This window comes from Phacochoerus africanus, chromosome 14, assembly GCF_016906955.1.
Source record: "Phacochoerus africanus isolate WHEZ1 chromosome 14, ROS_Pafr_v1, whole genome shotgun sequence".
Taxonomy (NCBI): Eukaryota; Metazoa; Chordata; class Mammalia; order Artiodactyla; family Suidae; genus Phacochoerus; species Phacochoerus africanus.
In genome coordinates, this window is record NC_062557.1 from 22,432,936 (window position 1) to 22,569,882 (window position 136,947).

The window sequence follows — 136,947 nt, forward strand, 5'->3', positions numbered from 1 at the left end:
CATGGTGTTATGGAGTTCCTGTCGTGGCTCAATGGTTAACGAATCCAGCTAGGAACCATGAGGTTTCGGGTTCGATCCCTGGTTTCGCTCAGTGGGTTAAGGATCCAGCGTTGCCTTAAGCGTGGTGTAGGTCGCAGATGTGGCTTGGATCCTGCTTTGCTGTGGCTCTGGCGTAGACCAGCGGCTACAGCTCCGATTGGACCCCTAGCCTGGGAATCTCCATATGCCAAGGGTGCGGCCCTAGAAAAGGCAAAAAGCCCCCCCCCCAAAAAAAAGGATATGGTGTTGTCACTGTTGTGGTTTGGGTCACTGCTGTGATACAGGTTCGATCCCTGGCCTGGGAACTTCTGAACACCACATGCAGCCAAGAAAAAAAAAAAAAGTTTTAGTTCAGCGGGTTAAGAACCTGACTAGTGTTCACAAGGATGCAGGTTCAATCTTGCTCAAAGGGTTAAGGATCCAGCATTGCCGTGAGCTTCAGTGTAGGCCAAAGGCACAGCTGGGATCTGGCGTTGATGTGACTGTGGCATAGGCTGGCAGCTGCAGCTCGGATTCAATCTCTAGCCCAGGAACTTCCATATGCTGCAGGTGTGGTCCTAAAAAGAAAAGAAAAAAAGAAAAAAAAAAAGGAATGTTTCCTCTTCTAACAACTTTCAGATAAACAATACAGTATTATTAACTATAGTCATTATGCTCTTGACTTATTTATAACATCCCATGACTTATTTTATAACTGGAAATTGGTACCTTTTAACCACCTTCACTCATTTTGCCCAACTCCCATTCCCTGCCTCTGGCAATTGGTGGTGGTAGTTTTTTAATGTCCTTACTTGGCAAAATAAAGAACTGGCAATCCTATATCAGTCCCTCACAGTTTTTTTTTTTTTCCTGAAAACTTTACAGCTCTGAAAACTCAAACTCTAGGATTTCACTGCTCCAGACGAAGTAAACATGCTCTTCTTCCCCAAAGCCAACAGGCTGGAATTTTGGACTCAAGGTCTGATCTTCTTGAGCTCAATTCACAGGATGAGGTGGATAAGCCACCTGGAAACTGAAACCTGGAAGGAGAAACTCTCTAAAAAGGGAGAAGAATTTTTGCTTCTAAATCATTAGGTTTTAAACTGTGATACTTCCTGAACTAGGACATATAAGGACATGAGATGTCAAAGAGGAAAGGCCAAGAGAGAGAAAGTGGACCTACTAGGTCCTAAGAGGGAGCCTCAGGAAAACTGTTGGACCCATAAATCAAGTCCCTGAACAACTCTCTTCATAACTCATCCCTAATGAGATAATGACTGCTCCCTCTGGCTAAAGTGTACCGATAGAGTTAAAGCCAACACTTTCACCATTCCTCTAAGACTTTTGGGTTTTGTTTGTTTTTTTGCTTTTTAGGGCCACACCTGTGGCACATGGAGGTTCCCAGGCTAGGGGGTCCAATTGGAGCTACAGCTGCCAGCCTACAGGAGAGCCACAGCAAGGCCAGGTCCTAGCTGCGTCTGTGACCTACAACGCAGCTCACTGCAATGCTGGATCCTTAACCCACTGAGGGAGGCCAGGGATCAAACCCTCAACCTCATGGTTCCTAGTCGGATTCATTATCGCTGCGCCACACTGGAAACTCCCCCCTCCAAGACATTTGGAACAACAGAGTTCCATTTCTACGACCTCTATTCTTTGAAGGGAACGTCTATAGCGTGGAGAGAGCATGTAGCAAGCCCTCTTACCAGTCTAGGTCTTGGTTTCCCCAACAAAAAGGAAAATTGAATTAGAGCATCTTTAAGACCGTATGAAGCTGTATTTTTCTGCAAATAGTGGAGTAGACCTAGGTACTAAAGAGAGACCTGTTGGCTTCTTCCCCGAGAGAGAGGATTCATCTGGGCGGCTTCCTGAGGCTCTTGGAAAGGTAAATAAGATTGAGGTTGCGTGGCTGGCATCAGCCCAGCTCTACACGACACCGAAAAGAGACCAGTGGTGGAGAGGCTACCTTTCCCTTCTTCGGGAGGTTGGGGGATGGGAAACCAGCGCGGAGCCACAGAGGTTTCTGGCTCTGAAGCCCGGCCCCAGCTCAGTGCTCTTTCTGGCACAAACTCTTCTCTGCGTTCCCAGGCCTCCGCGAGCCAGATGCTCATGTGCAGCTCCCCTTCTCCCTTCAGCGGGGGCCTCTCCGAGGGCAAGACACACCCTCTCTGCTGCCTTTTTTTTTTTTTTCCTTTTTAACAAAATCACAGCTCAAATTGGTTTTTTTTCTCTTTTTGCCAACCCCGCCAAAACTTTCAGCGAGTTCCGCCCACTCCACGTGGACCTCCCTTCCCCATCCCAGCAACCTCTGCGAGGACCCCACCTCCAACACGTGACCAATTGTTATGTTTCCTTCCTGGGGCTCCTTTTTCGCTGGCACCAACTAACAACTGAACAAAAGTGCCCCCTTCAGGATAAATGTGGAGCAGCAGCTTGGGGAGGAGAGGAAAGTTGATCAAGGGCTCGATTACAGTAGGGGAACGAGGCTGCCTCTGCTTAAAAAGATTTCAGACCCACATAACTCCCCGTTTAATAATTATAAGAATCATGCAACAGGAAGATAAAGCAAATTCAAGAGGAGGGATGGAAGTTCCTTTGTGGTGCAAGTTAAGGATCTCTTTTGCTGCAACTGCGGAGTTGCTGCAACTGCAGGAGCCCAGTTAGATCCCTGACGGAGGAACTTCCACGTGCGGTGCGTGCAGCCAAAAAAGAAAAGAAAAAGAAGGAGGGGAGTTCCCGTCGTGGCGCGGTGGTTAACGAATCCGACTAGGAACCATGAGGTTGCGGGTTCGGTCCCTGCCCTTGCTGAGTGGGTTAATGATCCGGCGTTGCCGTGAGCTGTGGTGTAGGTTGCAGATGCGGCTCGGATCCCGCGTTGCTGTGGCTCTGGCGTAGGCCGGTGGCTACAGCTCCGATTCGACCCCTAGCCTGGGAACCTCCATATGCCGCGCGAGCGGCCCAAGAAATAGCAGCAACAACAACAAGACAAAAAAAAAGAAAAAAAAAGAAAAAGAAGGAGTAGGGATATCGCTGAAGAAAACTGGTTTGGAGGTGGAGTTGAGTAGGGTTTTAATCCTTAACTGCAAAGCTGGTCACCTCTACTCCAATTCCATTTCCCCAGAGGTTTTTCTTTTTCTTTCCTTTCTTAATTTCTTTCTTTCTTTAAATAGCTGTGCACGTGGCGGATGGAAGTTCCCCCGGCCAGGGATCGAAGTGGAGTAGCCGACGCCCGCGAGGCCAGATCCCTTAACCCACTGCATGGTGCAGGGGGTCCAACCCGAACGTCTGCAGCACATGGAATTGCTACAGTTCGATTCCCAACCCATTGTGCCACAAGGGGAACTCCCCCTAGAGTTCTTCATGCTGTTGGCAGACCTCTCTGAGATCCCCGATACCAGTTCTTTAAATGTGGCCTGGATAAGGGAGCGTGACCTCTCTCCTACAGTGAGTGTTCCGCTTCTTGCCGCTTCCATCACCTCTCCTTCCCCAGTGATGCTGGTTCTTCCTCTATGGGCTCAAATTCCTCATGCTGGGAGATATTTCCAAAATGGAGAATCCTCCTCTCTCAGAATTAAGAACTTTTGTCCTGGATGGGAAGAGCCTCTCAGAAATCATGTTGGGGGAAGGTGGAGAGGGCAGGACACCAAAAATTAGTCCAGTGAAAAGGCTTGATGCACAGAGCTGGGCTAAAAAGCTAGAAAATAGGTCAAGTGAAGCTAAACAGAGGAAACCATTTCCTTGGGAAAAATTCTGACCTAGGCTTTGTCTATTTTCCTCTCCACTTCTTTTCCTCACATGAGATGTGAGGTTCAGAGATTGGGTAGGGAATTGGGCTGATGGAAGGTATGTGGTTGGAGGCAGACCAGGAGTTGTAAGTGGGGCGGTGCTCAGAGGAGGAAGAGTGGCGAAGGGTAAATTTAAGATCAGAGTATTGGGAGGCGGGTTCCCCTTGTGGCGCATCAGAAACAAATCATGGACTAGTATCCATGAGGATGTGGGTTTGATCCCTGGTCTCGATAAGTGGGTCGGGGATCCCGTGAGCTGTGAGCTGTGGTGTAGGTCGCAAGCGTGGCTTGGATCCCACATTGCTGTGGTTGTGGCGTAGGCCTGCAGCTGCAGCTCCAGTTGGACCCCTAGCCTGGGAACTTCCATAAGCCTGGGTGCCGCCCTAAAAAGTAAGAAAATAATTATAATAAATAAAAAATCAAATCAAATCAGAGTATTCAGGGGCCATTTCTCCCTCCAAAGTCATAGGGGGTTGTGAATAGTAGATAACCCCCGAGCTGCAAGTCTTGGGGCACAGGAAGGGGACGTCATTCTAGCCAAGAAGCACACTACCCAGGGGCATGTTGAAGAGCCCTGTGTGGAAGGGAATGGGAGGAGTCCTGGGGCACCTAGTTTCAGGAGAAACAGCTCCAAAGTCCTCAAGCTAGAACGTTAAGGGCCAGGGACACTTGCTCCCCTATAACTCAGCATCTGTCAGCGCTCCCATTACCAGGTGCTATTTCCAGAGTCCTGGGCCTAGTGGGGAAAAGGGCGGGGCGCTGGGGGAGAGACCGAGGCGGAGCCGAAGGGCTCCGCCCCCAGCCCAGCCGCAGTTCCAGATTTTCGCCACGCGGGGGCTCCCGAGCTCAACAGCAGCCCCAGGGTTCGGGAGGGGGAGACAGACTCTCCCGAGGACAGTTTAGGATGTCAGTTGTGACCCTGAGCAGAGAGGTGACCTAAGGGTCATTGGCTCCGAAGCTGCAGCCCCTTCGCATGGCCGTTGGAAAGACGTCCAGCCTCAGCCCTTCTCTCTGAAAGGGGCTCGTGGGACTGGGAACTAGGTCCCCGCCTCTTACCCTCACCCTCTTCTCCGTGGTCATTTCCTCCCCTGCGCGCTTCCTCCCCCTCCCCCATCCTCGTGGTCGGAACACCGCCACCCTCCCCCACAGCCCGTCAGAGTCCTGAGGAATGCTCTCACCCTGGCGACGTGCCAAGCTCTGGACTTCCTGGGCTTTGGGGTGGGGCTTGGCCAAGGGGAAGCCCTCTGGACAGGAGAGCCACCCAATCCTGCAGAGCCTGCCCGCGCTCTCCCTCTCTTTCTCTCCCTCTCTGCTAAGCAAAAGGCTCATCTATCATTCTCTGTCACCACCACCTAATTCCACCCCCCCCACCCCCACCCCCCCCCCGCAAGACGATTTCCTTGCCAGGGCAAAACATCCACAATCTGGAGGCGGTGGGCATCCTAAACACTGGTTTATGGTGGGAAAAGGGGAAAAAACCCTATTTCTGAACCTGCCTTCCCTGTCCCAGAAGGCCTAGAGCTGGAAGGAGAGGTTCAGCTATCAGGGTCCTGAGGTGAGGATTTCGTAAATGGTCGTTCAGCCTTGGGGCTCCTTCTGGATCCTTCCCAGAGTCCTTGGGTCTAAGGAAGTAGTCTCTATATAGTAAAGCTTGGGACTGAATTTTTGCATATCTGACTGCCTCTACTCAGCTTCCATGTTCCTGAAATAAATCAGCTGAAATTTGAACTCACTGGTCTACATCAAGGCCAAGGAAATCTTTCCAGCCAGCTGTAGCCGACTGGGGTGGGTTCAGTGAGAATGGGGAGCAGGCAGAAACCACTCCCAAATCTAATGAATAGAGACCAGGCCTGTCAGAGACCTCTGGCTCCTTTCTGGGGGGTGGGGGGTGGGGTCACTGCTCAGAAATGCTTTTGCACTTGGGGGCTGAAAGTCTTATATTGTCCACAAATGACAAAGTGAGAACTCAGTCCTGTGGCGCCCCCTGCCTTGAGGTCCCTCTGTGCTGCTTTTGCAGTCTGTCATCCCTAACCTGTGCCAGATTCCCAAGTTCCTATCTTGAAACCTCAGCCCCCACACCCAGGGCCTAGGGGAGAGCCAATGTAGGTCACTGCAGCTGGGCCTGCAGGGCTGTCTGCTCCTTGAGCTCAGAGCCTTTCAGGCACAGAGAGGAAACCGTGCAGAGAAGTGAGAGAAAAAGGCTCTATGAGAATCAGAGGAAAGCACATTACTCAAAAAATGAAGCATGGAGAGGCCAGGAGTCAACGGTCACATTTAAGACAGTAATGGGGGCTCTGGTCCCCAGAGAGGCTGCATGTGATGGAGGAGGGAAGGGAGAGCAGAGGGGCTGAGCCTGGGCCCATCCCTGACTTTGGCTCTCATGCCCCACCCTGGCTCTGGCTGCCTATAGAAGGAAACCTTTCTGATCTGATGTCCATCCCCCATTCTCCAGGCGCTTTGCATTCAAGGCTCAGATTTCATTCTCAGGAGCCTTTGTGATTTGCTTTAGAGACCCTCTGCTTCCTCTGGTCACAGTTTCTGGGTCTCAGGAAGCTAGAATAGGCCAGGGGTGTCCCCACCCTCCCCCATTGAAAGGCTCTTCCTGCTGGTTTTCTGTTAAACTCATTTTGCCCCTGGGGGTCCTTCCAACCCTCTGGGACCTCCTTTCTTTTCTTGGCTCTCCCTCCTCTCCCCGCTCTGGGATCCCAAGGAGTATGTGTGTGTGTGTGTGGTGCTCATGGTTTGGGTTTTTGTTTTTTTGTTCTGGTGCTCATAGTTTTGCATGGGGAGTCAAGGGCCATGGCTGTAACTGGCCTGGGGTCTCCATGGCCAGCAAAAATAAACAAGGGACCAATTTCTACCTTCAGACTCAAAACAAAATTAAGCCATAATCACTGGTTTTATAGGAGTCTCAGGACATGAAGAAAAGGAGGTAAGATGGAGAAAGGAGAAATAATCACAGTCTTAGCTTTCTCTTTCCCTCATTCTTCCCCCAAAACCTTACCTCCCCGCTTCAGGTCTCTACTATTTATCCTTTCATATCCTTTCACTACTCATTTGCTCTAATTTTCAGAATCCTTTCACACAGTAGGCATTCAATAAGTGCTTTTTACTCAAACACAAACTGAATCCAATCCAGTTATGCTGTCTAGCTAAATGCTGAGATGAAGAAGCCCAAAGGGGGAAGGCAGACCTTCTCTAGATCCTGGGCTAGATTCTCCTACAGGACTGATTGCTACGGAACAGAGACTCAGAGCAATGCTTCTCCCAGCTCAGCATATATCAAAATCACCTGCAGGACTGGTTGAAACTCAGATTGCTCTGCTCTACCTCCAGTTTCTGATTCAACAGGCCTGGGACGGGGCCTGGGATTTGCATTTCTTTCTTTCTTTTTTATTTTTAGTTGAGATTTTTTGTGGGTTTTTTTGTGGGGTTTTTTGGTTTGTTTTGCTTTTTAGGGCCGCCCCTGTGGCATATGTAAATCCCCAGGCTAGGGGTTGAAACTGAGATGTAGCTGCCGGCCTATACCACGTCCACAGCAACACGGGATCTAAGCCGCATCTGGGAAGTACACCACAGCTCACAGCAACACCAGATCCTTAACCCACTGAGCGAGGCCAGGGGTTGAACCTGCATCCTCATGGATCTTAGGATCATTAACCACTTGAGCCATGAAGGGAACTCCTGCTTGTTTGTTTTTATGGCTACACCCAAGGGCACGTATAAGTTCCCGGGCGCAAGCGCAAATCCATGCCACAGCTGCTGCAGTGACAACATTAGGTCCTTAACCTGCTGGGCCACAAGGGAACTCCCAAGAATTTGCATTTCTAACAGGTGCCCAGGTAATGGTGACCCTTCCACGAATCCTGGGACCACCAGTGGATCCTGAGAACTACTGTCCTAGGGCACCACAGCCCCTCACCCCAGTGCTCACCATGGGGACCTGGTTGGTTCCAATTTCATACAGTTTAGGAGAAACAGGTGAGAAGAGGGAACACGTGACTCCTGCTCAGCCCTCCACCCCTATGTGTACAGGGATCCCCGAAAGACGGGGCAAGGGCCGGTAAGCAGAAGTCAGTCTCCGGCTGATTATCCCTCCTATCTCTTTTGAAATGGTCTAAAGACTCCATCCTTATTGAGAGTCACTTCCCAAAAACATGTTTTGCAGCAGCGGCGGAGCACTCGGAATTTCCTGTGGCGAGGCTGCGCCAGCGTGGGGAGGGGACAGGCCGCGCTGAGCGAGCGCCTTCCCTTGGCTGGGGCCGGGCCACGTGCCCCACCCCCTCGCTTGCACATGTCTCTGCCGCCACCGCCGCAGCAGCGGCTGTTTATGAGCGAGTTGTTGTGGTAGAAATGGAGCAGGCTGCACATGCCCGGGCCATGTGACCCCAGCAGCCCGCGTGAGCCTCGAGCCGGCACAGACACACTGGCCCTGTCCTCCCCCGGCCCGAGAAATGAGAGGAAAGACGGGGAAGGAGTGGAAGGGCATTGGGCTCCCTTCCCCCGTCTCCAGGCTCGTCTCCTTCTGTCTCTCCCGAGTCATCGGGAGAGCCAACACCCAGGAAAGAAACACGGTTTCCCCAGGCATATTCTCCTCCCAGGCAGCCCCCGGGACATGTACACAACCCGGGGCCCCGATGAACAAAGGTCTTCCCCAAGCCAAGAGCGAAGAACGCCGCCCCAGCCCTCCAGCCCTCCAGTTGATGTACTAGTGGCAGCCCAGAGCCGAGACTTGGTTTCCCTGCAGGCTGGGCTCCCCACATCCAGCTGCCTGGTCCCTTCTTTCTAGGAAGGAGGATGCCGCACAGAGATACAGCAAGTGCCCATTCCAGGATCAGAACTAGGAGAGGTCGGGGATTTGTGGAGTCAGGGACAGGAAGCAAGGATTCTTCCTTCTGCAGCAGTGGTCTCTGGGGGTTAGTGGACCGGAAGGGGAAAAATCCCGCTGCCAGCTGGGGACGGGGAGGAGCTGAGGGGTGGGGTGGGGGTGGGGAGTGAGATCTGGAAGAACTTCCCACTAACCCCGTCCAGCTGGAGAACAAAGTCTTCCGTGCGAGAGACAAGCTCGGCCTCCATCCCTCTCCCTGGTGGAAGTGTCCCTTCCCATCCGCCTGGCTCTTTCCGCCCCACAAAGTCCTCTTTCAGCACTCTAACCCCAGACCCCGGCTTCCAGCCCTCTGCTCCGGGCCCCCCACCCCCACCCCGCCCGTGACCCTGTTTCTGAGCAGCAGCGCCTCTTGCTGGGATGTGAGACTGTGCTGGAGTCAGGCGGACAGTAGGTTAGCAGGAACAAGCAAGTGAAACGAGCACGACCCACATTTCCTCACCGCACCAAAACTTCGCAGATCCTGCATTGCAGAGCTAGCGCTTTTTTTTTTTTTTTTTTTTAAATTCTCGGCTGGGCCCCTACACACGTCTGCATTTTTGCAACGAGCACAGATTTTTTTTTTCAGGGTGCAAACTGCGCATTCTAATGAGCCAGAGCTCCTTCCTGCGGCATTGAAAATCTCTGGCAAATTGCTTGTCCCCACCCCCATCCTCAATTTAGAAAAAGGGGAGGGATCCCAAATTTGTGAAGTCGCATCCTCTCTCTCTCTCTCTCTCTCTCTCTCTCTCTCTCTCTCTCTCTCTCTCTCGCCTTCCCTTCCCCCCTCCCCCAAGATACTGCAGTCTTTCCAGCCCAACTAACAGCTGCAGACCAGGAGAGCGGGAAGGGAGGAGGCAAAGTCAGCCTCGTTCCTTCTTTCCACTCAGACTGAGCTGGCCGGGCAGGGTCCGCTTTTTTTCCTGGGCAGCCCATTGCATCCCTTTTCCCCTCTGCATCCCAGCCAGTGTTTATGTAAGCCTCCCAGAAGCTACAAAGGAACCTCAATGCCTGCCCAGGCTGCAGTTCCTCCAAGGTCCATACTTCTCACGAGGACTGTCATGAGCCTCCAGCCTCCCCAGGCAGCTGCCTGGAGATCTGCAGAGGCCCAAGGGATGAGGAGATGCTGGACCAGAGGGTTTGAGATAGAGTTTGGGGTAAGGGATGGAGGAGGAGGCAGGCAGGCACCCTTCCGCCCCCACTCCCCATACACATTCTTCTGCATCTCAGTCCTGGGGAGGCTCAAAGACAGCTAACAGGCAGAGACCTGGAAGGTAACACCACCTGCGGGCTCCAGCAGCAGCATAGCAAAGTGGACAGGATGGCCTTAGCATAGCATGTGCTGAGTGCCACCATCCCCCAACCCAGGAGGAGGAACCCCAGGCCAGAAAGAGGGCATTCTGGGACTTAGTCTTCCACTGCCAAGGGCAGTCCATGCCACCTAACTGATACTGTGATTCCGGTGGGATCCCGGCTCAGAAAGTGGAACTCTCCTTTGGGTTCCCCAAAGCATCTGTTGAAGAAGTATTGACCCGTGGAGTTCCCTTGGTGGCACAGTGGTTAATGAATCCGACTAGGAACCATGAGGTTGCATGTTCGATCTCTGGCCTTGCTCAGTGGGCTAAGGATCTGGCGTTGCCGTGAGCTGTGGTCTAGTTCGCAGACGTGGCTCGGATCCCGTGTTGCTGTGGCTCTGGTGTAGGCCGGTGGCTACAGCTCCGATTCAACTCCTAGCCTGGGAACCTCCACATGCCACGGGTGCATCCCTAGAAAAGGCAAAAAGACAAAAAAAAAAAAAACTATTGACCCAGGAAAGTGGGTGGCTCTCCAAGGGCTTGTTTTAGAAGTACACATTTCTCAAGGAGATAAATGGGGAAGTGGGATGTTTCCTTTCTTTCTTTCTTTCTTTCTTTGTCCTTTGTTGTTGTTATTGTTGTGGTGGTGTTGCTATTTCTTGGGCCGCTCCCGCGGCATATAGAGGTTCCCAGGCTAGGGGTTGAATCGGAGCCGTAGCCACCGGCCTACACCACAGCCACACAGCAACGCAGGATCCGAGCCGCGTCTGCAACCTACACCACAGCTCACGGCAACGCCGGATTGTTAACCCACTGAGCAAGGGCAGGGACCAAACCCGCAACCTCATGGTTCCTAGTCGGATTTGTTAACCACTGCGCCACGACGGGAACTCCTCTTTCTTTCTTTATTTCATCTTTTTAGGGCAGCATATGGAGGTTCCCAGGGTAGGGGTTGAGTTGGAGCTATAGCTGCTGGCCTATGCCACAACCACAGCAATGCCAGATCGCAGTTGCGTCTACGACTTATACCACAGCTCATGGCAATGCCGGATCCTTTATCCCACGAGCGAGGCCAGGGATTGAACATGCATTCTTGTGGATACTAGTCAGATTCGTTTCCGCAGAGCCACAGTGGGAACTCGGGGATGTTGTTTAGTTATGGCTTTTTATACAACTTCTGTCTGTCCTTGGTGGCCTTCCACACTCTCATTTAACCAATCCATTCTTTTTACTTTTGGCCAAGCCCACGGTAAGCTGAAGTTCCTGAGTGAGGGATCCAACCCATGCCACAGCAGCAACCTGAGCCACAACAGTAACAACCCCAGATCCTTAAGTAGCTGAGCCACCAGGGAACTCCATTCTTTTTTTTTTTTTTTTTGGGCCACCCTGTGGCACATGGAGTTCCCGGGCCAGGGATCCTATGAGAGCCTTGGTTATAACCTACACTGGAGCTGCGGCAACTCCGGAAACTCAACCCACTGTACCGCCAACTGGTCCAGATCCTGTGTCCTAGCGTGTAGGCAATCCACTTGTGCCACAGCAGAAATTTTTTTTTTTTTGCTTTTAGGTCTGCACCCGAGGCATATGGAAGTTCCCAGGCTAGGGGTCCAATCGGAGCTGTAGCCACCAGCCTACACCAGAGCTACGTGGGATCTGGGCCTCTTCTGTGACCTACCCCACAGCTCACCGCAACACCAGATCCTTAACCCACTGAATGAGGCTGGGGATCGAACCCTCATCCTCATGGATGCTAGTAGGATTTGTTAACCGCTGAGCCACGTTGGGAATTACCTTTTTTTTTTTTTTTTTAGTTGAAACTTGTATTTGAAATGTTAGCAAAGAAAGAGAACTTTGGTCTTATACGGCACAGCGGGTTAAGTATCCAGCATTGCCACAGCTGTGGTGTAGCTCGCAACTGCAACACGGATTTGATCCCTGGCCTGGGAATTTCCACATGCTGTGGATGCAGCAAAAAAGAAAGAACGAACTTTGGTTCACTGGCAAAATCGATCAACTAAATTAATTATAAAGTTAACCATGCATGCAACAGGTCATTACTGGCAATGAACCTATATTGACTGGTTCCTACCAAGGGGTCCATGTAGATACTGTTCTCACCATAGGCTCTGCACGCACACAGCCCCCATGGGAGAGGGGGTGTCCACACAGCCCATATCCATGCGGCCCTGAGGACCCCCTTGCCATTCAACCAATTTATTTATTTATTTATTTTAATTTTATGGCCGTACCTGGGCCGTATGGAAATTTCTGGGCTAGGGATTGAACTTGAACTCCTGAAGTGGCCTGAGCTGTTGCAGTCGATCGAATTCTTTCTCTTGCTCTCTCTCTCTTTATTTTTTTTTTCCACTTTTTTAGGGCCAAACCCACGGCATATGGAAGTTCCCATGTTAGGGGTTGAACTAGAGCTACAGCTGCCGATCACAGACACAGCAATGTGGGATCTGAGCCACCTCTGTGATCTACACCACAGCTCATGGCAACACAGGATCCCTGACCCACTGAGTGAGGCCCGGGATTGAACCTGCATCCTCACGGATACTACTTGGATTCATTTCCACTGGTCCATAACAGGAACTCCCTGCAGTCGGGTTCTTAACCCACTGAGCCACGGTGGGAACTCCCAATCCATCCATTCTTTTTTTTTTTTTTTGTCTTTTTGCCATTTCTCAGGCCGCTCCTGCGGCACATGGAGGTTCCCAGGCTAGGGGTCTAATGGGAGCAGGAGCCGCCAGCCTTCCCACAGCCACAGCAATGCGGTATCTGAGCCACGTCTTCGACCTACACCACAGCTCACGGCAATGCCCAGAAACTTAACCCACTGAGCAAGGGCAGGGATCGAACTCGAAACCTCATGGTTCCTAGTCGGATTCGTTAACCACTGCGCCACGACGGGAACTCCCCCAATCCATCCATTCTTGATACATCCCCTGGAAGGAAGCACCATGGCCCTTAAAGGGGCTCAAACCCACATGTCCCTCTCCTCTCATCACCAGCTACAGATCCCAAAGTGAGGGAATCAAGGAAGAGCGTTCAGATGCAGCCTATGTGGGAGTTTGGTTTTGGTGTTTGTTTGTTGCACCCTATTCTGGCCTCCTTCTATGTAACCAGAAGAGGGGCAGGTGGCAGGGAGTTTAAGGGAAGAGGAAACAGAGTTGGAGTTAGAGGCTCTGGGAAGCCAAGGTACTTGTGGGGGCAGGAGCAAGGGGTGCTTCAGGCTTCCCTTTCTGGGGACACATCCCATTTCCAGCACCATCATTGCTTAGGGAACACCAAGATGAGTTTACAGCTCAGACATTCCACCTGGAGTAATTATTCTCTCCAGGAAGGGCAGTTTTGTTAGTGGAAAGAGTTTCATCCACAGGCCTGGTGTTGAATTCCCAACATGGCCATTGATAGCGGTAGTTCAAGAGGTAGTAGGGGGAGCTTTAGTGCCGCCAATAATCTTCATTACGTCCATCTCTCTCTCTCTCTCTCTTTTTTTTTTTTTTTGTCTTTTTAGGGCCCCACCTCTGGCATATGGAAGTTCCCAGGCTAGGGGTCAAATTGGAGCTGCAGCTGCCGGTCTATACCACAGCCACAGTAACACCAGATCTGAGCCACATCTGCGGCCTACGCCACAGCTCACAGCAACGCCAGATCCTTAACCCTCTGAGCAAGGCCAGGGAGCGAGCCTGCGTCCTCATGGATCCGAGTCAGGTTCCTTAACCACTGAGTCACGACGGGAACTCCCAAGTCCATCATTCTTTAATGTGACGTCTTCTCAATCTTAAGCGCCTCACCTTAAATGCAGCTTCAGGAGAGTTTCCTTCGTGGCTTAGTGATTAACGTACCCAACTCGGATCCATGAGGTGTTGCCATGAACTGTGGTGTAGGTCTCAGATGCAGCTCGGATCCCTCGTTGCTGTGGCTATGGTGTAGGCCAGTGGCTGCATCTCTGAATTGACCCCTAGTCTGGGAAACTTCATATGCCATAGATGCGGCCCTGAAAAGCAAATAAATAAATAAATAAACACAGCTTCAAGACAAATTGCCTGGTCTCTGGAGCATCCTGGGCAAGTTAATAAATGTCTCTAAGGAGTTCCCTGATGGCGTAGCAGTTAAAGGTTCTGGCAATGTCACTGCTATGGTGTGGGTTCACTCTCTGGCCAGAGAACTTCTGCATGCCTAGGGTGTGGCCAATAACGAAATAAATAGGAGTTCCCACTGTGGCTCAGTGGTAAAGACCCTAACAGGTATTCTCGAGGATGCAAGTTCAATGCCTGGCCCTGCTCAGCGGGTTAAGGGTCTGGCATTGCAGTGAGTCACAGACACAGCTCAGATCCAGTGTTGCTGTGGCTGTGGCACAGGCTAGCAGCTGCAGTCAATTGGACCCCTAGCCTGGGAACTTCAATATGTTGTAGGTGTGGCCCTAAAATAAATAAATGTCTCTATGTCTCAGATTCCCTACCTCTAAAATAAGAACGAGACTACAGCATAGAATTGTTGTGGATAGTCAATGAAATAATGTATGTAATACACTTAGCCCTGTGCCTGGCATACAGTTGGTACTTAATGTATATTTATTATTTCCCTTCCTTGGAAAAAGGAGCAGGGAGGTAAAGACAAAATCTGAGGCAAAACGCATCATGGAACCAGCCCTCGATCATGCCTCCCCCTGTGTTTTTCCATCTCCCCCAAAGAACAAATTAAGCCAGACTTTGACCCTCCTGCTTCATCATCTTGAAATTCTCCCCAAGCCATCGGAGCATTAGGTGGGTTAGGGAAAGCTGGCTGGCCTTCTAGAGAACAGGAAAAGTATCTGGGAGGGCAGGGAACGAGTCTCTCCAGGCCTCGGGCTGGTTCCCGAGTCTGGGGCATTCCCAGGTGTTCCGTCCCGGGTTTGCATCATCTGGGCAGACAGATTATTTCACGGGGACAATGGTTCGATCGGTGAGAAAGAAGGTGGGGAGGAAGGTGCCGACTGAAGCCTGACCTGGTTTCCAGTAAAGGACCCACCCTAGCCAGTCAGTCAGTCAGTCAGTCAAGCAGTTGGCCCAAGATTTTAGGCCACGCAGGATTTGCACAGGGTGTTGCCCTGTTACCCAGAACCACCTACAGACAAGGAGAATAGATCCAGACACATACGTGCACACACATTCACGCCAATCACACACACTCACACATGCTCTCTTTCACTCACAACCATATGAACACACACATTCTCTGCCTAGAGCTCAGAGCTCTCCCTCTCTTCCCTTCCTCTGCTCGACCTCTGCTGTCCCCCGCTCCCCGGGCCAAAGAGATCAGAGAGAATTTAAGACATAGTTGGAAACATATACACCCACTTGGATCCCACCCTGCCCCTAAAGGGTGAGGTCGCTCCCCAGAATCCCAGTCTCCGAGGAATCTGAGTACCAGTGCAGGCAACATGGAGCCAGAAGTGCTTCGCTGTGTCAGGTCCTAGAAGATGCATCTGTCCCCTGCGGTTCTATCTGAGCACTGTTTATTTTTATTTTGCTTTTTAGGGCCACACCCGAGGCACATGGAGGTTCCCAGGCTAGGGTCCAGTCAGAGCTACAGCTCTTGGCCTATGCCACAGCCATAGCAACACCAGATCCGAGCCTTGTCTGTGACCTACACCACAGCTCATGGCAACGCTGAGCAACGCCAGGGATTGAACCTGCATCCTCATGGTTCCTAGTTGGATTCGTTTCCACTGAGCCATGACAGGAACTCCTGAGCACTGTTTATTAAAGGTCCAATTCCTTCTTGGGCTGTATTTGGCTAAGGGAGACATGGGGTGGGGTGTGTGTGTGTGTGTGTGTGTGTGTGTGTGTGTGTAGAAGTTAATTGGAATGTCCAGCTGGCAGGAGAGGTGGGAGGCTGTGTTGAGACACACCTGTTGTCTTGAGGTCAAGGTCGAGGTCAAAAAGAGGCCAAAGCTAGATTCTATTCCAGGTCCCCAAAGGCCAGACAACCCAGACTTTTCTCCCTTCCTTTGGTGGCTCTGAGTCCTGTAGTCTCTGACCTTCTCCCAGTGGCTGTTAACAGAGAGAGGAGCAGGGTAGATAAATAGAAGCTTCTGGGGCAAGGGAGAGTCCTGCCTCTTCATTATTCTGTATCCACTCCAGTGGTAGAAGGAAGATCCCACCAAAAAAAAAAAAAAAAAAAAGAAAAGGAAAAAAAAAAAAAGAGTTCCCGCCATGACGCAGCGGAAACGAATCCAACTAGGAACCATGAGGTTGTGGGTTCCATCCCTGGCCTTGATCAGTGAGTTAAGGATCTGGCATTGCTGTGAGCTGTGGTGTAAGTCGCAGGTGAGGCTCAGATTCTGCTTTGCTGTGGCTCTGGTGTAGACTGGCAGCTGTAGCTCCAATTAGATCCTCTAGCCTGGGAACTTCCATATGCCCTGGGTGCGGCCCTAAAAAAAAAGATCCCAAAGTTTCTTCTTTGTCAGGAAGAAAAAAAGGAGAGGCCCTCTCTGAAATGCAGAGGAAGGAGGGAGAAGAAGTTAACTCCCCTCTTTTGCCTCCTCCCTCCCGGCCTCCGCCTTCATACCTCACACAGACTGCAAAACAACCCAGCTTCTTGCCAAGAGTTAGGCTGACTGCATTTCAGCTGCCTCTGCTTCCTCCTCCCTCTCACTGGCTGTAAACTCCGGGAGGCAGTCTTGACCCTTGGCCCTCCCCGCATAGGGATAAACACCAGCAAGCAGGACCAGGGGTGGGCAGGGGCATGGCAACAGCAAACAGAGCTGTAGGTGCCAACCAGGGCAAGCAAAGGGAGTGTGCCAAGGAGGGTGCCGGGCCGGTGGGGAGCTAGAGGTCATGCCAAGGTCCCTGACTTTGAGTCCAGCCCTGGCAGTCCTGTCCCTGGCCCTGATGGCGCTTCAGGAAGGGCACAGAGAGTGTGCAGGGCTGGATATGGCAGCTCACCTCCCCATCTTTCCCCACAGAGCCCAGCGGGAGGAGGGAGAGGAAGAGGCCGAGTTGAGAAGCAAGTTTTCCTGAAAAGCCTCTTTCCTGGTTTGTCCTGGCCCCTCCCAGGTCCTCCCATGCTCTGCTTGCTGTAGCTTCCCAGCTCTGGGCCAAGGGGCCGGGACAGGCCAAGGAAGAGCCCACTGCCATCTCTCTCCCTCACTTTCCTTGGGGGCAGGGGAACAAAGGGAAAGCCCAGGCCTTTCCAGGGAGCCCGTCTGTCTTCCCCTGGGAGTCAGAGGGTCAGTGAGTGGTCAGGCCAGCTGCCCAGCTGCCTCCCTTCAGTCCTCTCTCGGCTTCCTCACCACCCAGCTCACTCCTTCCTTGGTGTCTGCACTCCTCCCTTTTCTCTGCCTCTTTGGTGGCTGTTGTCTTTCCAGGCATCTATCCATGCTGTCGCAGGAGCTCCCTGTGTGCAAGTGGAGAAGGGCTTCCAGTGTGAAAAAGAAAAAAGAAAAAACAAACTCTCCTTAGAAGGCAGTGGGACTGGGAGGGATTAGCAGGAAGCAGCAGGTGGCCCAGGTTCATTCTTCACTCGCCTGCTGCAAGAGGCTCCCAGGAGTTCTTGTGGCTCAGCAGTAATGAACCCGAATAGTGACTAGTATCCATGAGGACTCAGGTTTCATCCCTGAGCCTAAAGATCGGGCGTTGCCATGAGCTATGGTGTAGGTCCTGGACATGGCTTGTATCCCATGTGGCTGTGGCTGTGGCATAGGCTGGCAGCTGCAGCTCCAATTCGACCCCTAGCCCGGGACCTTCCATGTGCTGTGGGTGCGGCCCTAAAAAGCCAAAAAAAAAAAAAAAAAAGAGGCTCCCAGCTCTCTACGTAGCCCAAACCTCAAACAGAATAGACCTCTCTCTACTTTACTTGAGACCAGGACAGGTTTGCACCAATGGGGCAGTTGCTTCTCTGAAGAGAGATGCTGGCTGTTTCTAACCCCTGTTCAGTGTTTCACTTTCACAGCCACCCACCTCCCTAATGGTGGGCAAATGAAACTAGCAAGGGATGTCTGACCTTGGGCCAATCACTCCTTCTAAGCCTCATTCTCCTGTCAGCAAAGGAGGGAGGGTAAGGCGGTCTTTGTGTGCCCTTCTGTGGAATCCACGCTACCCTGAAGCACTGGGGGTGGAGGTGTCACTCTGCTCCCAGGCTCTTGCCTCACCTCTGGCTCCTTTACTTTAGGACGGAAAAGCACTTTCACCACAGTTCCCCTTCCTTGTCTTTTTTATTTCCCAGACAAAAGGAAATGACTCACCCCAAAGTCAACTTGAGTGGGTGGGGTGGTGTCATACAAGCAAACAGGGAGTCCCCAAGGACATCCTCACCCCCACGGCAACTCTTTTCCCTACAAGGAGTCACGTTTCCTTTCCATCTCAGGACTTGGTCCTGAGCAGCAGAAGTTCAGCTTAAGTTCCTGACTTTGGGGGTGTCACCCTCCCCTACTTGGCATCTCTCTCCTGTCACCAGTAACCTCAAAGGCTAGGTCAGTCCTGCAATCACGTGAAGCCCTCACGTTTGCAAGGTCTGCAGAAAGGAGCTGTTAGCTTTGATCTCCCAGGGAGCAGCCAAGCTTGCCAGTCCCTCCTTAGGAATTCACATGCCTCTGCCATACAGGCTTTCCAAACGAGCCACCCTGAGCCTTCAGCGCACCCCACCCCACGCGGCTCTCAGCTCCTCCCCGGTCCCAGCAAGAGCTTTTGCAGGCAGAAGTGGGGAAATAACGCAGCCCGCCCACTTTGCCAGCGGACTACATATCCCGACAGCCTCGGGTTTACGCAGGCGCACGGAGCTCAACGTGCCTGCTGCTGGAAAAGTGTGTCACTAGGGCACGAGGCGCTCCCTGGGATCACATGGTACCTGCTCCAGTGCCGCGTGCGGCCCGGGAACCCTGGGTTGCTGGCGCCTGCGCAGAGCCCTCTGTCCCAGGGAAAAAGGCTGGGGCAAAAGGCGGCTGAGATTGGCAGAGTGAAATATTGCTGCTGAGGGAACGTAGCAGGGCACACGTCTCGCTTCTTCGCGCCTGGGTGCCCCCTTTCTCCCCATCACCTACTTACTTCCTGACTGCAACCTCTCTCCCTCTGGGACTTTTGCACCGGGAGCTCCAGATTCGCTACCCTGCAGCGCTGCGGAGCCGTCAGGCAGTGGCATCCCGTGCACTGCAGAGACCCTTCTTGCTACCTTCTGGCCAGAACTACCGCAGGCTGATTCCCCCCGCCCCTTCCCCCACACTCTCTCTGCTCTTCCCATGCAAAGCAGATCTCCGTTGCTTCAGCGTCCTACCCTTCTGCAGGACTGCAGTCCGGCCAACCCAAGACCTTGCTGCAGGGTGCCTCAGATCCTGATCGCGAACCGGGTCCACTCTTGGCCCTCAGCCAGTGCCCAGGGGGCGACAGTGGCAATTCTAACCTCCAGTTTGTGTCAAGGTCCAGTTTGAATGACCGCTGTCAGCCGGTGAAGACATGACGACCCTGGACTCCAACAACAACACAGGTACTAAGATTTCTTTGCTACCATCATTCTTTCTCTATTGCTGTCTCCTCTCCTCCATCTACGCCTTACGCCTTAGAACAAGAGGAACTTTATAAGGGACTGGGGACTTCCTCCGCCTAGGGATTTGCTAGTGTGATGGGGGCCACGCTAGGATTTGCTAGGCTGGGATTTCCAGAACAGGTTCTTCGGCCTGGGAATGCCCTCGGAGGCGCCCAACCATCACCCCCTCAGAGTCCCAAAGCTCCCTTTAGCCTGAAGCACTCGTATCGCGAGGAAGGAGGAAATGGAGAGCGGGTACGTGTGCTGAGATGAACAGTTTAGAGGAACTGGGAGCTCTGGAGCAGTGCCCCGAAACGCCCCCGTCTGTCCACCCCCTGCAGCTATGGCATGCCTGGACTTCTCAGGAGGACCCCCCCCCCCCGCCCCTCCTCTCTTTCTCTTCCTTAGCTCCTGCAGGCTTGAAAGAACTTAAGAAGCATTGGGGCGATCTGGGTTCCAGGCAGGAGGGGCTGGGGAAATGTGTACGATCTCACTGGGGGATCCTCCGTGACAGTAGGGAGCGGCACTTGAGGAGCCCCAAGAGTGGTGCTCTGCCCCAGGGAGGACACCCAGAGCGCCCAAGCGCCCTGAGCGCTCACATGGCTGCGGAGCCGGGCCCACGTGCTGAGTTTGTTTTCATTCAGCTGAAGCCGTGGCCGCCACCCCATTGGTGGTTGCCTCCCGGCCCCGTTACATAATGAGCTCCGCCTCCCAGGTTGCCCAGGCAACGCGTGTTCCCTTCTCTCCTCCCCTCGGTAATCCCCGCCCAGCTGGCGTTCGGAGCCCAGCCCAAGATTCGGACCCCGGACGCTGAGGAGGGGCGGGGCGAGGGCGGGACTGCTGCCTCTGATTGACAGGAAGAGGAGAGGGCGGGGCCTAGGGTTCTGGGGTTCCTCGTTGGGGAGCCACGTGCAAGAGGCACACGTGGAGCTGGGACGTGAGGCCGGCTGAGGGCTTGGCTCCCGCCCCGCCCCGCTGAGATCTGGGTGAAGCTGGGCTGACTCACCGCCCCCGCCTGCCTCCTTTTCCTGTCCTCCTGGCCGGCGGGGGCGGGGGGGGGGGGGGCCCTTCCCTATAACCGATGAAGCGTATGATGGAGCCATCCCTGACCTCTCGTGCCCTCATGTTTACACCCTCAAAGGAACCATATCTAGCTACCTTTCTCCTCACTCCTTTCCCCTTTATTCTCTCTGCACCTACCTCACTGTACTACCTTTAGACCCACCTTCTCCACCTTACAAATTCTTTCTGCTCCCCAAGCATCTCCTTTCTTAGTCTTGCAAATACTGCTTTACCCCTACTGGCACCGAATGAGATGCGGTTTGCCCCCTAAGGACTTCCCCCAAACAACTACATTCCAGAAGCATAGCTGAAAGGATATTGTCTCTTTCATTTTTTCACCTTTTTTCTTTTTTTTTTTCCCCAGAAAGGAAAACTGGGACCCAGAGAGGGGAGTTGATTTCCTGTAGGTCACAGGTCAAGTTGGTGGTGATAGATCCAGATCTAAAGTGAAACTCTTGCATGTGCCCCCGACTCCCAGGTTGGAGTCTCTTTGGATGAAAGTCTTACACCCTTTTTGGAGATGGCTGAACTAGGTCAGGTTCATTTACCACCAAATAAGTATCCCATCCCCCCACCTCAACCCTGAAACTGTAGGAGCTGACAGGTTGTGCAACTATTTTACAGGGAACTGGGTTCACCCTGACCAACCTTGAGCTATTTTAAGGTTGCCCTGCCCAGCTTAGTGTGTGTCAGTGGGTGAGCAAGACATGTGCCTCCATGGTGGCATGGCCTGTGTCACCTCACACGTGTCCTGGGATCCTCCACCCAACTCATGGCAGGTGGAGCTAGGTGCTTGTCGAAGGTGTGGCAGGCAGCTCACCTTTTCTCCCCCTGCCAGTGCAGTGGGAACACGGCCACCTGGTCGGCAGTCTAACTAGAGGGCCAAAGTCCCTGAGTGGCCAGAGAGCCAAGGTCGTTGTCACCAGGCTGAGAGATCTGGAAGGGGGAATTCCAAAGCCTTGGGCTGAACAGTTTGTCCTTCATTCCGCCTCTGGCGACTCACTGTTCCGCCCTTCCTGGGTTCAGAGAGAGTGTTCACTCTGATTCTTGACCTTGCAGCCCAGGGGAACAGGTTCACTACCTTCAGTACCTTCAGAGAAGATGTCTTCCGGTTTTCAGGGAATGTGACTTACTCTTGTAGGACCTCCACCCTCCTCTCCTTGCTGTTGACTAGCTGCCTCTCCATGGGTCTCATCCCTGGAATGGTCTCGGTATTTTTTTTTTTTTTTAATTTTATTGAAGTAGAGTTGACTCACAATGTTGTATTAGGTTCAGGTATACAGTGAAGTGAATCTGTCATACATATAAATACGTCCATTCTTTTTTCCCGTAGAGATTATTACAGACTGTTGAGTAGGTTTTCCTGTGCTATACCGTAGCTTCTTGTTAATCATTTATTTTTATGCAGTAGTATGTATATGTTATTCCACCCTCCCAATTCCTCCCTCCCCCTAATAGTGTCTGGTCTTGGTATTAAAATTAAAATCGGCAGCTGGGTTTTTGTTGTTGTCGTTTGGGGGTTTTTGTTTGCTGGTTTTTGAAGCCCGGGTATTCTGAATGTTTTTCAGCTGCTCATCCCATCCCCAGGTTGGCTGCTGACGATTAAGTCATTAGCTGCAGTTGATATTCTCTCTATATATATGCTTTTTTTCCTTTTTTTTTTTGCAGCTGATATTCTAAAGGCAGGTGTCTTTGAAGGGGGGAGGGTACATGTGTGAGATACAGAGCATCACAGAGGTCATGCCTCTGGGGAGGTATCTCGCACCCGAGGCAGAAGCCAAATGTACCTGCTGAGCGTTGTGGGGGTTGGTTGGCCAGGTCTGATATATGTCGGGGAGTGGCTTACTGTGGCTCTTCTGGGGGTGTCAGGATTAGGGGCTCCACATGGTTAACTCCTGAGTGTCCAAGAGTGTTTTGGAGAGGCAGGCTGGGAGTGAGCAGAGTGGTGCCCTGGGATCAAAGATCTATGGTGGTTGACGTCCCCTTCCCTTGTGTTCTCCTGCCAGGTGGCGTCATCACCTACATTGGCTCCAGCGGCTCCTCCCCGAGCCGCACCAGCCCCGAGTCCCTCTACAGTGACAGCTCGAATGGCAGCTTCCAGTCCCTGACTCCAGGCTGCCCCACCTACTTCCCACCATCACCCACTGGCTCCCTCACCCAGGACCCAGCTCGCTCCTTTGGGAGCATTCCACCCAGCCTGGGTGACGATGGTTCCCCTTCCTCCTCTTCCTCTTCCTCATCGTCCTCCTCCTCCTCCTCCTCCTTCTATAATGGGAGCCCCCCTGGCGGGCTACAAGTGGCCCTGGAAGACAGCAACCGCGTGTCCCCCAGCAAGAGCACCAGCAACATCACCAGTGAGTCCATTTCCAGCTGATCTGATCTGGGGGAAAGGAAGGTGTCCAGGCCTAGGCTGGGGGTTGATGTTGATGAGACCGTCGTTCCCAGGGCTTACTCTGGCCTCAGGGGTGCCTCCTAGAGTTGCACCAGCCTCTGTCAGCCCAGTCTAGTCATTTGAGTGTCCCCTAGATACCGAAGCTCCTTCTCAGCTTCCCCATCCCAGTCACCAGCCCAGAAAGCCTCCCCGCCTCCCTGGCCACTCAGAAACCCCACCAGTTCACCCGCTGCCCCTGTCTTCCCACAGAGCTGAATGGCATGGTGCTGCTCTGTAAAGTGTGTGGGGACGTGGCCTCGGGTTTCCACTATGGCGTGCATGCCTGTGAGGGCTGCAAGGTGAGGCAGGGAGGGGGTAAGGGCAGGGGCAGGTGACCTTGTCCCCCAGGACACACAGGCCTGGCCGCGTCGGAGATGCTCACTGGCTGCCCCTGTCCGACAGGGCTTTTTCCGTCGAAGCATCCAGCAGAACATCCAGTACAAAAGGTGTCTGAAAAACGAGAACTGCTCCATCGTCCGCATCAATCGTAACCGCTGCCAGCAGTGTCGCTTCAAGAAGTGTCTCTCCGTGGGCATGTCTCGAGATGGTGAGGCAGCACTGTTGCTCCACGAGCATCCCCACGCCCTCCGCCTCTTGTCCCCTCGAAGTTTCTGAATTAATCCCTCCCTTAAAAAGTCCCACCACGGTGCATCTTGTTTGTATGGGGGGGGGGAGACCCAAAGCTCACCCTTTTGGGTAGACACACTCTTTTTTCCCTTTTGTCTCTCTGGTCACCTCCAACCACAACCCCTATTTAGGAACCCCCCTCGATGGGTGTGGCCTTGCGGGGAACCCCAAGCCCTCAGGGTCTTGCCCTTTGAGGAGGAAGGAAGAGAAGCATGTGAGTGCGTATGAGAACTTCCTGACACTGCTCTCATCCTGTCACAGCTGTGCGTTTTGGGCGCATCCCCAAACGAGAGAAGCAGCGGATGCTGGCTGAGATGCAGAGTGCCATGAACCTGGCCAACAACCAGCTGAGCAGCCAGTGCCCGCTGGAGACCCCACCCACCCAGCACCCCACCCCAGGCCCCCTGGGCCCCTCACCGCCCCCAGCCCCGGCCCCCTCACCCCTGGTGGGCTTCTCCCAGTTCCCACAACAGCTGACGCCTCCCCGATCCCCAAGTCCCGAGCCCACAGTGGAGGATGTGATATCGCAGGTCGCCCGGGCCCACCGAGAGATCTTCACTTACGCCCATGACAAGCTGGGCACCTCACCTGGTAACTTCAATGCCAACCATGCCTCAGGCAGCCCCCTGGCCACCACCCCACATCGCTGGGAAAGTCAGGGCTGCCCACCCGCCCCCAATGACAACAACATCATGGCTGCCCAGCGTCACAATGAGGCCCTGAACGGTTTACGCCAGGCTCCTTCCGCCTACCCTCCCGCCTGGCACCCTGGCCCTTCCCACCACAGCTGCCACCAGCCCAACAGCAATGGGCACCGTCTATGCCCCACCCACGTGTACCCAGCCCCAGAAGGCGAAGCACCCGCCAACAGTCTGCGGCAGGGCAACTCCAAGAACGTTCTGCTGGTGAGGGCACGGCGGGGGTGAGGCGGGCAGGGGGCCTGGATACTGGATTTAGCACAGGGCCGCGGGTGTGCCTGGAGGCCGAGTACAGGCAAGGGCTCTGCCCAGGAATCCCTGATCTCCACCTGGCACCTGATTGCTACTTTACCTGAAAGACCCACCCTCCGGGGCCACAACTCTAACCCCAGCAGAATCTGGGGCCCAGCCCTGCTAGGGGAGCCCGTCTGAGCCAGCCTGGCTGATACTCCCTTCCCCAAATTCTTTCCTCCTCCAGGCATGTCCCATGAACATGTACCCGCACGGGCGCAGTGGGCGAACCGTGCAAGAGATCTGGGAGGATTTCTCCATGAGCTTCACACCCGCCGTGCGGGAGGTGGTGGAGTTTGCCAAGCACATCCCCGGCTTCCGTGATCTTTCTCAGCACGACCAGGTCACCTTGCTCAAGGCTGGCACCTTTGAGGTGAGTGAGCCTTTGTGCTCCCTGCACTTGACCTCGGGAAGGATCCAGCAGAGGCTCTGAAACCTCAGGGTCTTTGACCTTAACTCTTGACCGATGAAGGAGGGGGCAGAATCCTTCCCAGTCCTGCCAGTGGATGGCTGGGACTTCTGTCGTCTCAGCTGGGGTCTCATCACATCCTGTTACCTCAAAGTGACATTTAAGGGTACGGCGCTGCTGCCCCCCCCCCCCCCCCCCCCCGTTCCAGGCCTGAGCAAATTAACTTCGATGACGAGGTACCTTGCCCAAGGTCACAGGGAGTGAGTGACAAGGCAGAGACTCAGATTCAGGCCTGCTGGATTCCAAAACCAGGGCCATGTTCCCCATCCTTCTTCTGGGGTGCCCCCCCCCATGCTTACTCAGAAACGAGCCCCAGTCTCCACTGAGAAATGTCAGGCAGCACCAGGAACCCCCCTGGGGGAAAACTTCCGGGGCGATGTGGCCGGTGGCCCTCCCGCCCGACCCGGCTTGACTGTCCCGCCTCAGGTGCTGATGGTGCGCTTTGCGTCGCTGTTCAACGTGAAGGACCAGACGGTGATGTTCCTGAGCCGCACCACCTACAGCCTGCAGGAGCTCGGCGCCATGGGCATGGGCGACCTGCTCAATGCCATGTTCGACTTCAGCGAGAAGCTCAACTCCCTGGCGCTTACCGAGGAGGAGCTGGGCCTCTTCACCGCGGTGGTGCTCGTCTCGGCAGGTAGGTCAGGCTCTCACCTGAGCCTGACCCCGGGGGGGAGGAGGCGGACGCAGTTGGATTCAACACACCTTTTATGGAGTACCTACTCTATGCCAGGCCCCGCACCGGGCGCTGGGGATACAGACATGATTCAGACACAGTCTAGCTTGGGAGACAGACTCATGCCCAACTAATTATAAAACAGTGAGATAAGTGTCACAGTAGAAGCATGAACCAAGGGCTCTGGAAGCACACACACAACTATTTCTGCCTGGGGAGCTGGGGAAGGAGGTGACACTTGAGTGGGGCCTCACAGGACACGGAAAGATACTGCCAGGCAGAGAGAGGGGGAAGGGCATCCCAGGTGGAGGGACCGACAGAGCGAAAAGCAAGGGAGCCGGGGCGTGTTTGGCCAGGTTGGGGGGCGGGGAGGAGAGTGGCCTGGAGGTTGGGAGGGGACCAGCCCTGCTGAGCCTGTGCTCCCACTCCCAGCAGCTGGCGGGGGCGCCTCCCGCTCTGGGGTCAGAGGCCCCGGGGTGGGGGGGTGGGGGCGGGCGGGGGGAGAGGGAGTCACGACCCCCCTCCTCCTCCTTCCCCATCGGCCCTCGGAGGGGCTTCGGGGAGAGGCTGCGTCGCCTGCGCCGCGTCCTCGCAGACCTCGGGGTCCTCGTCAGAGGAGGTCAGGGAGCCTGCCTCACTGCTGTCGTCTTCCCCACAGACCGCTCGGGCATGGAGAATTCCGCTTCGGTGGAGCAGCTCCAGGAGACGCTGCTGCGGGCTCTTCGGGCTCTGGTGCTGAAGAACCGGCCCTCGGAGACTTCCCGCTTCACCAAGCTGCTGCTCAAGCTGCCGGACCTGCGGACCCTGAACAACATGCATTCCGAGAAGCTGCTGTCCTTCCGGGTGGACGCCCAGTGACCCGCCCGGCCGGCCTTCTGCCGCTGCCCCCTTGTACAGAATCGAACTCTGCACTTCTCTCTCCTTTACGAGACGAAAAGGAAAAGCAAACCAGAATCTTATTTATATTGTTATAAAATATTCCAAGATGAGCCTCTGGCCCCCCCGAGCCTTCTTGTAAATACCTGCCTCCCTCCCCCATCAGTGAACCTCCCCGGGCCTCCCCTATTTAAACCACTCCCCCCCCCCTTATTCTCTAGCGCCCCCCCCCTCCCCCCGACTTGTTCTCTTCCTGTCTCAAATCCAATAGTTCACAGCTGAGCTGGCTTCTGTGGTGTGTGCTCGTTTTGGGGGTGGGATGGGGTGGAAATATGGCCAAGGCTGGGGGCACACCTCTCCATCTGGTCAGTTTGTGGGGTGGGTACTCTGCCAGCAGATGGGAGGATTCTGGGAAACAGCACGCAAGTCTAAGGGGGGGTGCCCAAGGGGATTATTTTCATCATATATTTATTACATAAATATATAGTAAAATAGACGAGCAACAATTACCATAAAAATATCTTTCTTTAAAATCCTGACCCAAAACACAACGGGGTGAAAAATCGCACATAACAGACATACTGATTGTCAACGTGGGGCAGGAGTAGGAGCCCCCCGCAAGTCACCCCCACTGGCCCCACCCCTCCCTGGGGAAGGGCCCTACCTCCTTCCCTGTTTCTGGCCACAACCCCTCTCCCCCCCGCCCCAGCACCAGCTTCTCATACATTCAGTAGCGCCTCCAGGGAAGTGTCCCCCTCCTCCCGCCCAGGAGTTCCCAAGGCAGGAATTACTGTCCCCCTTATGGACGGTGTCTATGTCACACGCCCTGCCCTCTCCCAGCCCTGTAGACCCGCCACCAGGGGAAGGGGTAGGGGCTCCTCCACCCCCACCCTCCCCAAGTCTGAGCAGGGAGGAGGCTGGATGAGGTATGTGTGTTATGAGTGATGGGAGGGGGAATACTGAGATGGAGAGGCGGGTGGTGGGGGCGGGGTAGTGGTCATGGCTCTGGCACCCCTTTGTCCTGGCCTGGCCCCCCTTCTCCTAGTCCCGGCAGCCCCTCCCCCCGCCAATACTGCACCCGCTGCCCCACTCTGCCTGCCCTAGTGCCCCGGGCCAATACTGGGGAGGCATGCTAAGCACCCACGTCAAGGCCATCCCCCTCATTAGCACCAATGGCCCCCAGGAGAGGGCCCTGTCCCCCACTTCCAAAGCAGGGACTGGGACGGCTGCCTCTCTAGAGCAGGTGCGTGACGCTCCTGAGTACCCCCCCCCGGCTCCACCCCCACCACGTGTACTTGCTCACACATTCACGCAGAGAAACACACACACACACACACACACACACACACACACACACACACATCCCCCACATCACCGAGGTGTGGGGGGGGAAGGGGTCGGGTTCTGGGGCGGAGTAGGGGAATCACAGCTCATATGACTGGGGAGGGGGGGGGTGGATTCCCAAGCGCTTGTTAAGAGGCCAAGACTCTTCTGGGCCTTTTCTCCACCATGTGCATGGCTGAGACTGGGAAGGGAGAGGCGGAGGTGGGGATGCAGGGATGGGGGAAGACAGCAGACAGGTCAGGAATTCCACTGGGCCCCCAAGGGGTGGAAGGAGGGTACAGGAGGGCTTATCTGGGACTAGAGTAATACAGGAATCAGTACCCCAGGAGAGAGAGAGAGAGAGAGAGAGAGAGAGAGAGGATAGAGACAGACAAAGACAGCACGGGCAGCCCTCGAGCCCAAGGAGGGGCGGGGCAGGCACATGCACAGGTGATAGCGGGTGCTCTTCCAGGCCCTCCACCTCTGTCGCAACACCTGAACAGTGGGGGAAGAACACACCCTGATGGGCAGCATAGCATTGCCTTCCCGTGTGTGTGTGTGTGTGTGTGTGTGTGTGTGTGTTTGTGTGTATGCACACACATGTGCACGTGTATGCATGTGTGGAGGGGGCTGTGGCAGGCTGAGGGTCAAGGTGGGGTGGCAGGTTCCCCACTACTTAAGACATTTTTGCCCCAATAGTGCAAAGCGCAGGAAGCCCTGGCACCCCTCCCCCCGCCCCCTGCCCCATTCCCCATGGCTTCCGGGGGCATCTATGTCCACCCATCCATCCCTGCCGACGTGCAGCCCTGAGCCCAGGGCCCTCTGGTCTGCTCTGTCCCTTCCCTCCCTCCCTCCCCCCCCACCTACAGAGGGCTACCTCCTCCCTCCCTCTCTCCCCTGCGGAGCGGGGGCGACAGCCAAAGGGAGGAGGAGGAGGAGGGCAGCTCACCCAAGTGCAGACCAACAGAGCACTCCTCACCAGGAGGGTGGGAGGTGGCTCAAGCCAAAGTCCCTGAATTAGAGAAGAGAGGAGGGGAGAGGGGTCCCAGGGGCACAGGGGCGGCTGGCCTAAAGAGCTTCAAAGGAAAAAAGGAGGAGCACCAACCGCCCCCTCCCCTGGGGCTTCGACTAAGTGCCATTTATCTGAGCACCCCATTCCGGTGCCTGCCCGCCCAGAGTCTGGGTTAGTGCATGGAGTGGGCGCGGGAGAAGAGGAGGGCAGGGGTTAGAGAGAGCCCGGCAGACAGATGGAAACAGGGGCCTAAGGGGGTGGAGGCTCTGGGAGAAGCTCGCGCACACCCTCCCTGGCCCCCCAGTGCAGCAGCATCTGGATTGTAGCTAATACTGCAGGATGTGAGGAGGGCGGGAGCCTGAGCCACACTTTTTCCTGTGTGGGTGCCAAGGTGCGGAAAGGGGTTGGGGGGGGGCACAGGGAGAGGCCCCTGGGGCTGGGCACTTGAAAGGGGAGCTGTGCGGGCAGCAGGGCAGGCTGGTGAGGGGCCAGCTGGCATCCAGCGTGAGAGGTAGATGGAACTCAGCGGGCACGAGTGGCAGAGAGCAGAGGGAGTACTGGGGTGGGGGGGGTGCCAAAGGGGCACAGAGGGAGGGGCAAGGCAGGGGGGTGGGGGTGGCCAGGACCCTGTTGGAGTAACTCACAGCTCTGATCGGCAGCCCTGCCCTTGGGGACCTGGTGTTGGAGCGGGGGCAGTTCTCTCTGATTTGGGGGGAGGAGGGGCAGTTCTCAAAGTGCTTGGGGTGGGAGGGGGGGTCGTCCCCTCTGGCCAGCCTCAGTTAATAACTTAATATCATCTCTCTCTCTATCAGTCGCTTGCTCTCTCTTTTTTCTCTGTCTAGTATTTCTTCATTTATCTTCTCCCCTTGCCTGGTTTCCAAAGTGCAGTTAGAATGACTGTAATTTTTAACCTCCAGGGGAGGAGCCAAGCCAAGCCCTTCCTTGCACCCAGGCATCTAGGGAAGCCGAGAGGCCCTTAGCCTGGAGGGGAACCTCGGCCAAGAAACTGGGCGGGGGGCTCTCTCTCGTGTGTGTGTATGTGTGTGTGTGTAGGGGGTGCGTTGAGGGCATCTCCCCCGCCACGGTCCTCCATCCCCTACGGTCAAGATGGCTCGTCCCCTCTGAGCTCTCCCTCCCTTCTCCTACCTTCTTAGAGGACGGGGGTCCCGGGCACTGCAGGACACGGTCCCCCCGCCTCCCACACTGTCCTTGTCATAGCAAGTTCATTGGTTTGCCCTGTCCCAGGGCTGGAGGGTCTGAGGAGGGACGGGGCAGTGCGGGGGTGTGTGTGGGAGCGGAATCTATTCGAGGACCAGAGGAAGGAGAGAAGAGGGGTGGGGGTCTCCCTCAGCCCCCGGCTCCGCCCCTTCTCTCCAGGCTCCTCCCCACCAGCTCCGCACACCCTCTGGCCGCCTGAGGCTTTAGACTTCCTGATCCTCAAAGACCTCGAGGAAGAGTGGGGGGAAGAGTTCGGTGGGGCACTCGACTTTCATGTGGAGGAAGCGGCTGGCGTGGCAGGCCCCGATCATGCGGAGGTCAGTCACCTTCATCAGCAGCTTGGGCCAGAAGTGCGGAATGTTGTGTTTGCGGTGGTTGACGTAGTGCTCGAACGCCAGCAGGTACGCCTCCTGACTCTTCTCGATCTTGTCCACGCACAGCAGGCCCGAGCGGTCTGCGGGGAAGGAGGGGCACGCGGGTGAGTGGGCGCCAAGGGAGGCAGGGGCGGAGAGGCTGGGGGGACGGGAGAGACTCGAGGTCTGGGGCAAGTGTAGGGGTGCTGGGGGGTGGAGGGAACTGGGAGGTGGGGGGGGACTGGGGGTGGAGGGCGCTGGGGGGGTGAAGGGGACTGGGAGGCAGGGGGGACTGGGGGATGGAAGGGTGCTGGGAGGTGGGGGGGACTGGGGGTGGGGGGTGCTGGGGGGAGGAGGGAACTCGGAGGTGGAGGGGGGGCTGGGGGGGTGGAGGGGACCGGGGGGTGGGGGGGTCAGGTAGCGAGGACAGAGGGATGGGAGGTGGGCCTGGGAAGAGAGGGGACTTGGAGACAGGGCAGGACTAGGGCGCAGAGAACTGGGGTGGGAGAAGGAGTACAGAGGGGGTCAGGGGCAAGGAGGGGGCACAGAGGGCAGAGGTCAGGAACAGAGGAGTGATGGGGGATAGAAGGAGAATGGGAAGAGAGTGGGGGCTAGGGAACAAAGGGGACTGTGGGAGACAGTAGAATGGCAGAGAGAGAAAAAAATGGAGTGAAGCCAGGATAGTAGCAGAGGAGGGATGGGGAGGCAAGAGATGGGCCTAGACATCAGAACGGAGGGGGGATGGGTGACAGAACAGGGGGCAGGGCTCAGTGATGGAGATGTTACCTAGGTGACAGAGGTAAGCCTGGGGGAGGAAGAGGTGGGCTTTCCGAGCAGAGAAGCCAATGAGCAGAGAGACTGGGGTTAAGGACAGTGACAGGCCCAGGGCCCAGCCAAGCTCTGGGCCCCTGGAAGCTTCTGAGCCCTCCCAGCCAAGCCATGGGTACCTGTTGACATTAGCAGCACAGCCTGCAGCAGAGCCACTTCCGTGTCATCCAGGTTAAAGGCAGAGAGTGACTTGCCCAGTTCAAAGATGGCGTCGGAGACGACGCCCAGGCCGCCATTCTTGAGCTGCTCCCGCTTGACGGCCATCTCCCCGCTCAGCGTCAGTGTGTCGCTCTCGGGGTCATAGCGGACAGCCGCCCGCAGGGACATGATCTCCATGCAGCACCCCTTCAGGAGGATGATCTGGTCTTCGCAAGGCAGCTGCAGAGTCACAGGGACACTCAGCACATCCCTCCCCATCGGCGTCCCCTGCGGGAGCCCGCCCCGCCTCCCGGGGAGCTGCAGGGCCTCTACCAGTCGTTCATACGTCCTCGGAACTGCTACCCTTGTGCTGGGCTGTGGACCTGCCCTGATTCATTAAGCCTCATAACTATGCTTTTTTTTTTTTTTTTCCTCTTTGCTTTTTAGGGCCACCCCTGAGGCGTATGGAAGTTCCCAGGCTAGGGGTCAAATCAGAGCTGCAGCTGCCAGCCTACACCACAGCCACAGCAAAGTGGGATCTGATCCATGTCTGTGACTTATACCACAGCTCATGGCAATGCCGGATCCCCAACCTGCTGAGCGAGACCGGGGATTGAACCCACAACATCATGGATACCAGTCGGGTTCGTTACCGCTGAGCCATGATGGAGCTCTGAGTTACTGTTCTTTAAAACGAGGAGCACTTGGAGTTCCCATTGTGGCACAGCAGCAACGAATCCAACTAGTATCCATGAAGACATGGGTTCGATCCCTGGTTTTGCTCAGTGGGTTAAGGATCCAGTGGGTTAAGGATCCAGAGCTGCGGCGTAGGCTGGCAGGTACAGTTCTGATTCAATCCCTAGCCTGGGAACCTCCATATGCCACGGGTGAGGCCCTAAAAAGACCAAAAAAAAAAAAAAAGAGAGAGAGAGAACTTTCAGATTGCCTACAGTCAGGCTGGCCATGCAGACATGGAGGCAGATGGGCAGGGAGGGCTGGGGAGGCTGGGCCCAGGGAGCTTGGTGGTTCTTCAGGGATCAGCCCACCCCGTGTGTGTGTGTGTGTTGGGTGTGTTGACCTACAGGAATTCCTCATATGAGCACGAGCTGGGACTGAGTGACCTGGGGAGCAGCCCGAGGTGTCCCTCCAGCGTGGTGCCATGTCTCCTCTCCCATCGGCCACTCACCTCGGAGAACATGGGCAGTTTTTTGGCAAAGTCCACCACGCGGGTGATGGCCGGGGTGATGATCTTGGTAAACTCACTGAAGGCCTCTAGGTCCACCTTGTCTCCGTCCGGCATGGAGACGATGGGTGACTGGCCAATGTCATCCGGCTGGAGGGAGAGATGGCGGGGGGCGGTCAGCTGGGGCGGCAGACCCCTTTCAACCTCTCACTGAGGTTCCCTGCCCACCAGGGGGAGCTCCAAGGCAGCTTGGGGAAGAGGGGGCCACCAGCACCTGGGGCCTCCTGCGCCCCAGGCCTCGGGAGGTCTCGGGGCAGAGAAGAGACCAGCACCAGAGCTCCAAGTTGGCTCATAATAACACGGATCACGACAGCAGGAGAGGTCACGTCATCGTAATAGACGCTATCCTGATTGAAGACTGACTCTGTAGCCAGGCATTAGGCCATGTGTTTTACACACATTATCTCATTTAATCCTCAACCACAACTTAGCACCATTGGCTGGATGATGTCGTACTTATCACCATTTCACAGATGAGGAAACTGAGACAGAGTGTGGCTAAGTAAGAAGCCCAAGGTCTCCTGACCGGTAAGTGGTGGACCCAGGATTTGAACCCGGGCAGCCTGATGCTCAACAGTTACACACACGCGTGCTTGGTATTGGGGCCCTGCTCCTAAGAGCGCACTATTCCACCTGCCAAGATGCTCTAGCAGGTCTTCTGCCTTCCTCTATCATACACAACCCAATGTCCATTTCCTCCCAAGCCGACCATTCACTTGGTGCTCAGTTTTGTCAGAGCCTAAAACAATGCCTGCTACCCAGCAGGTGTCCCCAAACACTGTCACGTGACTGTGTCCCCACCCCACCCCCCTTCTCAGTTACGGGGACAGGAAGAAGAGGAGGGATCACCCCCACTCATTGGAAATTCCACGAGGGTGGCAAGGCCCTGCCTGCGTGGAGCTCCCAAGCAGAGGGACTAGGCAGGACTCCGATGGCAGTGACACACACACAGGTGCACGAATCAGAAGTGCCAGGTCATGGAGACTCTCATCTCCCGGAGCCCCCTCTCTCCTTACCAGGAATTTCCTCCTCTGCTTCCAGTGGCTGCCCTGGGCGTTTGTGCTGCGATGGGCCTCCGTGGCAACGTGGATCAGGTCCCACTCTTCCGGAGTGGGCTCCGGTCGCTGCTGCAGTGATCGGATCATCTCCTCCTTCCTGCGCCGCTCCCGGTTCTGCTCAATCAGCTTGCGCTTGGCCACCCGCTTCGAATCATCTAGAACCACTGTCAACAACAGACAGACGCGATGCCCTTCGCACGGCACTCTCCGTCACCCGCTCAGACACTATGCTTCCCGGGTGCACAGGCTGGAGAAACGCAGGGGCCAAGAGAGGTTAGGTGGCCACCCAGATCACCTAGCAGTCGGGTGGGGCCACCTGGGTCACGACAATCACTGGGACCACATGCACTTCACCTTGGGCTGATCCAGGGGAGTATCACATTCTGGTCTAAAGGGTATATAGTTGCAGGAGTTCCCTGTCGTGGCTCAGGAGAAGCGAATCTGACTAGCATCCGTGAGGATGCAGGTTCGATCCCTGGCCTTGCTCAATGGGTTAAGGATCTGGCATTGCCAGGAGCTGAGGTGTAGGTCGCAGATGAGGCTCGGATTCCGAGCTGCTGTGGCTGTGGGGTAGGCCAGCAACTACAGCTCTGATTCGACCCCTAGCCTGGGAACCTCCCTATGCTGTGGGCGTGGCCCTAAAAAGACAAACCCACACACACACACAAAAGGGTTCTAAGGATATCGTTACTAGAAGACTCTGCCATCTGACCCCTAGCCAATGAAAGATGCCCTCTCTCACCTGGAAGTGGGGTGCTTTCTCTCATAGTCAGAGGCACGGTGCTAGGGTATGGTACGCAGGCCTTGTTTCTAGCTAAAGCTCTCTAAAGCCCTGGGATGGCGCAAGGCAGGTAGGCACAGGGGTCTGTGCACAGGGCTCAGAGAGGAATCCTGCTTCCTTTTCTTTGGGGTCAAGGACAGCAGGCACCAAGATTCTGAGCTTTCATTCTACCATCAGCCTGACCTGGATCGTCACTCTGCCCTGTGGGGACCCTGGAAAGGGAGCTGCTGTATCTGAACGCACCCCCACCCGCAGCCACCTAGCCCGGTTCCCCCCCCCACCAGTCCCCTTACAGTCCATGGCCATGCCCACAGCGATGCACTTCTTGAAGCGGCACAGCTGGCACTGATTGCGGGTGATCTTGTCAATGACACAGCAGCTGTCATACTTGCATGAGTAGGTGGGATGGAGATTCTTCTGGATTGTGCGGCGAAAGAAGCCCTGGGGTGGGGGGAGAAGGAGCATGCTGTAATCACGATCCCCTCTTCCTCAATGAACCATGCAGTTCTCTGGGGGTGGGGGGGGGTGTTGGGGGATTAGTGGGGGTACCTGGCAGCCTCTTGATGCGGCAACGCCCAGGATCGCTGGGCTCTGCCAGGACTTAGAAATACACCCTCAGCACCCCCAGCCGCTGAGGGGGAGGAGTGCATGGGTCGTGGTGGTGGCAGAGGTATGGATGGTGACCACAATGAGGAGATTTGACCCTGGGATGGTGGCAGGTGCTACGAGGCCTGAAGGAAGAGCAGCTGTGGATGTCCACTTAATACCTGATTTTGCGTCTTGCTAAACGACTCTAAAAACAACGCTGGTCCCCAAAACATTCTCACACGTGCTGCCTGTTGCCCAGGCAGGCTGAATTCATGAAAAGTGTGTGTGTGTGTGTGGGGGGGGTGTTAAAAAGTCAGGAAAAGACATGGGGTGTGAACTCTACCAGCATTCAAAACATTTTCAATTTTACACATAGGGTTTAGTCTTTGCTTTAAAGGAAAAACCTCAAGAATCAAGACGGCTGACATCTGCTGAATACTTACTACAGGCCAGGTACCTACAAGCCTTTTCTTGCAGGTATCATATGTAATGCTCAGCTCCATGAGGGAGGAGCTGTTATTATCACCATTTTCCAACTAAGAAACTGAAGCTTAGAGAGATTAAGCAATTTGCCCAAAGTCATATGGCTAAATGGGCAGCAGAGCCAGAATGGGACCAGAATGAGCCAGCATGAGACATGAGGTCTGGGCTCTTGGGGTTGGGGTGCAATGAAAATCACCAAGGGTACCCACCAAAAATACAGATCCCTGGGCCTCACTCTAGACCTAGAACATCTAAGAGGGAGGCCCAGGCAATTGAGGGGGAGGCTCCTTGTTCTATGTGACACAGTCGGCACTGCTTCCAGGAACACTGCTAAAGGATGCTATGCCCCTGGTGGGCTTGCTTTGACTGACACCTGGAAAGAAAGGAACCTGAAGCCTTAACATAGTCTGAATTTTTTTTTTTTTGTCTGTCTTTTTCTAGGGCTGCACCCGTGGCATATGGAGGTTCCCCAGCTAGGGGTCTAATCAGAACTGTAGCCACCGGCCTTCGCCAGAGCCACAGCAACACGGGATCCGAGCCGCATGTACAGCCTACACCACAGCTCAAGGCAACGCCAGATCCCCAACCCACTGAGCGAGGCCAGGGATCGAACCCGCAGCCTCATGGTTCCTAGTCAGATTCGTTAGCCACTGAGCCACGACAGGAACTCCATAGTCTGAAATCTTTTTGCTTCTTGAAAGGCCTCACATTTTCAGGAGGTAAGGCTCCTAGAAAAATCACGCGGGTTGAAATGTCCAAAGAGAGCTCCATAGTCTGTGACCTTGTCCACCCAAGGTCTATGCCCTTGACCTCTCTGCCCAGGGAGACTCTGCCATCCTCTCTTCTGGGCTCCATCACGCCCCCCACCCCCCAGCCTCAGCACTGGTTTTCACCCTTTCAGGATCAGCAGAAGCAACTGGGAGCCTGTTCCAAGGCAGATTCCTGGGCTCCACCACAAAAGGTTCTGACTGAATGGGGCTGGCATGAGGCCTGGGGATCTACAACGAACAGGTGCCGCAGGTGGTCCAGGAACTACATTTTGTAAAACACTGATGTGGCTTTCAACGGATGTCCGTCTCTCTCTGGCAGGCTGTGAGCAGTCTGAGGGCAGGGCATACATGACTCTTCTCACACTCACACATGGGGTGGGTGAATGAAAGCTGACATTGATTGAGTGCTTCCTATGTGCTTGGCACTGTTTTAAATACTCTACGTGCGCGATCTCATTTAATTCTCCCAACAGCTCTGTGAGGTAGGTAGTATGATGAACCCCATTTCACAGATGCAGAAACTGAGGCGCAAAGAGATTAGGCATCTTACCCATGAGTAACAGAGCAGGGATGGTCAATGGATGAATGAAGGAATGAATGAATGAATAAGAGAAGAGGAATGATGCTCTAACAGGTAGGCTTTAGGTTACATGTTTATAGAGCTGTCTCTGGTGCCAGGTGCTGAGGGACTGAAAGGGAACGAGATGGGGGGGGGGGGGCTCAGGTGGTGGGGGAGGGGCAGGAGCTGGCTGGTCCATACCTTGCAGCCCTCACAAGTGATGCAGCGGTAGTGATAACCGGTTGCCTTGTCCCCACACACGACACACTGCTCGTCTTTGTCCAGGTAACTAGGGATATACCCTGGGAGGGAGGAAGGGAGGCAGGCAGGCAGGCATGGCTTGGGCCCCAGCAAAGAGGCTCCTACGCTTTCTCCATCCCCCAGCTTTTCCTTCCTGGCCCATCCCCTGGCCCAGCTTCCCTGATGGGTTCTTGGCCTCCAGGTAGAATCCTGGAGACACACGAGAGGTCATCTCGTCCATCCCCTTCCCTAAAGATAACCAGAATCCCAGTTCTTCCGACTGCCCAGTTAGGGCTTTTCTCTTGCTGCATCCAAGGGGCAGGGGATATGGGAGAAGGAGCAGCCCCCGCCAGCAGCGGCTGGCCTCAGGGACCTCAGGCAAGGGGGTTACGTGAGAAGGGAAGAGGTCCTTCCTGACCAAACCCATCCTCAGAGGGCGAGGCGCGCCTCGCATCACCCCTCTCATCCCAGACACATCCTTCCCAAGCTCTCTCAGAGGCTCTTCCCACGGGACACAGGAACTGCGGGTGCACGCCCAGGCCCCGGAAGAGCCCTGGCCTGGTTTGCTGGGGTTCAGGGTAGGGAGGAAGAGCACACGCAGCCAGGCTCACCTGACATGCTGGTTTTCAGGGAACATTGGCCGTTCTTTCTTTTTCGCTTTCCATCTGGTGACCTGGCACTGGATGGGGGCAAAGTGGGCAGAATCAGAGAGCAGTCCTTGGGCAGCCCCCTTCTCATTCAACAGGCTGAGGTCTTCCCCCAGGCCCGACTCCCTCCAGCTCGGGTCCTCGTTCTACCTCCCACCCCCAGGTCAGCTGACAAAACTGGAAAAGGTCTGGCTATCTAGAAGCTTTGGGTGAGAGATAAGGGGCTCGGCTGGGGCACAAGCATGATCTAGGGCCCCCACCTATATACACACATGAGCACACGCTACAGGACCTTCGGCGCCCATCGTCTCTAAGATAGCCACCTACTTAAGCTTTCAGTACATGACACACAAGCAGAAAGAATCTTCAGGACGGGCTTAAAGCGATGCAAGCTTTCGAATACACATGTACATCTGCAACGTAAGACTAGCGCATACGAAGAGCTACGCCGCCTGCCGTTTAAACCCAAGCACAGTTAAATAAGCAGCAGGCTCTACCATCTCTATCTATGCGACTTTCAGGGCTTTCTCAAATGTGTTATATGACCTCTAGGGTATGCCCACGTGTTACACAACCCTCCGGACAGGCACCTAATAATACCATGCCCCTCCCCCCGCCAGTGAACATGTCGCTTGATTTTCAGGTCACAGCCACAGTGGCCCACTAGAACCTAAACCAAGTATAATATGGGAAAAGGAGGGGACTTCCACGGCCACTCTGTCCACGGCCTCCATTTAACAGAGCAGTAAACCCAGGCCCCACTGTGCGCTAGAGTCAGAGCGGCGACAAGGACCCCAAGCCTCGCCAAATAAGGAGTTAGCAACCCCCCAGCCCCTGCACACATATGTCGCCAGCCTCCCCACATACGTGTTACATAACCTTGGCACACACAGGTTACATAAGCCTTCTACATGCACACACGGATTGTATAACCTCCCGCCCCCACCCTGTGTGTGGCATGTTGCAGGGCCCTACCCCCGACTCCCCAGCCTGATGCAGCTCCCAGCACACTGACACAGTGACCTTGGCCAGGGTCACAGTCACAGAGAGCTCTGTGCTCTACATCCCCTGGGGATTACCCTGTCTGGTTTCTACACCGGTTGGAGAATCACATCTCCCCCTCCTGCCTCCGGAGGGGGGTGGGTGTAGGGGACCTCCCCCAGCCCAGTTGAGCTGCGGGTCTTTAGCAATTAGCTAGACGCAAAGCCTCTGGGTGCAGTCCCAGAGACAGCCACAAGGTGGCGCGGGGACATGGGGGAGGGGAGGCTGACGGGGAGGGGCTGCAGTCCTGGGGGACAGGAACTAAGCATTCCCGCCTTTCTCTGAATTAGGAGCCGACCCTCCCAGACCCATGGAAGTGTGGGCGGGAAGGAACAGGGGCTGCAAGTGACAGCTTCACGATGACAGGCCAAATCTTTTTTCAGAGCCCCCCTGGGGTGAGGCTTGGGGAGGGGGGATACCCCCATTGCCCTACCCAACTGCCAGCCCCATCCACTTCCTCCACCCCTCCAGGGACCCAATCTTGGGCCCCAGGGCTTTGCCTGGCCAGGCCTCCGGCCTCCTGGCTCAGGATCTGGTCTCCTAGGCAACGGCCACACTGCTCCCCAGAGCACCCCTCCCCCACCCTCTCCCTGGCCATAGGCACAGGCTGTACCCAGCTCCCAAGGCACCACGCCAACTGAGACCGAGCTCTGTGCCACTTGGAACCGATGGGAGAGGCAGAGACCCTCTGGACGCCCGAAGCGCAATGCGGATCATAGGGAACCCATCCCCAGCTGTGTGTGCAGGGCTGATGCTTCCTCCACGTGGGAGCAAATCTTCAGAGCTGGCATTCACTTCCACTTCCTGGGAGGAGCCCCATGGCATTGCCCGCCCTTGCCCATGAACAAGGAAGAGCTTGTGAGGCTCCCAATATGTTCCAAATATAAGCGTGAGTTGTGATCAACAGTTACTGGTGCATGGTGCCCTGAAATGCCATGTCACACGCACCATGGCTTCTGGACCTCACACTAGTGGTCAGACGTGAAGAGGCTGGGAGGGAGAGGAGGAAAATGGCCAGGCTGTTTGGATTCCACATGCTCAGGTGAGGGTGGCCGAGGGGACGCTGGGGGGCATTGGAGACTCCGAGCACTGACAAGGGAGGGGCCGCATGCCTGCTGCCTGTAATTACTCTGTGCTGCACGCCCTCCCCCTTTCAAAACGGGCATCTCTCCCTCCAGGTGCCTAATTCCCAGCCACATGGGAACATGACCTCATCTCCTGGGCAAAGGTAGGCAGCAGGCTTGCCGGCCTCAGGCCCATCCCCCCAGGGGTGCTAAAAGGCCCAAGCTCAGCGCTCTCTGGCCCAGCCCAGCGACTGCTGCACGACACCTAGTTGCCGGACCCATTACCTGTTCTCCTCTGGGTCTGACCCACACTCCACCTTGCTTGGCTTCTGTTCCATTCACTTCAATTCCATCCAGGATGCCCTCCAGCACGCCAAGAGACTGGGGTGGGCACACTGGCCCCCCCGGCACACCCACAGGCCACCCACCCCCCGCCACCCAGGCCCTAGGGCACAGCACCCATGGTGCCCGCCTCAGCACTTGGCCTTTCACACCATGCCCTGCACCCCAAGGGGGGGGGGCGGGCGGTGAGAAGGGGGCCAGGGAGTGGCAGGTGGTAGGGCTGGGGGGCAAGCTGAGTCTGTGGGGGGGGTCCTGGGCTGGGGGAGTAGCTTCGGAATCTTGTGCTGTCCGGAGGTCCCTGCAGAGAGAGGAGAGAGGCAGGGATAAGGCGGCGCCGTGGTGGGGGGGGGAGGTGAATAGGATTCCTTCGGCGCCAACATTTTGGGCTCTTGGGGCTTATCACGAGATGGTGGTAGGCATGGAGGGAGGGCAGGCATCGGGAGAGGACCAGGGAGCCCTTCGGCTCGACAGACAGCAGGCAAGGCTGGAGATCCACATCCTGATCCCCAGACATGGAAAGGGATGGAGGGAAAGAATGAGGTAATCCACGTACCACGTCTCAAGCCTCCTAGTCAAGCAAGGGCCTGGCCCCTTCGTACGCGTCTATTACACATCACCCCTTGTTACCACCGCTCAGCCAAGGTGTCATTAGTATCACAGGGAAAGAAGTGACCAGAGATGGAGTTCCCTCCGTGGCTCAGCAGTTAACGATCCCGGCTGGGATCCATGAGGAGGCGGGTTCGATCCCTGGCCTCACTCAGTGGGTTAAGGACCCGGTGTTGCCGTGAGCTGTGGTGCAGGTCGCAGACGCGGCTCAGATCCCGTGTTGCTGTGGCTCTGGTGGAGGCCGGCAGCTGGAGCTCCGATTGGACCCCTCGCCTGGGAACCTCCATGTGCTGAGACTGTGGCCCTTAAAAAAAAAGAAGAAGAAGAAGAAGTGACCAGAGATGAGCAGCTTTCATTCAGCCCAGGCATGGGGGGGTCCTGGTGAAGGACGTGTGAGCGCCCACCTGAGGGCCTCAATGGAGAGGGATGCTGAAAAGAGGAGCCAGCCGACCTCCCCTGCTGCTGGCCGACTTAGGCCTCTCCAACCCCGGCCCCCCAAGGAGCTTCCCATACAAGGTCCCAAGTCACACTTCTCAGTCTGAGGACCAGACTTCCCAGTTGGTTTAGCTGAGCTGCCACCCACCGGGATGGGCAGGGAGGGCGAGAGGAAACCAACAGGCATTAAGGGAATAGAGAGTATGTGCCCACCCAGGTGGGCATCAGAACTTCGCAGGTGAGAAAAAGAAGCCTCGGAAAGCTTGCCCGTTCACTCAAGTTCACACAGCTTGCAAGCAGCCTGCCGCCAATGCTAGCTTTGTCCTGCCAGCTGGGGTCCAGGGCACCGCCCACCTGGGCCAACCATTCCCTCCAGGCTTGCACCTCTGACCCTAGGCTACACACCTGAGGCTCGGTGACTGCCCACCCAGGCAGGTGTGGGCACGTGAGAGGGGCCAAGAGGCACAGCTCCCTACACACAACCTCCCTCCTGTGGCTGCTTCCCCAGAGACCTTGCCCCGGGGGGGCCCCCCAGGCCCCACCCCCAGGAACTGATAAGGAGCCAGGATGGGAGGGGAAAGGAGAGATAAGCCAGGCCATTGGGCAGGGCCGGCGGGAACGGGAGCGGGACAGGGCCTCTGCGCTCAGGCCAGCCCCCCGCCTGGGGAGCCCGGCAAGAGTGCAGAAGCGAGGTCCATTCTGCCTTTGATCCTCGCACCGACCAGGACCAGGCACTGGGGGCCGGACAGGAGACACTGGTGGTGGTGGTGGGGGGGGGTGTGCGAGCGGGGAGCCTAAGCCCAGGGAGCCGTCAAGAAAGTAGGTCAAGTTTTTCTTGGCTTGTGGAGAAATTCCTGTTATAAATTTATAATGGCGTAGCCAGCCCTGAGGGGTGGAGGTGGGGGAGACAGAATGGGTGGGGATGCCCAGGGCCTGGGCACCGGGGCCGGGCCGGGCTGCTCTCGGCCAGAGCAGTGAGGGGTAGGGGGGCCCTGGGGCCGTCACGGGGGTGGGGCTGGACAAGAGAAGACTATTTTCTGTCGCCTCTGTTTCCCCTTCGCTCTTCGTTGCCCCGGGAGGCTGCCTTTGGTCAGGTCCTTCTGCATCTGAATGTCTCTCTCTCTCCCCACCTCAGGTCTGGGTGTCTCCCCCCAGCCCCAAGGCTGTGCCTCAGTGCTTAGCACACCCTGGCTGCGGTGCTGCCCCCGCCTGTCTCCTGCCCACCTGGCATGCTGCCACCACTTGTTTACAGAAGCTGGAAAAATCCACTCGCCAGCCTGAGGCCCCAGCGCCCCCGGGGAGGGGAGGAGGCAGGCACAGGAGTGGGCATGCTGAGAGGGGCAGCCCTGCGGAGCGGGCCCTGGGGGCAGGCGAAGTGGGCCAGGCTGTGGGGAATGGGTGTCAGCAGTGGCTGGCGGGCCTGGGCCAGGCAGGGAACACCAGCGGCCCCCCGCAGGGCCCGGGCAGCTCCTGCTCCAGGCCAGAGCTCTGGAGGACCCCCCTCCCCCCTCCCTCCTGCCACTGCCAGTTGCTACAGGGCACACCTGGGGCAGTGCCAACCTAAGCTACCATGTTTATTTTCCCTTCCCCCTCCCCGGCCCAGCCTTAACTCCAAATGTGTCTGGGCGCTGCCAGGGGCTTGCACGTGCCTGCTGGGGGTGGGGATGGGGGGCAGCTCCCACTCTGCCCCACCTCTGTGCTGGGCTGAAAGGTGCCTGATGTCTCTCAGTGCCACCCAGGCTCCGATGAGCCCCTGGTAGTGGGTAGTGGGCAGAAGGGCAAGGTGCTGCCCTCGCCACTTAAGGCATCCACGCCTGGCACCGACCAAGAGGCTGGAACCCTTGGGGACTCCTGGCCGTCTCTCTGGGGACATACCTGGGCCTCTGAGGCGACAGAGCGAGCAGAGGACCCAGTACATGGGGAGGCACACAGCCCGGAGCCGGAGCCGGGGTTAGCTGTGGGCAGAAGGTTAGCAGCAAAAGGGGGCGGGGCAGGGATACCCATCCCGAAGGGCCGGTGGCCTCTTTCCCCTCCTCCTGGAGTCTTATTCAAGTCCCCAAGCTCCCGCCTGGCACATCTCCCTGCCGAGGAAGAGGCGCAGCCCCCAAGGAGGCAGAGGGGGTGGAGCTCTGGGGTTCGAAGCCTGGGCTGGACAGCCGCACGGCAAGACCCACCTGTCGGCTGGCCTGGCCACCCACTCCTTCTTTGTCAGATAAGAGCTGCCGGGTGGCAGTGTGGGCAAGGTGCCCACGGAGGGGGAAGCATTTCATTAAGCTTAAGTGCTTCTGCCACGGGGGGACAAAAACAAGAGGCCACTGCGGCATCCACGGGCCCTGTGCCAGGTTCCCTGCTGCTGGACTGGCCCACTCCGCAGTCCTGCCGACCCCAGGGACGCCCCCAGAGGGGACTCTCTGCCCCTGATCCCCCCCCCCGCCCGGAATCTAGCCCCCAATTCTCCACACACCACTCTCCTGAGTGACAGCGCCCGGCTCCAGCCCCACCTCTCCGGGGGCCCCTGAACTTTGTCCTTAAGGCTCTAAGGAAAGCCCACCCCTCCTCCTTGCCAACCAAGGAGGGGAAAGACACACACATAAGGGGGGGGCTGAGAAAAGGGGAGAAAGAGGAGGAGGAGAGGAGTGAAAGGGATGATGGGGGAAGAAGGAAGGAAAGATGTGGAGGGGCAAGAACAAAGAGATGGGCGGGGGGATGGGGGGAGAGCCACGGACGACAATGGCGTGGAGGGAGAGGAAGAGAGGCGGCAGGGGGATGGGGTAGGGAGAGAAGGGTGAGGGAGAGAGGAGGACAGGGAAGGGGAGGAGGGACAAAGAGAGAAAGGTAACAAAGAAAGATGGGTGGGGGTTGCTTCATGCCCCGCCTAAATCCCACCTCGTGGAGGCTGGGGGGGAGGGGAGAGCAGAAATGGTTTCCACGGTGACAGCTGGTTCTTGGTGGCCTGGCATGTGGGCTATTAATAGTGCTGTGGGGAGGTTCACACCTCCCTCTCCCCTTCCCCTTGGCCTGCTGCTGGGGTAGGGGAAGATATGTCGCCCCTGCTCCCCATTATCTGGCACCGATGCCCGATGCCCTGAGTGCACACCACGGGGGCCAAGAAGGGTGACGTGAAGGGGCCCAGGTGGCCCCTGTAGCCCAAACACACGTGCACGGGCATGCACAGGCAAACACAGGCATCTGTGTGCAGACGCAGCCGCCTGTGCCAACGTGGGCTCCCATGGGCAGCCACAAGCACCCACAGCCCCTGAGAGTCTGGCGAGGGTAGAGGCTGCAGCAGCAGCAACGCAGGCCCCCACACGGAGGGGCTGAGGTCTGCCAGTGCCGGGGCCTCTTTCTCCTCTCCCAGATCCCCCGTTGTTCTACTCTCAGGTATGGGCTGAGCAGGGACTGCCCCACCCAACTTGCTGTTATCCTGGTGCCAGGAGAGCGTGGAGGAGTGAAGAAGGGAAGGAAGGTTCTACTTGGCAGGTGTGAGATGGCAGAGGAGTACCCAGACGCAGGCACCAGCTTGGCAGGCGGGAGGGAGCGTAGGGGTGGGAAGCAGCACTCTTCGGTGGGCTCTCGCTGGGCCCCCAGGAGATGGGATTCTGGAGCTTAAGGGCAGTGACCCTGAAGTCTGATCTCCTGGCCATTGTGGGGTCTTGGAGGCTAGAGAATGGGAGATGGGGGTGGAGGACAGAATATAAGGGGAAAGACTGGTTACTTAAACAAAAGGATCCTCTCCCCCCAAAAGAATATAACAGGAAACTCACCCCTGCAGGTCAGAAGCAGAAAGACATAAACAGCAGCCTTGACTTGGGCCAGATGCCCAGTATGAACATCAAAGATTGTGCTTCCCAGCAGCGCCCCCCCGCCACCGCCACCTCACCCACCTGCTGCTCTCCTGTCCCTCTTCCCACCCCAGGCCAGCTCCAGTCAGGCGTCAAGGTGGGTGCCCAAGCCTAGGGCTCACCTCCATGCCCCATGCCTAGTGACCATGGCTGTGTCCCCATCCATGCTCAAGAGCTCAACCCCTTCCCTGCCAACCCGCAGAACTTCGTGTCCCCGGCCCCAGTTCCCCTCGGGAATGAGGAGGGGGGTCCAAATAGCCAAGGAGGCAGAGCTTGGAGCACCCCCCCACCCGCTGGACATGGCACAGGCTCCCCCCCTTCCCCCCCCAGCAGCCAGCGGGTAATCGGAGCTGGGAGCTGGGGCAGCTGAAGGCTGGAGGCATGAATGTCACGGGGCCAAGGCTCTCGCTGCAGATGGCATCGTGGGCACAGGGCTCGGGGTCCTCCCGTCCCCACTCCCCTCTTCCAAGGAAGAAGCTGCAGAGACAAGTTGTCTGCCAGCCCTGGGGAGCACCGCCCCAAAGGGAAGGGAATGGTGGAGGGGAAGAGCAAAGCAGAGATGTTCTCCCAGGCACCCAGAGAGGCGGGAGATAGCCCCCACCCAGGCAGAACCGGCAGAGACGGGGAGGGGGGAGCCGGAGCGGGTGATAGAGAAGCGGGGAGAGAAGAGCCGGGAAAGGGAGGGAGGGAATGGGGAGAGAGGGAGGAGGAGGGGGGAGAGAGAGAGTGAAAATTGCGTGTGTGTGTGTCTGTGTGTGTGTGTGAGAGAGAGAGAGAGAGAGGGAGGGAGGGAGGGAAGGGGGGAGAGGGAGAGAGAGCGTGTGAGCGAGCAAGTAAATGCAGCTCAGTCTCCCGCACACACACGGACACGTGCAGACACACACACTCACCCCGCATGCGCAGAGCCGCGGGCTCCGGGTACCCCATTCCAGCAGATATTCAGAGCCTTCCCCAGCCCACACATGCACAAAACACGCACACATGGATGCGCACACAACACACCCACTCACTGATGTGTACAAAAAACGCCAATAGCCACCAAAGCCTCAGTCCCCGTTCCCCTTCCCTCGCCCACACGCCTGGATAAAAGAGAAAATGAAACAGGCAGCTGAGGCTCTGGGAGCCAGGAGCTCATCTCTTCCTTACGAGAGGAAGAGAGGACGAAGAGGGCTGGGGGCTGGGTCCAATCAGGCAGCTCTTTGCCACTGCTGGGGGTGTGGCTGTGCCTTTGGCCCGAACCTTTAACCCCAGTCCCTGGTGCCCAGATTGCGTGCCCACTTCCAAAGGAGAGGAGCAAGGGTAGCATTTTCTTTGCTTTCTTTCTCCTTTTCTTTTCTTTTCTTTTTTTTTTTTTTGGCTACACCCTCGACATGTGGAAGTTCCTAGGCCAAGGATCAGACCTGGTGCTACAGCAGCGACCGGAGCTGCTGCAGTGACAACAGCAGATCCTTAACCTGCTGAACCACCAGGGAACTCCAAGGATAGCATTTTCTGAGTGCCAATACGTTCCATCTTGCTACCCTTTACCCAGAGAAGGTCTTCTTTTTTCTGTCTTTTTAGGGTCACATCCACGTCATATGGAGGGTCCCAGGCTAGGGGTCAAATCAGAGCTGTAGCTGCTGGCCTACGCCACAGCCAATGTGGGATCCGAGCAGCATCTGCAACCTATACCACAGCTCACAGCGATGGCGGATCCTTAACCCACTGAGCGAGGCCAGGGATCGAACCCGCAATCTCATGGTTCCTAGTCAGATTCGTTTCCGCTGAGCCACAGGGGGAACTCCTAGCCAGAGAACTTCTGACCCCTCTCTTGGTGCCCCAGGGAGGAGGCCAAGCAACACCATAGGCCTGAAAACCACATGCTCCCCAGCACACGCCAGCCCCAGATGTCTCTGTGAAAGACTGAAAATGGTCTCTGGTTCCAAGGGGCATGTGTATCCCCACCCCGGACTGTTCCAGGCCCTGGGAAGAAAGGGGCATCCATGGGCATTGCTCACTGTGCCAAGATGCAACACAGAGTGACCACAGGCGTCCTCCCAATTATGTTATCAACGCTCACTCTGCCTGTGGGCACCAACCTCTCCAGATTATAAAAACCCAGGCCCAAAGTCAGCAACCAGAGAAGGGCCAAAACCCACCCTCCCACCTCCCAGCCAGTGCTCTTTCCACCATGGTCGAGCTTGCCTCCCTTCCCAAGAGGCACAAAAGCCCCCCAGGCACCTCTGCAGCCATGAAAACTAGTTGAGATTAGACTCCCCTCTCCAGAGGCTCCCCAGTGACCCACCCAGCGACCCATCAGAGGCATGCCCTCATTGTTCTGGGGTAGGGAGCTGTATATAAAGGGATTTGGGGTGGGGGTGGAGAGGAGTCTTAACACCAGGCTCATGAAGGGAAAGAAGCAACCCAGGCCAGACCCTGGATCTCGGGTGCCACACCCAACACTGTCTTAATTCAGCACCACCACCTCCACACTAATGCCTCCTGTGTGAGGAGAGGTGGGTTTTCGTTGAGGGATCAGTGGTAGGTAGCTGAGATGCTGGGTCCCCAGGAGAGAGGAAGGAGCCACACTCTACACATAAGAAGGGAGAGGGGTCGTGGAGAGGAGCCCACTTTCCCCGACTCCCAGTGCTCAGACTTGTCCCAACAGAGATGCTGTGATGCCCAAACATTCATGCCTTTGCCCCTCACTAGGGAGGTGTGTCCCAGGCTGAGATGCCAAGGGCTCCTTTTGAGAAGTAGCAAAAACGGGGCGGGTCAGAGGAGGGCGAGGCAGAGGGGCTCCAGGCTGCAAAACCCATGGGGGAGAGAGAGGTGACTTCGAGGGTGGCGAGGCTAGAGATCAGGAATGATACCTGCTACCCACCCCTCAGCCCATCCCACGCCTGCGATGTCTCGGCGATCTAATTCTTCACCAAGCTTCTCCCAGACATCCGGGAGGCCCCAGACCCACAGACTTCCTCATGGCGACAGCTAACACATACAATGCTTGGTATGCACCGGGCACTTCTGAAAGCATGTGACGTGCTCTGACTCCTTGTATCCTCCAAAAGCTGAATGAGGTAGGCATTTCCATCTTCAGTTCAGAGGTAAGGCAAGGGAGAGGTTAAATCACTTGCCCAGGATTGTACAGCTGCAAGGGGCAGAGCTGGGATTCAAACCTAGGCAGTCTAGCTCAAAAAAAAAAAAAAAAATCCCTGCTTTTAACCATTACGGCAACATCGCCTGCTAAAGGAACAATAAATACCTTGTTCTTTCATCCAGCTCTGTGTGCCCTGTGACCTGGCCTCAGTTTCCCTTTCTGTAGCAGCCGTGGATTTTCTGTGGCAGAATCCCTGCCAGTGCCGCCACCTCATTCATCACTGAGGCCACAGTGAGAGGGCTGCATGGCCAGAAACGGTCGGCGTCCCCTACTTGAATCCCCTCCCTGGAAGAGCCACCCCTTCTGCCACTCCAGCCTGGAGTCAGCACTCATGGGAGAGGCCCTCGCTCAGCCCCACATAAAGTCTGGGCAGCTGTACCCTCAGAACCAGGCTCTGAGGCTGGGCAAAGCGGACACAGCTGTTGGGCATCTCTGAGGTGGGTCTCAGCTGCCAGGGGTGTGGAGAAAGGCCATTGTGAGTCCTGCCACTGACTGGCTCAGCCGGGTCCTGCCAACTCCCGCCACTGCCGAAGGGGGCCATTCTTTTCCAGCGGGTCACACTATAGCGGGAGCCTCCTCGCTGGGCCTGTCGGGGAGCTAGCTAACTCAGCCTGCACACCCAGGCCTTCCAGCCAGCTGGGGTCCCCTGGCTGAGCCTGCCCGCCTGAGAGGTCAGCATGGGCAGGGGCTGACCCCCTTCCCTCCCCCCCATTCCCGCCCGCCCCCCCCCAAACTTGCTGGCCACTGCAGCTGTGGCTGCAGCACTGAGGAAGCGCAGGATGTCCTGAGCAGCCAGCCGAGGCCCCCCCCCCCTCCGGCCCCCCACCCCAACCTCTCGCTGACCCCAGAGGCAGGACAGGCGGCGGCCGAGGGGGCGGGGCCTGAGTATTAACAACTGGAGAAGAATGAAGAACATCACTGCCAGTTCCCAGCTCGGAGAGAGGAGGCTGGGGCAGAAACGGAGACCAGAAAGGGGCTCCTTTGCGGCGGCGGGGGTAGGGACCCGGGTGAGAGTTTCTGACTGAAACAAGGAGAGGGAGAAGAGATACGGTGCGACAGGGCCACAGAGAGTCGGCGTTGGAGAGAAATTCCAGGTCAAAAATACACATCAGTCACCCAGACACTCACCAGCATACAGCCTCCTAAGGGAGGCTTCCAAGTTTAGACAGGAGGGCAGCGGTGGGAAAGGGGGCCAGACTCAACGGTGAGAGGCGGGAACTCAGCTAGAGGCAAGTGAGCATCCCCAGGGAGGGCTCAGACAATGACAGGTGGCTGCTAGGTGCCCTCTGTGCTCCTGGGGTGGGGACAGGGACTGCTTCCCCGGAGTCAGGTCTCCCCAAGACCCCCCTCCCCTCGGCAGTCAGGATCATCCCAGCTGCCAAGTCGCCGGACACTGCTGCAGGCCCAGGACTCGGCCCTCTAGAACCCCCCTACCCCCTACACTCTCTGCTCAAATTTCTCAGTCCCTCACAAGAAAAAAGAGCCTTGGAAAAAAAAAAGAAGACAGGAGGAAGCTTGAGGGGAAAAGTCTACGCCTATGCATGCATCCAGGGGTGTGCCTGACTGCACAGTTGCAGTGGGTGCATCCGGGGCTGCAGATCTGGAATCCTGCTGCACCTGAGTCCTTGGGACTGTGCGCAAATGAATGCACCTGTGTCTGCAGTTCCCACAGTCAATCAATTAACAAGTGTTTACAGAGCACTTCCTGTGCTCGGCTCTGGGTGGGTTCCAGAGCTCTTCCAGAGCTTCTCCCAGGTCTCAAGGAGCTCATCATCGCATGGAGTGGGATGACAAATGAGAGACAGGGAGAACGTTATCGTGAACGCATGCCTTACACCATTATGGAAGAGTCTTTTCACCCAGGCAAATTTAATTTTCCTGGGAGCAGGGGTTCTGCTGTATACAGAACCTCAGAGATTCCCCAGGAAGAGTCCAGGCAAAGACTTGTTGCTGAGTTGTGTGTACGTGTGTTGATGTGTAACTGCGTTTGCGTTTGACTGAGTGACAGCGACTGTCACGGCAAGGCGATGATGCCTGTGTGACTGGGCTCATGCGAGCACGTGTGTGCCTGTGAGTGACAGGGTCTTTTGTAATGTGAGGCTGTGTGCAATTGCTCTGTGTTCATGCATGCGTGCAATAGTGACTTTTTCTGTGTGGGTGACAACGACAATGCCTCCTTGCCCCCTTGCGTGACAGCATCTCCGTGTGACCCCGTGCGTGGGTATGTGCATGGGTCGGTCTCCCTGCTCTCGGTCTCCTGTGGGTGTGTCCCACCCCTCGGAGCTCCCCTGTGCAGCGGCAACCTGCCTCTTGCCTTGTCCCCATGTGGGTGTGTCCAGCAGCTCCTGTCCTTGAGTCTGCCTAGGTGTCCCTGGGTGTACATGTGGCGGTCCCGTGTGAACATATCTCTGTGGCTGCATGCCACATGTGCTTCCCCCCTCATCTTGGACAACAGCCCCCTTCATCCCTTCCCCCTCCTGGGGCCAGAGCCAGCACTGAGGGGTGGGCTGCCATCCCACTGGCTTTCCTTCTGCAACCTCCTGGAAACATGTGGCCCTCTCCATTGCCCTAATAATCCCCCACTCTTCCCAGGCTCTTCTTTCACACCCGGACAAGCCAGCGCCCCAGGCAGAGAAGGGGCACCAGAGACACGTTGCAAGGGGAGGGAAACAAGGGGTGGCACACACAACACAGGTCCACTGCTCCCACTCTTCCCCAACCACCCTAGCTTGTAACTCTCCTAATCGTCGAGGGACCCTCAGATACAGCGCCCCCCAACACACCCCCCCGCTACACCCACACCCACCCCCAGCCGCGTTTTTGCAATTAGGAGTGTTGCAACCAGAGAGCCATATTCAATAGGGGAGGCGGGTGAAGTGGGGGGGGGACTTCCTTCTCCCGGGGCCCCTGCAAGCCCACCCCCCCCTCCACGGCACTCCCACCGCCCTCCGCAGCTGGAGGCAGCTTTGCAAAGGCCACTCGGCCTCGGCCTGGGAGGCTAGGGGTGGGAGCTGGGGGGGCAGGCCTCCGGCGCACCGTAAACAAACCGCGGCGCGGCGCGGCGGGCGGGGGAGCTCCGGCGGCCGGCAGCGGGGCCCGGCCCGGGAATGCGCAGCGGACGGGCGGGACAGAGGCCGGGCGGGCCCTCGAGGGGGAGGCCCGGACGCCATCTCCGCCGGCGTACCCCAGGGCCCACCGACCTCCCAGCAACACCTCCCTTCCCCAGGGCGTAAGTTGCAAGCTCCCGGCCGGTGACAGGGTCACAGGGGCGCCCGGGAAGGCTGAGGCTGGCGGCCGGTACCCCCTGGGCGCCCCCGGCCCGCCTGGGAGCTGGCCAGAGAGCCCCGCGGCTTTGCATAATCAATCGCGAGGCATTTGCATATTAATGCCCCCTCGCTCCCTCCCCCTTACCTCGGCGTGGCGCGCTGGACCGGGCTGGGCAGCGACGCGGGGGTCTCAGCGCCCCGTGCCGGGGGCGTCCATGGGGGGCCGGTGGGGCCCGGGCCGCCCGCCTCCTGCGCCCGGGTGTGAGTGCGAGTGAGCGCGGGGGGGGCGGGGGGCGAGTGTGGCGGCCCCGCGGCTCCTCCGGCAGAGGCGGCGGCCGCTCTTGGCTCCTCCCTCCCCCGCCCCGCTCTGGCTGGGGCTCGAGCTCGGCGCGCCCGGCCAGCTCGCGGCTGCTCCCTGCAGGCCGCCTCGCCGCCGCCGGCCACCGCCCCCCGCCCCCCGCCGCGCCCCGGGACCCGGGCCAGCCGCCCGGCCACCCCTCGGCTGCCTCTGCCCCCGCCCCGCCTGCAACTCGCCCGCCCCACTCCAGGCGACTCCGGCAGGAGTGGCGCTTGGTGACATATTTTGGAAGAGATGTCATTTAAAAAATAGCCTTTGCTTGCTGGAAGAACTGGAGGTTTGGGGTGGGGGGGGGGTTGCACCACGGGGATGGAGAAGGGGGTATCCTCGAGCCGCCTGCACCTTAGAAGGCGAGGAGACAGTCTGAATACCAAACCCCAGGAGGTTTAGAGTTAGTTTCTGAGTCTGGGTCCCTTGTCTGCCAGTAACTCACTGTGTGACCTTGAACAAATCACCACCTCTCTGAGGTGGCAAAGCTTCCTCAACCTGAAAGTTTGAGGACGGTGCAACCTTAAACCTTAAGGTCCTTTTAACGTGCATCATCCTATTTTTTTTAAATCCTTTTGGAGGTTTGCTTCTCCGCTACCCCCCCTTGCGCTCTCATTTCTAACATCATTACCTGATCCGCTGCCTTCTCTTTCAAAAATGTCACCCCAATATAGGCTTTTTCTATTCACTGACACTAGTCATTTCCTCAACAATCTGGTCCTCTTGCTGAGCTGGGGACGGGGCAAGGCTTGCCCTGCCCCCTCAACTCTCAGCTTCACATTTTCCTCCCACATTTGCCCCACCCACATCCAAATATCCAGGGCCCATTTAAAGAGGAGGGTGGGCTGCATAAAAACGAATCCCCTGGAGTTCCCCTGATGGCTCAGCGGAAACGAATCTATCATCCATGAGGATGCAAGTTCCATCCCTGGCCTCGCTCAGTGGGTGAAGGATCCAGCCTTTCCGTGAGCTGTGGTGTAGGTCGCAGACGCAGCTCTGATCTCAGGTTGTTGCGGCTGTGGTGTAGGCCAGAGGCTACAGTGCCGGTTCAATCCTTAGCCTCCATATGCCATGGGTGCGGCCCTAAAAAGACGACAACAACAACAACAACAACAAAAAGGATCCCCTTCCCCAAAGGAGAGGTCTCCTTCCTGTTAGCCCCACTGCTCATGCACACACGCGCACACACACACCTGCATTCATGGACATAAAACCAACCCAGTGACGCCAGAGCCCCTTTCATCTCAGGATCTCCCAGCGCCAGGCAGAGCTCTAATTACCCCAGCACCCACCCTGGCCCCGCCGGTTCCCCCGCTGTCATTAGCCCAGTTTTACCAGCGGGGGCCACAGCCTTCCCACGGCTCCCAAGGCCAGGGCGGGGCCCTGTCTTCACAGCCTGCTCTTGGAGAGGTGTGTGTGTGTGTGTGTGTGTGTGTGTGTGTGTGTGTGTGAAAAGGACCTGCTTCCAGTTCGTACTGGGCAGAATCACCTGCCAAGTGTGGGGTTCTGAACAACAGCCTAGCAGCATATAGATTTGGGCTGCCCTCACTTACCTTAGTCTCAGCCACCTGCATCTGCAGCCTTGTCGGAACCACTTCTTTTACAGGGGTATTGGGGTTTGCAGTGCATGGAGGGGAGGGTGCCTCTCTTGGGAGCCCCTGGAATCACTGGGATGAGAAGGGTAGTTGGGATGAAACCCATGGGATGCAGAGTGGAGTGTGGTGGTGAGGGGTTTGCACTGGGGGGCGGATACTTGCAGTGTGGAATTGGGGCTGCAGCATGCAGAGTCAGCGTGCAGTAAGTGAACCTGCGGGTTCCGCCTGGGCTCACGGTGGACATGCAACAGCTGCAATGTGGGACAGGAGGCTGATGGCGCAGGGTCAGGGCAGAGTGCAGTGGGAGCTGCACTGAGGGTGGCTGTTTGCCAGTCGATGCCCCCTCCTCAGTGATCTGGTCTGGCTGAAACCCGGGGGTGTGGAGTGCTCAGGGTACATGCCATATGGTGTCTGGAAATAGTCTCTTGGGATTGAGCTGCCCAAAGAATTGGGAGAGACTCTCAGTGCATGAGATATATTTCTGAGACGAGCTACATGTATCCTCTGCAATGGTCAGCCCAGCAAGAACCAGGAGGCAGGGGAAGGGTCTGGCCATAATCTGGATTAAGGCGGGGAGATGGAGTCTGGGGGAGAAGGTGAAAGTGCTAGGGTTTTTTTCTCTCCTCCACTCTGGCTTTCCCACCACATCTCCTTGATGAAAGGCCCTAAAGTTTTATTGAGTGAGGGACATTTTTTTGAAATTCTAGACCCAGAGCCCCAGAAAATGAGGTGCTTCATGATCCCCCTTTTCTCCCATGGCCAGAGTGTGCACCTTAAACTCAGAGATCAAATCTCACCATTTCTTTTCTTTTCTTTTCTTTTTTTTGTCTTTTTCTAGGGCCATACCCACGGCAGATGGAGGTTCCCAGGCTAGGGGTCTAATTGGAGCTGTAGCCACCAGCCTACATCACAGCCCCAGCAACGCCAGATCCAAGCCTCGTCTGTGACCTACACAACAGCTCATAGCAACACCGGATCCCTAACCTACTGAGCAAGGCCAGGGATCAAACCGGCAACCTCACGGTTTCTAGTCGGATGCGTTAACCACTGAGCCACGATGGGAACTCCCAAATTTCACCATTTCTATCTTCTCCTTATCTCTCTCCCTTTCCTCGTCTTGTTTTTGTTTTATTTCACTTTTTAGGGCCGCACCTGAGGCGTATTCCCAGGCCAGGGGTCAAATCAGAGCTACAGCTACTGGCCTACACCACAGCCACAGCAATGTGGGATCCGAGCTGCATCTGCGATCTACACCACATTTCATAGCAACACCAGATCCTTAACCCACTGAGCAAGGCCAGGGATCGAACCCACATCCTCACGGGTTCTAGTTAGATTTGTTTCCGCTGTGCCACCTCCCTTCCCTCAGCTCTTAATGTGGGCTGTAACAGACCTGGGCAAGGGCAAAGTGAAGGGCGCACGGCCTCCAAAGCAGGCAACTTGCCAGATGCCAAGATGCAGCCCAGGTCTGGGCTTACAGCCCCTGGCTCTGGGTTGCGTCACTCCCGTTCCCACCCCACTCGCCCTGTCTATGCCTGTTTCTGGAAGCTTCTAGCTCAGCTCAGAGTCATTTTGTCCCCAGCTCCTGGCCCCTCTTTGCCATGAAACCCTTCCCGGGGCCGCTCCTCCCATCCCCCTCACCTCTGCTTCAGGGCTGAGTCCAAGGGGAGAGCAGGAGGGTGGGGCGTGAGTGCGATGGGTAGAGACCCTGCAAGGGGATTTGTCTGACGGCCCCCTCCCTCCTAGACTTTGGTTGCCAAGGAGGCAGCAGGAACAGCCTGTTCTCTGGGCTCCCATCGGAGCAGCTATGCCCAGGCCCCTCCCTCTCTTCCTTCTTCCTTCCCTCCCTCCCAGACTGTTGCTAGGAAGCACCCCAAGATTTCTCAAGGGTCCAGAAACCAGGGGATCCAGATAGCTTTCTGAAGAGCTTTCCCCAAAGCCTGGAAGCCAAGACCCCCCGCAGGGTTCTCCCCCCACCATCCCCTGCTCAGAATCCCCGAGCAGTTTGGGGGAACAGGGGACAAGGGCTCTGCCCCAGCCAGCCCTGAACCTAGCTCAGGGGCCTGGGCCTCAGGAATTCTCCTGCCCATCTCCTTTTGACCTTTTGGGCTCTGGGTGATGTCAGCAAGTGACACCCTTTGACTCTGCAGACACAGCCCCACTTATTGGGGAGTCCTGGAAGATTCTAGAAAGCAGACGAAACTGAGGTATCACTAAGAGAACCTAAAACCCAGGTATTTCTCCTTCTTATGAATTTTTTAAGCAAGAAAATGTGGTGGTGGTGGGAGTTCCTCTTGTGGCTCTGGAGGTTAAGAATAGGAGTTCCCGCTGTGGCTCAGTGGTAAACAAACCCGACTAGCATCTGTGAGGACAAGGGTTCAATCCCTGGCTTCAATCAATGGGTTAAGGATCTGGCATTGCCATGAGCTGTGGTGTAGGTCACAGACACAGCCTGGATCTGGCGTTGCTGTGGCTGTGGTATAGGCCAGCGGCTACAGCTCTGATTCGACCCCTAGCCTGGGAACTTCCATATGCTACACACACACACACAAAAAGAACCCAACGTAGTGTCCACGAGGATGCTGGTTCAATCCCTGGCCTCGCTCAGTGGTTTTAAAATCTGGCATTGCAGCAAGCTGCTTGCGGTGTAGGTTGCAGATGGGGTATTGCCATAGCTATGGTGTCTCAGCCTAGCCTGCTGGTAAAAAAAAGAAAGAAAGAAAGAAAGAAAGCTGGAGGAGTTCCCTAGTGGTACATTGGGTTAAGGACCCAACATTGTCACTGCTGTGGCTCGAGTTCATTCATGGCCCTTCTGCATGTCATGTCGGGGGTATAGCAAAAAAAGAAATAAAAAAGATAGTGGAAGTGGAGAAAAGAAAAGGGAGTCAGTTCACAGGAGTTGGGGATCAAGTGGCTAGCAGAGCTGAGAGACTGGGCAATTAGCAAATGATTGTCCTGCTAAGAGTAAAGTGGCTACTTATTGCCCTCCATCAATCACTTTTGTCCCATTAGGTGCCCTGGTTATGGGTCACAAAAAAGAGAGCCTGGGAAGTGTCTTGGGCCTGGCTGGGTTTTGCTTTTTTTTTTTTTTTTTTCATTTTATGGCTGTGCCTGTGACATAGGGAAGTACCCCCGGCTAGGGGTCGAATCAGAGCTGTAGCTGCTGGCCTACACCACAACCACAGCAATGCCAGATCTGAGCCACATCTGAGAACTACTCTGCAGCTTGTGGCAATGCTGGATCCTTAACCCACTCAACAAGGCCGGGGATCAAACCCGCATCCTCGTGGATACTATATCAGGATCTTAACCCGCCGAGGCTCGACAGGAACTCCTGAGCTCTGCTTTTGGTAGATGAGGCCAGATGTGGAAAAAGAAGCAGGCGCCTTCTCCAGGTTGTCTTTCAGAGTTTCTTTTATTTTTATTCATTTGACATTTTTTTTAAGGGCCACACCTGTGGCATATGGAGGTTCCCAGGCTGGGGTCCAATCAGAGCTGCAGCTGCTGGCTTACGCTACAGCCACAGCAATGCCAGATCCAAGCCGTGTCTGTGACCTACACCACAGCTCACAGCCACACCAGATCCCTAACCCACTGAGCGAGGCCAGGGATCGAACCTACAACCTCATGGATACCGGTTGAATCCGTTTCGGCTGAGACATATGCAAACTCTGACTTTACGTGCCATGCATTGGATTCCCTAAGCTTTCTCAGCTTCTGGTTTCATTCCTGCATGGAAGCCTTTCAACCTGCTTTGCTGGGAGGAGAGAGGAGGAGAGGAGCAGGGGGCAGTCTCCTGTACCTACCACGCTGCAGCCCACTCCCTCCAGGTAAAGGAAACCGTGATGGCACAGACTGGTGTGGAGGCCAAAAGTATAGAGTGGTTCTCAGGGCACAGAGGGAGGGGTGGCTGACCTTCCTGCCTCACCACTGTCCAGGCCTCAGGATCCCAGCACCCTCTTCAACATGCTGGAGGGTGTGGACATCCTTCAGGGTGTTAGATAGGAAACAGCTAAAAATTGCTTCAAATTCTGCCTTTCACTGTCCTGGCTGGTCTTGGTGTTTTGGCCATGTCTGTGGCATGTGGAAGTTCCCTGGCCAGGGATCGAACCGGTGCCACAGCCTTGATCCAAGCTGCTGCAGTGACAAGGCCAGATCCCTAACTTGCTGTGCCACAAGAGAGCTCCCTGGCTGGTCTTTTCTGGGCTTTTCCCGGGGGTGGGGGATCCATAAAGTGTCCTTGAGGGGGGCCACCTGTAGCCTTCTCCCCTATCTCCCTCTTCCCCAGATACACAAAGAGAGGGGATTTTGATATGGGGACTGGCGGTGGGGGGGGGGGGGAAGGGAACTGGTTTGGAGCCAGCTGTGCATGAATGTGTGGGAACGACTTGCTTTCTTTCCTCATCCACCTGCTGCCAATTAACTTCCCATAGTGGGGGTGCCCAGGCAAGCTTCCAAAGGAAAACGTTCCCGTTAGGGGAAGGGAACGACTCAGTTTCCCTATCGAGAGAAGGGAAGATGAAACCCTTTATGTGTGGTATGCTTACCAAGTATTTTAGCGTTTCTGGATCTAGACTTGCTAGTTTACCGTATGCATCTTTCCAGCCTAGATAAGGAATGTCCCCATTTCCTTGGGTACCAAAATCCCAATTCCTCATAGCCTCTTAACACACCCCAAGTCCTCACTCTGATCTAGCTCCTTTTTTTTTTTTCTGTCTTTTTGCCTTTTCTAGGGCCGCTCCCGTGGCATATGGAGGTTCCCAGGCTAGGGGTCTAATCGGAGCTGTAGCCACTGGCCTGGCCTGTGCCAGAGACACAGCAATGTCAGATCTGAGCCATGTCTGCAACCTACACCACGGCTCATGGCAATGCCAGATCCTTAACCCTCATGGTTCCTAGTCGGATTCATTAACCACTGAGCCGAGACGGGAACTCCCTGATCTAGCTCCTTTTCTGCCATTGCTCCAGTGACACCATGTCCTCTGCTTGGCTGGCTTCTACCGCCCCCTCTTCTCCAGCTGGACCCCTTCCTCAGCCCAACCAGCTAAGAAGATAAAGAGCTTGGGGCTCGCCGCTAAGAGAGCAGAAGTGGGAACTCAGCCTCCTCCAGTGCCGAGGAAGAAGAAACAGACAGCCAAGGAAAGTGGAGTTAAGTAAGGGAGATGGTTGCGAGGGGGTGTGTGGGGAGGGTTTCCGTCTACACTCAAAGGGGATGTCAGCATCTCTTCTCTCAGCCTCTGGAGGATTCTCATGGGATCCCATCCTTATGGTGGGCAAGCCAGAGAGATTGTGGGTCCTAGGAAGCTCTTCTGGTGTGGAGGGAAGAGATGGTGTAGGAAAGGGTGTCTCTGAAACTTACACACTAGAGAGTCAGGATGAAATAGAGAAATTGGGGAATTCCCGCTACGGCTCAGAGGGATTGGTGGAGTCTCTGCAGCGCCAGGATGCAGGTTCCATCCCTGGTATGGCACAGTGGGTTAAAAGATCCCGTGTTGCTGCAGCTGTGGTGTAGTTTGCAAGTGGGGCTTGGATCTGATCCCTGGCCTAGGAATGCCATATGCTGCAGGGTGGCTGAAAAAGAAAAAAAAAAAAAATAGAGAAATTAGAAACAGCCCTTGCCCAGAGCTAAGGGAGTCCTTTTACTCCCTCAGGAGTCCAGTCCTTGGGGAGACCCTGCCAAGCCTAGAGAAAGGGCTGCTGGTCGGGGGCTGTGGGGGGTGGACAGGAAAAACAGATGACCTCACGACAAAAGCCACCTCCCTGCCACTGTGAAGTGGAGAGATGGCATCCCCCCACCCAGATCTGCCAGCTTCCTGTTAGAGGGGGATGGTTTGAGTTCAGAATATCACTATTGGAGTTCCCGTCATAGCTCAGCGGGTTTGATCCCTGGCCTTGCTTAGTGGGTTAAAGATCTGGTGTTGCCATGAGCTGTGGTGTAGGTCACAGATGTGGCTGGGATCCCTTGTTGCTATGGCTCTGGCGTAGGCTGGCGACTACAGCTCTGATGGACCCCTAGCCTGGGAACCTCCACATGCCGCGGGTGCAGTCCTAAAAAAATTAAAATAAAAAAAAAGAAGGAGTTCCTATCGTGGATCAGTGGCTAACAAATCTGACTAGGAATCATGAGGTTGCACATTTGATCCCTGGCCTTGCTCAGTGGGTTGGGGATCTGGAGTTGCTGCGAGCTGTGGTGTAGGTCGCAGATGCAGCTTGGATCTGGTGTGGCTGTGACTGTGGTGTAGGCCAGTGACTACAGCTCTGATTAGACCCCTAGCCTGGGAACCTCCATATGCCATGGGAGAGGCCCTAGAAAAGGTAAAAAGACCAAAAATAAATAAATAAATAAATAATCACTATCTGCTGTATAGACAGGGAACTATATCCAAATCACTTGTGATAGCACATGATGGAGGGTAAAATGAGAAAAAAGAATGTATATATATGTATGACTGGGCCACATAGCTATACAGCAGAAATTGTCAGAACATTGTACATCAACTCTAATAAAGTTTTTTAAATGATTTTTATTTTTCCCATTATAGTTGGTTTACAGTGTTCTGTCAATTCTGTCCAGCGAAGTGACCCAGTCACATATACATACATACATACATTCTTCTTTTCCTTTCTTTTCTTTTTTGCTTTTTAGGGCCGTACCTGCAGCATATGGAAGTTCCCAGGCTAGGGGTCCAATCAGAGCTTCAGCTGCCGGTCTACACCACAGCCACAGCAACACGGAGTCAGAGCTGCATCTACACCACAGCTCATGGCAACGCCAGATCCTTAACCCACTGAGGGAGGCCAGGGATCTAACCTGCAACCTCATGGTTCCTAGCTGGATTCATTTCTGCTTCGCCCAGACGGGAACTCCTATACATTCTTTTTCTCACATTATCCTCCATCCTGCTCCATCACAAGTGACTAGATATAGTTCCCAGTGCTATACAGCAGGATCTCATTGCTTATCCATTCCAAATGCAATAGTTTGCAACTATTAACCCCAGATTCCCCCAACTTTTATTATTATTATTATTATTATTATTATTGTCTTTTTGCCATTTCTTGGGCCTATCCCGTGGCATATGGAGGTTCCCAGGCTAGGGGTCAAATCGCAGCTATAGCCGCTGGCCTATGCCAGAGCCACAGCAGCGCAGGATCCGGGCCACATCTGCGACCTACACCACAGCTCACGGCAACGATGGATCGTTAACCCACTGAGCAACCTCATGGTTCCTAGTCGGATTTGTTAACCACTGCGCCACCACGGGATCTCCCCAACTTTTTTTAATAAAAAAATTAGAAAAAGAATATAGCAGGATTTCCTATTGTGGCTCAGCTGAAACAAACCCAACTAGTGTCCATGGGGATTCAGGTTTGATCCCTGGCCTCACTCAGTGGGTTGGGGATCCAGCGTTGCTGTGAGCTGTGGTGTAGGCCGGCAGCTGCAGCTCTGATTCAACCCCTACCTAGTCTGGGAATCTGGAAACGTCCATATACTGCACCCGTGGCTCTAAAAAAACAAAACGACAACAACAAAATTGCTATCCTCAGGACCCAAACATTCTCCACTCCCATGGGAACAGGACTCAGTACCCCCTAAGTCAGGAGCAGTCACAAATTGGCAGCTTCTCTCCAAGAGGGCAGTTTGGGCTGTGAGGGATGGGAGGAGAGCTGCAGGATCCAGGGATGGGTAGAGGCAGGAAGCCCTAAGCTTCAGTAATAGGACAGGAATGAGAGGAGAGAAGCAAGCAATGGTAGAGGGAGAGGCCTGGGAGAAGGGATGCCAGGTGTGTGAGAGTCTGCTGAGAAACAGCGTCTGCGGCCATCGTGTTTGTGTGTGTGTGTGTGTCTGGAGGGAGTTTGGAGGTTAAGTGTGAGGAGTCTGGGTTCTCCCTCCATCCTGGTTTGGAAGCTTTGGCTACACATATTTGGCGGCTGTTTTGCATAAACATTATTCCCCAGTGGTGTCACTTGGGCGGGTACTAGAGGGAGCAGAATGGAGGGGGTTGTGGGTGGCTGAATGTAGAGGGAAGAAGGCCATAGGCAGTCATGACCTTAGAGGGATGTGATCTGGCTCTCCTCCAGCTGCACTCTCCTCTTTGGAGCAGGAGCTCTTGTCTCCTTGTATAGACTGTGCTCCAGATACCCAAGATCCTGTTATTCTCTGCCTTGAGTGCCTCAGGTTTGCTTCCAGAGCCTGAGTGGGTTGCTCTTCCAGATATAGCCCTCTGTGAACTGATTCCACCACTGAAAGGGTGACCAAAGAATGGTGATTGGATGATATGGCTGGAGTTTGGACTTATGGGTAGGGATATGAGGCTCCTCACGGTATGGGATTGGGGGACGAACATAGGGGTGGCGGGATACTGGGGAGGGCTTCCATGTAGTTCTAGTTGTAAATGTTAGGGACAACCTGTCCACAGGACACGGATGAGGGCTGTGTATAGGGAAGCTCAGATGTTGGAGTCAGAGGTGAGTAGCATTTGCTTTTGGCTTCTCACTGGCTGGCAGGAGGGGAGAGAAGGGCTAATACCCCCAAACACTGGACATAATTATCTGTAATATGGTTTCATGGCATAAGACAAGACATACTGTTTGTTTTTCATTTTTGGCCGACCAGAATCATATGGAATTCCTAGCTCAGGGATCAGATCCGAGCAACAGTTGTCACCTAAGATGCTGCTGCTGCTGTGCCAGTGCCTGATCCTTAACCCACTGTGCTGGATCAGCGATTGAATCTGCTTCCCAGTGCTCCAGAGATGCTGCTAATCCCACTGTGCCACCGCAGGAACCCCCATATTGTTTTCTGTTTTTTGTTATTGTTGTTGTTTTTTCCAGTTTAATGGGGTTCTTTTTTAGTGGACTCTTTCAAAGTAGAGTTGATTTACAGTGTTGTGCCAATTTCCATATATATATGTACACATATACATATATATATACTTTTTTTTTAGTGCCGCACCAGTGGCACATGTAGGTTCTCAGGCTAGGAGTCAAATCAGAGCTGTAGCAGCTGGCCTATACCACAGCCACAGCAAAGGTGGATCTGAGCCACGTCTGCAACTTATACCACAGCTCACAGCAATGCTGGATCTTCAACTCACTGAGCGAGGCTAGGGATCCAACCTGCCTCCTCATGGATACTAGTCAGATTCATTTCCGCTGAGCCACGACAGGAACTTCTCCATTTTCTTTCTTTTTTTTTTCTTTTCTTTTTTTTTAAAGGGCTGAATCTGCAGCATATGGAGATTTCCCAGGCTAGGGGTTGAATCGGAGCTCTAGCCACCGGCCTACACCACAGCCACAGCAAGGTCAGATCTGAGCCCTGTCTGCGACATACACCACAGCTCACAGCAATGCCGAATCCTTAACCCACTGAGCGAGGCCAGGGATTGAACCTGCAACCTCATTGTTACTAGTCAGAGTCGTTTCCGCTGTGCCACAATGGCACCTCCTCCATATTGTTTTTAATACTTTTTTAAAATAATTGTTTTAGATTTATAGGGATAAAATGAAAATAGTGGAGAGTCTCTATGTACCCCACACTAAACTCCCCCCCCCCTTTTTTAAACATCTTATGTTAGTGTGGTACATTTGTTAACATTATTATACACTATTGATACATTATTGTTAACTAAAGCCCATGCTTTTTTCAGATTGCTTAGTTTTCACCTAATGTTCTTCTGGTTCAGGACTACATCCAGGTTACCAAGTTACATTTAGTCATTATGTCTCCTTGGACTCTTGACTATGAAGGTTTCTCAGACTGTCCTTATTTTTGATGACCTAAACCTCAGTTTCTTCCTTACTTCTCCCTGTTTTCAGGCAGTATGCTGGGCCAGGAGATTCTGGAAGGATCGCCAGATTTGGGGGTTGAAGTGGTGGGTGATGTGTGTGCAACTGACAGAACCTCAACGTTGCTTCTGGAATACAGGTGTGGAAATGAGAAGAACTCTGGTAAGCACGGCCAAAAAAAAAAAAAAAAACCAAACCAACCAACCAACCAACCAAACACCCTGGTAGATCCAGGTATTTAGGAGAACAACAACAACAACAAAAAGTCCGGGAGAGAGAAAATCTACTGATGAACGTAAACCATACCCTTGGTGTTGCCTACTAACCAGCAGGTAATGAAAGCACATCCTAAGGTAACTTAAATGCTCGGTCGACAGTGACGTCACTAGAGGAAGCCCTTGCGGGAGGCCTTTAGAGAGCCTTTCCCAGCATCTCAGTGATGCCCGAGCTCCCACACGTCCTTCCCTGAAGGAGAGAAAATGCAGACTGACTAGCTTCGTTCCTTAGCTTCCTTACTAACGGAGTCCACAGAACTGCAATTCCCAGAAGGCATCGTGGAGTAACCAGTCTCTTATTGCATTCTTATTGGTTCATGGTTGTTACTCTCAGCCAATAGAAAATTAGCTCTTTAATAAGTGCCAAAATGGCGCTACGTAGGATCTAGAACTAGGTTGTCCGGTAGGCTTAAATTTGGGGAGGTGATGGATGAAAAGTAAACAGGGAATTAAAGTTTCAGGGTTGGGGAGGGTGGAGGAAATGGGGGGAAAATCTGGATTTGAGATGGTAGCGGCTCAGGGACGCAGCCAGAGCTAAGGGCGTAGTCAGGCACCCGGAACCGGCTTAACCCCTTGCTGCCCGTTCTTTGTATTAAACCCCTTTGACACCCTCTTTTTAGTTAGTGCTCCAGTTTAAAGAAGAACGGTTCAGGAGGAAAGAATCTGACAGGATCCTTACTTTGCCCCTTTCCCCTTTTTTTCCTTTCTAGTTCTGCCTTCGTTAAATCTTCCTGTATCTTCTCCATTCCATTTAATTCTGCCCCTCCCCCCCTTCTTTTCCTCAGAATTTCCTCTCCCCGCCTCTAGCTCGATTTCTCCCCCCTCAAAGCTGACCTCCACCGGCCCCGCCGCCTCAGAGTGAAATCATGAAGGTGGTGAACCTGAAGCAAGCCATTTTGCAAGCTTGGAAGGAGCGATGGAGTGACTACCAGTGGTCAATCAACATGAAGAAATTCTTTCCCAAAGGAGCCACCTGGGACATTCTCAACCTAGCAGGTCTCGTGTGAAGTAGGAAGGAAGGATGGATGGGAGGGCTAACCCCAGAAATGTTGTAACCACTCAGTCTTCCTTTGTTATTGCCCTTGCAGAAGCACTACTGGAGCAGGCCATGATTGGACCGTCCCCCAATCCTCTCATCCTGTCCTACCTGAAGTATGCCATTAGTTCCCAGGTAAACTGTTCCCCTTATTCCACAAAGTGAGGGTTTGGAGGTGAAAGACTTGGAGTCTGTCAGCTCACACTTTCTAGGTGAATGTGCCTGAACACATCATTTGTCTGAGCCTCAGTTTTCTCTTGAAAATGTCATCTTTCACTTGTTGTGATGAATATTGCATTCACTGTCCTCTGAATAAACATTCACAAATGCTTGTATGTGCCAGGCAATGCTATAGGCACTGGGGATTTACCTGTGAACAGAGCTAATCCCAGCACACAATGAATTTATTAGGTAGTACAAGCATGTAAATAAGCAACCAATCACAGGATGGGATTATGATTAGGCTAGGGCAGAGTATTGTGGAGTACATGGGAGGGATGCTTAATCCAGTCTGAATGATTAGGGAGGAAGTGATGTTTAAACCAAATCATGAGTGTTGAGTGGGAGTTAACCAGGCAGATTGATGAGCATGTACACAGCAGAGAGAAAAACATGCAAAGGCTGGGAGACAAACATCACATGATATTTAGGAACTGGAAATAATGTGATATGATAGAGCAGCAGTTTTGGTCTCAGGACGTTTTAATTCTCTTAAAAATTAAGACTCCTGGAATTCCCATACTGGCTCAGTGGTTAATGAACCTGACTAGCATCCATGAGGTTGCGGGTTCGATCCCTGGCTTTGCTCAGTGAGTTAAGGATTGCCTTGAGCTGTCATGTAGGTTACAGATACCGCTCGGGTCTGACATTGTTGGGGCTGTGGCATACTATGCCAGTGGCTACAGCTCCAATTTGACCCCTAGCCTGGGAACTTCCATATGCCATGGGTGCGGCCCTAAAGAGACCAAAAAAAAAAAAAGAAAAAAAAAAAATTGAGACTCCCATAGAGCTTTTGTTTATATGTGTCATAGTTATTCATATTTACCATTTTAGATACTGAAAGATAAAATTTTAAACTTTATTAATGTATTTAAAAGTAACAAAAAATTAAACCCATAATATACTAATATAAATAACATTTTAATGAAAAATAACTATTTTCCAAAACCAAAAAAATTAGTGAGAAAGTTGGCATTGTTTTACATTTTTTGCAAATCTCTTTTAATTCTGGCTTAATATATAGAATACAGCTGAGGAGTTCCCATCATGACTTAGCAGTAACCAACCCGACTTGTATCCATGAAGACTCGGGGTTCGATCCCTCATCTCGCTCAGTGGGTTAAGGATCTGGCATTGCTGTGAGCTGTGGTGTAGATCACAGACGTGTCTCGGATCTAGTGGCATTGCTGTCTGTGGCAGTGGCATAGGCCAGCAACTGCAGCTCTGATTCAACCCCAAGCATGGGAACTTCCATGTGCCTTGGGTTCAGCCCTAAAAAAGAAAAAAAAAAAAAAAGAATACAGCTGAATTCTCATCTGTGCTTCTTTTTTTTTGGTCTTTTGTCTTCTTAGGGCGGCACCCACGACATATGGAGATTCCCAGGCTACGGGTTTAATTGGAGCTATAGATGCTGGCCTACGCCACAGCCACAGCAATGCCAGATCCGAGCTGCGTCTTCGACCTACACCACAGCTCATGGCAACAATCCTTAACCCACTGAGTGAGGCCAGGAATTGAACCTGCAACCTCATGGTTCCTAGTCGGATTCATTTCCCCTGCACCACGATGGGAACTCCTCATATGTGCTTCTGCATTCACTTGTTGCACTAGGCTATTTCAGCTGAAGTACATGAAGAAAACCTGACCGCACATATCAGCCATTTCGTTTCAAAAGGGAAGAATATTTTAATTAGTCTTTCAAATAAGTGTAGATATTATTCTTTGATGTTATGCTAAAACACAGTAGGTGGTGGGAAACCACCTCAATGAACTTCTTATAGTCTTTTTAAAATCCATTGGTCTCTCTTGCACTTTTTTTTTTTTTGCTTTTTAGGGTTATGGAGGTTCTCAGGCTAGGGGTTGAATCAGAGCTGTAGCTGCAGGTCTGTGCCACAGCTACACCAGTGCCAGATCTGAGCCCGAGTCTGTGACCTACACCATAGCTCACAGCAACGCCGGATCCTTAACCCAATGAGCAAGACCGGAATCGAACCTACGTCCTCATGGATGCTAGTCAGATTCACTAACTGCTGAGCAGCAACGAGAACTCCTCTCTCTTACACTTTTACCCTTGCATGGTTTTTTCTTTCTTTCTTTTTTTTTTTCTTTTTGTGTTTTTCTTGGGCCGCTCCTTGGCATATGGAGGTTCCTAGGCTAGGGGTCTAATCGGAGCTGTAGCCACCGGCCTACGCCAGAGCCACAGCAACTCGAGATCCAAGGCACGTCTGCGACCTACACCATAGCTCATGGCAATGCCGGATCCTTTAACCCACTGAGCAAGGGCAGGGATCGAACCTGCAACCTCATGGTTCCTAGTCGGATTCGTTAACCACTGCACCACAACGGGTGCTCCCCCTTGCATGGTTTTATAATATCATGATTGGTCATTCGGAAGATATCCATTACTAAGTTATGTAGATATTAACAGTTGTTGACAAACTTAAGATCCTTTAAATAGCCCATTACATTTTGATGGGGTGTCCTTGATTTTGTGGACTTGGAGAATTTGTGGATTCATTTTAGAAAGATCACTCTGGTTGTAGTTTGAAGAATGAGTTGGAGGGGCACAAGACAGAAGGCAGGGAAATAGTTAGACTGGCATTTTTTTCCTGTAAAGGACCAGATAGCAAATACTTTCAGGTTAGCAGGCTGTATATCTCCACTCTCACTGTCCTGTCGTTATTGCTCAAAAGCACATATAGGCAGTATGTAAATAAATGGACATGGCTGTGTCCTGATACAATTTTATTTACAAAAAAAGGTGGTGAGCCAGATTTAGCTTACTAGCTGTAGTTTTCCAGCCCCCCGATTTCAGTTGTTGCAGTGATTCAGGTAGGAGAGGGTATTAGCATAAACTTGAGAAACGGTTTGCAGGAAGAAGAAAATATGAATTCAAGAACAACTTAGGGAGTTCCTGTCATGGGTCAGTGGTTCACAAATCCGACTAGGAACCATGAGGTTGCAGATTCCATCCCTGGCCTTGCTCAGTGGGTTAAGGATCTGGCGTTGCTGTGGGTACAGCCCTAGAAAAGGCAAACAACAACAACAACAACAAAAAGAACTTAGGAAGTGGCATTGAGAGGCTTTGGCGATTAAGTGGATGAAGGGTGTGAGGGAGAGTAAGAAATTAAGGCTGGTGTCTGGGTTTCTGGTTTGGCCTGTGGTGGTTAATGGGACCATAAGGAGACAGGGAGTGGAGCAGGACTGGTGTTAGGGTTGGGATGCAGATAAGGGTGGAGAGGGCTCGCTTGACGCTGGGCTTTTTTCGCTGAGGGCACCTGTGTGCCCTGTCAGAGACGTGCTCAGTAGGCCGTGGAACATATATGTGTGGGACTCAGAAGGAGAGGCGGAGACTGGAGCTACGGTTCAGGCTTTGTCAGCCGCAGGTGGTAATTGAAGCGATGGGCATGGATGCAATTACCCAGAGAGAGTGGAGAGGGAGCGAAGAAGTGACGCAGGCCATGTTTCTGAGGCACTGGTCACATTTAAGGAGCATACATAGGAAAAGAATTCCTCATCAGAGTCTGAAAAGAAGGGGCCCGTGTGGAGAGAAGGAGAACAAGAAAGTGTGGTATCTAGGACAGTCCAGGGAATTCATAATAGCCAAGAAATGGAAACAACCTAAATATCTCTGAGTAGATTAAGAAGATGTTGTATACACAATGGAATACTACTCAGCCATAAACATGAAAAAGTGCCGTTTGCAGCAACATGGATGCGACTAGAGAGTCTCATACTAAGTGACGTAAGTCAGAAAGAGAAAGACAAATACCGTATGATATCAAACATGTGGAATCTAAAGTGTAGCACAAATGAACCTATCTACAAGACAGAAACAGACTCAGAGACAAGGAGAACTGATTTCCAAGGAGGGAGGGAGTAGGATGGACTGGGAGTTTGGGGTTAGTAGATGCAAACTATTCATGTAGAACGGATAAGCAATGAGATCCTACTGTACAGCACAGGGAACTATGTCCAATTTTTTGGTGATAGAATATGATGGAAGATAATATGGGAAAAAGAATGTGTGCATAGGTATGACTGGATCACTTTGCTGTACAGCAGAAATTTATTTTATTTTATTATTATTTTATTTATTTATTTTTTTGTCTTTTTAGGGCCATACCTGCAGCATAGGGAGGTTCCCAGGCTAGGGGTCAAATCGGAGCTGTAGTCTCTGGCCTACACCACAGCCACAGCAATGCCAGATCCAAGCCTACACCACAGCTCACGGCAACATCGGATCCTTAACCCACTGAGTGGGGCCAAGGATTGCACCCGCGTCCTCATGGATGCTAGTCAGATTCCTTTCTGCCGAGCCACGATGGGACTCCTGCTGTACAGCAGAAATTGATCCAACACTGCAAATCAACCGTACTTTAATTTAAAAAAGAAAAGAAAAGAAAACCCAGGGAGGCGAGGACTGAAGGATGAGGAGGTGTTGCCTGGTGTGAGACGCTGCTGAGAGGTCCATGAGACCAGAACTGAGACGCATCCCTGGGGTTTAACAACAAGTTTGTTGATGAGCTTAATGAGAGGTTCACGCGGTGGTAAGGACAGAGGTGATTGGAGTGGGTCGCAGTGCGAAGGGAACGTGGGGAGATAGAGTGCAGGGCACTTGTACGTCTGTGAAGAGCGTGGTGGTTAATTGGAAGTACAGGATCTGTGGGAGGTTCTTTTAAAAATAGAAGCATCTTGAGATGTGTAGACTGATGGGAAAGGCAAGAGAGGGGAGGAGGAGGCTGAATTACCAGTGATCGAGAAGTAAACATGTATCTGACAGACCTCCATGACTTGGAAAGTGTGGTGCAAAATTAGCAACGGCTTCTTACTTCAGCGTCAAGAGGCTCTTTGGGCCAGTGCTGTGCGGGCAGAGGGCACTCAGGAGTTGCTAAGGGCGTTGACTCTGAAGAAGCATAGAGGGGATTAGGGAGCAGCTCCAGGGTCACTCTAGGCTGGCCAGGTGTGCCCTGGGCCGCGTAGACGGGCTCTGGCTGGGGGACTGGCGGGAGTCCAGAGCTTCTCCGTGGAGAGGTACGTCAGGACTGAGATAGGTTAAATCCTTACTGTGAAAAACAGTTCACCACGAGGAAAGTATTTTTAAGTCTCTGGAGTAGCAGTGCTTTATTGATACTGTCAGCAGAAACGTGCCGAACAGAATTCTGAATTTGGAGACCGTAAATTCTGAGTAACTAAGGGCCTCCCTTAGAACCTAGAGATCTGGGGGTTTCTCTTGCAGTTTGGGGTCAGGGTCGAGTGGGAACATCCAGCTCCCCCTTCAGGTTGGTATCCAGCAAGGTTCAGTTCACTGCCAAGCTCTTGCTATGGGGACCTCAGTTATAAATAAACAAACAGTTGCCTGGAACGTTACGGTCATCCTGCCCAGGCAGGCGCCCAACTTTCTGATCACTGTCAGACACCGGCTCCGGCTTCACAGCATGTCCCGCCGAGAGTGGCACTCAGCACTCATGGTGGATTTAAGTCCTCTGTGTGTTTCGCTTCTCTTTATCCAAGAACGCTAGTTAAAAATGTCTGAACGGAGGGCCGTCTGTTCACACGACAGAGAAATTATACAAGGAAGACATCGCCATGCATGTAAACGTCACCATCCTGCGTCATTGAGGGTGACTTAGCGTTCTTCTTAAATCTTTGGAAAGTTCTCTTCCTCTAGTGAAGACAACCCACGAGGCAGGTGATTATCCTGATGTTGTCAGTCATTGCGTTCTGCTTTGGATCTTGGTGTATTTTGGCAGTGGTTTTGAATGTACAGTTGTGACCATTTGCTGTAGTATTATTCATGTTTGAGCAGCATGCTATCATTATTTTTTAAAAATATGACAACTTAAAAGCTCTCTGTAGGGTTTGATTTCACTGAGGACAGGTGATTTCTTTCCGCCAATCTTATGATGGTGATGAGTAGGCTTTACTCATAGAAACTTGTTTTAAGGTAAAATTTTTTTCAGAATGCTAGTTACGAGAATTCATCAATCCAAAGCAATAAAAACTTACTGAGGGGCGTTCCTGCTATGGTGCAAGGGGATTGGCGGCATCTCTGTGGCACTAGAACACAGGTTCGATCCCTGGCCCGGCACAGTGAGTTTAAAGATCTGGCACTGCTGCAGCTGTGGCTGCAGCGTAGGTTGCAGCTGCAGCTCAGATCTGATCCCTGGCCTGGGAACTCCGTATGCTGTGGTGCAGCCAGAAAAGAAAAGAAAAAAAAAACAAACTTACTGAGGGCCGACTATGCGGTTGGTCCCAGGTTGGGTTTCTAGGGCAACATATGCTTAACACCATTTCTGTTTTCAGGGAGCTCCCTGTTCAGAGAGCATTTCTCAAAATATGTTTTGCAAATACTAGTTAAATGAGATTCCTTGGTCAAATAAGTTGAAAAAATACTGCTTGATTCATCTCCAGTCACCTCAGAGATTCTCATTGTGTACAAGAATATTCTTATGGTTTAGAGGAGTCCTGTGGTGACGAAGCTCTTTGTTTAAGAACCGTTTACTTCAGAGAAAGTTCTTTGTATATGGTCGTTTCAGAGTTTCTCAAAGTCGTGTCACACAGAAGCTGTGGATGTGTGTGCGTGTGTAAAATTTTTCTTAACCTCTTTTTTTTTCGGGGGGGGCAAGCTCAGGTATCAAATGCTGGCTTTTTTTTTTTTTTTTCATTTATCATGATTTTTATTTTTTCCATTACAGCTGGTTTACAGTGTTCTGTCAATTTTCTACTGTACCGCATGGCGACCCAGTCACACATACATGTATAGATTCTTTTTTGTTTTTTTTTGTCTTTTTGCCTTTTCTAGGGCTGCTTCCCACGGCATAAGGAGGTTCCCAGGCTAGGGGTCGAATCAGAGCTGTAGCCACTGGCCTACGCCAGAGCCACAGCAACACAGGATCTGAGTCGTGTCTGCAGCCTACACCACAGCTCACGGCAACTCTGGATCCTTAACCCACTGAGCAAGGCCAGGGATCGAACCTGCAACCTCTCATGGTCCCTAGTCAGATCGTTAACCCCTGCGCCATGACGGGAACTCCTGTTTAGATTCTTTTTTCTCACATTATCATGCTCCATCGTTAAGTGGCTAGACATAGTTCCCAGTGCTACACAGCAGGGTCTTATTGCTTATCCATTCCAAAGGTGATAGTCTGCCTCTTTCGTCACATCTCGAGGAACACCTGGAACACCATTGCCCGATAGAATTTTCCACTGTGATGGAAATAGTCTGTATCTGTGCTGTCTGTTACAGTAGCCGCCAGCCCCATGTAGCTGTGGAGCACCTGAAATATGACTAACATGACAAAGGAACTGAATTTTTAAAGTTATTCAGCAATAATTTAAACTTAGCCCCATGCAGCTGAGTGGCTTCCCTGCTGGACAGTGCAGCTTTGGAAGCTGCTTTGGGAACTACTGCTCTAAGGGTATCTTGCTTTTTCATTCTGCAGACCTTATTAATGGAGGTCACTGTGTTAAAGCAGCCTTGTCCTCAAGGAGCTTCTAGTGTGGAGGTGGCAGTAGGTACCCACAGTGTAACGATGAGTCGAAGGGTATTATGAGGGGTGGGGGCAGGATTTCTGCTTTGGGTGGTGGCCTGGAGAAGTCCTAGAGAATTATGTATAATGGGATTCACTCCTTATTTCAAAGTGTCGGTACTCCCTCTTCATTGCAGAAAAAGGTTGTAATGGCTCCAGTTCTTGCCCAAATAAACTCACCGTCGATAGCAGGTGTGGGAGTAGAGTAACCTGCCCACCCTCTTGTCCGTTGTTCTGCCCACCAGCTGTCAGACCTTGTCCTCTATGGTGGACAGCGAGTGGCAAGTGGACACGAAACGTGGCCCCTTGAATACCTCGCATCCCCTTCTCAGTGGGTTTTACGCCGGTGCTGTCCATCATTGTGAGTTTGGTAGACGCAGGAATGGGCACCTTGCCTGGTGTTCCTGCCTCTCTTTGGGGCGTGAGGAAGGCCTCTCGAAGGGGTAGAGATCTTAGGAGAGCTGCAGTAACTCTGAGCGTCCGTGTTTGTTCCTCTCAACTGTGGGACACCGGTTGCCTGAACTTTATCTTTCTCCTCTCCCTCCAGATGGTGTCCTACTCCTCCGTCCTCACAGCTATCAGTAAGGTATGACCACAGCCTCTCACCAGCGAGGGGGGCGGCGGGGAGACAGAGACAGGGTGGTGACAGATGGGGCCCCACCCCCTTGACCGCCCCGAGATCGTGTGACCTCTGAGGCTGGTCGGGCAGCACAGCTTGCCTCTGGCTGGCCTGGCTGCCTTCCATTAGAGGGAGGGGGATCCTGGGCCATGGGGGCTGGCAGGTAGGAGCCAACTTCCAACGCTGAAGGGACGCAGGGTCTGCAGCCTGAGGTTGGAGGAAAGATGAGCAGGAGTCTTGAAGTGCCAGCTGCCTCACGTGTGAGCCTGGGCGGCGACTGGGGCATTCCACTGTTCTTTCTGCAGTTTGATGACTTCTCCCGGGATCTGTGTGTCCAGGCTTTGCTGGATATCATGGACATGTTTTGTGACCGGCTGAGGTAATGGCAGGGGTGAGGGGCTCTTAACCTTCCAGTGAAGTCCTTCTCCTTAGTGTGAAGGAGAACCTGTCGGCACAAAGGCTCAGACCACCTCTGGGGGTTCCCACATTTCTTCCCACCTGCCCACCCACATCCGCCCATCCGCATCTTTTTCTCCTTGTTCTCTTGGGACTAAAATGCCTCTTTATTTGGAGTAGCTCATTTGAAATCCTATCAGTGGAAGCCTGCAGGGCAGTCCTCCCCAGGCCTTGGCTGGCTTCCCAGCTCTCTTCCATAGTAAGGGGGTGCCAGGCACTCGGGAACATTGGTGTGGGTCGGATTTCAGCCTTTGGAGCAGAGACAGACTTTGCATCCTCTCCCGATAGCTGTCATGGCAAAGCGGAGGAGTGCATCGGGCTGTGCCGGGCCCTTCTCAGCGCCCTCCACTGGCTGCTGCGCTGCACCGCAGCCTCTGCAGAGCGGCTCCGGGAGGGGCTGGAGGCTGGCACTCCAGCCGCTGGCGAGAAGCAGCTTGCCATGTGCCTGCAGCGCCTGGAGAAGACCCTCAGCAGCACCAAGAACCGGGCCCTGCTCCACATCGCCAAACTAGAGGAGGCCTGTATGTCCCCTGGTTCCCCGAGCCCCACCTGCCACTGCTCCCATAGCCCGTTCTGTAATTGAGAGGGGAGAGGCAGGATGCCATCCCACTTTTTTCCAGGAGGATCTGAAATCATCCCACTTCCTTTTTTTTCTCCCCATAAGCATTGCATACATCCCAGGGACTTGGGCAGGGTGGCACCCGAGCCAATCAACCAACAGGTATTTACTGAGCCTTATTGTATGCCCAGCACTGTGCCAGGTGCTGGGGGCGGGGGGCGGGGGGCTACTGAAGCAGCATGTGGCAGGGTCCCTGCCCTCAACCAGCACATGAGCTAGTGGGGAGCAAGACTAGTACCAAATACACGGAGGAAATGAGAGGACAGGACAAGCACACCATCCATCCTTGTGTTTGTCTCCATGTTGCTCATCATCTGAAAGCAGATGACTCTTGTGTGTGAATGTTGCCTAAAACAGCCCCTTAAACGCGGTCCCCGTCTGCGGCGGGGCCTGTTGAGCCACCTGCCTCTTGACTCAAGTGCAGGGGTTACATGTTGGAGTCTTCCAGAGCTGGGATCAGACAGATCACCTCCTGGGAGGGAGGAGTGGTTCTGCTGGGCGTGTGCCCCTCGGGCGGGCCGCGGTCCTGCTCAGGCCTAGGCTTGGGACCACCTGGGATCTCTTGTTCTCCAGTAACTGGCATGCTGGAACGGGTTACCCTCAGGCCTTTAGGACCTGGCTGGAGAACTTGTCACAGGACTAGTATTTTTATTGCTTCTCAAACTAACGGCTTATTGCTTGTGAGAAGTCCAGGAAGATGGTCGCTGTGTAAAAGTGGGCTGTGTTGGCAGTTTCTTATCTATCTCGAGCACTTGACCAGTGTTTATTGGCTGAAAAATGAATGAGTATTTAACTTAATTTGATCAGACTTCAGGTCTTCTTGTTTTTGTTTTTTTCCCTGTGCTACATGGAGGTTAATGGGCTAGTTGGTGCCATTATTCATCATTTGACCCTTTGGAAGTGTAACTAGGATAAGTGACTTATAATTAAGGGCCAATTATGCGGTGTGGAGCATGAGTTCAGGCATTTACTTAGGGGTAAGAGATCAGTGGGTTGGGCCAGTCGGGCAAGTTGAGAAAAACGCTGGGGCTTGAACAGAGAGGGGGAGATAGTGGAGAGTGTGAGGGTGCAGCCGAGAAGGGGATGGATTTCGGAAGAGGGGAACAGCGAGAGAAAAGGCCCCGACGGGGAGTGGCCCAGCGCAGAAGGCTGTGTTGGAATCTAGCTGACCCGGGTGGAGAGCGGTGGCCACTTGCAAGGCCTGCCCCCTTCTGAAGTGACCTGCGGCCCCTTGCTGTTCTGGTCACGGGCCTGCAGCCCCCACCCCTATCTCTTTCTGTCACTGCCTGTGTGTGCCGTACTCAGTCTCTGAAGTCAGCTGCGAGTGACCCCCGGGAACAGCTCCTAGCGCCTGCGTCACGGGTGCTCACCCCCTTCTGAAAACACTGCATGCTGCCCTCAGCCCCCCAGCCTCCACGCCATCCTCAGGGGAAGCCTCGGGTCTCTTGTTTCGTGGGCCCCGGGTCTGCCAGAGTTGGGGGGGCGTGGGGCCAGTCTCACCCTCTCCTCTGTCGCCCATCACTTGCTGCCTTGCCTTCTCTCTGCCAGCCTCCTGGACTGCCATCGAGCATTCCCTCCTGAAGCTTGGGGATATCCTGGCCAACCTCAGCAACCCTCAGCTCCGCAGCCAGGCCGAGCAGTGTGGCACGCTCATCAGGAGGTACCCGCTCCTGGGTGACCCTGGTGAAGGGAGAGGGGAAAGGCCCCAGGCAGGGGCAGGAAGGTGCGGCCCCTGGCCCCGCCCCTCTGCTCTCACCCCCTCTCTGACTCTTCCTCGTGTTCCCCACGCCGTCCCCTGTGTGTCTGTCCCCTCAGCATCCCCACCATGCTGTCCGTGCACTCCGAGCAGCTGCACAAGACTGGCTTCCCCACAGTCCACGCGTTGGTCTTACTCGAGGGCACCATGAACCTGACAGGCGAGACCCAGCCGCTGGTGGAACAGCTGATGATGGTGAAACGCATGCAGGTGGGAGGCCACGGTGGCATCTCTGGCCCCAAGGTGGGCCGCCCGGGCAGGGCAGCAGGGAGAAGACCTCTGGTCTTTCTTGGGGGAAGTGGGGTTTCTCCCAGACCTGCGCGGATCCATCAGGTGCAGTGGTTCTGCAGTGTCACCTGCCATCCCTGCCTCTCGCACACGAGTGGGGGAGGTGTCCGTGCTGCGCGGCCTCTGACCCACCTGAGCCCCAGGGGCCAGGAGACGGAGGGGGCAGATGCCCTCATGCCTCGCCTTCGGGTCTTCCCACAGCATATCCCCACCCCACTTTTTGTCCTGGAGATCTGGAAAGCTTGCTTCGTGGGCCTCATCGAGTCTCCTGAGGGCACTGGGGAGCTCAAGTGGACAGCTTTCACCTTCCTCAAGGTACCTGGGATATGGGGCCCCGGAGAGCCAGGCTGGGGAGGGTTCTCAGAGAGGTGACGCCAGGGATGGCTCAGGGTGGCCGTGGGAGCCCACCTTCGCTTACGGCGTTTCCTTAGTCACGGAAGGGATGGGTTCCTGCCCCGCAGGCTGAGGGTGCCAGGCAGCTTGCTCATTCAGCTCTTGGAGCGCTTTCACTTCCAGGCCAGGGGGGTTCTGGTCTCTGCCCAGAGCAGGGGGATGGAGGGACAACCTGGGCAAAAGAGAAAGGAAACTAAGCTTCCTGTTTCTCCCCCTGTCTCACCTTCTAGATTCCACAGGTTTTGGTGAAGTTGAAGAAATACTCCCATGGGGACAAGGTGAGTTGAACAAATGAGATGGAGGGTGGGCGTGGGAGCAGGTGAGTCCTTGTTTGGGTCGCTTGGCCCTTGCTGGGCGGTGCTCTTGGTGCCACTGGAGGAGGGCTGGAAGCGTGGGAAGACTGTGCATCTGTGTGCATCCATGCATGTGCTCCTGGTCTCCCAATAGAGGGCGGCCAGGCCGCCCCCAGAGGCGAGGTTGCCTGAGATGACCAGGGCCAGGGTGGCAGGGAGCAGCGAGGCCCCCCGCTCTCACGCTGCAGTCGCTGGAGCCCAGCGGTGGGCATGGCCGACTTGTAGGGTGCACCCAGCAGGATGCCCTCGAGAGCCTGCATCACAGGCTGTGGGTGGCGTTGGGGGTCTGGAAGCCGGACGGCAGTTTCTGGCTCTTTGCAGGACTTTACCGAGGACGTCAATTCCGCTTTTGAGTTCCTGCTGAAGCTCACGCCCTTGCTGGACAAAGCTGACCAGCGCTGCAAGTATGAGGTCCCTGCTCAGCCTTGCTCTGCTGGAGGGAGTTGTGGCTCTTCTCCTGCTCCATGTGCCAGCTAAGCACTGGGGACCATCTCCTCGCTGGCTCCTCCCGGTAGGGGCAGGAGGCAGCAGCCTCGTGGTTGCCGACAGCTCTCAGCTTGGCCTTCCCTCGGGCACTCAACACATTTTTCATCCTGGAGGAGGGAGGTTGCCAGCCGGGGAGGCCCCATTGCTTCCCCCTTGCAGTAATCCCTGCTGAATGCCCAGGCCCCATGTCACCTTTCTCCCTCACAGCTGTGACTGTACAAATTTCCTGCTCCAAGAATGTAGCAAGCAGGGGCTTCTGTCTGAAGCTAGCATGAACAACCTCATGGCCAAGCGGTAAGTGTGAGCTCCTTGGCTGGCCCGGGGCCCCTTAACCAGCCCGCCCCCGCTGGCCCGTGTCCAGACTGGGCTCTGGGTGCCCTTCCCCTCCTGTGTAGAGTTTGGGTTGCAGGGCACGGGAACCATGCCGAGGGTCTCCAGGGACGGGAGCCACTGATTTCTGCAGACCGGGGTTTAACTCCAGCCCTCCTTTGTGATCCAAGTAGAAATCCTAAAACCTCCTTTAGTATCAAATGAACTTTCAAAATAGATGTAATGACCAGTGACAAACGGAAGCAACTGTGATACTGGATATGTTTTCACAAGCATCACCCTCCCCCAGTGGTTCCTGTGTGTCTCCGCCTTCTCAGTGCCTCTGCTGCTGGGACTGGACCAGGGAGCGTGTCAAGAACTGATCTCTAGGGGGAGTTCCCCTTGTGGCTCAGTGGTTAACGAACCTGACTAGTATCTATGAGGATGCAGGTTCGATCCCTGGCCTCGGTCAGTGGGTTAAGAATCCAGCGTTGCCATGAGCTGTGGTCTGGGTCACAGACACGGCTCGGATCCCGCATTGCTGTGGCTGTGGCTGTGGCTTGGCCGGCAGCTGCACTTCTGATTCGACCCCTGGCTTGGGAACCTCCCTGTGCCGCGGGCGTGGCCCTAAAAAAAAAAAAAATTTTTTTTTGATCTCTGTTCCTCTTACCTTCTCTTGACCGACTGGCTATGGCCACAGCAAAGCAGACCGGGAGCACGCACCCCAGCTGAAATCCGATGAAAACGCCAACATCCAGCCCAACCCCGGGCTGATCCTCCGTGCGGAGCCCACCGTCACCAACATCCTCAAAGTGAGTGTGTTCTTCCCGCGCCTCCCGGGACTTCCCTTCCCTCTTTCCAGTTTTCCCTCTACTTCCAGATGAACAAACAGGCCACAGACCTCTCTCTCTCCCCGTTACTTTGGAGGTAGAGAAAGGGAAGGTGAGGGCAGCGCCTCTGGACGCAGGTACTTGTTGAGCATCGCTGGTAAGCCAGGTGCTGCGGTAGGCGCTTCACTTGCCACAGTGCCGATGTCACAGCAAAGAGGCCCCCCCGCATCATCCCAGTTTAGTTGACAGGGACGGATCAGAGAGCGAGGACCCTTAGGAACAAATTGGAGATTGAAGTCAGGAAGAAGTCCAGTAAATGGCAGGTCGTGGGATCCCATTTAATGGAGACATGCAGAGAGAGACGCTGCAGCCAGGCTGTGTCTGGGTGGGTCTTCGGTGTCGGTCAGGACTTCATTTCCTGTCTTGTCCCCAGACCATGGATGCAGACCACTCCAAGTCCCCAGAGGGGCTGCTGGGGGTCCTGGGCCACATGCTGTCCGGGAAGAGCCTCGACTTGCTGCTGGCCGCCGCCGCCGCCACTGGGAAGCTTAAGTCCTTTGCCCGGAAGTTCATCAAGTAAGGACGGCCGAGCCTCTGCCCGGGGCCTAGGAGGCATGTCTGCAGGAGGAGGGAGCAGGTTAAGGGCCCGGCACTGGGGTCTGGGTCTCCCCAGAGATGCCAAGGCAGAGCGGCCCAGCTGGAGACCTGGGGGAAGGGCTGGTTCTCCGGACGGGAGGTGCTCTTTTCTCTTCAGCTCAGGAGGAAGCGGAGGTGTTTGGTGAGGTGCCGTGTTGAACAGGAGACGTGGAGGGATTGCATTCACAGTCGCTACTAAGGGGCTGTCAAATTCTGCTGACTTTTTGGACTGACCTGGAATCTGATGGATAGAATGTTTCATGCGGCAAGCCATTCTCTAGGCCTTGGAAATCCTAAAAATAGAGTTCTGGAGTTCCCGTCGTGGCTCAGGGGTGACGAACCTGACGAGTATCCATGAGGACGTAGGTTCAGTGGGTTAGGGATCCAGTGTTTCCGTGAGCTGTGGTGTAGGTCACAGATATGGCTCGGATCTTGCGTTGCTTTTGTGGCTGTGGCGTAGGCTGGCAGCTGCAGCTCAGATTCAGCCCCTAGGCCTGGGAACCTCCATATGCCTCAAGTGTGGCCCTAAAAAGACAAAACAAACAAACAAACAAACAAAAAACAAAACAGAGTTCTTATTTCAGTAGCAGTGGAGTTCCTTTTAAGTCGAACCTGTAACTCAGACTCTAGTGGCCGCCTTTCTGAGTGGGTGGAGCCCCTGGCCCCAGCCCTTGCGCAGCTCCTGCCCTGGTTGATGTGACCTGTGACCTGTCTGCGTTGCTTCCGCAGTTTGAATGAATTCACGACACACGGCAGCGAGGAAAGCAGTAAGTCAGCTCTATGTGCCCAGACCCATGGCCCTGAAGGAGGTGTGGAGGGAGAGGATAGCAGAGGGAAGAGGCCGCCTTTGCTCATCCTCGGAGGCCGTTTTCTCCCCTAGGGATGACTGACCAAGGCGTTGGGGGAGCCTTGAAGGGGGGTCATGCCAGGAAAAGAATTCTTCCCAAACCGCCCTTTGTCTCTCTGGCTCCCCCGTCACGATTCGGTCTGGTGCTGGGGACGGAGGGCATCGGGAGTCTTTGACTCCAGGGAAGGGATGATGTTCTAATTGAGACTCAAGAAAAGGATTCTGAGCCTCTGAGCTTTGAAGGAGCCACTCAGTCCCTGACCTTCCTCGAGGCAGATCCTGATCCCCTCCCGACCCAGGCAGGACTTTTGGGCCCTTGCCCTGGGCTGCGGCGTCAGCCTTCTCATCCTTCTCAGCCAAAGCGGCCTCGGTTCGAGCCCTGCTCTTTGACATCTCCTTCCTCATGCTGTGCCACGTGGCCCAGACCTATGGCTCAGAGGTGAGGGACGAGGAGCAGGCAGGACTGGGGCGCCAACTGTGGGGCAGAGGGGAAGACGACGACCAGTGACCCTCCCCACCTCATACCCCTACCCTGGCCCCTGGCGGTCTCCCAAGCCCCTTCTCCCGGCTGCTGCGGAAATCAGGTGCCCACTCCCTCCAAGTCAGTAGCTTGCCCCCTTGTCACGTCCTGAATCCTTCGGTGCCACACTCACACCTACCACTAGGTGGCAGCACAGCCCCCTGTCTTTCTCCCTTGGACCACTTGGTCTGTCCCCAGTTCTTCAGGCTGGGTGGGAAGGGGGAGGCAGCCTGGCAGGAAAAGAGGTGCAGGGCACGGTGCCCCCTCTTCCTTTCCCAGGTGATCCTGTCCGACTCGAGCACAGGAGCAGAGGTGTTCTTCTTTGAGACCTGGATGCAGACGTGCATGCCTGAGGAGGGCAAAATCCTGAACCCTGACCACCCCTGCTTCCGGCCCGACTCCACCAAAGTGGAGTCCCTGGTGGCTCTGCTCAACAACTTCTCCGAGATGAAGCTGGTGTCAGTGGCCTGGACGCCCACTCCCAGGGCGGCGGTGGGGACAGGCCCAGACCCCCTCCCTCACCCCATCCCACGTGCCGCCGTGGTGATGTTTCCCCACCCCCGCCCCCTCGTAGGCAGATGAAGTGGAACGAAGCCTGTCTCAGCATTTCGGCGGCCATCCTGGAAATCCTCAACGCCTGGGAGAACGGGGTCCTGGCCTTCGAGTCCATCCAGGTAGCCGCCCTCTCCAGCAGCCTGCACTCTCCCCTGAGACACGGCGCCCGTCTGGGTCTGGGTCAGAACAAAAAAGACCCTGCATCCGGGAGCCCGTGCGTGAACCTTGATCTTCCCTGTAGTCATAGCCTTAGCTACCCGCTCCCACCCAGGTCACTTAGGGAAAAGCCCACTTGTGGTGCAGAGAGCTGTGGCCTGGGGCCCTGGACCCCACTGCCGCACATCGTTGCCCATGGGGGCCGGGGAAGGGGAGACAGGGACCCCAGTCACCCATTTCCCCTCCTGCAGAAAATCACAGATAACATCAAGGGGAAAGTGTGCAGTCTGGCCGTGTGTGCCGTGGCTTGGCTCGTGGCCCACGTGCGGATGCTGGGCCTGGACGAGCGTGAGAAGTCTCTGCAGATGATCCGCCAGCTGGCGGGGCCGCTGAACAGCGAGAACACCCTGCAGTTCTACAACGAGCGGTCAGTAACCCAGCCACTCCCTTCTGGGCCTCTGCGGGTCTGTCCTAAGAATCGGCCCCCCAGCCCCCCAGGGAAGCCCTCTCTGCCTCTCCCCTTACCTTTTCCACACACGCTGCCGCCCGCTCACCCTCTTCCTTCCTCGCTCGTGTTCTTAATCACACGTTCACTCACCGACTCGGCAGCGCTTAGTGAGTGTCTCTGTGCTGTGCCAGGAGTGTTTCTAATCCAGCACCTGCCGTGTCTGCGCCCGAACCACAGACCCCGAGCAGCTATGATAACTGCCCTCCAAGAGCTCAAGTTCTGGGCAACTAGCTTGGCGGAGGGAAGTGATTATCGTCGCCGTATCACTGTCCAGAAACCCTCATGGGCCCATCTACCCCGTCCTGAACCCACTCCCACCCCGGGCCCGGCTATTTTCTGTGACATTTTCCTGCCTTAGCTTTTTAGGGACTTGGAGGACCTCCCTAGCAACTTCAGCTATGTTGAGTTCAGTAATGTTGGTTCACTTACCCATCTAATACGCTTTTTCAAAAAAAAACTGTGGTAAGGAGTGCCTTGGTGGCTCAGCAGGTTAAGGATCCAGTGTTGTCACTGCTGTGGTTCTGGTTACAGCCGTGGCTTGGATTTGATCCCTGGCCCGGGAATTTTCACATGCTACGGGTGCAGCCAAAAAAAAAAAAAATTGTGGTTAAAAAGTACGTAAAATTTACTATGTTAACCATTTTGAAGTGTTCGGTTTCAGTTTCAGTAGCGTGTTAGTTATATTCACATTGTGAAACAGCTCTCCAGACCTCTTTCATCTTGTAAATCTGAAAGTGGATCCTTTAAACAACTCTCCTTCCTGTCCTCCCCCTGCTGCCCCAGGCACCCACCACCCTACTTTCTGTTTATGTGGATTTGACTACTCTAGGTACCCATGTAAATGGAATCATACAGGATTTGTCTTTTTTTTTTTTTTTCATTTTTTATTTAGTGGCTGCACTTGTGGCATATGGAAGTCCCCAGGCCAGGGACTGAATCCAAGCTGTAGCTGTGACCTATGCTACAGCTTTGGTGGATCCTTTAACCCACTGGGCCAGGCTGGGGATTGAACCCATGCCTCCGTAGCAACCTGAGCCTCTGCGGTTGGATTCTTTTTTTTTCTTCTTCTTTTTTGGCCACCCAGAGGAGTTTCTGGGCCAGAGGCCAGATCTGAGCTGCCATGGCGACCTAAGCCGCAGCTGCAGCAACACCGGATCCTTAACCCACTGGGCTGGGCTGGGGATTGAACCCATGTCCAATCCCCAAGATGCCACCAATCCCACTGCACCACATCGGGAACTCCTGCCCTTGGATTCTTAACCCACAGTGCCACAGCAGGAACTCTTAGTGTTTATCTTTTTGTGACTGGCGTGTTTTACTTCCGTAATACCCCAGAGATTCAACTATGTCACTGCATGTGTTAGAGTGTCCCTCCTTTTGAAGGCTGAATGATGTTCCATTGTCTGTATGTACTGCGTTTTGCTTATCTGTTCTCCGGTTGGTGGACCCATGGGTTTCTTCCACTTCTTGGCTGTTGCGACTAGTGCTGCCATAAGTGATGAGTGATGACCCACAAGGTGGCCGCTGGGATGTCATATAAGGGAGAAGTGGAAATGCTGAGCCGAAATGAGCTCGGGAGGGTCTTTAGAATCCCATCTCTTCCTCTTCCCTCGCCTCCTTCTTTATTCCTCCCCCCCCCCCCCCCCCCCCCCCCGATCATCCTCCCCCAAGTAATGGCGTGCTTTCCCTGACACAGTCCACACTGAGCACCCTGACTCCTGTCTGGGAAATCCGTGGCTCTGTCAAGCAGGTGGGCAAAGGGCCTTGAAAGTCATAGTGACTTTCCCAGAGTCACCGGGTGTTCCTCGAACAGCGAGTGCTCAGGCCCAGGCCCGGGTTCACAAGCACTTTCCTGGATCCACACTTAGGTTTGCCCCGCTCCCGAGGGCCGGGAAGAGCCTGGTGGGGCAGCCCTCGGGCCCCTGTCCTGGAAGTAAGAGTTTACTTTGGGAGGAGGCCAAGGCTGGATGGGGAACACCCCCCCGCCCCCAGCACTCGGCCGAGAGGGAAGTGATTGTACTTATCTTCTGCCAGGAGATTGGCAGGGCCCGGGCCTGGGGGAAGTTGGAGAGAGAGGGAGTGAGAGGAAGTGCGAATCCATGGCTGAAAAGACCTGGCCAGCCCCGCGCCCCCATAGGCTTGGTGCTGGGAGCAGCGCTGGGGGGGGGGGGGTCGGGTCTCCCAGGGGTTCTCAGCATCCCCTTGTCTCCTCCCACGGCACAGAATGGGGCTGATTTCCCCCAGAATGTTTCCGTAACCCAAGTCCTGGGAAAAGCCGGGGCTGGATGTTGCCTCCCTCCCCAGGCCGGCTGTCGAAGCTGGCGCTGCCCGACCTGAAGGCTCCCCTCCCCCAGGGTGGTGATCATGAGCTCCATCCTGGAGCATATGTGTGCGGACGTGCTGCAGCAGACCGCCACGCAGATCAAGTTCCCGGCCATGGGCATGGACAGCATGCCCTACTGGAACCTGCTGCCCCCCAAGCGACCCATCAAGGAGGTGCTGACGGACGTGTTTGCCAAGGTGCTGGAGAGGGGCTGGGTGGACAGCCGCTCCATCCACGTCTTTGACACCCTGCTGCACATGGGAGGCGTCTACTGGTTCTGCAACAACCTGATTAAGGTACCGGGGCTGGGTGGGGGTGGGCCGGGGCACAGGCATCCTCAGACGGCTGAGAAAACGCCTGACAGGACCAAGCTCCGTCCCGTCCTCTCGCTGCCCAACGCCCCAGCCTGGTCAGCCAGGCTTCTCCGTGAGGCCCCGTGAACACCGAGAAGATTCCTTGCAACCCCGAGGCTGGTTCTCGCCTGGGGAGCCCCTGGGCTCTGAGCAGAGCCACAGGGCGTCAGAGCCTGGTTGCCCTCAACTCCTCACCCAGCCTGCCGCCCGTCCAGGAGCTGTTGAAGGAGACGCGGAAGGAGCACACGCTGCGGGCGGTGGAGCTGCTCTACTCCATCTTCTGTCTGGACATGCAGCAGGTGACCCTGGTCCTGCTGGGCCACATCCTGCCTGGCCTGCTCACCGACTCCTCCAAGTGGCACAGCCTCATGGACCCCCCTGGCACCGCACTCGCCAAGTAGGATTCTGAGTGGACCCTCAAGCCACCCCTGACCCAACCTGCAGTCAGGCATCCCACCTGGGCCACCTAGGAGCCGGGCCCCGGGGATGCCCTGTTGGGTGGGGTCTGATCAGCCTGGGCACTGAAGCCCTTTGGGCGGGGGTCTGCTGATGTCACACCCTTTCCTGGACCCCTTTGCCAGGCTGGCTGTCTGGTGTGCCCTGAGTTCCTACTCCTCCCACAAGGGGCAGGCGTCCTCCCGCCAAAAGAAGAGGCACCGGGAAGACATCGAGGTAGGGGGTCCTCTCCTGCGTCCGCCTGCCCTGTGCTGATCAGCAGCCCTTCTTACTGAGCAGCCCCCTTACTGAGCCTCTTCTGGTGAGAGGCCCCTTCAGGCACAGGCAGCCAGGCCCGGTCCCTGCCCCTGGGCCGCTGTGTCAGGGGTGACTTGCGGGGGGGTCCTCCCCAGGACAGTGAGAGGCCCGAGGAAAGGGAAGGAACCCGCTGAGATGCAGCCTGCAGCCTGGGGGGACTTGACTCCGGCCTCAGCGCAGCTTTCTTGGCCGTAAGGAGAGATGGGGGGACCCAGGGGTGGGTCACAGCGCCTCTCCTGCCCTCCAGGATTACATCAGCCTCTTCCCCCTGGACGACATGCAGCCCTCGAAGCTGATGCGACTGCTGAGCTCCAACGAGGATGATACCAACATCCTTTCGAGTCCCAGTGAGTGTGGGGACCGGGGCTGGGCGGGCTGCGTCCTATCCGGAAGCTCCCTCCTGCCTGAGGGCGGCCCTGCGCTGGGTCAGAGAGGGTGGGTGGGAGTCGGCGCCGTTCTGTACCCCCGCCCCGGCCGGCGCTCTTCTGCCGGGGTCCATCCCAGCTGGTGGCCCTCTGTGGTCCCTTCCTCTTCCCTCTCCCGTCACTTAGGGCACTGCTGCCTCGGGCACAGTCAGTGCCATTGACTCCCCGGCTCTAACCCTCCTTCCCCTCAGGCAGGCCTGAGGCCTAAAGCAGCCCCGGCGGGAACTCGGGGCTGCTCTCCACCCTTCCCGCTGGGACAGCACCCCTCCCCCCGCCCCCCGCCTTCAACGTCGTTGTCCCCCTCTGCCAGGAGCTCTGCTGCCGCATCTAATGTTTCCAGTTTCTAGAGACTTCTCCCGAGCCCCGAAGTTTGTCTGAGGCCACCTAGGGACTCGGGGACCAGTTGTGCACTTGAGCAGAGGAAAAATGCTGGGTCTGCCGCCTGTGCATCCCGTGACCCTTACCCAGTTACTCAGCAAACCTTGGTCTCAGCTTCTCTGTCTGTAAAATGGAGTCGTGAGGCTTAGCGGTTGTGCCGCCCGCAGATGGGCCCCCTTCTCCTGGCGGGGCCACCAGATGTTGGTTCTTCTGTCTTACCTGCTTGTGGGGATGTCAGAATCCGGGGCCCTGATGACCCCACCCAAGAACCTTCTTGGGGGGAGTCCCCCCCACCCCAGGGGTGCGGCTTCCCCGGGCCGGCGGCTTGGAACCCAGGAGGCCGTTCCCTCAGTGCTCGCTCCCTTGACCCCACAGCTGACCGCTCCATGAGCAGCTCCCTGTCGGCCTCCCAGCTCCACACAGTTAACATGAGGGACCCGCTGAACCGAGTCCTGGGTGAGTCCCCCGCCCCCCCCCCCCCACCCCGTCCCTCCGCTCTCTCCTCAGCTCCCCTGGTGGCTGCTCCCCTGTCTCCCCCAGGCTCCTTCCCACCCGCCCTCTGGCTCGCCCCCAGCTTTCCTCCTTCTTTTCAACGCCCCTTTTTGGGGGCTGCCCGAGCACGTCGGTCTCTTCCTTCCCGGGCGCTGAGCTCCTCCCAGGCCCTGCTCACGGAATTCCTCTCCCCCCGCCGCCTGCGGCACAGCCAACCTGTTCCTGCTCATCTCCTCCATCCTGGGCTCGCGGACCGCCGGCCCCCACACGCAGTTCGTGCAGTGGTTCATGGAGGAGTGCGTGGACTGCCTGGAGCAGGGCAGCCGCGGCAGCATCCTGCAGTTCATGCCCTTCACCACCGTGAGTGCCCTCGGGGCTCCCTGCTCCCCCACGTCACGCCCACCCAGCGGCAGCCCGCCGACCTCCGTCTGTCTGTCTGTCTGTCTGGCAGGTGTCGGAGCTGGTGAAGGTGTCGGCCATGTCCAGCCCCAGGGTGGTTCTGGCCATCACGGACCTCAGCCTGCCCCTGGGCCGCCAGGTGGCTGCCAAAGCCATTGCCGCCCTCTGAGGGGCTTAGAGTGGCCGCAGGGGGCTGGTGGCGAGGGTCCCAGACCCTTCCCTCGGGCGCCTTAGAAGGAAACGTGTGGAGAGATGAGCCATCATTGCTCATATCCACATGACGTAATAGCCCACAGTCAGTTTCCAGATCTTTCCCCTGCTCCTGACTTCTGACCTCTAAGAGAGCTCCCAGTTTCTTTCATAATTTCCTCTCCCCACTGTGAGCAGCATGTGAGCAGCTGGTTCCTCAGCTCAGAGCAGCCTCGCTGTGCCCACTGCCCCCCGCAGCCTCCCACGCAGGAGTAGGTTCGCTACCTCTAGGGAGTTTGATAGCTGCAGGCTGTGTGTGTGTATATATGTGTTTTTTTCTTTTTTTACGTGAGGAGTGTTCACCTCAGCTCACTTTGTAAATAAAGATCCTCGTGGGTCCCTCTGTGACTCCGTGGCTGTGTCCGACGGGGCGGGAGCCCGTGTCGCGGAGGGAGGAGAGGTGTGCGGAGGAGGCCCGGCTCGGTCCCGCGCCTGTCCACTCAGTCGGGGCGGGGCGAGGTGACCGGAGCGGCCTCCCTTCCTCATACCTGCCCCGCTGCCCCTACCCGCGCAGCCAGACTTACTCCGAAAAGGGAGAGGTTTTGGCACGAGGCCTGGTGGTGCCGGGGTTGGCCTGGGGTAGGCCATCCTGTTCAGATGTGCCCCAGGCCGGCCCAGCCCCACCCAGAGCCTGGCAGGCCCAGAGTTTGATCTGTCCTCTCCAGAAGGGGACCAGGGGCTCAAGGGCAGCAATCCTGTTTAACCCTTCCTTGCCTGCTCCGCATGTCCCCAACAGGGGTGGGGGACCCTGAGCTGCTGCAGACCCTGCCTTGGCGGAGCCAGGTGGGGAAGGGAAGTGGAGGATGGGGGAGATCTTGGGAGGGGGTCTAGGGACACATGGGTTGTCTGGATGTCTCCTGGGTCTGGTGGGGGCACCCAGGAAGCACACGTGTGTCTCCCACTGAGGGCACAGAGAGCCTTGCCTGGAGGCTGTGCTGTGCAGCGGCCACTCCGGTCTCCCTGGATGGGGGCTCGGGCCTCTTCAGCCTGTGAGGCCCGAGAAGGGCAGGAAGGCGGCAGGCTCCCTGCCAGATGGGAGGCAGAGCTGGACGAAGGGAAGGACGTGCAGAGCCTAGAACTTGGGGTCTGACCCACGCTGTCACTTTGACCTCAGCTTCCTAATCCGCAAAAGGCCCTTCGCAAGTTTATCTTTGTGGGCAGCCGGGAGCGTGGATGGGAGGTGGTTTATGAGAGGTGGTCGCCTGACAAAGCCCCGTGCAGATGGCAAATCCTCCCCTGCTTCGGGCTAGCGTCCATCTGTGTCTGGACTCGGGCCCTCCTGGCCCCCGTCCCCCGCCCCCCGCCCCCACTCTCTCCTCTCCTGGTACCGGTGACCCATCTGCCTTCTGTCCTCCCCACTAGGCTGTGGCTGCATGAGGGCAGGGACCACGCCTGCCTGTTCCCTGCCACGCACCCAGTGTCTGCACGCCCTCTGCACCCAGTAGGTGCGCAACGAAGACCTGCCCGTGGAATGACTGCCCAGGCGGCCTCCCCGCACCCCCTCTTCCCCCACCCCGCCCCGGCCTCGCCCGCCATCCAGCTCCCGCCCGCACCCCCTGGCCAGGCCCCAGCTGGACTCAAGAAGGAGGAAGGACATTTACTGAGACAAACACTTTATTATCGTGAAGTTTGGCTCCAGCGAGAAAGTGGGGGCAGAGGTGGAAGGTGAACAGCCGAGCGTCCCTCTCACACCCCTCGGCGGCTCTTCCCTCCCACCGTCCCAGTCCCGTCCAGCAAGGCAGAGACATGACCCATGACCGTCCGCCCGGCCCTAAAGGGAGTCCGGATCCCGACCCCGGCAGGGTGGGGCGGCGTCACGAGCCTGATGGTGTCTATAGCGCGTCCAGAAAAACAAGAGGCGGCCCTGATGCCTGGGCTCCCCACGCGAGGGGTCAAAACGTGTCGGAAGGAAAAAATCTTAAGAAGGAAAATGAGATTCCCCAGCAAATTCGCGGGACCCCAGGGTCAAGTGTCCCAGTCCGTCCCAGCTCTGGCTGCCTCTGCCAGGAAGCCCATTGCAAAGGGGGCGAAGGGGGCGCGGGGAGGCAGCAGGGGCCAAGAGGGAGGGGTGCTAGGACCCAGTCGGGGAACACTGCTGTTTAAATATTAAACAGGGCTGTCTTGTCTCCCACGTGGGAGACTTCCCGATGCTTCCAAGGCCCCAGGTGGGCACCCTTAGGGTAGGGGTTCACTCAGTGCCCACCGCGGAGCCAGGCAGGGAGCAGTCACCGGATGTAATACTTGGTATTTACCAACTACCTCCCAGTCCAGGGGACGGGAAGATGGGCATTTTTCTCCCTGCTACAGGCGGGAGAATGAAACTTGGAGGAGAAGGGAAGGACCCAGGAGACTGGGACTCCTTTCTGTCCCCCCCGGGCTTTAAATATGAGGTTTAAATAGGCATAAATATTAAATAGAGATAAATACACCGGAAGGGGAGGGCTCTGCTCAGGGCTCGGCGAGGTAGCGCAGGACACGGTACGCCAGCTCCAGGAAGCTCTGCAGCTGGGAGACAACCAGGACCCCTCCTGCCCGGCGCTGGAAGGCCGAGGTGAAGGTCGGCACGGTGCCCTGGGTGGGAAGCGAGGCCGGGGCCATCCTCAGGTCTTCCATCTGTGGGGGAAGATGAGAGCAGCCATCAGACCCTTGCCGAGTGGGCATTACCACTGCGAGAAGGAAGGGCTGGTGGGCCGTGGAAGATCAGGGTTAGTGGTGAAGCCAGGACCAGAACCCGGGTCTGTTTCAAGGTCCTGTGAACTGATTCACACCCCCAACTAGGGGAAATGGGGGAGGGTCCTGGGATGGGCTGGTAACTCCGTACCTCCAACGCCCCCTGCCCCCCCCGCCCCCAGTCCTGCAAGGCTCCTGCCCCAGCCCTAAAGAACCCCGGGATCCCCGGGCTTGCAGCACGGCCTTTGAAGACCATCTGGGTCCAGGCCCCCAATGCTTGCCGCTCCCAGAGAGACTCACCTGCAGCCAGATGTTGGTGGCTAAGTCGGTGACATCCAGCTGCAGTATGTCCAGGGCGGGGGCCAGCTCTGGGGAGATGCCCGCCAGGGCCTGCAGGAGGCCCTGGTAGAGGACGAGGCCGCCGTGCAGTTGGTTCAGGCAGCCAGTCTGGGGGGATGGGGAGGAGTCAGGGGGTGTTCCTTCCAGACCACCTTTCCCACCCCCTCACCTCCCTTCTCCCCTCCGGAACTCACCAGCTGCAGGGCCTGGCTGGAGCAGCTGCTCAGGGAAGCCTGGGGGAGGCCCAGAGAGTGCCCGAGCAGCACCAGCTCCTGGGGGTGGCACAGCTTGTGGGTGGCACACTGGGGGCGGGAAGGATGCCGAGTGAGGGGGGCTGACAGGGCTGGGCTGTCCTCCCTTCCGAGCGCCCCCATCTCTCTGAGGTCTTTTCCTCCTTCCACCTCCCGCCAGGCTTCTCGCTCCCCTTCCTCCGTCCACTCCGCAGCCAGCCCCTCCCAGCACTGTCCCCAAGAAGTTCTCCCCCGCCCCCAGCTCTGTGCCAGTGCCCAGGGCTCCACCTCTCCTCGTCCAGTCCATTACCCCCCAGTCTCTCCTCTCCCAATCCGGAGGCGTTCTTTCCCAAGGGTCCCTTCGCCTCCTTCTCCCCCGACCTCTCTTCTGTGCCCCCTCCTGCAGCACCTCTGTCCCCTCCCTGACCCTCCGCTGCCGGCCTCCCTCACTCACCAGCCTCTCCTGCAGCTCGGCGCCATCAGCCTGGATTTTCCTCACTTGCTCTAAGCACTTGAGCAGGAAGCTCTGGGGCAGGGAGCTGGCAGGGCTGAGAGGGGTGGCTTCGGGCACCATCCAGAGTGCAATGTGCCAGAGCAGCAGCTGCAGGGCTGGGAGCAGACAGGGGCTCAGGGAACGTGCCGTCCACTCCACCTGAGTCCCTTTCCAGGATCCTAGGGGCCCCCAGTCCTCTGCCCCTCTGCCCCTCCCCAAGTCCAGGGCCCCGGACACTCACCCATCAGCTTCATGGGGCTCTGGGCAGCAGGCTCAGCCGAGGGTCTGGGTGGGTCTGTAGGTTCTGGGCTCTGTCAGGGACCAGATCTGGGGGCCTTTATACATAAGCCCATAGAGGCCTGGGAGGAAATTACCTGGTGCTGCGACTAAGGCTTAGTAATAACTTCCCAAGACTTATGCAAATTTGTTGTCCAGGACAATGCAGGGCGGTTGGGGCAAAACAAAAAAAAAAAACTGTTTGCGAAAGTTTTGTGAAATTGTGGAATCTCTGATTCTTCTTTGACGTCTGGTCCCCCTCGGGCTCCCTTCCTCCCCTAGCCCCACCCAGGCCTGCATTGCCCCAGGGTGTTTGAACCGCTAAACAAAAGCTGAGCCAGTGATAGAGGCCTTGGGGGCTGGAGTAAGGTCAGAACTCAGGGCAGAGGCAGGCCCTCCCTCCCTCCCCGGGCACATGTCCCCATGAAGCCCCCTTTGCCACTCTCTCTTGGGACTCTCAAGCCACCTGCTCCCTCGGCCCCAGCTCTGAGAAGGAAGAAGCTAGGTGCTCCCGTTTCTATCCCTCAAATTCCCAGGCACCTGCCTCCCTGAGTGCCCTTCAGAGGGGCTGGAGCCTGAGATAAGGACGTGGGGGTCTTGCCTCCTGTCCCCAGCCCACACTGTGATAGGCACCATCCCAGGTTCCTGTTCTGAACTGGGTAGCTGGGAACTCCCCAATCCCCCCCATGACTCATTCCTTTAAGCCCCCGGAATCCTGGCAGAGACTGGAGGAAACCGGATGACTGTCCTGATGAAGCAAGACCCTTCGAGCCTCTTGGTTCACCTGACCTTGCCCTTCCTCCTACCCCCCCCCTCCCCCGGCACTACCCCTCCCCCGACAATGTCCTAGTGCTTTGGGGCTTGAGGATCTGGGATACGGGGCTTCCCTGGCCAGGTTCACTGCCAGCCAGAGTATGGGTGCTGCCCTGAGCAGAGAAGGGTGAGAAAGAAGAAAGTGCCTGGCTTCAAACTGGAGAACCATGCACTGTGAGCGCTGGAAGGGACTTTGGAGTTCGTTCCAACCCTGTGAACTGGGCCAGTGAGGGCAGAGCCTTGCCCAAGGTCATGGGCAGCAGAGTCAGAGTTATAACCTGGACCTCTGCCTGGCGCCTGAGGCCCCATGGGGCCTACCTGGGGAAGTCTGACCAACTGCACTCAAGGCTGTCACTTTCTGTCCCAATTTACCCTACAATGTGCCAGAATAGTGAGCCTTTGGATGAGGAGTGGGTGTGTCTGACTGGGCCAGGCCATCTCTGCGGAGACGGGGCCCCCTGGTGGCCACAACGGGAAGGGACGTCACCAGCTAATCCAGTCACTTCTTGCCTCTGGTCCCCTGGCCTGCAGGGTGGCCTTGGCCCCCGACAGCACCTTAGGTTATAGGCAACTGGCCACCAGGTCCCGACTGAGCCCATCCCTGTGCCCAGCTCCATGGGAATATAGGGGCGGGTTTAACAGAACCGTGAGGGGCCTCCTCTCCCTCCCAAGAACCTCCAGAGGACAACCCTGCTCCAGACATTATACCAGGCACACTCTATACACTGGCAGATGCACTCCTTTCAATAAACCTATGAGGAGGGTACCAGAGCCATCCCCCTCTTTTTTTGGCCACGTCTGTGCCATGGGGAAGTTCCTGGACCAGGGATCGAACCCACACAGCAGCGATCTGAGCCACAGCAGTGACAACACTGATCTTTTTGTTTGTTTGTTTTGGGGGCTGCACCTGAGGCACACGGAAGTTCCAAGGTTAGCGGCTGAATCAGAGCTGTAGCCGCCGGCCTACACCACAGTTGCAGCAACTCTGGACCCCAGCTGCGTCTGTGACCTACACCACAGCTCACAGCAGCGCTGGATCCTTAATCCACTGAACAAGGCCAGGGATTGAACCCTCATCCTCATGGATACTAGTTGGATTTGTTTCCACTGAGCCACAGCAGGAACTCCTGACAACGCTGATCTTTAACCCTCGGCCATCAGGGAACTCCCCCGTTTCTGCTTTTATAGAAGACGAACCTGACCTTGGGGAGGTTAAGCAACTTGCCCAAATAGCAGAGCCACGGTCTGCCCTGTCTTCAACTCTGGGTCAAATCAGAGCTGCAGTTCTCAGCCTACACCACAGCCACAGGAACACTGGCTCCAAGCCGCATCTGTCCACTACTCTGTAGCTCGCAGCAATGCCAGATCCTTAACCCCTGAGTGAAGCCAGGGATCGAACCCGCATCCTCACAAAGACAATGTTGGGTCCTTAACCCACTGAGCCACATCAAGAACACTGAGTCTTAAGCTCTTAACCACTGAATCTAGTAACCAGTGTTTGGCCTTCCTTCCCCACGACCATGCCAGGTCTATGCTGCAACTTTTTTTTTTTTTTTGTCTTTTCTAGGGCCACACCTGTGCCATATGGAAGTCCCCAGGCTAGGGGTCTAATCGGAGCTGTAGCCGCTAGCCTATGCCAGAGCCACAGCAACACGGGATCCGAGTCACATCTGCAACCCACACCATAGCTCACGGCAACGCTGGATCCTTCACCCACTGAGCAAGGCCCAGGGATTCAACCCGCCACCTCATGGTTCCCAGTCAGATTCGTTAACCACTGTGCCACGACGGGAACTCCTACACCACAACTTTTAATTTACACCTACAGTTCAAGTGTGTCAGATATTTGGCTTGAAAAAATGCTAATTCTAACAAGGGTGGCCGGCACAGGGAAAGGACTCGAGATCATGATTTGAAGAAAACAGGCTGTTTGGTCTGAGAAACAAGAAGGGGGTTGTTGTGTGGTCTCAAGCACTACAGGTGGGACAGGGAGTGGAAGTCAGGGCTCCTGGTTTACAGCTCAAGGAAGGAGCTTTTTTCTTTTTCTGCTTTTTCTTTTTAGGGCCGCACCCATGGCCTATGGAAGTTCCCAAGCTAGGGGTCTAATCGGAGCTGCAGCTGCCGTCCTGCACCACAGCCACAGCAACACTAGATCCGAGCCGTGTCTGTGACTTACACCACAGCTCACGGCAAAGCCAGATCCTTAACCTACTAAGCAAGGCCAGGGATCAAACCCACATCCTCATGGATCCTAGTTGGTTACCACGGAGTCACAATGCGAACTCCCTAGGAAGGAACTTTCTAATAGCTGCTTCTAGAAGAAGTGAACTGTCTGACCCAGGAAGGGTCCTGGCCTCCATCCCACAGGGAGAAAATTCGAATGTTGGCTGGCAATTATGGGGTGCCTCTTCCATGCCAGGCACCTTCATTATGCTTTCGTCATTTCATCCTATCAACCCAGTGTGGATCATTCCCATTACAGACAAGGGATGGCCTCAGAGGAGCAAACAGCCCAAGATCACAGAACGAGTCGGTGGTGGAGCCAGGCAGGATATGGAGTTAGGCCACCCAAGCCCCCATTGTTGCCATTACACTCTCTTCCTGCTCACAGAGCTGTCCTTCTTGGATGATGGCTCAATCCAGACTTCAGCCCCACCCATGGGAGAATAAAGACCAAGAGTTCCTGTCGTGGCTCAGTGGTAACCAACCCAGCTAGCATCCACGAGGACTCGGGTTTGATCCCGGGCCTCACTCAGTGGGTTAAATATCCAGCGTTGCCATGAGCTGTGGCGTGGGTTGAAGACGTGGCTCGGATCTTGTGTGGCTGTGGCTATGGCTGGCAGTTGCAGCTCTGATTTGACCCCAGCCTGGAAACTTTCATATGCCTTGAGTGTGGCCCTAAAAACAAAACAAAACAAAAAAACAATAAAAAAATCAGGCAGAGAGAAAGCACTGGTCATTAGTCCTGACACATGTGGGCTGACCTCACCAAAATGATCTCCTGACAAAGGGCCTGGCTCCAGAGACCCCTAGCTGTTATCCATCCTTCCAGCTTCCTAAAGGCTTTCCCAGGTATTTCCCAATAGCCAGAGTGGGAGGGCAGCTTCCTCTTATACTTCCTGTTTTCATTTGGAACTGGGCTTGAAGTATCTTTATAAAGGTTCTGGAGGAGTCCCCTGGTGGCCAGCGGTTAGGAATTTGGCATTGTCGCTGCTGGGGCTGTGTTTGAATCTGGCCTGGAAACTTCCTCATGCCGTGGGCACAGTCGAAAAATAAAAATATTTTATCACATGCCAAAATCATGAAATTCAAACCCCAGTGTTCATAAATAATTTGCTGACATATTCTTTATGTAAGGCCTCTTTGAAGAAGGGCAGAGTGGAGTTCCCACTGTGGTGCAGTGAGTTAAGGCTCTGACCACAGAGGCTTGGGTCACTGCGGAAGTGTGAGTTTGATCCCTGACCCAGTGTCTTGGGCTAAAGGATCTTGTGTTACTGCATCTGTGGCATAGGTTGCAGTTGTGGCTTGGATTCCATCCCTGGCCTGGGATGTGCCACAGGTGCAGCCATAAAATGAAAAATGAAAAAAAAAAAAAAAAAAGGGCAGAAGTGAGCAGTGGTGACACACCATGCACCCCACAAGCCTAAACAATGTGCCATCTGGCCCTTTAAGAAAAGTTGCAAACTCTGTACACAGGACATATGCATGGGGAGACACACAGAGAAAAGCTCTGCAGCATGTTTGTGGCCACCAATAAATTAATACATAAATACACTGTGGCCCCTTCATACCAGATGTGCCTGCCCAGGCCTCCAGAATGAAAAATCCAGGAGGAGGAGTTCCCGTCGTGGTGCAGTGGTTAATGAACCCGACTAGGAACCATGAGGCTGTGGGTTTGATCCCTGGCCTCTAGTGGGTTAAGGATCTGGCGTTGCCCTGAGTTGTGATGCAGGTCGCAGACTCAGCTCAGACCTGGCATTGCTATGGCTCTGGCGTAGGCCAGCGGCTACAGCTCCGATTAGACCCCTAGCCTGGGAACCTCCACGTGCTATGGGTGCAGCCCTAAAAAGACCAAAAAAAAGAAAAAGAAAAAAAAAAGAAAAATCCAGGAGGAAAGGAGTTTGGTTTTTTATTCAGTTGTACTTAAGAATCTGCCCCCTTAGCCAAAGATATCCTGAAAAAGAAAAATGGAGCTGAAGGAATCAGGCTCCCGGACTTCAGACTATACTACAAAGCAACAATCAGCAAAACCGTATGGTACTGGCACAAAGACAGAAATATAGATCAGTGGAATAGGATAGAAAGCCCAGAATTAAACCCACGCATCTACAGCCAACTCATCTATGACAAAGGAGGCAAGAATATACAATGGAGAAAAGACAGCCTGTTCAATAAGCGGTGCTGGGAAAACTGGACAGCCACATGGAAAAGAATGAAACTAGAACACTCCCTAACACCATACACAAAAATACACTCAAAATGGATTAAAGATCTAGATATAAGACCAGACACTATAAAACTCTTAGAGGAAAATGTAGGCCAAACACTATCTGACATAAATGACAGCAACATCTCAGATCCACCTCTTAAGAGTAATGACAGTAAAAACAAAAATAAACAAATGGGACCCAATTAAACTTAAAAGTTACTTCACAGGAAAGGAAACCCTAAACAAAATGAAAAGACAACCCACTGAGTGGGAGAAAAACTTTGCAAATTAATCAACTGACAAGAGATTAATCTCCAAAATTTATAAACACCTTCTGCAGCTCAATACCAAAAAAACAACCCCATCAAAAATGGGCAGAAGATCTAAACAGACAGTTCTCCAAAGAAGACATACAGATGGCCACAAAACACAGAGAAATGCAAATCAAACCACTATGAGGTACCATCTTACACCAACCAGAATGGCCATCATCAAAAAATCTGCAAACAATAAGTGCTGGAGAGGGTATGGAGAAAAAGGAACCCTATTACGCTGTTGGTGGGATTATAAATTGGTGCAACCTCTGTGGAAAACAGTATGGAGACTCCTCAGAAAACTAAAAATAGAACTACCATTTGATCCAGCAGTCCCACTCCTGGGCATCTATCCAGAGAAAACCATGACTCAAAAATACACATGTACTCCAATGTTCACTGCAGCACTATTTTCAATAGCCAAGACATGGAAACAACCTAAATGTCCATTGACAGAGGAGTGGGTCAAGAAGATGTGGTACATATACACAATGGAATATTACTCAGCCATTAAAAGGAACAAAGTAGCAGCATTTTTAGCAACATGGATAGACCTAGAAATTATCATGCTAAATGAAGCCAGCCATACAATGAGACACCAACATCAAATGCTTTCACTGACGTGTGGAATCTGAAAAAAGGACAGACTGAACTTCTTTGCAGAACAGATACTGACTCATAGACTGAAAAACTTACGATTTCCAAAGGAGACAGTTCAGGGGATGGGGGGATGTGCTTGGGTTGTGGGATGGAAATCCTATAAAATTGGACTGTGATGATCATTGCACAACTATAAAGGTAATAAATTCATTGCGTAATTAAAAAAAAAAAAAAAAAAAGAATCTGCCCCCTGAACAGGGCTGGGCATGGGTGTCAACACGATTAGATCTCAAAACTAACAATGAGTGAACGGAGCAACTTATATTCACATGATACATCATTTACAAAGATTAAAAAACTCAAAACAGGCAGTTCTCAGTTTTGTGAAACAATGGGATTGGCTGCGTCTTGGCAGCGCTAGGACGCCGGTTTGATTCCCAGCCTGGCACAGTGGGCGATCCTAATAGGCGACCAATAAAGAACAAAAAAAAAAAAACCCTTCAAAATGGGAGTTCTCCTGTGGCACAGCAGGTTAAGGATCTGGCATTGTGACTGCAGTGGCTCCGGTCGCTGTGGCACAGGCTTGATCCCTGGCTCAGGAAATTCCACATGCTGTGGGCACAGTCAACCCCCCCCCAAAACAAATAAACAAACAAACAACAAACGCAAAAAAAAATTCTTTTTTTTTTTTCCTTTTTAGGGCCGCACCTGTAGCATATGGAAGTTCCCAGGCTAGGGGTCCAATTGGAGCTGCAGCCGCCAGTCTACACCACAGCCACAGCCACTCAGAATCCGAGCTTCATCTGTAACCTACACCGCAGACCATGGCAATGCTGGATCCTTAACCCAAAGAACGAGGCCAGGGATGGAACCTGCATCCTATGTCACGTTCTTAACCCGCTGTGCCACAATGGGAACTCCTCAAAACAATATTCTGTAGTAAAATACAAAAACATAAACTGGAAGGTTACACACTGAATTCATCAGAGTGGCCGCCTCCAGGGAAAGAGGGAAGGGGCCTGGCAAAGGAGCAAGAAGGGCTTCCCACGCAGAGGTCAGGTTTTTTTCTTGGATGAAAAAACTTGACACAGTAACAAAATGTTGACATTGATTAAATTGGGGGGAGGGAGCTCCCGTTCTGCCTTAGTGGTAGTGAACCCACCTAGGATCTATGAGGACGCGGGTTCAATCCCTGGCCTTGCTCAGTGCGTTAAGGATCTGGCGTTGCTGTGGCTGTGGTGTAGGCTGGTGGCTACAGATCTGATTGGTTGTCTAGTCTGGAAAGGTCCCTAAAAAAAAAAAAAAAAAGTAAATTGGGTGGAAAGTCCATGGGTGTCTATTAGGCTATTCTTTGTACTTCTCTGTAGTTTCCTAATTAAAAAACATTACCTGGAAGGTAGAGAACACCGCGAATGCTTCAAGTGTGAAAAGTGACATTGAACTTCTCCAGGCAAAGAAAGCCAAGCTGGTGGGAATGAATTACAAGAACTTTCCAGACAGTAGAGCAGACAGAAAAATGGTCCATAGACTCAAGGTGGATGAGAACCAGGAACTCAACGGCAAATGACCCCAACTCTGTGTAGGAGGGTGATACCTCTCCCGTCCATTGCCAACCAAGAAAGGGCCTGAAGCACTTTGGGCTGGATGCTGACTTTGAGATTTGTCATTGGGAAAAATATTAATTACAACTAATTATTATGGTTACAAAGAAAGTCGGAGTTCCCGTCGTGGCTCAGCGGTTAACGAACCTGACTAGTATCCATGAGGACAGGTTCAATCCCTGGCCTTGCTCAGTGGGTTAAGGATCTGTCGTTGCCGTGAGCTGTGGTGTAGGTCGCAGATGCAGCTCCGATCCCATGTTGCTGTGGTTGTGGTGTAGGCCGCCAGCTACAGCTTTGATTCGACCCCTAGCCTGGGAACTTGCACATGCTGCGAGTGAGGCCCTAAAAAGCAAAAAGAAAAAAAAGAAGTTACAATCTAGTTGGGAAGGCTTTCACACCAACTACCTCCTAAGAGAAGAGAGTGGTTCAGAAGCCAGGGAGTTGAATGACTGAGGCAGGGCGCCTGGAGGATGTGTACAGTCAGGAGAAGGAATGCAGCTGAGGGGAGGCGGAGTGTTCGGAGAGCAGAGCTCGGCGGGAGCAGGAACGAGGAGCACAGGCACGGCCACGCCCCGGGTGCCAGCCAGGGAACAGGAAGGATTCAAATGACCCAATGTGGGGAGCACCCCAGCAGCTGCCGGCAGGTGTATCTTCCCACCACACGCAGTTGGAGGTAGGCTGGGGGCCACAGGGGAACCCCTCCCGCCTGAACCCCACTCTGCTCAGGAAGAAACTGACCCCCAATCCGCAAGGGCCACTGGGGCAAAGCCCTGCTCTTGACCGGCTGCAGCCTCACTGGAGAAACCGCTCCTCTGCAAACCTCACCTGAGGGTCAGATCCCCCTTTTCTTTGAGCCTCTGGAAGCCGGGAGGTCACGCAGCTGCATCATTTATTTGACCGATGTGGGGAAGGAGCTGAGAGGTTTAGAGAGGGGCCTAATTATCTGAGAGCCGGTTAGATACGCAAGAGCAAGCCCAGGCCCTACGGATGCGGCTCAGAGCCCCTTCATCCCGCCCTTGGCCTCCTCCTCCTCTACAGCTGCATCGCGTCCTCGGATCGCGCCTGGGGCTGGCACTCGGCGGCCGGGAAACAATCTGCGCCTGTTAATACCGCACCATATGGGAGCGAAACACAGTAATTAACTGATGCACAAAGAGCTTCGGAGAATGTTTTATTGTTTAAAAATCATAATTGCGAAGCTTCAAAAAACATAGAGCCCAACACGTGTCCCAATTCCTGTCCCCTACTCCCCGGAGGAGAGCGCGGGGCCAGTCCCTCCCAGCTCGCCGCCCACACCGCTAGCCAGGACCCTGCCCTGGGGAGGCCCCCTGCCCGCCCTCCTGCCCACGTGTGCTAAGTCACCGGCTGGGGAGGGGCCCTGGGTGAGGTGGGGGTGACTGCTCCCTGCACCCCTTATCCCCTGCACAGGCACAGTCTGTGTGCTGCGTGTGGGAAGGGGCCCGTTCCCTGGGCAGGGGGCCCCCGAAGGGGAAAGATAAGGAGCCAGTGCCCACTCACCCCACCCCTCCCCAGCCCCCCAGCTCAAGGGAAGCTGTCATCGTCGTCCTCTGCCATCTCCTTGGCAAACTCCAAGTCTTGCTGCTCCCGCTCCCGCCGTTCCTGGGGAAAGAGGCGGCCGAGGGCCGGGCTGCTGAGGCCCCGTGGGGCTCGCTCACTCCGCCTACCCCCGGCCCGACCCACTCGAGGCCAGGGACTGCCAAGGCTTCACAGCTGCCCCTAGCGCTTCTGGAAGGCTTCCCTTCTCCCTTTCTGTAAGGAAGTTCCATCGTTCAATCTGACCCAAAGCAGAAGGCAGCTTACCTCTGCGGACTCCAGGTCCTTGTTGTACGATTTGGGAGGAAACCTCATGGCCTGAGGCACAACAGAGAGGGAGCAAGATGAGGAGGAGGCAGCGACTCACCCGCAATGTCACACACACTCATCGTGCTCCTGTGTGTCCCAGGCACAGGACCTGTGTTAGCCGCTTAGCTGCGCCCCCATTCAGGTTCAGGCCAGAGGGGGAGCCGGGGGGAGGCTATCAGGCCATCAGGTGACAGATGCTTAAGAGAGCGTTAGGAGAACCTGGAGGTATAATGGTGCACTGTCCCGACTGGGCAGGGAGGGGACTGGGCAGAGAGAAGAAAGCGGGGTGAGAATGGACTGGCTGTGCCAGTGAAGGAAGGGCGCCCCCTGTAGAGGGGTGAGAAGGCCTGTCCAGCTTGGGAGGGGTGCGGGGTGGAGGAGAAGAGGAAGGCGGGAGGGAATGTGGGGAAGGGGGGGTAGTCCTTGAGGGCAGTGAGGCCAGAGGTGCAGGGGACCAGATGCAAGTGACACCCCTGGTTTCCTAAGCTAGCGCCTGACCCAGGAAAAGGGCTCAGAGCCTTCCGTGGAAGGAGATGCTATTCAGAGTTAAGTGCCCCAAGACAGTGACCATTTAACCTCGTCAAGCAGGACAGGCACTGTCTCACTGTCAGCCTCATGGATGGAGAAGCAGAGGCTCACAGAAGTGAAATGACTCAAATTTGGAAGCAAATCCAGAACCCTTCGCGCTCAATCCCCACCTGATTCCCCCCCCCGCCCCCGGCAAACAGGATCCTTAAAGGCAAAGAGAAGGTGCTGTAGTCCCACAAGCAGAAGCCTTTGTCCCTCCTGCGCCCTCAGTGATTTTATAGAGGTTGTCCAGGAACTGGGCCCCAAACCAAGCCGATCCTTTCTGAGGAATCAGGCTGGGTGTGGAGGGAGCCTCTGCTGCCAAGGGCGCCTCACTCACCTTGACAGACATGTTGTGAATGTCCAGGCAGAAGGAGATGCGCTGGTGGAAGGCCAGCTGGGGCTCTCGGGTGGAATAGATGTCAATCATCTCCTTGGACTGGACGTAGCCCTTCTCATGGTTGATGCTGGCCTCAATGACGCCATCGCGGATGGCCTGGGGGTCCCCAAGAAAGAGTCACCAGAAAGCCCACCTTTCGCACTCACTTACACTCTTTCCCTCTGGCAACTTCCTGGCTCCACTGCAAGACTGGCGCTCCCTGCAAAGTCTATGCCGCAGCTACCCCAGTCCCCTCCCTGGACACCTCCTCCCAGCTCCATCCCTGAAGTAAGGCAGGAAGGGGGCAACCACAGTCCCTGAACCAGGACCACCTTGGCAACAATGAACTCGGCATCCTCTGGGCTATCCAGCTGCAGCTTCTGGGCGATGTCCGCCAGGGAGATTCGGGAATAGGAGAGGCTGATCATGCGCACACCTGGGAGAGGAGGGAGCGGCGGGGGGTCAGGGCGGGCACAGTCCCTTCACCCGCCCGCAGACACCCACAGGCCGGTCCCTGGCCTCCTAGAGAAGCCTGGTCTGGGTCCTGCTCCTTCAGGGGCCCCCACACCCTGACTCCCACCTGTCTTGATGACGTTGTGCCGCAGTCGGATGATGAGGGTGTAGGTCCCATCTGCTTGAAACTTCTCCCCAAACTGATCCAGGACCTGGTTGAACTTGGCCAGGTTTCCCGTCCGGACAGCTGCAGGGGGAGAGGAGAGGATCAGATGCCGCACAGGCCACGCACATCAGAGGGGCACAGTGTCGGGGGGCTGGCAAGCTCTGGGAGGGGACCAGCCTTACCCTGGGTCAGGAGGAAGTAGGGCATGAGCGAGCGCTTGAGGGATGGTTGTCGGAACTGCAGCCGGTCCGGGATCTCCCCCAGCAACAGCTCCACCACAATCAGCAGCTTGTGCACCTGGCAGAGTGGGCACAGGAACATAGTGGGCAGGGAGCCCCAGCCGGTGGGGGAGAGAACGAAATGGGGCTTCAAGTCAGCCAGACATGCCGGGAAAGGGGGAGGTGGCCCGGGGACCAGGCCCGCAGAGAGAGGAAAAAAACCCTCTCGAGTTCCTGCTGTGGCTCAGTGGTAACAAACCCGACGAGTATCCATGAAGATGTGGGTTCGAGCCCTGGCCCTCGCTTAGTGGGTTAAGGACCTGGCGTGGCTGTGGCTGTGGTATAGGCTGAAAGCTGTAGCTCTGAGCTGACCCCGAGCCTGGGAACCTCCACATGCCAAGGGTAGGGCCCTAAAAAGACAAAAAACAAAACAAAATAAAACTCCACCCAAAACCCCTCAACCTGTGCTGGGCCTGGAATCCAAGCTCTGCCTTTGGAGCCAGGCCCTGGGAGCATCTGACCCTTTGCCCTCACTAAGCCCTCACTCCACTTCAGTGCAAAGTGCCCCGAAAAGGCAATGTTCTAAGGGACATGCCGGATGGCAGGTTCTACGGCCCAGAAACAGTGAGGAAGCAGGACCCAGAGGCCTAGGGAAAGGAATGCGAGTCGGCCAAAGATGCTGTTTAGGGAAGTGAACCACCAGTAAAACTGTCAGCTGGGTAGAGGCAGAAGCACAGGAAAAGGCCTGCAGGACCTTAGTGAGTGAGCCGCGTAGGGATGTAGAAGATTGGCTGGAAAAGTCTGGCCCTTCCTCATCCACAAAACGGAGGTCTCCCTCATCAGCGCCTACTGGACTCAGCGCCATGCAAAGAGGACTGCATCCCGGTGGACGGGATGCTGCCCAGTAGTTAAGGAGCTTCCACCGAGCAGAGGCAGAGACAGCCAAGTTGCGTGACAGCAAGGGTCACGAGGGAGGTGAGGGGTTAAAATGGGTGGCGGGTGATTGCGCCCACACCCGGGCAAGGATTCTTCGCCCCTCCACACATGCCCATGAGGCTGCCCTGGTGCCCGCGTACTCCACGAGCTGGGGGAAGCCACGGAGGAGGCAGAAGTTAGCGGGTGCTGTAAGGATTCTGAGGAAGCAGAGGAAGGAGGACAGAGAAACAGGCTGGAGAAGAGGCGGGCACGCGGGGGGCATGGAGGGACCAGGAGAGACGACTGGGGCCCGTCTGGGGATGTGTGGTTTCGAATGCCAGGCTGAGTTCTGAGTTTGGAGACAGAATGCTATATATATATATTTTTTTCTTTTTAGGGCTGCACCCACACACATGGAAGTTTTTGGGCTAGGGGTTGAATCGGAGCTGCAGCTGCCAGCCTACACCACAGCCATGGCAATGCTGAATCCTTAACTTGATGAGTGAGGCCAGGGATCAAACCCGCATCCTCATGGATGCTAGTCAGGTCAAACCCGCTGAGCACAATGGGAGGCCCCAGAATGCTACTCTCTGCCAGCTACGAAATGCCCAGTGCCTCAACCTTTGGCTGCTTCTTCCCTAAAATGCACGTAACACGTGCTTCCTCAAGACTAAGGATTCTCTACAAGGCAGGCGAGGGCAGCAACACCAGCTCCCTGGGCCAGGCAGCTGGGCTTGGCGCTCTGCCTGGACAGGCAGCCTGGTGGACGGGAGGAGGGTGACCAGCTGTGTCAGTGGCTTGAACTAGGGCACTGGCGACATCAGAGAACAACAAATAAAAGCCATGGAGGCAAATCGACAAGCCGGCGATGGCGCAGGAAAGTGGGGAGGAGCTGAGATGATCCCCAGGCTCCTGCCATGATCAGGAGAGCAGGAGGCGCCCAGGAGGGTCGTTTTGGACAAGCTCAGTGCAGAGTCAGCGGGTATTTATACAAAGCTGTGTGGCAGGGAGTCGGATCTGCAGGTTTGGGTTTGTGAGGGAGTCAGAACTGGTCATAGGCTGAGCTGCAAACCCCAAATTCATATGCTGAAGCCCTAACCCCCCCTAGTACCTCAGAACCTTTAAAGAGGTAATTAAAGTAAAATAACGTCATGCGAGCAGCCCTAGGCCAACACTGCTCGTGTGCTCAAAAGAAGGATCAGACGTCAGAAGACGGCCACCTACAGGGAAGCCCTCAAATGACCCCAACCATGCTAACATCCTGATCCTGGACTTCTGGCCTCCAGAACTGCGATGAAATAAATTTCTGCTGTTTAAGCCACCCAGTCTTGTTACAGCAACCCCATTGTGGAGGTCATAGCAGAGCTATGAAAGGAAGGTTCCCCAAGGAGAGAATGTGGATTGACTGCACACGTGCAGGCTTTCCAAGTGCTCTGCCGCGGGCTCCACGTTAAACCCGACGCCCCTCTTTACCCCGTCTCACCCGCCCCGCTTTGACCGAGAGTGGCTTCTCCGTCTGTGCTCTCGTCCCATTCCTCCTCCTTTCCGAGGCCTGGGCCCACCACCTACTTGCTTAAGCCTCTGTGGGCGGACAGTTCCCCCAACTCTGCTTCTTCCATCTCTCTCCGGGCTCCCCCACCAACAGCCCGCAGGCCAAAGACCTCACCTTCGCTCCCTCCTTCCTGCCACCTGGCTCCACCCTAGAAAGCTCTGGAACCTAACCCATCCCCAGCAAAACCTGGTTTGAAAACACTGCTTTACCCCACAAGACCTCTCCCCAGTGCAGCACACAGTCTGCACGTTCATCACTTGTGTTTGCAGTGAACTTTAGAAGGAAGAGTGTGTCTCCTATTTCGTAAGCAACCTCACATCCTGCAATGTGCCTGTGTGTCTGACAAGTCTTTCCATGAAAATTTTACTCATCTTTCAAAAACCAGATCAAATTTAACTCTGTAAGATTTCCCTAATTATTTGACCACAACTAATCCTTTCTCTGAACTTGTGAACGGAGACAAGCCAAACCTCTCACGTGGAGCTCAGCACCACACAGGTTCATGCCGCTCTCTTTCAGGGGCACTAAGGTCTGTTAAGGTGGGAGCAGAGGTTTGTAGTTGGGAAAGTTGGATCTGAATTCTGGCTTCCAGGCTCTGTGACTTTAAACAGACCCTCTAGGCTTTCAGAGTCAAAGTTCTTCATGCATCTCTTTAAGGGCAAATGCCATTTCTTGTCCTTTTTTTCTTTCTTTGGCTGCACCCTTGGCATGTGGCGCTTCCTGGGCCAGGGATCGAACCCGTGCCATAGTTATCACCTGTCCCACGACTGCGGCAAAACTGGACCCTTAACCCACTGCACCACAGGGGAACTTCCTCATCCTTCTTTTCTATCCTCCGCAATGCCCAACATCAAGGTCGGCACGCCACAGATGCCTGGTGACCGACAGCTCTCGCGCGGCCATGGTTTACCTCCCCCTGAGTCAGGCAGCCTTAGGGAGAGCTCGGGGTTCCCTGGCCGTAGGCAACACTGCCCCAAAAGGGGCAGGTGAGGGACTAGGTCAGAGCCTGGGGTTTATCAACACAATCCAGGCGCTTTCCTGGAAGGACTACAGGCAGTGCTGGGGAATCAGGAATATTCTAAACCTACCTACCAAGAACATAAACTGCCAGAGGTGCAGGTGGTGTCAGCTAATGTGCCCTGAACAAGGCTACAAGCAACTAGACACCCGACGCCAGCTTCGGGGTAACGGATTTGCAGGATGCCTGCCCGACTCCTTGGACAGGGAAGCAGCACTAACATCAGACGTGTAAGCGGATCCAAGGAGTGAGAACTGTGCTCACCGTCTGTTTGAAGCCGACAGCTGTGTGCTGAGGGGCCTTGCGAAGGGCGTTGGTCATTGTTCTCCGGGCCTCCGAGTACTCCAGCTGGATGGCTTTGATCCGCCCTGGGTGTGGAGAGGAGGCGAGCTGGTCAAGAGGATGGCATCCCCCAAACCCCCCGCAAAGCCAGGGTGCCAAATGGGCCTCTTCTGCACCACGGGCACCACGTTCTCAGAAAATTTGCGCCGAGGGAGCCTGAGACCCCTTCTGGCGGGGGCGATGGGCCCTGCTCACCTGTGTAGTAGAGGTACCTTGCCCACTCGTTGTTGTTGGCCTGCTCGGGGAACACGGACTTGGACACCAGCTTCTCGGCCTGGTCGTACAAGTTGTAGTGCAAGTAGTTCCGCAGCAGGAGGTTCAGCAACGTGGCCTGTCCGTCCGCGTCGTGCCGCAGGGTGGCTGTCCGGAGCCGTGCATGCAAGAAGCTTCGTGAAGGAAGGACACAAGAGGTCAAGGGCCTCAAATAATAACTCTTCAAATTGCCTCTGGGAGATCCCTCGTGGCACCGTGGGTTAGGGATCTGGCAATGTCACCACTGCAGCTCCGCAGCTGCTATGGCATGGGTTCGATCCCTGGCCTGGGAACTTCCACATGCTGCAAGCACCCCTGGCCCTGCCCCAAACCAACTGCCTCTGTCCTCTCCATTCTCTCTCAATTTCTAAAAAAGTGATTCAAACTGCTCTGCTGATTAGTCACTGAACAGTCGGCTGCCGCGGGCCTTCTCTGTGGAGCACTGGTCCACGTGCACAAAAGGGACAGAACTCTGCTCAAGGAACCTGCATTCTAGCGGGGGAGACAGACATCCATCGCGGTAAATAAGCCTATCGCGCAGCGTGATGGCAGGTGGTAGGGGAGATGCTGAAATCAAGGTAAGTGTGATGAGGACCGCAAGAGGGGAGGAGGGTGGGGCTGTGACTTTACGGAGCTCAGTCAGGGGGACTCACTGAGAAGGAAACGGTTAAGCAGTCAGGCTTGAAGGGGGCAGAGGGAAGAGCCAGCGCAAAGACCCCGAGGGAGAGTGTGCTGACGTGCCCGCAGAAGGGCAGGGTGCTGGCGCCTGAGCGGGTGCATCAGGCAGCAACGGGGGTAAAGGCAGGAGACAGTAACGGGGGCCAGATCCTGTTGGGCCTCATGAGCTTATATCCTGAGGTCTCTGGCTGCTCCCTGAGGGAAATGGGGAGCCCCTGCAGGTTTGAAGCGTAGGCGTGAGGGTTTCCCAGCCTGTCCTCGTACCTTTGACCCACTAATGACTCCTCCATTGATGTGGCATGAAGGAAGGGCCTGGGGGACAGGACCTATCAGCCCGGTGGTCATCTCTGCTTCTTCATCTCGTCTCAGTCCCTCTCCCAAGCTCTCACTCGGCTCAGAGTGTGTTAATCACCGCCCTCACTTCCTGACGGGCACCTGACACCTCCCAGCCCCTTGCCCTCTGCAGGCCCATAGCTCCGCGGCAGTGACTGACCACGTCTCTGACCCCAGGGCCACCAGCCAGACCCTTGGCCACCGGTACCTGCGCACCACATCCAGCTTGTCCAGGAACTCATAGACCCGAGCGTGATAATAGTAACACTTCGCAGCCACGAGGTCCAGTGCCCGGCGGTTCTGAGTGCTGATCTTCTGCATCAGGTCATCTGAGATCTTCTGTGCCTGGGGAGGCAGCCAAAAGAGAGTCAAGTGGCGGTTCTTCAAAAAGTTAAACAGGAAGCTGGCACATGAGCCAGCAGCTCCCCTCCTAGGCGTACGTCCAAGAGAACTGGAAACAAGTTCACATCGAAACGTGCACACGAGCACTCGCATGAGCATCATGCAGCACAACCAAAGAGTGGAGACAACCCGAGTGTCTACCACGCAGTGAATGGACAAACACAACGCGGCACATCCACACAGTGGAGGTTACTCATCCGTAACAGGGAACAGAGCACAGACACCAGCTACAACGTGGATAAACCTAGAAAACATTATGCTACACAAAGAAGCCAGCTGCAAAAGGCACGAATTATATAATTCCATTTAAGTGGAATGTCCGGAACAGGAAAATCCATGAGACACAAAATAGATCAATGGGCTGGGCTGAGGAGAGAATGGGGAGTGACTGCTGACTGGCAGGGTGTTTTTTTCGGGTGGGACTGATTGAACTGGTCTAGGGATGACGGCTGCACAACCTTGTGAATATATCAAAACCCGATCAACTGTACATTTTCAAGGGGGTAAATTATATCTAAAACAAACAAAAGCCAACCAATGACATGACAAGGGAAAAACAAAACAGAACTGAGAAGTGAGACCTGTCCCTTCTGGAGCGAGAGTGGGACAAGAGCTAAGACTGACAAAGAAGCTGGCCTTCACTGGGGGAGGGGTGCGAGAGTCACATCCAAAAGCGGGTCTTTCAGTTCCACAACAGTAGCTGCCCTTTGTTAAAATGCTGGGAATGCTTACTGCATGGGCAGGTCATTGTGCTAAGGAACTTTTAAAAATACATTTAATACCGACCATAATCTTTTACACACACTGCCCCATTTTACACACAGTTAGGAGAAATTAATTTGACTAAGGTACAGATGGAACTGGGACCCAGGTCTTTCTGTCTCAGGATCTACTCTTCTCAAATGTATCCACTGGAGTTCCTGTTGTGGCTCAACAGTAACAAACCCAACTAGTATCCCTGAGGATGTGGGTTTGATCCCTGGCCTCACTCAGTGGTTAAGATCTGGTGTTGCTGTGAGCTGTGGTGTAAAGTCGCAGACACAGCTCAGATTCTGCGTGGCTGTGGCTGTTGCTGTGGCGCAGGCCGGCAGCTGTGGCTCCGATTCAACCCCTAGCCTGGGAACCTGCAGGTGCTGCAGGTGTGGCCCTAAAAAGAAGAAGAAAATAGAAGAAAGCATCCCCTATACTAGTGCTGCACCACACAGGTACAGAATGACCACTGCCAGCCCTTTCCCAGAGCCCAAGCAGGAGTTGGGGGTCTCCCCGGAGGTGGGTTTGGGCGTATTCCCACGTGGGGGAAGAGTCTGGGGGACAGTTAATAACCCAGCGACAATATATTTCTTTGCTGGAGGCAATCTCCCCCACAAATCCGGCACACCGCACGTTATTCTCTCCCGCTGGGCCTGGGTACCTCTTTGTAGCGCTTGCTGTTCATCAGGAAGATGACCACGAGGAGCTGGAGATAGGCTTCCACTTCAGGCAGGAGGGGAGCTGACGCAGCTTTTCCTGTTCGGGGCCGGAACTGTAAATCGGCTTCTGTGTCCATGGGCTAAGAGAGGACAGGGGTCACCGTGGAAAAGCTCAGTCAGATAATCAACCTAGATTTTATGTATTTCGACAAGTACTTATTAGATGCCTACTATGTGCCAAGATTTTCCTAGGTGCAAAAAAAAAGATGCCATAGTCTCTTTCCAAAGGGAGTCAAGGAGGCTGGCAATATAATGCAGAAAAGGGTTGCAGGAGTACAGTATCTTTACAGAATGTAAGGGGGACAGAAAGGATGATGTAAGGACCCCCCCCAAGAGCCTACAATCTAAGTAGCGGTTAAACCACCATACCTGGGACCACTGCAGATTCTATCAGGCAGAGTTTAATAAAGTGATATAATTCTAGAGATGACATCAAGAATAGTGAGATAAAACAATTTTTTCTTTTGGGGGGAACAAAGGAAATTTGGGGGAAACTGACGTACACATACCACCTTTTTCCAGACCTAGTCACTAAGATTGGAATAATGTGTAACAGCCCCCCAAACGATCATGTTGGGTGAATTTAGAGATGTGATGTAAAGGTTAGGTTGGGGTTGGGGGTGCCTTCCAGGCAGGGCTGGGGGAGGGTGCTTTTCCTCCTTCCCAGACAATGAAGTCTTCACTGTGCAGCTCAAGGGGTTTTCTGAGTCATCACATCTATGACACATATAGGATTTTAGGAAGATGATCGCGGCTGAAGGGTCAATGAGGTTTGAGAAGGGGCAGAACCCGAATGGGATCACGGAGGATAAGGGGGGTTTCACAGCTTGAAAGGAAAAGGAGAGGTTTCTCCCGGCACCAAGAGCACTACTGCCAGCAAACTAACGTCAACATGCACCATGAGCCACACGCTGTTCTAAGGGCTTCTCTCCCCCATCCTCCCCCTGCCCCCAAATCTGTTCATTATCACATTTACCAAATGAAGAAAATGAGGCCCAAGGAGGTTAGGTCATTTACCCAAATCCCACAGGTACCAAATGATAGAATTTTTGGCTTCAAATTAAACTCTAGCTCCAAAACCTGTGCTCCTAACTGCTGTTCTAAACGTCATCACATATAGATGTCATATAGAAGGTGGTGGGACCTTCTCTGAGGCCAACAGAGAGACATCAGCAAACTGGAGGAGAGAGTGTGTGTTGAGGGTAGCGGGAAATGAGTATAGTTGGAGGGGTCCTGATTTCTAGCTCCTTCTTCTGACTTGGAAAATGCACCCCCCAGGGCAGAAGGACGGTCCCCTGGCTGGAGGGCAAAAGAGTATTAAAAGGGGCTGCTATGGAGTTCCCATTGTGGCTCAGTGGTTAACAAATCTGACTAGGAACCACGAGGTTGCAGGTTCGATCCCTGGCCTTGCTCAGTGGGTTAAGGATCCGGTGTTGCCAGGAGCCATGGTATAGGTTGAAGATGTGGCTCGGGTCCTGCGTTGCTGTGGCCCTGGGGTAGGTTGGCGGCTACAGCTCCAATTAGACCCCTAGCCTGGGAACCTCCATATGCTGCGGGAGCGGCCCTAGAAAAGGCAAAAAGACAAAAAAAAAAAAAAAAAACTAAAAGGGGCTGCTATGCTTCACGACTCTGCTACAGTAAGGAACAGACAGGCCTTCAGGATGGGAAAGTTACAGAATCAGTATGTCGGCGTGTGTCTCAGGTCCAGCCCGCACCCTTTCCACTGGCCTGACTCACTCACCTCTTCCAGGAAGGGGAGCAAGAAGTCCCGAGTGGCACTGTTTGAGGTGAAGAAGCCATGCACGGCCTTGTACAGAACATAGTGGTTGAGGCGGCGCGACGTGGAAGGCAGCATCCGCAGGGCCCGCAGCACGAACCGAGGCTCCTTGCCCGACACTGCCTTCTCCAGCTGTTTCACGTGCTCCTTGATGTCTGCGGAGGCCACAGGAGGACAAAATGTTACTTCTAACTTCGCCTACTCTCCCGCCGCTCCGGCCAAGCAGTTCTGGGGAGCCTCTTACAAAAGGGCAGGGTGCACAGAATCGCCTCTTTCACCCGAAGAGGGCTGAACGATACTTGCGGATGCCATTCACTGACTTAAAAACATAACCAGGAGACAAGGAAAAATAAAGCTGGGGTGGGGGAAGGAATAGAGGGTGAGAGAAAAGGAAAAAAAACCTAAGAGAACAAAACAGACACATGGAGGTTTACCAGACCTTCAAATACGAAAAGAGTTTCTACATATAAACAACGGGAGAAATCACACATCCGCAAAAACCGATGAACTTGATTAAAAAAACCCAGTAACTGTAAACAAAAATACCTGCAACAAATGCGACCAAAGATTCATATTCTTATTCTACAAGGAGCCTGTATGGACATTGATTAAAATAAATAAATGTGGGAGTTCCTGCGGTGGCGCAGTGGTTAACGAATCCGACTAGCAACCATGAGGTTGCGGGTTCGGTCTCTGCCCTTGCTCAGTGGGTTAACGATCTGGCGTTGCCGTGAGCTGTGGTGTAGGTTGCAGATGAGGCTCGGATCCCGTGTTGCTGTGGCTCTGGCGTAGGCCGGTGGCTACGGCTCCAATTGGACCCCTAGCCTGGGAACCTCCATATGCCTCGGGAGTGGCCCAAGAAATAGCAAAAAGACAAAAATAAATAAATAAAATAAATAAACGTGAACCTGAATGGACAATACAAAAAAGAGGAACAACAGACAATGGATGTGAAAAACATATTTCACTAGTATTCAGATAACTGCAGATGAAGACCTTTTTCAATTACTAAACTAGAAATATCTTGAAAATGAAAACAAAGAGCTTAAGGGTGAACAGGACATTTCTGCTGGTGTACTGTACATCAGCACAGTTTTTTCTGGACAATATCTACCAAAAACTTTACCCTTTCAGGAGTTCCCGTCATGGCGCAGTGGTTAACGAATCCGACTAGGAACCATGAGGCTGCGGGTTCGGTCCCTGCCCCTGCTCAGTGGGTTAACGATCCGGCGTTGCCGTGAGCTGTGGTGTAGGTTGCAGACGCGGCTCGGATCCTGCATTGCTGTGGCTCTGGCGTAGGCCGGTGGCTACAGCTCCGATTCAACCCCTAGCCTGGGAACCTCCATATGCCATGGGAGCGGCCCAAAAGAAATAGCAAAAAGACAAAAAAAACCCCAAAAAAACACAAAAAAAACCAAAAAAAACCTTTACCCTTTCAACTTATGGATCTATACGGAAGGAAGACCAAACACTTGGGCACAGATGGAGTTCCCTTACAGAGCAGTGGGTTAAGGATCTGGCATTAACTCTGCAGCAGCTTGGATCACTGCTGTGGTGCGGATTCAATCTCTAGCCTGAGGAACTTCCACGTGCCTTGGGCCTGGCCAAAAAAGGAAAAAGAGAGAGAGAAACTAGGGCACAGAGATGATGGGTGCAAAACTGTTTACAATAGAAGAAAATGGAAACAAATGTCTAAGAATACTGGAGTGCAATCAATTGGTAGCTTCTTAGTTACCTTCGTAAATTCAGCATATGGTGCCTGGGTCACATTAATGATATAATAATGATAACAACTAATATTTATGAAGGGTTTTACTAGGTTTTTGGGTTTTTTTTGCCACAGCATGTGGTGGCTTGACGTGGGATCTTAGTTCCCAGACCAAGGACAGAACCTGGGGTGCAGTGATGAAAGTGCCGAATCCTAACTATTAGACTACCAGGGAACTCCCCTTTATTATGTTAGGCACCATTCTAAGCTTTTTTCTTTTTTTAATGGCTGTTCCTGGGCGAGGGGCTGAATCAGAGCTGCAGCTGTGATCTATTCTGCAGCTGGGCCAAAGCCAGCTCCTTTAACCCAATGAGTTGTGCTGGGGAACGAACCAGTGCCTCTGCAGCGACCCAAGTTGTCGCAATCAGGTTCTTAACCCACTGTGTCACAGTGGGAACTCCCAGTTCTAAGCATTTTAATCGTCACAATAACTCAATTAAGTAAACACTAGTACTTTCATTTATAGAGATAAGAAAACTAATTTCAGAGCTCATGTTCTTTGCTACTATGTCAGGTATTCAATAAATGTTTCTGGAATACACTGAGTGCTATGTTTACGGATATGTTAAATGAAAGCACACAAACCCATCTGTATTTAGTTATGCCCTGTTCCTAACTGGTTATATAGACTTGATCTCCATTATGGGAGAACAGCTCAAAAAGTCATGGGAAAAATGTTAACCATGGCTGTTTTTACCCCCTTCTACTTCAGACCTTTCATATTAAATGAGGTGTTTAAAAGAAACATGGGAGTTCCCTGGTGGCTCAGTAGGTTAAGGACCTGGCATTGTCATTGCTGTGGTATGGGTTCGATCACTGGCTTGGAAACTTTCGCATATAGTCGACTCTCATAAACTGCAAAAAAGGATCTTATTTAGATAATAAGTTTGCTGTCCAACTTTAGAGTAGGAGCTCATACAGTCAACACTATCACACTCTCAAAACACCACTCAGGTGCATCAATTTGCTTATTTCCATGTGTTTTTTGTTTGGTTTGGTTTTTTAGGGCCTCACCCATGCCATATGGAGGTTCCCAGGCTAGGGGTTGAATTGGAGCTGTAGGTGCCAGCCTATACCACAGCCACAGCATGCCAGATCCGCTCTGCGTCTGCCACCTACACCACAGCTCACGGCAACACTGGATCCTTAACCCACTGAGTGAGTCCAGGGGTCGAACGCGCAACCTCATGGTTCCTAGTCCGATTTGTTTCCTTTGAGCCCAACGGGAACTCCTATTTCAATGTTTTTGAGCGAGGTTCTTATGCAGTTAAGTACAGAGAAAATCAATAAATAGTCTGGTCCTATTTGATCCAGAACAGAAAAACAACATCAAGATCACAATGAGAAGCTCTCACTCTACCTACTCCAAATGTGGACAGGGAGCTCTGAGTAAGAAAAGCGAAATATGAACTTGGAGGAACGAGAGAATGATAGGAAACTGGCAACAGGAGCCTAAGAGAAAAGAAATGGGCTGGGGGTGTTTAGGTGGAAGGCAAGTACGAGGAACTCAAACAAAGTGTGTAATGTATTTAAACTTTAGAAACAGTAGGAGTTTGGGCTTAGAGGAGGAGAAACAGGGCAAAGGGGATCGCGCGGGCATCTCAATTACAGCAACTAGGAAGCAAGATGCTATGTAAAAAGAGCTCTTTTAGGGCAGTTTGCTAAAGGTAGTTAAGACAACAGAAACCATTCTTAAAACTAGGGGCCAGTATTCTGCGTCATCCTGACCTCCTTCGCACATGACTACACTGGTTTTTAGAGAGGTCAATCATACACTGGGGACGCCAGAATCAGTGTAAAAGGAGTAATAACGTCAGAGGAGAGAATTCAGAAAAGGAGTCTACGGGCCCAATGACATCTAGTTCTGGACGCAACCCCAGGTTGCGGAGAGGTGTGTGCGAAGGGCCTGAGCCCGGAGAGAAGGCTCGGCTAGTGAGGCTGGGGTCGGAGTGTGAGGGTAGTAGGGGCGGGCACCTGGGGGTGATCTCAACGAACTAGGGGTGGTAGAGGCTGCGCTGGATCACCGCGGTGCTGTCACCCGTGGTCATGGCATGTCCCCGGCCCGCGCTCTCGTACCCTCCAAGGTGACGGTGTCCAGCTCTCGCTGGGAGTGCTCAGCCGCCGCCGCTGCCGCCTTGCCATCGGTCTCCCCGGTTGATGCGCCACCGGCCGCTGCCTCTTCTTTCATCTCCACATCTTGAGGGGCTGGGGGCGGCGGTGGTTCTTGCTCCGCTCCGCCGGGCGGTGGCTTTGCCTTGTCCGTGCCGCGGCGCCGCGCCGAGCCCTCCTGCTTCATGGCGCCCGGGGTCGCGGCCTAGTCCGGGGACCGAGGCCGGGGCCTCGGGTGAATCCTCGCACCGGAGACCAGGAACCGAGCCGGGCCTGCACACGAGCGCGGGCTCGCGTCGGGCCGCACGATGACGGAGCAGCTGCAAACCCCTTCCCGGCGCTGGGCCTTGTGGGAAATGCCAGGCCGAGTGGGCCGATTGCTGAGTCCACAAAGGGGAGAAAAATCAACAGCCGATGTGCGGATGGAGGCGGATCTTCGAGGAGGGAGCGGGGAGGAGCCTGTAGGGTTTGTCCGGCTTGTTTTGAACTGTTTCAGTGTGTTTTTTTCCTTTGTGTTCCTTTCCAGTGTATTTCTGTGTATGTCCGCATGAGGTCCCCTCAGGCCCCCACTGGGTTACTGCGGACTCTAAGCACCCAACCTCGATGAAATGGGTAGGGTCTATCCAAGCGCAGAGCATGATGACGCCACGAGTTGCCAGGCGAGTTTCATGCCTAAACTCGCTCAATTTGCAGTTCTCAACCGCCGCTTGATGCGACTGGCGCGAGAGAAGAAAAGAAGCTGCGAAGGGATGTTGAGCTAGGCTGTTGGGCTGAGAACTACACCAAATTGGAGACGAAGAAGAACCCCGTGGAATTCAGACCTTCTTGTCCGATTTTAGCTAGTGCTGAAAATAAGGCATAAAATCTCTGCAGCCTGGGAGTGCGGATGCGGGGAGAGTGCATTTGCGTATAATCACTTATAATTTAGTAAAATTTAGGGGTCCACTCTATGTGAGGCTCAGGGCTAGCACATTTCAGGGGACAGGGTGGTGGAAAAAACAAACAAACAAACAAAAAACAGCTCCAGGAGTTCCCTTTGTGGCTCAGCAGTAACAAACCCGACTAATATTCATGAAGATGCAGGTTCAATCCCTGGCCTCGCTCAGCGGGTTAGGAATCTGGCGTTGCCATAAGCTGCGGTGTAGGGCGCAGACACAGCTCGGATCTGGCATGTTGCTGTGGCTGTGGTGTAGGCTGGCTGCTGCAGCTCGAATTCCAACCCTAGCCTGGGAACTTCCATATGCTGCAGGTGCAGCCCTAAAAAGCAAACAAAAACAAAATAAAAAAACCCTGCAAACCAACACTCCCCCACGCCCCAGAAAAAAAAAAAAACCCAGAAAAACAGCTCCAGAGCGTGGTCTGCTGGAAGCTCTGCTCTGGGCTGCCATGTATTGTGATGCTGGACACAAGAGGGTGGAAGATGATGATGGAGACTCTTCACTGTAGTGAAATGGGGAACAGAATAATAGTCTACCTAAGGTGGGTTTAAGAATCCCCCAGGGGAGGAGTTTCCGTCGTGGCGCAGTGGTTAACGAATCCGACTAGGAACCATGAGGTTGCAGGTTCGGTCCCTGCTCTTGCTCAGTGGGTTAACAATCCAGCATTGCCGTGAGCTGTGGTGTAGGTTGCAGATGCGGCTCAGATCCCGTGTTGCTGTGGCTCTGGCATAGGCTGGAGACTACAGCTCCGATTAGACCCCTAGCCTAGGAACCTCCATATGCCGTGGGAGCGGCCCAAGAAATAGCAAAAAGACAAAAATAAATAAATAAATATAAAAAGAATCCCCCAAGGGAAAAATTTGGACCACAAAAATAAGTCTACTTATTTTTCAAAGGAATCCTCTAATGATTCTTCAAGAGGAACATACAGGTTCCAATTTATTGAAAGACACAAAACAAAAACTCCTTTCCTATCTTTGAGGTTTTCTTTTTCTTTTTTTTTCAGTGTACTGCAAGTTTTACTTTGCCCTCAGAGAGAGTGGGTCACCCTGGATAGGGAGAGTGACCTGGGAGGTTTTTGAACTTACTAAAAAATTTTTTATGGCTGCACTGGCGGCTCATGGAAGTTCCCGGGCCATGAATTGAATTCAAGACATGACCTATGCAGCTGTGGCCATGCAGGATCCTTTAACCCACTGCAGGGCTGCGGGATTGAACCTGCACCTCTGCAGCCACTGGAGCCACTTCAGTCAATTCTTAACCCACTGCCCCAGGATGGGAACTCCTCTTGGAACTTTAGTCTCTTCCATAAATGGAAGTTTTAGACCAGGTCAGATCCTGTAAGACAACCTAGCCCTGGGTAAGGTCCTAGAGGCCAGAGAATACGTTTTAGCCATATTCTTTTTTATACAGAGAGAGACTATTCTCTGTATCCTCCCCCTTTATACTATTGCAGCAAACAGCTCCTCGTACTAAACAACCATTTGCTAAATGGACAAGTGCATTCTCCGGTTTTAGGGAAAAAGGCCTTTACCAATTCCTCCCTAACTGTCCTCCTCGTCCCTGGGGCTGGGAGATGGGTATCAGGACTTTTGAATCATCCCTGGAAAGAATCCAGTAGGCCTCTTCTTTGTAACATCATATCTGTGACTGAAGGTGGGCGAGAATGGTAAAGGAAGAAGACAGACAGGATTTATGTTTCATCTTTATGAAGTTACCCTTCTGGATGGGGAGGGTGTTAGCTCACCTCTTTATTAAGTTTACATCACAAGGGAAAAAACACTCACGTCAGCAGATAACTACCCACTATGTCCTTGGGCAATAGAGTGAGGACTTGGAAGATGCCCCAGGATGGGGGAGGATGGCTTAACCCAAAGCTTTCGGCGCTTGGTCATGAATTCTTGGTGAGTGAGGGAACCAGCCTGGGCAGGGGGTGGTGAAGAAAGGGGAGCGTCTGACTCTTGAGGCCAAAAACCTTGGAAGAATTATTCCACCCAAAGGATTATTTTAAAAGAGATTGGTGAAAGATGTTAAAAACCAGCTTTAGGCAGAGGAGGCTTGCATGAACCCAGCAGTTTTACGAGACTGAATATCTATATTAACCTGTCCATATGTCAAGCCTTCAGACATCCCTTCCTCCTACAATCTCCCTGAATTGAAGGCAGAAGAAGAAAAGTTGAAATGAGAAGATAATATATTTTATTTTATTTTTATTTCATTTATTTTTTATTTTTTTTCAGAGCCACACCCAAGGCATATGGAAGTTCCCAGGCTAGGGGCTGAATCGGAGCTGCAGCTATCGGCCTACACCACAGTCACAGCAATGCGGGATCCGAGCCACATCTGTGACCTGCACCACAGCTTGAGGCAATGTTGGATCCTTAACCCACTGAATGAGGTCAGGGATTGAATCAGCATCCTCATGGATACTAGTCAGGTTCTTAACTGTTGAGGCAGAACAGGAACTCCAGTATATTTTCTTTTTTTATATTTTTTTCTTTTTTTTCCATTTCTTGGGCTGCTCCTGGGGCATATGGAGGTTTCCAGGCTAGGGGTCTCATCAGAGCTATAGCCGCCGGCCTAAGCCAGAGCCACAGAAACTCGAGATCCGAGCCACGTCTGCAACCTACACCACAGCTCACGGCAATGCTGGATTGTTAACACACTGAGCAAGGCCAGGGATCGAACCAGCAACCTCATGGTTCCTAGTCGGGTTCGTTAACCACTGAGCCCTGACGGGAACGCCTATGTTTTATTTTTTAAAGTTTTGGGTCAGTCTTATTCTTGGGTGCTATTGTTTTGGCTTATCTGCATTTTCCATTCAATAATCTTGGAAGTTTTCTTGCTCTTGTTTGGGGCTTGTCCCATGCATCTCTAGATCTTTGCCTTTTCCAGTCCCTCAAGTCCAGAGAACCCCAAAGCTTCCTCTTTGAAGACAAGCTGCTTTGATCATCTTCTGACTTTATAATCTGGATTCCACATTCTACACCCTCGTAGTTCTTTTCCAAGAGTGTTTGCTTGAGGATAGCCTAAGCATATTCATGTAAGTGTAATCTATATGTAGTATGATAATGTCTGGTTTTTTTTGGCACAAATTGATAATTTCCTTCTGATGGATTCTTTACAGAAACACACCAAGGAGTTCCCTGGTGGCTCAGTGGGTTAAGGATCTGGTGCTGTGACTGCTGTGGCACAAGTTTGATCCCTGGCCTGGGGACTTCTGCATGATGTGGGCATGGCCAAAAAAAAAAAAAAAAAAAGAAAAAAAAAAGAAAAAGAAACGCACCAAAAGTCACACCCAAAGTGAAATAATATGTTTCACCAATTCCAGTAGAGCTTCATTTTTGGCATCAGAAGTGAGAGGGCTTGGGATAGGAAATTATTTTTGGCTTTGCTGAAATGATTCATAGTTTCAAAAGTTTCCACTTTTAGAGGATTTAAGCCAGCGGGTGGGTTGTGGAGCCATAGGGGCAGGGGAGTACACAGAGTTGGACAAGTGGAAATTGGTTATCTTGGGTGATCAGCTAGGGTTTCCACCATCCTCAGCCTGGTGGCTCTGAAATGCCCTTGGGTGTTAGGACATGGCACAGTGAGGTAGGGAAGGGAACTGCAAATTAGGAGGCCTTGCTTAGTAGCTGCATGAGGGAGAGGCCAGCATAGAGGGCACAGAGATGGGGGAGAGTGTCTGGGTCCCACGTATACTGGGGGCCTGATCGCTGCACTTCCAGGCCACTCAGCCCCACGAGGGCCTCTGTGAGGGTCAGTTCCTCTTCCCCAAGGGAGGAAAGCAGCTCAGGTTGCAGGGGGAAAACACCTTCTTTATCCTGTAGGAAATTCTGTTCCATCGTGCTCTCCACCTGGAAGCCCAGAACCAAAAGAGCATGAAAAAGAAAGATCTGGAAACCTTTCTTCCTTCCTCCAAACTCATGAAAACCACAGAAAGAGGACTATCTTTCTCTTACTTTCACTCCTTTTGTTACGTTACATTGCAACTCCATCTGGGCCTTTTAACCACCCTGTACAGGGGGCACCCCATTTATTTTTAGACCCATTTTACAGAGGAGTGAATAGAGGCTGACTCAGATGTTCAGATTTGCTCATGTAGACAAAAAAAAAAAAAAAAAAAAGGAGTTCCCGTTGTGGCGCAGTGGAAACAAATCCGACCAGGAACCAAGAGATTGTGGGTTCGATCCCTGCCCTTGCTCAGTGGGTTAAGGATCCGGCGTTGCCGCGAGCTGTGGTGTAGGTTGCAGATTCGGCTCAGATCCTGCATTGCTATGGCTCTGGCGTAGGCCGGCGGCTACAGCTCCGATTCAACCCCTAGCCTGGGAGCCTCCGTATGCCGCAGGTGCAGCCCTAAAAAGACCAAAAAAAAAAAAAAAAGATTTGCTCATGTCACTCAGTTGGGAATAAACCAAGCCAGAATTTTCTGTTTCTTCGGCCAGGATCAGGCTGAAAGACCCAGGTGATGGCCCCGAAATGCACTCTTCTACCCCTAGTTGCAAAAGAACGAAGAGGAAGCAACATGGAGAGAAATGAGAAGTGGTCATGAGCTCTTGGGATGAGGCAGAGGCCCAGCAAGACTGTTCTGTCTGTCATTAGGCTTAATTGTATCTTTCCCTTCAAACTCTCCCCCCACATCTGCCATTTTTGCTCACCAACTTTAGCTGCACCGGTAGGATGTTCTTCTCCATGGATTTTACTAGAAGCTTCTGTTGGGCTTCACTTAGCTCTGGAGAAAAAAAAAGGCAGAGAAAGAGATGTGTGGTGTTGGTCCAAATGGGTGTACTTCCAGAATTTCAGTGTTAATTGAGTCATACATTCATCCAGGCCTGCTCCGTGCCAGGCACCTTTGCTGGGTGTGTTAGATAAAAAATCATCCTCCCTTCACTGGAGAACTTCCAGTCTTGTGGGGAAGACAAAGAAATGTTCGATTACAATGTAGGCTCTCTTACGGGAGCGTAGTGGAGGGGTCTACTTTGGTCTTGGTGCTTGAGGGCAGGTTTCCGAAGGAACAAGCACCTCAGCTTCCATGTGAAGGACTAGAGAGTTTTTCTTTTTCACTTTTTTTTTTTTGTGTGTGTGTGTCTTTTTTTTTTGCCATTTCTTGGGCCGCTCCCGTGGCATATGGAGGTTCCCAGGCTAGGGGTCTAATCGGAGCTGAGCTGCCAGCCTATGCCAGAGCCACAGCAATGTGGGATCCGAGCCGCGTCTGCGACCTGCACCACAGCTCACGGCAACGCCGGATCGTTAACCCACTGAGCAAGGGCAGGGATCGAACCTGCAACCTTATTGTTCCTAGTCGGATTCGTTAACCACTGCGCCATGATGGGAACTCCACTTTTTTGCTTTTTTTAAGGGCTGCACCTGAGGCGTATGGAAGTTCACAGGCTAGGGGTCGAATCAGAGCTACAGCTGCTGGCCTACGCCACAGCCACAGCAACATGGCATCTGAACTGTGTCTGCGACCTACTCCACAGCTCATGGCAGTGCCGGATCCCTGACCCACTGAGCAAGGCCAGGGATCGAACCCACATCCTCACGGATATTAGTTGGATTCGTTTCCGCGGCACCATAACAGGAACTCCCCCGAGAGTTTTTCAAAGTTGGCGAATGCTTTTTGCAGAGGGAAAATGAGAATTCAGGGGCAAGATCAGAAGGTATTATCCTCAAATTAAAGCTAACAGACATCAGAGTTCCCACTGTGGCTCAGCAGGTTAAGAGCTCAACATAGAGTTGTAAGTATGCAGGTTTGATCCCTGGCCTCGCTTAGTGGATTAAGGACCTGGTGTTGTCATAAGCTGTGATGTAGGTCTCAGAGGCACCTTGGACCTAGTGTTGCTCTGGCTATGGTACAGGCCTGTAGCTGCAGCTCCGATTCGACCACTAGCCTGGGAACTCCCAAATGCCACAGGTACGTTGTAAGAAAAAAAAAAAAAAGCTAACAGGTATTGATATAAAAATGATGAATAGGAGTTCCTTGGTGGCTCATCAGGTTAAGGAGCTGGCGTTGTCACTGCTGTGGCTGAGGTCACTCCTGTGGCGCAGGTTTGATCCCTGGCCCAGAAACTTCTGCATGCCCTGGGCTTGGTCCAAAAAATGATGAGCTTAGCTAAGATGCCAAAGGTTGTGACTGATCGAACTAGGGTTATGTCCCAACCTCTTGGCAAGATGAGGCTGTGGGGACCAAGTGAATCCTTAGGAATGAAACCAGTTTTGAAAGATGTGGGGAGTTCTCGTCGTGGAACAGCAGAAACGAATCCGACTAGGAATCATGAGGTTTTGGGTTCGACCCCTGGCCTCGCTCAGTGGGTTAAGGATCCCGTGTTGCCGTGAGCTATGGTGTAGGTCGCAGACGCGGCTTCGATCCAGCGTTGCTGTGGCTCTGGTGTAGGCCGGCGGCTATAGCTCCGATTCAACCCCTAGCCTGGGATCCTCCATCTGCCACGGGTGCGGCCTTAAAAAGACAAAAGACAAACACAAAAAGAAAAGAAAGATGTGGATGTAAACTACTTACCTGTGACATAATTTGCCCAGCATGTATGGATTTACTCATTCATTCATTCATTCATTCATTTGGGAATTCACTTAGTGACCCATTCCCACCACTGAAAAGGCAAGTGAATGAAGCGCTCACTCCCCGCTTACCTGTTAGAGCGCCAAGGAAGTAGAGGACCGCACCCATAGCCTCCTTTGATAGTAGGACATCTTTTGGGAGGGCCTTCAGCGTCACTTCACGCCCTTTGTCTAGAGCCCCTTCTAGCTGTGGGGAGAGATGGGTGACAAAGATGACACGGGTAAAAGACCCAGCCCAGTGCCTGGCACATAGCAACTGCTTGAGATGTTAACTATTTGTATTTCCTCATTTCTTTCTCTCTCTCTCTTTTTTTTAGGGCCATACCTGCAGCATACGGAGGTTCCCAGGCTGGGGGTCAAATCCGAGCTGCAGCTGCCGGCCTATGTCACAGCCACAGCAATGTGGATCTGAGCCGCATCTGCAACCTATACCATAGCTCACGGCAACGCCGGATCCCTAACCCACTGAGCAAAGCCAAGGATCAAACCCGAGTTCTCATGGATACTAGTTGGGTTTGTTACGGCTGAGCTACTACGGGAACTCCATTTCCTCATTTCTTTTCCATGCTATCAAATCCTGAAATGGATTGGACTCCTGAGTTCCTTGATTGCTGTGCCTTGGAGTTGAGAAAGGGGAGGTTGAGCCCCCTTCCAATGAGGGTCTGGCTGGCCCTCTGCCTGCCTTCTGTTCATCTGGAGGGAGCATGTGTTTTGGGGGAATCTGCACAGGTTTGCCTTTCTCCAAGGGGGCACAGGGAGCAGTGGCGCCTGGCAGCCTGTGGGTGGGGTGGGGTAGGCACTTGACCACCCTCGGGGACCCTGGCCACTGACCACTTCTGCCAGATCTGCCAGCTCTGCACCGGCTGCGCCACCCACAGGCACGTCTACCGAAAGCCTTCTGCCTGCACCCACCACCCTTCCAACGGGGCCTCACTGTGAGCTCCAGGTCTTGTAGCTCCTTTTTCTTCCCGAGGAGTTTGCTGAGGGAGCAGAGCAGGGAGCTCCTTCCTCTTGGGCTCAGCTTCTCCACTTCCCGGGTCTCCCTTTCAACCTCTTCTTTTAATGTCCTGAAGTCCTCGTGTACCTCCCCTGTGGGCACAGTAGACATGGCACCCTCCTCATCAGTTCAATCCCCACTCTCCCTGCAGGCCTCCTTCCCGCAGTCCAACTCAGGGCCCCGGGCTCTGCTCTTGGCTGGAGACTGGCCTCTGTCTCTCTCTCTCTTTTTTTTTTTTCTGTATTTTCAGGGCCACACCCAGGGTATATGGAAGTTTGAATCGGAGCTGATTAAATCCAGGGGCATGTGGGTGGATCAGGACAGATTGATCCTTGGCCTGATCCTCTGGGGGCCTGGCATCCTAGGAAAACGTCCAGCCCCCTTTAGAAAGACTGGCTTTCTGGAAGTGGCTCCAGCCCCAGCACCCGGGACTCAGCATTTGTCCTCCCCTCCCTTCAACCCCTCCCTCCATGGCCTTCCTTGCCAAAATCTGGGGAGAAACACAAAATTCCTTACCAACATCAGATGCCTGGATAACTGAGGGGAAAAAAAAAATCAATTAGAATGTAATCCTCCAAAACAGTAGCTGTACCCAGGGGATGAGACAGGAATGGAGGGGGTTAGGAAATATATCCTGTCTCCTGGGGTATCCCAGCCTTCTTTATTTTATTTTATTTATTTTTTTTAGGGCCATACCTGAGGTATATGGATGTTCCCAGGCTAGGGGTCAAATCAGGCTGCAGATGCCAGCCTACACCACAGCCACAGCAATGTGGGATCCGAGCCTCATCTTTGGCCTACACCACAGCTCATGGCAACACTGGATCCTTAACCTACTGAGCGAGGCCAGGGATTGGACCTATATTCTCACAGATCCTAGTCGGGTTCGTTAACCAGTGAGTCACCACAGGAACTCCCTCTCCCAGCCTTCTTAAGGACACTCCTGTTCCATTCATGGAGGCAGGAATAGAGCAGCAGCAAAGCTAATAGGTTATGAAAGGGGGCACCTGGATTGGGTTGTCATCACTGAGACTCAGCAGCTCCCATCCTGGGTGCCAGGTGGCCGAGATGCAGCCAGAAGAGTAACAGGTTATAGGGAGTTCCCGTCATGGTACAGCAGAAACAAATCTGACTAGGAACCATGAGGTGGCGGGTTCGATCCCTGGCCTCGATCAGTGGGTGAAGGATCCAGCGTTGCCATGACCTGTGGTTTAGGGCGCAGATGAGGTTTGGATCCCGCATTGCTGTGGCTGGGGTGTAGGCCATCGGCTACAGCTCTGATTAGACTCCTAGCCTGGGAACTTCCATATGCTGCAGGTGCAGCCCTGAAAAGGCCAAAAAAAAAAAAAAAAAGAGTAACAGGTTATAGTTACTAAGGCCTTGAGGACAGAGATGGGAGGGCTCAGACCACCCGGGCCTCTTTTCCAAGACTTTCCCCTTCCTCTGCTTTTTCCTAAGCTATTGGCATTCATGCCACAGTTCAGAGACCATAGTTTGCTAAGATCTGCTCTGCCACGTTCCTGGTCAGTCCCAGAGAGAAGGGAAGAAAAAAATTGGAGTTTTAAAACTGTCAAGAGGTGGTCCCGTCGTGGCTCAGCAGAAACGAATATGACTGGTATCCATGAGGACGCAGGTTCAATCCCTGGCCTCGTTCAGTGGGTTAAGGATCTGGTGTTGCTGTGGCTGTGGTGTGGGCTGGTGGCTACAGCTTCAATTTAACCCCTAGCCTGGGAATCTCCGTATGCTGCGGGCGTGGCCCTGAAAAGACCGAAAAATAAAAATATAAAAATAAAAATAAAACTGTCAAGAAAGTTGCAGTAGAAGGACAGGAAGCACTTACGGGTGAACTTCTCCTCTTCTGGCCTTTCTGAAGACAGAAACAATGTGCACATGTCAGCAGAAAACCTCTTTGTGCCTTTTTATCTAGAGCAGTTATCAAGGCAGCTTAATCAGTGATCGATTTTATTTTATTTTATTTTATTTTTTGCTTTTTAGGGTGGCATCTGAGGCATGAGGAAGTTCCCAGGCTAGGGGTCGAATTGGAGCTGCAGCTGACGGCGTAGGCTACAGCCATAGCAATGCCGGATCCTTAACCCACTGAGCGAGGCCAGGGATAGAACCTGCATCTTCATGGATGCTAGCTGGATGCCTTACCACTGAGCCACAGTGGGAACCCCTTCTCAGCGATCATTATAATCATTATAAAAACAGGATGATGTTAGCTCATCCGCCCCTATAATCTGGGAACAGGCATTGTCTCCAGGTCTTATTTCTGCTTTCCTTCCTTTGGGTCTCTCTGTTTCTCTGTCTCTCTTGGGCATATTTATACGCCTCTATCTGCCTTTCCGGAAGTTGAGGATAAATACTTTTCTTCTTCTTTTTTCCTTTTTAGGGCACACCTACAGCATATGGACATTCCAGGCTAGGGGCTGAGTTGGAGCGGCAGCTGCCAGCCTACACCACAGCCACAGCAACGGGGATCTGAGCCACACTTATGCCTCAGCACATGGCAATGCCGGATCCTTAACCCATTAAGCAAGGCCAGCGATTGAACCCACATCCTCATGGATACTAGTCCGGTTCTTAACCCACCGTGCCACCATGGGAACTCTGGGGATCAATATTTTTAGGGACTTGGGAAACAAAACCAGGGGGCTCCCTGGAGGATTGTGGTATACTCTATCGGAGGGGGCAGGCTTTCAGCAGATAATGTCAGGGGTAGGGGAGAAGATGTGCAGAGCAAGGAAACAATTTCACTTACCTCCAGGAGGGAAGGTTTGCATGTTATCGTTGCAGATATGCGGAATATCTGTAAGGAGCAGGAGAAGGGAGGGCAGGACTCTTAACAGCAGCCCCACTTTTCCTTGTCTAGTCTCAAGCCCTCGGGCTCTGCTAAGGGCTAGGGTCGTGCCCTTGAACGCCTTAGAATCCCTTGCTCCTCCTCTGTTGCTGGAAGTAATCTTTTCTTCCTCTGTAAATCCTTTCCTATGATAACACTATTTTCTTCCTTTTCTTTCTTTCTCTTTCTTTCTTTTTTTCTTTCTTTCTTTCTTTCTTTCTTTTTTTCTTTTTCTTCCTTCCTTCCTTCCTTTCTTTCTTTCCCTCCCTCCCTCCCTCCCTCCCTTCCTTCCTCTCTCTCTCTCTCTCTTTCTTTTTGCTTTTTAGGGCTGTGCCTGCAGCATACGGAAATTCCCAGGTTAGGGGTCCAATCAGAGCTACAGCTGCCCACCTGCCTATACTATAGCCACAGCAATGCTGTGGTACCCGAGCCATGTCTGCAGCCTACACTGCAGCTCTCAGCAATGTCAGATCCTTTAACCCACTGAGCGAGGCCAGGGGTCCAACCCATGTCCTCATGGATACTAGTTGTGTGCCTTACCACTGAGCCATGATAGGAACTCAGATACCACTATTTTCTACCTTGCATTCTAGTATTGGGGTCTGCATCTGTTTCCTCCATCAACCACAGACTTCTCTTTTTTGGCCTTGCCTGTGGCATGCGGGTGTTCCCAGGTCCAGGGATTAAACCTGCACCCCAGCAACAACCCAAGCCACAGCAGTGACAACACTGATCCTTAACCTGCTGAGCCACCAGGGAACTCCCCCCACAGACATCCTGAGGGCAAAGTCTGTGCTTGCTCATCTTGGCACTCCCCTCCCCCCGCTGACCCAGTGCCTAGCCCTCAGGAGGTGCTCAGAACCTGGGAGTTCCTCACTCTCTCTCCAGAGCAGCCCCAGCAGTGCTGTCTCTGGCAGCTGGACCACAGTACAGTACCCTTCACTCATTCCCTGACATTGCTGCAAGGGGGGACCAGGATGCCCTAGCAGTGGTGCAGGGAGGTCTTGCCTTGAGGGGAGAACATGCTTACCCCACTCATCTCTGCCTTTGACCACCAGCTGTCGCACTCGAAAGGCCAGGATGCAGCCCTTGGGGATGGTCACAGCCTCCTTGTGGTTTATGGATCCCTAGGACAAGACAAGGAGGATTTGTGATTCTGCAGAGATCCTAAGGGCGAGACATTGGGAGCAAGGGGCTAGGAGGCCAGGGGAGGGCCAGGCCCGAGAGCCTTTGGGGAGATAAGAAGTTGGGGACGCTTCGGCGGTGTCCTTGATTGCCTTCCCCCTAGAGGAGTGAGCTTCAGTGCTCTTCTGCTCGTTTCCGCTGCTCATCCCATAACGACCTGTTTCTCTCTTCCTGGTTCAGACCCACGAGGGAACTGGGCAGACCTGCTCCATCTGCTGCCTGTCCATCCCTGCCTCACTTTAGAGCGTCCATCCAGGCCCTGGTTCCTTCTTCCTCTTCAGTGTCTGTCCCATCCTCACCTCCTTCAGGAAGCTTCCATGACTAAGCCCTACTCCTGTTTCCACTCATCCTTTGAATATTTATATACTACAGATAGAGGTATGTAAAGCATTGCTTGTTTACAGTGAATTCGCCACGCCTACGCTCTCTGGCCTTGAACCTCTGTCGCCTTCATGGGACCGAGCACTTTCTGAGAGCAAGGATGTCTCTGCTGTGGATGGGGGTCGGTGCGAGGGAACACCCGTGACTGGGAGTTTCTTGTTCCCTGATATGTTCCCGTGGCATCGGGCACAGGGGTCTACCCACCTGGGTGCCATTGACCAGAGAGAGGATCTCTTTCTGGCCAACTGGGGTCTGGAAGTGGAAAAGCGGGAAGAAGGAGTGGGTCCTTTTTTTTTTAATTTTTATTTATTTTTTTGTCTTTTTGCCATTTCTAGGGCCGCTTTTGTGGCATATGGAGGTTCCCAGGCTAGGGGTCGAATCGGAGCTGTAGCCACCGGCCTATGCCAGAGCCACAGCAACGCGGGATCCGAGCCGTGTCTGCGACCTACACTATAGCTCATGGCAATGCTGGATCCTTAACCCACTGAACAAGGCCAGGGATCGAACTCGCAACCTCATGGTTCCTCGTTGGATTCATTAACCACTGAGCCGCGATGGGAACTCCCAGTGGGTCCTTTTCAGTGTCCTGCATGGACACTGATCGGGCAAAGTCAGGGCAGCCTCTGGGACAGGCTGTGTGTGTGTCTATCTGTGAATCAAACCTGTAGCCCCAGCGGGGCGAAGAATGGGAGGGAGAAGCAGCCCTCCGCCTTGCCAGCCCTCTGCAGAGTGACCTCCTGCACCGTCTCCACCACCTCCATCACCACATACAGGTTCTCTCCTCGACTTTGCATCTCCTTGAGGAACGGGTGCTCGGCCATCAGCTTCCTGCGGCAGGAGATTCATGAGGGCACCATTTGAGAGCATCTTCTCATCTGGGCCATGCCCTTCCCTTTTCGCCCGTCCTCCCCAGGAGCGAGGCATGGCGGGGGCAGGGGAAGCGCGAGGACTCTGCAGTAAGACTCTGGTTGAAACCCAGCTCCGCCGCTCACGGGCAGGGCAGCTTCCCTGAGGCTGGGTTGCCTCATCTATAAAGTGAGGTCGGAGTTCCCGTCGTGGCCCAGTGGTAACAAACCCGACTAGTATCCCTGAGGATGCGGGTTCAATCCCTGGCCTCACTCAGTGGGTTATGGATCCAGCATTGCCATGAGCTGCGGTGTCGGTCACAGAGGAGGCTTGGATTCCTTGTGGCTGTGGCTGTGTAGGCTGGCAGCTGTAGCTCTGATTTGACTCCTACCCTGGGAACTTCCAAATGCCATGGGTGTGGCCCTAAAAAAGACACACACACACACACACAATTATAGTTGATTTACAATGTTGGGCCAATTTTTGCTGTACAGCAAAGTGACCCAGCCATACATACATACATATATATATATATTCCTTTTCTTTTCTTTCTTTCTTTTTTTTTTTTGCCATTTCTTGGGCCGCTCCCGCGGCATATGGAGATTCCCAGGCTAGGAGTCCAATCGGAGCTGTAGCCACCGGCCTACGCCAGAGCCACAGCAATGCAGGATCCGAGCTGCGTCTGCAACCAACACCACAGCTCATGGCAACACCGGATCCTTCACCCACTGAGCAAGGCCAGGGATCAAACCCGAAACCTCATGGTTCTTAGTCAGATTCGTTAACCACTGTGCCACGACGGGAACTCCCATCATGGTCTATCCCAAGAGACTGGATATAGTTCCCTGTGCTGTACAGTAGGACCTCATTGCTTATCCATTCTGAATGTAATAGTTTGCATCTACCAACCCCAGACTCCCGCTATGTCCCATTTCCTCCTCCTCCCCCTTGGCAACCACAAGTCTGTCCTCCTTTATCTGTAAGTCTATTTCTGTTTTGTACATAAGTTCGTTTGTCCCATGTTTTAGATTCCACATAAGTGATATCATATGATATTTGTCTTTCTCTTTCTGACTTCACTTAGTATGAGAATCTCTAGTGGCATCCATGTTGCTGCAAATGGCATTATTTCGTTCTTTTTTATGGCTGAGTAGTATTCCCTTGTATGTATGGACATGGTTGATTCTTGTTCCCTTGGGCTCCCCTTCCTTTCCTCTTTGTTCTCGGACCCATTCATCTCTCCTGGGGTCTTTCTTCTCCCTCTTACCCTTTCTCTTGCTATCAACCCCAGTTCCTCCTCTCCACTTGTTTAGGTACATAAACACATTCTTGGATATTACTGCCCCCTCAAGTCATCATTCTATTTCCTTCCTTCACTTCCGTGGCACATATCTCAAAAGATATGCCTCACTGCCAACTCCTAAATTCTTTAGGCTTTTTTTTTTGGCCACGCGCATGTTCCCGAGTTAAGGATTGAACCCAAGCCACAGCAGCAACCCAAGACACAGCACTGACCACACGGGATCCTTTACTTGCTGAGCCACCAGGGAACTCCTACAACACGATACTCTGATATCCACATACACAGGGAAATGATGACTGCCATCCAGCTAATCAACACATCCCTCGTCTCACAGAGGCACTTTGACAAGACCCTCTCCCTCACCCTGCGATCAGTTGTCAAGGCCATCCCTTTTGTCACCCCAGAGGCTTTGCATCCCTTCTGCTCTTTTCCTTTCCGCCTACTCTTCCCACTCATTCTGCATCTCTCATGGGTAGTGCAACACAGCCTTGCCTGGTCTGGCTGCTCCACACCCCTGTCCCTCATCCTCTGACATGCTTCACCGTCTGGCCAGATTAATCATGACACAGCGTCATCAGGGTCTCCTCGGTGCCTACGGCATAGTTCCATCTCCTTGATCAGGCGCCTGGTCCTCCAGGATCTGGGCCCTCCCGACATCTCTCCCTTGTTCCACTCGTACCTCCTCTGCTCCTGCAAACAGGCTCCTCATGGTCCCTGTGGGTTTTGAGATGTCTCACCTGTGGGTTTTGTTTTGTTTTGTTTTGTTTTGTTTTTTGGTCTTTTTGCCATTTCTACTCCCGCGGCATATGGAGGTTCCTAGGCTAGGGGTTGAATCGGAGCTGTAGCTGCCGGCCTACACCAGAGCCACAGCAACTTGGGATCCGAACCATGTCTGCAGCCTACACCACAGTTCACAGCAACACCGGATCCTTCACCCACTGAGCAAGGCCAGGGATCAAACCTGCAACCTCATGGTTCTTAGTTGGATTCGTTAACCACTGAGCCACGACGGGAACTCCTCACCTGTGTGCTTTTGTAATGCCATTCTCCTAGCCCTGCTTGTCCATTTCTTTTCTTTTCTTTTTGTTTCTTTTCCTTCCTTCCTTCTCTTTCTATCTTTCCTTTCTTCTCTTTCTTTTTTGTCTTTCTAGGGCCGCACCCACGGCATATGGAGGTTCCCAGGCTAGGGGTCTAATCGGAGCTGTAGCTACCAGTCTACGCCACAGCCACAGCCACAGCAATGCTGGATCCTTAACCCACTGAGCGAGGCCAGGGATCGAACCCACAACCTCATGGTTCCTAGTCAGATTCATTTCCACTGCGCCATGACGGGAACTCCTCTTTCTTTTTTTCCTTCCTTCCTTCCTTCTTCCCCTCTCTCCCTCCCTTGCTTCCTCCCTCCCTTCCTTCCTTCCTCTGTCTTTTTATGGCTACACCTGCAGCATATGGAAGTTCCCAGACTAAAGGATCAATCGGAGCTGCAGCTGCTGGCCTATGCCACAGCCACGGCAATGCCAGCTCAGAGCTGCACCTGCAACTTATGCCACTGCTTGCAGCAATGCAGGATCTGTAACTCACGGAGCAAGGCCAGGGATTGAACCTGCATCCTCATGGATACTGATCAGGTTCTTAACCCTCTGAGCCACAACAGGAACTCCCGCTTGTCCAATTTCCACTCATCTTTCAAGGCCTAGGTCACGGGCTGCCTCCTCTGTGAAGTCTGTCTTCGTTTCCCCAGACAGAAGTCCCCTTGACCTGCCAGAAAACTCAGCCACAGCCCTCCTGGGGCATTTATCACATCTTGCCTTAGCTTATGGTTACCATATATTTTCATATTTCCTATATATTTACTCTATACTATATATTTCGCCCCCCAGTCCGAGAACACGCGGGTCTTGGACAAAGATGTTCCTGCACCGCCCAGCACCTCGGAGGCGCTTTGCACTCAGGGCGGCTGCAGATGTTTATGCCTCAAGGCCCAGCCCTTCCTTCCTGCCTCCCCAGCCCTCACCTCCTTTCAACCACTGCTTAACTACTTAAAAGTCACTTCACCTGTAAAGCGAAACAGCTGAGGAGCCCAGCACAGATGTGGCATCTGCCACGCCCCTGGCTCTGCTGGGGTAGCCTTCCCAGGGCTGCTCGGTGTGGGTGTGGAGCTGGGCGAGGGCTTCCTTTACGGGAGCAGAATGCTATGCTCAAGACCCCTCCCCTGGTAGTGTATTTCATGGAGTCTGAGGGTAGGAAGGAACCTTAGGGACTTTCATGTAACACCATCAGGGAAGAAAACTGAAGTCTAAAGAAAACAGGAGTTCCCACTGTGGCTCAGTGGGTTAAGAACCCAACAGAGTCTCTGGGAGGAGGCAGGTTCAATCCCTGGCCTTGCTCAGTGGGTTGAGGATCTCGTGTTGTCACCAGCTGTGGCAGAGGTCACAGATGCAGCTCAGGCCTGGTATGGCTGTGGCTGTGATGGAGGCTGGTAGCTGCAGCTCTGATTCGACCCCTTGCCTGGGAACTTCCCTATGCCGTAAAAACAAAAGCAAACAAAACACTGAAGTCCCAAGAGGAGAAGTGACCTTTCTAAGGTCACACAACACGTCAGTGTGAACACATCATCTTTGTGTGTGTGATAATGGGGAGCTGGCACTGGAGGGGGTGGAGCGATGGGTGTGGGGTGAGGCAGTGGTTAGGAAATGGCCTGGATGCACCCACAGGCTGGGAAGGTCATCTTCAAGAGGTCCCCCGAGGTGACCACATAGGAAGGTCCTCGCCCTTTAACTCAGGGGCCGAAGTACCCTTTCCACGCCCCGCTCCCCCTACCCCAGTAGCCCTGCGCCTTGCCCAGTCTCACCTCTCCTGGTGCAAGGTCTCCAGAGCCTTGGGGGCCACACTGAGTGTCTGGACCTCCAGCGTGCTGTTCTGGGACAGCCCCGCCGTCCCCGTCACCTTGACTGTCTTGGGCACGTCCACCTCTCCCTCCACTCGGGCATCCAGCATATTCTTAAAGCTGAAGTTCCCAGAGTCTGTTGGGTCTGCGGGAGGGAGAAGAGCAGGGAGCTGGGCGGGGAGGCCCCCCTGTTCCCCGCCTCCTGCGGGAACGTTGGGCTGGAGGACTCCTAACCTAGGAAGAGGGAGCTTTGGGTCCTCCTCGTCGCCTGGTCCCCTCCCTCGGTCCCCAAGCCACGGCCAGAGGCTGACCTGAAGGTGAGCTGCCGGGTTCAAGCACATCCAGGAGGGTGTAGTCGGTGCGGATGTACCGGGCTCCCCAGAAAAGCGTGCTCTTCCTCTTCCTCAGCACCAGGCAGAAGGGGTGGAAGCGCCTGAAGTCTATGAGGCTGTCCAGGGGTGTCAGGTCCCCCCGAGGGTTTAGTTGTCTGGCCAGGGCCCGGGTGACATTTTCAAACATGGTCATTGTCTCTGTGGGGGGAGGGAGACCGGTGTGTGACAAGGTGGGAGAGCAGAGCCTCCTCTGTGGAAAGAAGTCGCCAGGCTCTGGGGGAGGGGGTGCCCCTAAAAACGCCTGGATTCTTGGAACATCAGGCCTGAAAGGAACCAGAGGCTCTTCTGTTGTTTTTTTTTTTTTTTTTTCTCCTCTTCTCTAAGGGCTGCACCCAAAATGTGTGGAAGTTCCCAGGTGAGGGGTCGAATCGGAGCTGTAGCCACCAGCCTACACCACAGCCACAGCCACACCAGGTCCGAGCTGCATCTGTGACCTACGCTGCGGCTTGTGGCAATGCCGGATTCTTAACTCACTGAGTGAGGCCAGGGATCAAACCTGCATCCTCATGGATACTAGTCAGGCTCTTAACTCACTGAGTTACAGAGGAAACTCCAGGGGTCTCCTTTTTGTGATGAGGAAATGAGGACTTAAAAGCTAAAACCGGGAGTTCCCGTCATGGCGCAGTGGTTAACGAATCCGACTAGGAACCATGAGGTTGCGGGTTCAATCCCTGCCCTTGCTCAGTGGGTTAACGATCCGGCGTTGCTGTGAGCTGTGGTGTAGGTTGCAGACGCGGCTCGGATCCAGCGTTGCTGTGGCCCTGGCGTAGGCCAGCGGCTTCAGCTCCGATGAGACCCCTCGTCTGGGAACCTCCAAATGCCGTGGGAGCGGCCCAAGAAATGGCAAAAAGACAAAAACAAAAAACAAAACAAAAAAAAGCTAAAACCGTTCACACTAGAGACACACCCCCCCTTTGCTCCGTCAAGGGCTCTTTTCTCCCTCCCCACTCACCTTCTTCATGGACATGGAGCCTGCCTGGAGCATTTCATTAGCTGTGGTGGGAAAGCTGCTCTCACACAGCTAAGTCCACCTTGTCCCCCCCAGAGACTGTGACAGCCAGGACCCCGGGAGTCTGAGGGAGGGAGGCGGCCATCATGGGTGGGAGGCAGTGCTGTTTTGCCCAGCTGCCTCTTCCTTGGGTGGGGGGGTCACCTCCCTGTACCCTTACCTCCCTTGTGCCCCCCTGGCTCAGAGGGTAGACCCACCTCCCTCCAGGCACCGCCCAACAGAACCAGGCACTCTGATGCTCTTTGCCTTTGCTCCTCTGCTTGTAGTACCTCCCTCCCCATCTGAAGAATCCCTACTCATCCTTCAAGACTCACTTCCAGTCATTCCTCTGGGACTCCTCCCCCTCCCCCTCAGGCAGCTGGTGACTCCCGAAACGCTGTGTACATACCTCTCCGAACACCTGTCGCCTCCTGTTGCTGTGATCTGATCACCTGAGTCTCGCCTACTCGACTCGACCGTGACTTCCCAGAGGGCAGGAAGTGGGTCTTAATCATCTCTGAGGCCTCAGCTTGGAGTTCCCGTCATGGCTCAGTGGTTACTGAAGCCGACTAATATCCATGAGGATGCAGGTTTGATCTCTGGCCTCGCTCAGTGGGTTAAGGATCTGGTGTTGCCATGAGCTGTGGTGTAGGTCATAGATGTGGCTTGGATCCAGCATTGCTGTGGCTGTGGTATAGGCTGGCAACTGCAGCTCTGATTTGACCCCTAGCCTGTGAACCTCCATATGCTGCAGGTGTGGCCCTAAAAGGACCAAAAAAAACAAAAACAAAAACAAAAAAGAATCCGACTACAGCAGCTCAGGCCGTTGAGTAAGCACAGGTTTGATTCCAGGCTCGGCACAGTGGGGTAAATTTCCTGTGTCGCTGAAGCTGTGACATGGGTCACAGCTATGGCTTGGATTCAATCCCTGGCCCAGGAGCTTCCATATGCCATGGGTGCAGCCATAAATTAAAAAACAAAACAAAACAAAACAAGACAAAAAACCATCAAGGGAATGAATGAATGGGGCCCTGGGAGCCTGGGGGACATAAGCTAGGGTGAGAGGGTCCTGGAGAGCGTGGAACCTGCAAGAGCTTGAGGTTCACAGTCTCCGTCTTTGAGCTTCAAGCCGAGGTGCTCTGGCTGGGCAGCCAGCTGGCATAGCTGGATCGCCCCAGGGGTGGAAGAGGTCATGCCAGCAGGCCTGGAACCACCTCACGCCCCTTGTGGGCACCTCATAGCGTCAGGGAAGCTGGAGGCACATGCACAGGTTCACGGGGCTGTTCTGCCAACCACACAAGCTTCAGTGTGCTTCCTGCACCCTGATTCCTGGGACGGCCAGATGGGATGGGACAACTTCCTGGGCAGCTGGATGCAGCTGGGAAGGGCTCAGGCGACTGCTGTATGATCTTCAGAGAAGCGCTCACCTCTCCAGAGCCACTGCTCCCTTTTCTCCCCGAGGCTGGTCAAGGTTCCTACCGAACTGGGCTCTCCCGGTCTCCTAGGCCCTTCTTGTTCCACTCATGTTCGTGTTCATTCCAAGAACACCCCCCCCCCCCCCGCTGTCATCAAGCCCTTACCAGGGAGCTCTTACCAGGGTGCTCGGTCTGGTCCAGCAGCTGGGTCTGTGGCTGCGAGAATGGCTCTCCCTCACCAGGACCGGCTGCTCCTTTATGCCTCCGTGGAGGCAAGGATGGAGGCTTCCGGGGACCCCGCCTGCCCCGGTGACCCCACCCCTCTCCTGCTCCACTTCCGGGAGAACAGCATCAACCTGTTCCACGCGGGCGCTGCCCCAGGCCCTGGGCCCTGGCCTCCTGAGGGCTGAGGGGGTGGGTCAGGTGCTGCCAGGCAGGTGCCAGCGTGGGTGGGGGAGCCAAGGCTGAAGGAGAGGTGGCCATGGAGGCTTGGCTTGATGGGCTGAGAGGAGAGGAAAGAAGGCACCTTGGAGGGGGCTCAGAGAGAGGCAGCGGGGTTGGGGTGTGTGTGTGTGCGTGTGCGCGCGCGCGTGCATGTGTAGACGGGGAAGGCTTCTCTCTTCCGCTGTCACGGTCATTAGGAAGCATCTAGGATTCATGATGAGGTCTTGCGGGCGTGACGTGGGCGTAAGAAATCCTGTGTGTCTTCCCACCGCAGCAGCAGGCAGCACAGCTGAGAAGTTGTTCTCCCATCTTTCCGCGTGTCGGCCCGCGTATGACCACGCAGCCCATGTGGCTTGGCTCCAGGCACATATTCGCATGTCTGTTTAGCAGAGATGGAGCGAGATCACATGGTTCCTGTTGTCTCCTGTTCAGCGTCTCTGCTGCTTCTGGAGCAGCGTACATACACACCCGTATCCCTAGGCAAAGGCATGGCAGAGTCAGTGGAAAAGCCCAATGCACCCATCTGCCGTGGCAATTCACATATGTCATCATCTCAGGTCTTGCTCTTATTTTTTTAATTTAATATTACTATTATTATTTTTCTTTTAAAGGCACCAGTGGCACATGGAGGTTCCCAGCCTAGGGGTCCAATTGGAGCTACAG

General features: G+C 54.2%; 6 protein-coding genes and 1 non-coding gene across 16 annotated transcripts; 3 read left to right on the forward strand and 4 right to left on the reverse strand.

The window, feature by feature from the left end:
• The first annotated feature begins 18,774 nt into the window (after nucleotides 1-18,774).
• Nucleotides 18,775-26,881, forward strand: NR1D1 (nuclear receptor subfamily 1 group D member 1). Its single transcript, XM_047757237.1, has 8 exons — nucleotides 18,775-19,430; nucleotides 22,538-22,885; nucleotides 23,173-23,261; nucleotides 23,365-23,509; nucleotides 23,851-24,494; nucleotides 24,766-24,951; nucleotides 25,474-25,684; nucleotides 26,382-26,881. Exons 1-8 carry the CDS (start codon nucleotides 19,400-19,402, stop codon nucleotides 26,579-26,581), a joined length of 1,854 nt encoding a protein of 617 aa, XP_047613193.1. The 5' UTR covers nucleotides 18,775-19,399; the 3' UTR covers nucleotides 26,582-26,881.
• A 1,934-nt stretch (nucleotides 26,882-28,815) lies between these two features.
• THRA (thyroid hormone receptor alpha) lies at nucleotides 28,816-51,909 on the reverse strand. The gene is made up of 9 exons (XM_047757238.1): nucleotides 51,721-51,909; nucleotides 40,231-40,585; nucleotides 37,805-37,872; nucleotides 37,155-37,255; nucleotides 34,847-34,994; nucleotides 33,731-33,936; nucleotides 32,658-32,804; nucleotides 31,453-31,711; nucleotides 28,816-30,606 (listed from the first exon to the last, which is right to left on the reverse strand). Exons 2-9 carry the CDS (start codon nucleotides 40,281-40,283, stop codon nucleotides 30,356-30,358), a joined length of 1,233 nt encoding a protein of 410 aa, XP_047613194.1. The 5' UTR covers nucleotides 40,284-40,585; nucleotides 51,721-51,909; the 3' UTR covers nucleotides 28,816-30,355.
• Nucleotides 51,419-87,409, forward strand: MED24 (mediator complex subunit 24). Of its 8 annotated transcripts, XM_047757231.1 has the most exons (29): nucleotides 51,419-51,538; nucleotides 58,485-58,669; nucleotides 63,336-63,444; nucleotides 64,366-64,576; nucleotides 64,669-64,751; nucleotides 72,915-72,953; nucleotides 73,292-73,365; nucleotides 73,731-73,963; nucleotides 74,107-74,163; nucleotides 75,610-75,721; nucleotides 75,877-76,027; nucleotides 76,307-76,420; nucleotides 76,729-76,776; nucleotides 77,173-77,255; nucleotides 77,545-77,631; nucleotides 78,347-78,458; nucleotides 78,910-79,052; nucleotides 79,842-79,879; nucleotides 80,316-80,398; nucleotides 80,759-80,937; nucleotides 81,054-81,153; nucleotides 81,442-81,617; nucleotides 84,053-84,317; nucleotides 84,590-84,771; nucleotides 84,956-85,046; nucleotides 85,375-85,474; nucleotides 86,306-86,386; nucleotides 86,634-86,782; nucleotides 86,874-87,409. In XM_047757231.1, the coding sequence occupies exons 4-29, from the start codon at nucleotides 64,447-64,449 to the stop codon at nucleotides 86,988-86,990; spliced, it is 3,027 nt and encodes a 1,008-aa protein (XP_047613187.1). In that variant the 5' UTR covers nucleotides 51,419-51,538; nucleotides 58,485-58,669; nucleotides 63,336-63,444; nucleotides 64,366-64,446; the 3' UTR covers nucleotides 86,991-87,409. The 8 variants fall into 8 exon arrangements, with proteins under 8 accessions (XP_047613187.1, XP_047613188.1, XP_047613189.1 ...); XM_047757232.1 differs by lacking the exons at nucleotides 51,419-51,538; nucleotides 58,485-58,669 and having other exon boundaries at nucleotides 63,309-63,444; XM_047757233.1 differs by lacking the exons at nucleotides 51,419-51,538; nucleotides 58,485-58,669; nucleotides 63,336-63,444 and adding an exon at nucleotides 63,493-63,637.
• On the forward strand, nucleotides 80,133-80,236 carry LOC125115355 (small nucleolar RNA SNORD124). The gene has a single exon (XR_007132066.1). It is a non-coding gene; the product is annotated as a small nucleolar RNA SNORD124 (small nucleolar RNA).
• A 1,257-nt stretch (nucleotides 87,410-88,666) lies between the features above and the next one.
• On the reverse strand, nucleotides 88,667-91,877 carry CSF3 (colony stimulating factor 3). Its single transcript, XM_047758502.1, has 5 exons — nucleotides 91,044-91,877; nucleotides 90,764-90,918; nucleotides 90,274-90,381; nucleotides 90,041-90,187; nucleotides 88,667-89,683 (listed from the first exon to the last, which is right to left on the reverse strand). The coding sequence occupies exons 1-5, from the start codon at nucleotides 91,054-91,056 to the stop codon at nucleotides 89,519-89,521; spliced, it is 588 nt and encodes a 195-aa protein (XP_047614458.1). The 5' UTR covers nucleotides 91,057-91,877; the 3' UTR covers nucleotides 88,667-89,518.
• Nucleotides 91,878-99,993: 8,116 nt separating this feature from the next.
• Nucleotides 99,994-115,451, reverse strand: PSMD3 (proteasome 26S subunit, non-ATPase 3). The gene is made up of 12 exons (XM_047757363.1): nucleotides 115,064-115,451; nucleotides 111,184-111,374; nucleotides 109,385-109,522; nucleotides 107,780-107,916; nucleotides 106,504-106,694; nucleotides 106,231-106,334; nucleotides 102,446-102,560; nucleotides 102,225-102,344; nucleotides 101,977-102,080; nucleotides 101,606-101,761; nucleotides 100,657-100,707; nucleotides 99,994-100,455 (listed from the first exon to the last, which is right to left on the reverse strand). Exons 1-12 carry the CDS (start codon nucleotides 115,281-115,283, stop codon nucleotides 100,378-100,380), a joined length of 1,605 nt encoding a protein of 534 aa, XP_047613319.1. The 5' UTR covers nucleotides 115,284-115,451; the 3' UTR covers nucleotides 99,994-100,377.
• Nucleotides 115,452-119,329: 3,878 nt separating this feature from the next.
• Nucleotides 119,330-136,141, reverse strand: GSDMA (gasdermin A). 3 transcript variants are annotated; one of them, XM_047758867.1, is made up of 12 exons: nucleotides 136,020-136,141; nucleotides 133,357-133,575; nucleotides 133,010-133,190; nucleotides 128,675-128,840; nucleotides 127,477-127,573; nucleotides 126,369-126,416; nucleotides 125,448-125,474; nucleotides 124,124-124,144; nucleotides 123,545-123,699; nucleotides 122,683-122,797; nucleotides 120,693-120,766; nucleotides 119,330-119,891 (listed from the first exon to the last, which is right to left on the reverse strand). In XM_047758867.1, the coding sequence occupies exons 2-12, from the start codon at nucleotides 133,568-133,570 to the stop codon at nucleotides 119,649-119,651; spliced, it is 1,341 nt and encodes a 446-aa protein (XP_047614823.1). In that variant the 5' UTR covers nucleotides 133,571-133,575; nucleotides 136,020-136,141; the 3' UTR covers nucleotides 119,330-119,648. The 3 variants fall into 3 exon arrangements, with proteins under 3 accessions (XP_047614823.1, XP_047614821.1, XP_047614822.1); XM_047758865.1 differs by lacking the exon at nucleotides 136,020-136,141 and adding an exon at nucleotides 134,835-134,965; XM_047758866.1 differs by lacking the exons at nucleotides 125,448-125,474; nucleotides 136,020-136,141 and adding an exon at nucleotides 134,835-134,966.
• Between the last annotated feature and the right edge of the window lie 806 nt (nucleotides 136,142-136,947).

What these genes read in the sequence shown, in the direction of transcription:
- MED24 (XM_047757231.1), top strand. Translation starts at nt 64,447, where the DNA reads ATGAAGGTGGTGAACCTGAAGCAAGCCATTTTGCAAGCTTGGAAGGAG. An exon ending in AACAACCTCATGGCCAAGCG is followed by an intron (nt 77,632 to 78,346) that starts GTAAGTGTGAGC and finishes CTATGGCCACAG; the next exon opens with CAAAGCAGACCGGGAGCACG. An exon ending in CCTGGCACCGCACTCGCCAA is followed by an intron (nt 84,772 to 84,955) that starts GTAGGATTCTGA and finishes CCCCTTTGCCAG; the next exon opens with GCTGGCTGTCTGGTGTGCCC.
- NR1D1 (XM_047757237.1), top strand. Translation starts at nt 19,400, where the DNA reads ATGACGACCCTGGACTCCAACAACAACACAG. An exon ending in ATGCCTGTGAGGGCTGCAAG is followed by an intron (nt 23,262 to 23,364) that starts GTGAGGCAGGGA and finishes CCTGTCCGACAG; the next exon opens with GGCTTTTTCCGTCGAAGCAT. An exon ending in TCAAGGCTGGCACCTTTGAG is followed by an intron (nt 24,952 to 25,473) that starts GTGAGTGAGCCT and finishes GTCCCGCCTCAG; the next exon opens with GTGCTGATGGTGCGCTTTGC.
- GSDMA (XM_047758865.1), bottom strand. Translation starts at nt 134,940, where the DNA reads ATGATTAAGACCCACTTCCTGCCCTCTGGGAAGTCACGGTCGAGTCGA. An exon ending in CAAAGGCAGAGATGAGTGGG is followed by an intron (nt 126,417 to 127,476) that starts GTAAGCATGTTC and finishes TGCTCCTTACAG; the next exon opens with ATATTCCGCATATCTGCAAC. An exon ending in TACCGGTGCAGCTAAAGTTG is followed by an intron (nt 119,892 to 120,692) that starts GTGAGCAAAAAT and finishes CTGGGCTTCCAG; the next exon opens with GTGGAGAGCACGATGGAACA.
- CSF3 (XM_047758502.1), bottom strand. An exon ending in CCAGCCAGGCCCTGCAGCTG is followed by an intron (nt 90,188 to 90,273) that starts GTGAGTTCCGGA and finishes CCATCCCCCCAG; the next exon opens with ACTGGCTGCCTGAACCAACT. An exon ending in CCACCAACATCTGGCTGCAG is followed by an intron (nt 89,684 to 90,040) that starts GTGAGTCTCTCT and finishes CTTCCCCCACAG; the next exon opens with ATGGAAGACCTGAGGATGGC.
- PSMD3 (XM_047757363.1), bottom strand. Translation starts at nt 115,283, where the DNA reads ATGAAGCAGGAGGGCTCGGCGCGGCGCCGCGGCACGGACAAGGCAAAG. An exon ending in GGACACCGTCACCTTGGAGG is followed by an intron (nt 111,375 to 115,063) that starts GTACGAGAGCGC and finishes TGGCCTCCGCAG; the next exon opens with ACATCAAGGAGCACGTGAAA. An exon ending in CTACTTCCTCCTGACCCAGG is followed by an intron (nt 102,345 to 102,445) that starts GTAAGGCTGGTC and finishes CTCCCCCTGCAG; the next exon opens with CTGTCCGGACGGGAAACCTG.
- THRA (XM_047757238.1), bottom strand. Translation starts at nt 40,283, where the DNA reads ATGGAACAGAAGCCAAGCAAGGTGGAGTGTGGGTCAGACCCAGAGGAG. An exon ending in TGTGGGCATGGCCATGGACT is followed by an intron (nt 33,937 to 34,846) that starts GTAAGGGGACTG and finishes TGTTGTTGACAG; the next exon opens with TGGTTCTAGATGATTCGAAG. An exon ending in AACTGCCCATGTTCTCCGAG is followed by an intron (nt 31,712 to 32,657) that starts GTGAGTGGCCGA and finishes GTGACTCTGCAG; the next exon opens with CTGCCTTGCGAAGACCAGAT.